At 44.0% G+C, this 105524-nt stretch overlaps 1 protein-coding gene and 1 long non-coding RNA gene across 2 annotated transcripts; one reads left to right on the top strand and one right to left on the bottom strand.

Annotated features, from left to right (window-relative positions):
- Positions 1-410: 410 nt before the first annotated feature.
- On the bottom strand, positions 411-103622 carry LOC139558800 (multiple epidermal growth factor-like domains protein 6). The gene is made up of 38 exons (XM_071374238.1): positions 103196-103622; positions 101743-101877; positions 100507-100616; positions 87269-87382; positions 27461-27583; positions 19175-19297; positions 17639-17764; positions 16309-16431; positions 16084-16206; positions 15832-15969; positions 15237-15359; positions 14682-14804; positions 14361-14537; positions 13824-13955; positions 13542-13670; positions 13304-13432; positions 12349-12483; positions 9555-9689; positions 9304-9429; positions 9053-9184; positions 8358-8486; positions 8105-8236; positions 7818-7946; positions 7482-7610; positions 7216-7344; positions 6953-7081; positions 6029-6157; positions 5734-5862; positions 5481-5609; positions 5237-5368; positions 2970-3098; positions 2738-2866; positions 2456-2584; positions 2210-2338; positions 1993-2121; positions 1741-1869; positions 1459-1587; positions 411-1191 (listed from the first exon to the last, which is right to left on the bottom strand). Exons 1-38 carry the CDS (start codon positions 103285-103287, stop codon positions 1130-1132), a joined length of 4809 nt encoding a protein of 1602 aa, XP_071230339.1. The 5' UTR covers positions 103288-103622; the 3' UTR covers positions 411-1129.
- On the top strand, positions 86334-97931 carry LOC139558864 (uncharacterized). The gene is made up of 2 exons (XR_011671660.1): positions 86334-86434; positions 97463-97931. It is a non-coding gene; the product is annotated as an uncharacterized lncRNA (long non-coding RNA).
- Positions 103623-105524: the final 1902 nt, after the last annotated feature.

Raw genomic sequence — 105524 nt, 5'->3', positions numbered from 1 at the left:
CATACTGCTAAAGCAACACTCGAGTGGTGTAAGAGGAAACATTTAAATGTCTTGGAATGGCCTAGTCAAAGCCCAGACCTCAATCCAATTGAGAATCTGTGGTATGACTTAAAGATTCCTCTATACCAGCGGAACCCATCCAACTTGAAGGAGCTGGAGCAGTTTTGCCTTGAAGAATGGGCAAAAATCCCAGTGTCTAGATGTGTCAAGCTTATAGAGACATACCCCAGGAGACTTGCAGCTGTAATTGCTGCAAAAGGTGGCTCTACGGAGTATTGACTTTGCAGGGGTGAATAGTTATGCACGCTCAAGTCTTCTGTTTTTTTGTGTTATTTCTTGTTTGTTTCACAAGAAAAAATATTTTGCATCTTCAAAGTGTAAGGCAGGTTGTATAAATCAAATGATACAAACCCCCCAAAAATCTATTTTATTTCCAGGTTGTAAGGCAACAAAATAGGAAAAATGCCAAGGAGGTGAATACTTTCACAAGCCACTGTATATGGTATATGCACAAATTCCATCATAATTCCAGGGGGAAATTACAAAAAAACTAAACATTAAATATTTTAACATTGCCAAGTATACAAAACAAATATCTCAAGAACAGCAGAGTGAGTCAGTGGATCTCTGAAATCAAGAATGTGTTAGTGTTGGACATTTAGCCCATCTCCACACACATCTCCTATATCCCGTAGGTTCTTTGTCCAGGATGGGAGTGTGCAGAGGAGGGTAGTCCTGGTAACACCTGACCTCCCTCTAACTACCAGAAGGAGGTCACAACATCCAGGACCTCATCACTGATGAGTCAGGCCATGCCTGAGTGGGCACCGTACATATATACTACACACACAATTAAAAACCCTTCACAGTTCAAAACACAGATACGCACACACACCAAAGCATTATCCACCCCAGAGCAAACAGAGTAAATTTCCCCTGAGAGTCTATTTCTCCATGTCTGTCATCCAGCTACTGTGGGCACAGCAATATCCTCTCCTGTTGGGGTGTGTATGTCTGAAATAATAATATCCACACTTTTAATCCACTTCAGTTCGGCTTCAGTGAAGCCTGCTGCTGCCTCAGTCTCTTACAGTCGGAGGCTCGTTGAGGGGATTGGAGCTATAATGCGTTATTGTCCGGATGTGAGATATCCTTCCTTCCGGCTTCTGTAGGGGAGACGTGGAGGCCCACCTGAGGACAGAACACACACAGTAAGAGGAGCTGTCAGTTTACTCTTTATCTCAGCACACATTCATTATAGACAAACAGCACCACGGAGGAGAAATGCAACCTCAACAATTATGTGCAATTTCACTACAGACAAAACAACTTGTCAGCACTATAATAAGTTGTTCATTATAAACATGTCAGTTCCAGTCAACTTTTCTCTCCAGTCCAGCTTCATTATACCCAGTCCTGTACTGTGAGGGAAGTGTGGTGTTGATGAGTCACTATTACCTTCCTGACAGGTGAGTCCGATCCAGCTGTTGAGACAGGTGCAGCGTCCGTTCCGATGGTCACAATAAGCCCCGTTGTCACACTCACACCTCTCTGTGCAGTCTGGCCCATAGCGGTTTGCTTTGCAGTCTGACAATAAACACACATGCAGGTAAGACAGACACAAGAATATAATTGGAAATAGGCTCAGATGGGGAATATTGGGTTGGCACTTGCTGTACTACCATCACATAGAAATTACTGAATGCTTCCAATTAAACATACAGTATTACTGGCTCTTACCAATGTCACATCTGGGTCCAGTCTTCCCTGAGGTGCACAGACACCTGCCACTCACAGGGTCACAGGGTGTGCCCTCCACACAGTCACATGATTTGGCACAGTTCACACCAAACCTGCCCTGGTGACACTCTGAAAGTTGACATGGTGGAGAAAGATGGAGAGCAACAAAATATTTAGTCTTTCTTCTATAGATCCTGCAATTGGTGGTTCATCATAGATAGTATGAGGTCAGTTATGTGGCAGATGTCTCACCTCTGTGACAGCGAGAGCTGTGGTACCCAGGAGGACACACACAGAGGCCTGTGGAGGGGTGGCAGGACGCCCCATTCAGACAGTCACACTGGAGCTGGCACAGAGGGCCATGGAGACCAGGGGGGCATGCTGAGGACAGGCACAGGACACTTTTGATAGAGGACGCAATGCCAGTGGCTTTCACTGTTCTGACTGAGTGCTGACGTGTGTCGCTCACCATTTTCACACTGACGTCCGTAGTATCCTGGGATACACAGGCAGGTTCCTGTCAATCTGTCACAGGTTCCGTTGTTCCGGCAGTCACACTTCAGCTGGCAGTTAGCTCCAAACGTCCCTGGAGGACATTCTATCACACAAGCAGACAGACACAGTGAGACAGCAGTTAAACCCATCTCATCTCCTGGATGAGTTAGCCATTTCTTATGATTTTGCATAGGTGTACTTACTGTACAGTATCGCTCACCTGTATCACAGTGAGGCCCGGTCCAGCCCAGACCACAGGTACAGCTTCCAGAGACAGAGTCACACAGTCCTCCGTGACTGCAGTTACAGCGCTGAGCACAGTCCCCTCCAAACCATCCAGGAGCACAGCCTGCCAATACGCAGAAACTACACATTACAAACACACACATATTACAAAACTCTCTTTACCTTATAGACAGACAGAGACGCAAACAATCATATTGGTGTTGTAAAAGTAATTCCACACTGTGATCTGTTCAACTGGATTCAGTAGGAACCGTACCTTGTCCACAGTCCTCTCCTCTTTGTCCAGGGCTGCAGTGACATATACCAGTGACAGGATCATTCTGTGCCCCCTCTCCACACAGCACCACGCGGGCACAATCATGCCCATAACGTCCCGCTAGGCATGCTGTAAAAAGAGTACAGGCCATTAGGGACCATAGTGTTAATGCAGATGCTATGCTATTACTGCATATACATTAAGTGATTTAAAAAGCTGAGTATGAACTCACTGATGTTGCAGTGTGCTCCGATGAACCCTGCTGTACATTCACAGGTGCCAGTGGTGGAGATGCACTTCCCCCTGTTTTGACACCGACACTCTCGCTCGCAGTTGGGACCATACCGACCTTCCACACATCCTAGGAGCCAAAACAAAGCATTTGACCAGAAATCTTTTAACACACTGAAAGAGAGAAAAAAATACAAAAATAATCCCTAGAGCAATGACATCCCCTATGGAAGGTTATGAAGGTGTCATTACCAACAGAGGGTAAAGTAAGTAAGTGCACGAGCCTTGGCGTGTGTGAGCCGGAACGACTCAAAGGAGCAGGAGCCTATCTCCTGTTTCTGTAGCGTGAGGTAGCTTGCTGTACAAGTACACCATTGTAGGCTCCTCAGAGGAGGAAGGGGAGAACCATCCTGCTCAGTGAATTTCATAAAAATGTAAATTGTAAAACATTTAAGTTATCCCTTTTAGATAAAATTATACTAAATATAATCACGTCACCAAATAACTGATTAAAACACAATACTTTGCAAAGGTCTACAGTAGCCTCAGCAGCACTCTGTAGGGTAGCACCATGGTGTAGCCAGAGGACAGCTAGCTTCTGTCCTCCTCTGGGTACATTGACTTCGATACAAAACCTAGGAGGCTCTTGGTTCTCACCCCCTTCCATAGACTTACACAGTAATTATGACAACTTCCGGGGGACGTCTTCCAGCCTATCAGAGCTCTTGCAGCATGAACTGTCCACCCAATCAAAATGAATCTAGTACAGAAAGCATAAACTACAGCTAGCAAGCACTGTAGTGTATAAAATGTGTTGAGTAGTTGAATCAAAGAGAGAGAAAGACAATAGTTGAAAAGTATTGAACAAATTAATTTCTTCCAAAATGAATGAGAAGCAAGAGAGAAATAGAGAGACAGAGCGAGAGTGTCATTTTTTTTTTCAATTTCAGTTTCACTTACTTAGCTAGCAAATGCATCTAGCTAGTTTAGCCTACTTAAAAGACCCCCCTCAAAGAGAGGGATGCTATGTTAGCCAGCCGGCTATGGCTTTCCAACACAACACTGGAACTCTTCCAAGTCAAGGTAAGCGTTTGGTATCACAAATGTATTGCCACCGGGGCCCGCCGGTGTAACTGCTTACTGACTGTAAACTGTAACTTTACCGCATGATTGTAGAGTGTTTACTAACGTGTTAGTTCTATTAATTATGCTGACTATGACGTTACTTTAGCTAATATGGTGACAACGATGTAGGCTGTTGAGGTTTGGCTTGGAAAGTTTTTTTCGCCTGATGTGTTGTGCGTTGAAGTCCACAAGCGAAGGGAAGAGCAGGAATACAACGTGGCTGTTTAGAGATTGAACTCTGTTTACGCGTGATCAGGGGTGTATTCATTACGACGATTCTGTTTCTTAAATGGAAGCAAACGGAGCAAAAACGGGCATAAACATACCTGAATTTGTCCAATAGAAACTATTGTTTGCAACTGTTGGACTAATGATTACACCCTATATCAGCTAGATGCAGGCAAGATTGTGCAGGGCGGTATTGAATGTCACTGTCTGGCACCTCAAATTTGTCTCTCGACCTGTGTGCACCTTAATTCTCTTTGGGTGGACAACATGACAGTTCATGCTGCAAGAGGGGGCTGTAGTTTCTGGGGGCTCCCGGGTGGCGCAGCAGTCTAAGGCACTGCATCTCAGTGCTAGAGGCGTCACTACAGACCCTGGTTCGATTCCAGTCTGTATCACAACCGGCCATGATTGGGAGTCCCATAGGGCGGTGCACAATTGGCCCAGAGTCGTCGGGGTAGGCCATCATTGTAAATAAGAATTTGTTCTTAACTGACTTGCCTAGTTGAAAAAAATGTGCCTTATCTCCTTAATGCCTAGTGCCAAGCAGAGACACATCAGGTCCCTTTTTTCAGACTTGGCCAGGGATCGAACTCCCAACCTTCCAATCTCAGGGTGGACACTCTAACAACAAGGCCTCTGAGTTGGTACCAGCAGAGGGTGGTAGTGTACAATATGTCTTGTTTTGCACACTTTGTACAAAATAATAAAATGCAGTACTACAGGATATTTCTTAACGTAGCTCTTTATTAGCTAGCTATAACTGGCATGTTCACGTGTCGCCAACCAGGATCAAACTGACCATCACCTAACCATTTGGGTGGTCTTAACCAATCATAGCACAGTATGATATGGCGGTAAAATGCATCCAACTATAATTCAGTATGTTTACACATATGAATATTACACAATACATACCCTGGTTACATTTAGGACCCTGGAAGCCTGGGGCGCAGTAACAAAACCCAGTCACTGGGTGGCAGAGCTGGTTGGTCTCAGAACACTGGCACACCTGGTTACAGTTGAGCCCATATGTCCCTGACAGACAGGCTGGTGGGGTAGACAGACAGACAGAGGTAAGAAACTTGAAAAAGGAGACATTACAGCTGAAAGTCCAGATTGACAGAGAGGAGAAGAGCTGAGAGGGTAGTACAGTCCTCACTTTGTTCACAGCCATTGCCAGTGAATCCAGGGGGACAGCCACACTTCCCAGAGACATGGTGACAGGAAGTACCCTGGGGACATGTGCAGCGTTGCACACAGCCCTTGCCATGGGTACCAGGAAGACAGGCTGGAGGTGAAAAGGAGCGGCAGTAAAAATCCTGAACATGTATGGCTGAAACTCCTTTCAGCGATAACCAGTGTGCAACAGGCTATGACAATATAAAAAGTTGTTATCATTAAAACTAGGCTACCTTTGTCACAAAGGGGTCCCCTCCAACCTGGTGGACACAGGCAGTGCCCGGTGACGTGGTGACAGGGGGCTTCATGCTCACACTGACAGCTCTCCTCACAGCCAGCTCCAAACAGGCCTGACCCACAGGCTGAGGGGGAGGTAAAGGAGAGAGGAGGAACTCAGAGACTGGATGTGATAAGAACATTCACTCACAAGAGGGTGCTGTGTTCACTGCTGTGTTCACTGCTGTGTTCACTGCACCCAACATTGATGATCACAAAGACAGTAAATGTCCGCTTCTCTGTCTCTCTCACCTTTTTTACAGCGCTTTCCGACCCAGCCAGGACTACAGGTGCACTTGCCCGTCTGTCTGTCACACTGTCCCCCGTTCTCACACTGACACTGCTGCTGGCAGTCGGCCCCAAACTGCTCCACTCCACACTCTGTAACGTCAACACACCAACATGACATCACATCAGAGCAGTGAAACCAACCACAGGCTAACAGGGAAACCTATAGTGTTCCTGCTGAGGACAGCAATACCTTCTCCAAACCCGGTGGTTTGACCTAGCAGAAAGTTGGCTCAAGGAGGTGATAACTAACCACAGAGTGGAGTTGCTAGGTAACACAGCAGCAGCAGAGATTTCCTGTGCCTGGAGTGGAATAAGGGGCCTGGGGCTGAGTTTGGCAGGGACGACCCATGGAAAGGTTTATATGGGTGCTATGGGAGGATAGTGTGTGATGTAGAGTAGAGTAGGGTGGTGAAATAGAGCCTCTGCGTTGGGTCTAGAGTGAGATGTTTACAGGGCAGACAGGAGACTGTGGGGTCTAGCAGACTGTCTGCAGTCTGAGGAGCATGCAGCTCTGTGTCACACACACTGCCAGGGAACAGCATCAGGCAAAAACAAATGAGCTAAGCCAGGGCAAATTAGGATGGAGACTAATTTGTTTCCTGAATACAGTAAAACAAACCACAGGGCCAATGTTCTAAATGGTTTCTACCATTTCAGGTAATGCTATTCTTAGGCATGTCTGTCCAGACTACTCCAGCCAGAGCCTTGATGCTTTTCCATAGCCTGCATTTCTAGTAACTGACTGGTACTGAATGGGGAGCAATTATCCTGATTGGATAAATGCTTTAGGTCAACAGTCACAGAACATGATATTATATGGTAGTAAGGCATGAGTATGGTCACTTAGGGTCATGGTGACTCTATGGCTGTTTCAGTACCACTCACCTAGCTCACAGGCTGCGCCCATCCACCCGCTGGCACACGTACACTGCCCACTGATTCGGTCACACGTGGCTCCATTCTGGCACAGGCAACGCTGGCAGCAGTCTGTTCCATAGAAGCCTACTGGGCATTCTAGGGGGAAATGGTAGACCCATGTTCATTACTTTATAGCCCTACAAATATTTTCTATACAGGACACATGCAATGTATTGTGGATAGTAAGATAGGAGTAGTGATCTGCTCCTATTCTCCCTGTCCACACTCACCCTGTATGCAGCTTGGCCCTGTCCAGCCTGGTGTACACACACACTGCCCGCTCGCCGGGTGGCAGCTACCATTGTTATGGCAACCGCAGGTTTGGCTGCAGCTCTCCCCGTAGAAACCAGCCTGGCATGCTGCAAGAAAAAGATAAGAAACTGTTTACTTCTAAAGAACAAATCATATCAATGTTAAACACACATTGGTAATAAATATCTGAAATGAAATGTTTTATATTGTAGGCTGTCTGAAGTGGGGGAAGTCCAATACTAACTCAGGTTGCAGGTAGGACCAATCCACCCTGCAGGACACACACACACCCCAGTGACATGGCTGCAGTGACCTCCGTTCACACACACACACTTCTCCTGGCAGTCCAACCCATAGAAGCCCTGGGGACAGGCTAAAACACACACACACACACACACACATACACACAGAGAGCCTTTACTTCTCAGCAAACAATAAAGCATATCAATCCACAATGTTAATAACTCAATGATTCCTATAGGCTAATTGAACTGAATTACAGATACAGTTCAGTCTATGGATACGATTTATAGTTTGGGTTCTGGATAAGGTTTAGAGAGATTTTGGGAGGTTCTCTTACGTTTCTCACAGAAGGTTCCAGTCCAGCCCACCAGACAGGTGCAGGCTCCGCTCACATGGTCACATGTGCCCTTGTTGTCACACTGACAGTGATGCAGACAGCCTAGCCCAAAATAGCCCACTGGACACTCTGAGACACAGATGAACAAAAGTACAGTTGGGAGTGATAGGTGTGTGCTCTGAGATAGTCTGCTATTGTTCTGTCTCAGTACTAAGACTAGACTGAAAGGAAACAACCCACAAACACCTGATATCAGATATTTTGGTTGAGGACTCTCACACACATACTGTCATAGCATTGTGTCCCGGTGTAGCCGGCCTCACAGTTACACTGGCCCGTCACCGCATCACAGCTCCCATCACCATCCTTACAGTCACATTTCTCAGCACAGTCCACCCCCCAGTGCCTGGCGTCACAGGCTGCCATGGAAACAAACAAACAGGAGACATTTTAATTGAACAGTTTACATTCAGTGAGCGTAAGCTATATTTATTTATTTGTATTTATTCGAGACTGTGTTCAGTGCCACACCCACTCTACCTTTCCTGCAGTTGTGTCCGGCCCAGCCAGGGGCACATGTGCAACGGCCCGTGACAGGGTGGCAGCGCCCGCTGTTTTCACACAGGCAGCGCAGCTGGCATCCAACACCAAACCGTCCTGTCGGACATGCTACAGCACACAAACATACTGTATGATAGCACTGTGAGCCAAAGAGTCACGCATACTCTACATACTGTATGATAGCACTGTGAGCCAAAGAGTCACGCATACTCTAGATACTGTATGATAGCACTGTGAGCCAAAGAGTCAAACATACTCTACATACTGTATGATAGCACTGTGAGCCAAAGAGTCACGCATACTCTACATACTGTATGATAGCACTGTGAGCCAAAGAGTCACGCATACTCTACATACTGTGAACACATATACTGGAACACCGTACGGTAAGTTCCCATGACACTGGTCGAAGTGACATGCAAGCATCTGATGGCATTTAACAAGAAAACCGCTGGTTACACAAGAATAACATTTTCCTTCTCTGTGAAAACACGCCTGATGAAAACAGTGTTTATGACCTGTCTGTGCCTCAGACGGAGGGGAATGTGGCGTGGTTGATGTTTTAATGACCCACAACAAGCTCATCAATCTTTTAACATCTCTTTCTAAAATTAAACCACAACTACCACGAGAATCTTTGATCACAGTTCTTCCATTGACTCACTCATACTCACAGTTCTGACAGAGCCTGCCCATGTACCCAGGAGGGCAGGAACACGTCCCGTTGTGTTTGTCACACACTCCTCCATTCTCACAGGCTGGACAGGCCTCACGGCATCCCGCACCCCAGAAGCCCTTCACACACACTATAGCACAAATAAAGAGTATGAGTTAGCGTCAACATCAATATATCACAATGTTTTGACATAGTTGTCGGGTGACATGATAAAATAAACTCAACTTAATGATCTGATTGTTCTCTTACCATTCTCACAGCGTTTTCCTGATGTTCCTGCAGGACACTGGCACTGGCCACTCACTCTGTCACATGGAGCCCCTGAGCAGTCACAGGCCTGAGTGCAACTTGGCCCAAACCTCCCCTCTGGACAGTCTAAAGGAGAGGACGGAGAGACAATGGTAGTCTTACTAAGATAGGCTGCATACGATAATCCTACATAGTGACCCCATGACATCAGAGAATTATGCCCCTCCCATATGACCAACAGGACAACCTACCTTGATCACAGTTGTCTCCACGGCGACCAGCCGGGCACAAGCGTTGGCACTGCCCGGTCACATGATCACAAGACACTCTGAGCGGGCACTCACATTTGTTCTCACAGCCTGGGCCAAACGTGCCTGGGTCACACTCTGAGGAGGGGGCGGAGAGGAAAGTTAGACACATAAATCCCTACAAAAGGGCTGCATCCACAGCTACAGAACAGTGTGATGTAAAGGGCTGCATCTACAGCTACAGAACAGTGTGTGATGTAAAGGGCTGCATCTACAGCTACAGAACAGTGTGTGGTGTAAAAGGCTGCATCTACAGCTACAGAACAGTGTGATGTAAAGGGCTGCATATACAGCTACAGAACAGTGTGATGTAAAGGGCTGCATCTACAGCTACAGAACAGTGTGATGTAAAGGGCTGCATCTACAGCTACAGAACAGTGTGATGTAAAGGGCTGCATATACAGCTACAGAACAGTGTGATGTAAAGGGCTGCATCTACAGCTACAGAACAGTGTGATGTAAAGGGCTGCATCTACAGCTACAGAACAGTGTGTGCTGTAAAAGGCTGCATCTACAGCTACAGAACAGTGTGTGATGTAAAGGGCTGCATATACAGCTACAGAACAGTGTGTGATGTAAAGGGCTGCATATACAGCTACAGAACAGTGTGATGTAAAGGGCTGCATCTACAGCTACAGAACAGTGTGTGATGTAAAGGGCTGCATATACAGCTACAGAACAGTGTGATGTAAAGGGCTGCATCTACAGCTACAGAACAGTGTGTGCTGTAAAAGGCTGCATCTACAGCTACAGAACAGTGTGTGATGTAAAGGGCTGCATATACAGCTACAGAACAGTGTGATGTAAAGGGCTGCATCTACAGCTACAGAACAGTGTGATGTAAAGGGCTGCATCTACAGCTACAGAACAGTGTGATGTAAAGGGCTGCATCTACAGCTACAGAACAGTGTGTGATGTAAAGGGCTGCATCCACAGCTACAGAACAGTGTGATGTAAAGGGCTGCATCTACAGCTACAGAACAGTGTGTGATGTAAAGGGCTGCATCTACAGCTACAGAACAGTGTGTGATGTAAAGGGCTGCATCCACAGCTACAGAACAGTGTGATGTAAAGGGCTGCATCTACAGCTACAGAACAGTGTGATGTAAAGGGCTGCATCTACAGCTACAGAACAGTGTGATGTAAAGGGCTGCATCTACAGCTACAGAACAGTGTGATGTAAAGGGCTGCATCTACAGCTACAGAACAGTGTGTGATGTAAAGGGCTGCATCCACAGCTACAGAACAGTGTGTGATGTAAAAGGCTGCATCTACAGCTACAGAACAGTGTGTGATGTAAAGGGCTGCATATACAGCTACAGAACAGTGTGTGATGTAAAGGGCTGCATCTACAGCTACAGAACAGTGTGATGTAAAGGGCTGCATCTACAGCTACAGAACAGTGTGATGTAAAGGGCTGCATCTACAGCTACAGAACAGTGTGATGTAAAGGGCTGCATCTACAGCTACAGAACCGTGTGTGATGTAAAGGGCTGCATCCACAGCTACAGAACAGTGTGTGATGTAAAGCGCTGCATCTACAGCTACAGAACAGTGTGTGATGTAAAGGGCTGCATCCACAGCTACAGAACAGTGTGATGTAAAGGGCTGCATCCACAGCTACAGAACAGTGTGATGTAAAGCGCTGCATCTACAGCTACAGAACAGTGTGTGATGTAAAGGGCTGCATCCACAGCTACAGAACAGTGTGATGTAAAGGGCTGCATCTACAGCTACAGAACAGTGTGTGATGTAAAGGGCTGCATCTACAGCTACAGAACAGTGTGTGATGTAAAGGGCTGCATCCACAGCTACAGAACAGTGTGATGTAAAGGGCTGCATCTACAGCTACAGAACAGTGTGTGATGTAAAGGGCTGCATCCACAGCTACAGAACAGTGTGATGTAAAGGACTGCATCTACAGCTACAGAACAGTGTGTGATGTAAAGGGCTGCATCTACAGCTACAGAACAGTGTGTGATGTAAAGGGCTGCATCTACAGCTACAGAACAGTGTGTGATGTAAAGGGCTGCATCTACAGCTACAGAACAGTGTGTGATGTAAAGGGCTGCATCCACAGCTACAGAACAGTGTGTGATGTAAAGGGCTGCATCCACAGCTACAGAACAGTGTGATGTAAAGGGCTGCATCCACAGCTACAGAACAGTGTGATGTAAAGGGCTGCATCTACAGCTACAGAACAGTGTGATGTAAAGGGCTGCATCCACAGCTACAGAACAGTGTGATGTAAAGGGCTGCATCTACAGCTACAGAACAGTGTGTGATGTAAAGGGCTGCATCTACAGCTACAGAACAGTGTGTGATGTAAAGGGCTGCATCTACAGCTACAGAACAGTTTGATGTAAAGGGCTGCATCTACAGCTACAGAACAGTGTGTGATGTAAAGGGCTGCATCTACAGCTACAGAACAGTGTGATGTAAAGGGCTGCATCTACAGCTACAGAACAGTGTGTGATGTAAAGGGCTACATCTACAGCTACAGAACAGTGTGATGTAAAGGGCTGCATCTACAGCTACAGAACAGTGTGATGTAAAGGGCTGCATCTACAGCTACAGAACAGTGTGATGTAAAGGGCTGCATCTACAGCTACAGAACAGTGTGATGTAAAGGGCTGCATCTACAGCTACAGAACAGTGTGATGTAAAGGGCTGCATCCACAGCTACAGAACAGTGTGTGATGTAGGAAGATGATCATAACTTTTTCCTGCCACTGACCTTCCCTGCACGCATTGCCTTGCCAACCGGGCTTGCAGACGCAGGTGCCGTGGTGACGGTGACACTCCAGAGTGTTCTGTTGGACACACTCACACTCCTCTGAACAGCCCGGTCCAAAGGCCCACTTGGGACACACTGGATAGGGAAGGAGATACCATGAAATATATTGAATAAGACCTGAATGTTATCGATATACACTGAGTATACAAAACATGCTCTTTCCATGACATAGACTGACCAGGTTAATCCAGGTGAAAGCTATGATCCCTTATTGATGTCACCTGTTAAATCCACTTCAATCAATCAAACGTATTTATCAGCTGATGTCACAAAGTGCTGTAGAGAAACCCAGCCTAAAACTCCAAACAGCAAGCAATGCAGGTGTAAAAGCACGGTGGCTAGGAAAAACACCTTAGAAAGGCCAGAACCTAGGAAGAAGCCTAGAGAGGAAACAGGCTCTGTAGGGTGGCCAGTCCTCTTCTAGCTGTGCCGGGTGGAGATTATAACAGAACATGGCCAAGATGTTCAAATGTTCATAGATGACCAGCAGGGTGTAGATGAAGGGGTGGAGACAGGGTAAAGAACGATTTTAAAGCCTTGAGACAATTGAGACATGGATTGTGTATGTGTGTTATTCAGAGGGTGAATGGGCAAGACAAAATATTTAAGTGCCTATGAACGAGGTATGGTAGTAGGTGCCAGGCGCATCGGTTTGTGTCAAGAACTTCAACACTGCCGGGTTTTTCACGCTCAACACTTGCATTGGAGTCAACATGGGCCAGCATCCCTGTGGAACGCTTTCGACACCTTGCAGAGTCCATGCTCCGGTGAATTGATGTTGTTCAGAGGGCAAAAGGAGGCGTGCAACTCAATATTAGGAAGGTGTTGTTAATGTTCTGTACACTCAGTGTAGGTAGAGATTAGAGGTGAGGGGTCAGCAGTGTGAGTGACTCACGTAGATGGCAGAACCTCCCGTAGAGTCCAGGGTCACACAGACAGGCTCCGTAGGTGCGGTGGCAGCACCCGTTATTGGCACAGTTACACTTCTTATTGCACTGTTTCCCATAGAAGCCCTTAGGACAGCCTACAGACAACAAGATATTGTTATCAGGCAACTGAACGTTTCAATAGTGTCTGAATAACTGAGAATGTTTTTTTGTATGTACAGTATCTGTTAACCAGTAGTTACTCACCATCCTGGCACATGTCTCCACTGACCCCAGGTGGGCAGCGACAGTTCCCATTGACAGGGTCACAGGTGGCTCCGTTCTTACACTTACAGGGGAATGAGCAGTTCCTGCCGAAGGATCCCTCGGAACAAGCTGTTAGAATAGAATAAAACGTTATATATTTATCCACTATACAGGAAGAGACGTGTCGTTCCACAGAGAAACACACAGACATAATATTGATCAGATGTATTATTTACTGTGTTGAGAGTGCAGTGTCTGTGTACACTGTGTGTATATACTGACTCTGGTTGCAGATGAGGCCTGTCCATCCATCGGGACAGTGACATCCATCTCTCCCTGGGCCACACAGCCCTCCGTTAGAGCAGTCCTCACAGGTCAGGCTGCAGTCATGGCCAAACGTGTTGTTCAGACACACTGCACACAGGACAGAAGAGATTACTGACTATAACGTTCTAAAATATCTGCTTGTGGTTAGGGATTTGCAAATCTTCAACTAAATTCTTCCTAGCAACCCCTGGTGAGATGACCTTAAATAATACAATACTGATTACTGTTTTCACATTAATAAATCAAGGAACAACACAAAACAGATCCTATGGCTCTCTGCCATAGCCCCCTGCCACAGTCTATAAGCTTCCCCATTACTACAGAGGTATACAAAAAACAGCCTCAGAATATGAGGCTAACCAATTTGCCACCTGCTGTGGGGTATTTAATTGCCAAGTAACTAGTAAGCAAATAAGGAGGTCTAGTAGTCTACCTCCTGTTGCTCAGACACGGAGATAATAAGATACAGGCCCAAAGGGTTCAGTGGCTCACCAAATTTCTCTGCTAGCGTGCTCTCAGCCAGCAGCTCTCTAGCATCATCATCCTCATAGTCATCATAGCGCTCCAGGGGCTGGTTGTAGTCCTGCAGCAGGGCGAGCTGGGGCTGAGCCAGGGTCCCCACAATATCCTGGCCCCCACTAGACAGGGCCTCAACTGTATTCCCCAGCGCTGCAGAGTGAGAGAGAGACAGAGAAAGAGACAGACAAACAGAGAGAGAGAGAGAGAGAGTAACAGGTTACCAGGATGTCCACATGGAGTGTGATGGTGTTGTGGCCCTAGGCAACAACATTTAATTTGATTGGTGTAACTCACGTTGACAGGAGCGTCGGTCCTCGTCCAGACGGAAGCCCTGGCGGCAGAAACACTGGAAGGAGCCGGCGGTGTTCTGGCATGTGTGATCACAGCCACCGTTGGCCGCCAGACACTCATCCACATCTACACAACACACACACACACACACAGTCCAGAGTCCAGTCACTTACAAAAACACTGCTCCTCAGTCATGTTAATTGATATAAATGGCAAATTTAGAGTTGAATAAATGTTGTTATGTAATAAACAATGTACAGAAAACCAAAGAATACACTGCCTTTTCATCAAACAAGCATTTCACTGTAAGGTCTAGCTAGACCTGTTGTATTCGGCGCACGTGGCAAATAAACTTTGATTTGAAACATGACTAAAATGTTACAGCATCATGCACATATTATTCAACTGGAAGCATTCCAGGTTCAACAGTTATATTGTATAATATTGTATTATTGTATATATTGTATTATATATTGTATAATACATGTATTATATATTGTATTGTATAATGAGTGCCCCACTAGATCACTATTCTAAGGTTATAGAGGGTGAACATACCATCACAGCTACATCCATCTGAGTTGAGGCGGTACCCCGCTGTGCAGTAACACTCATAGCCCCCAGGGTAGTTGGTACAGTCCTGCTCGCAGCATGAACTTCCCTCTCCACACTCGTCCAGGTCTGCCAAACAAAACACACACAATGAAAAGCATTACTTGGATGATCATGATATTGTGATATGTTACAAACCAGGCACATGTTAAACTGACCTGAGTTAAAGGGTAAAGATTCATCTCTAGACTGACCAACACCGATCTGAGCTGAATGGTCTCTAGAATGAATGGTAAAGATTAGTCTCTAGACCGAATGGCAAAGGTTAGTCTCTAGACCGAATGGTAAAGATTAGTCTCTAGACCGAATGGCAAAGGTTAGTCTCTAGATTGAATGGTAAAGGTTAGTCTCTAGACCGAATGGTAAAGGTTAGTCTCTAGACTAAATGGTAAAGGACTGATCTGAGCAGTAAAGGTTCAGCTCTGAATGGTAAAGGTTAGTCTATAGATTGAATGATAAAGGTTAGTCTCTAGACTGATCTTAGCTGAGCTGAATGTTAAAGGTTCATCTCTGAATGGTAAAGGTTAGTCTCTAGACTGACCGACACAGGTCTTGAGGTCATCCTCCAGTCGGTAACCCTGGTTACAGCTGCAGACAGGGCCGCCAGTGGAGTGCTGGCAGTGATGGGAGCAGCCTCCATTGTTGCTCTCACAGCTGTTGACAATCTCCATCTCAATCCCTGTCACAGAAACATGAGATGACTCTCCCATTACTTCTGATTGAAACATTTTGTACATTTCAGATCATTTCAAACAGGCAAAGATATGATGATGATTATAGGAGCCAAACTCACGGTAGCACTGGCGTCCGTCTGCTCCCAGCTCGTAGGCAGTGTCACACACACAGGTGAAGGAGCCCGGGATGTTGTGGCAGCCATGAGCACATCCCGTCTGTTCAGACTCACACTCATCAATATCTGGGACAGATAAACAAAGAGTATATACGGATCTATTAAATACAGAGACATGATTGACCCTGTATGAACAGTAGTGCAGTAGTCAACAGGTGGACATCTTACCCTCACAGGTCTTCCTGTCCTCTGCCAGCTTGTACCCATTTCTACAGTCACAGTGGGTCTTGCCACCATCAACAAGACAGTTTTGCTGGCAGCCGCCATTCTTATCATGACATGGATTCTCCACTTTAACATAGGAGACGCACAACGTTTAATGTTGACAGCACTTTATCTTGAAAAATATTTTACATTTCTAACAAATATAATCGTACGGCGGCGCATAATTGGCCCAGTGTCGTCCGGGCTGAGCCGGGGTAGGCTGTCATTGTAAATAAGAATTTGTTCTTAACTGACTTGCCTAGTTAAATAAAGGTTCAATTTTTTTAAAAATCAGTGTGAAGGGGGAGGACATTTATCGAAAATGCAGAAGTACTTTGAATACACACTGACACAACTACTCAAGACAAAGGTCCCAACTCTACACTGGGCTGAGTATTTTTCTGCATATTTAAGTGCGTTTAACTTGTATCTGCCCGTCTTGGGCTGTCAGAGCATAATGTTAACTAATGTTGAGAAAACAGGAAAGACGAGTGAACACTTCAAATCAGGGTTGTATTCACACTAATTTAACGTCTCATCTCCTGAATGGAAGTCCAACTTACCCTTCCTCCGACATTTTGTTGGACATGAACTATTGGCAGCTATGAATCTATAGTGTTATGACAAACCCTTCAAAAGGACACCTTGGATTCACAAATACCCTTCCCTCAACTCTCTAGATGCTGTCGTGCTTGTATCATGCCTACACTCTCCCCTCTCCGTCTATCCATTACTTAGACATGTTGCAATTGTATAGTTACAGCTTAAAGCTCCTGCAAGCATGGTTATCCACAGTTAGTTTCATGTCTGTATCAGGCTGCTTTCTCTCTTAGCTGCCTGTCACTCAACATGCACAGAAAGCTGCTCTCTCTCTCTGCACTCGTGGTTACTTCAGCCAAAGACAGTGTGCACTTCACTCAGTGTGCATTCACGATCAGTAATGTAGCCTATATTTGTGATGAAAAAGAGAAAACCATATGTTTACAATAAAATGTGACATCACACTCTGTCAACTTGCCCGCTATGCAGTCTTTCTACCAAACATACTTCATCTGCAGTTTCCCATGTCAGACCTGAGATCCAACGATACACTGGGAGAGTGAAAGGAAACGCCATTAAATGTGACGTGGGAGCTTATTTCTTATTTGTATTTAATTGGTTGAAATGTTATTTTCACATGGAGGGAATTTCAGTAATTGGCAAGTGCTCGGATAGATTATTCATCTGTGAGTGAGTATGTGAATGCTGCTGGGTGCATAGTAGTGTAGAAAGACCAGAGGATGGGTACACTCACATTTGCAGTGCTTTCCATCGTCAGCAAGCACGTAGTTGGCTCTACAGCGGCAGCGGAAGGCAGTAGGGGACTGCTGTACACAGAAATGCTCACATCCTCCATTACTGATGCCACATGATTGGACAGCTGGACACAGACAGACAGATACAATACATTTTTGTTATATTGTGGGAGGAGAACCATTGCATTTTCACAGTAACCCTTCTACCCTTTACTCTGCATCCTTTGCTCTTTCTGAAAGGCTGCAAGCTCAGAAGTGCTACCAACACAAACACTGTGCTAAACACCTCAGTGGTTTGTTCTACTTTGACCCAGTAAAGAGCCATCAACAGGCCTGAAGGGCCAATAATCACACAGACAGCGGAAGGAAGGTCCTCAGTGGTGAAGGAAACTCTGAGATGATGAGTTGAAGCCAGAGCCAGCTCACTGACTGATCTCTGCTTTCTACATCTCTTTGCCTCTCCCATGCAGCCATAGCATGTCTCTGCTTGACCTGGTTCTCTGGGAGAACATTAAGTAGAGGTTTTAACAGCAGGTGTTGTTTCAATGGTGTTTTGTTAAAGTGAGGGACAGACTAGAGCTTATCCACCATCTGAAACTCTTAGATCCCTCCATCAACTACACTGGCTGGACACAGTATGCATCCATCTGCTTGATTAGGTGGACCTCTCCTGGAAAGCCATGAACTGGATATGAAAAAATGACTGATATGTTGAATTGATATGGGAAGACATCTGGTGTTCCTTTCCTATTGGTATGCATCTCTCTCTCTCGCTCTCTCTCAAGAGAGGGATGTACAGTATTCATCCCATCCAGTGTTAGAGCACAGTTCCCAGACCTCTGTCAGGAGAAAGATATGCAGACTCACAGATAAGCATCACCCCTGAGACAGTTCACATGTGCATTGTGATTATTAGTGCAATCAGTCATCATCCACTGTGGATGATGACTGCAGCCATCACATAACTCAGTGACACTAGGGTCCCCCTATCTATCCTGTTTCATTCCTATACTCATATCCTATACATTGTGCCAAAGCCAAGAAAAGCAGCATACATTTCCATTCTCAATGTCAGAGAAGGCGCCCTGTGTACATTCCTTGCTGTGTGCATTGAGATTGAGTTTATACTCATGTGCTAACAGCTGTTTTTAAAAGCCTTGGGGCTGTACGCTGAGTCGTGCATCTCGGCGATGATAGAGACAAGTTACAGGTACAACGTAAACACACAGGCAAGAGAGCTGGAGAGTAAGTGGATCTCACACGGAGTTAGGCCAGCGGCCTCTATGAGATTGCCTAAGACTTTAAATACCACACTGACAGAAGGAAATGTAGAGAAGTATTGGCTTTTCAACTAAACTCAGACCTTTCTATAATGTAGTTCCTCAGGCCTATACTAACTCCTACCTGGCCCTGGGTTTTCCAAAAGCTTCTACTGACTAGAATGACACAATATGTTTGTGGTTTGTATATCATGATGATGTTGTATAACATAGGGTTATCAGGTTAATTGTCCACTGGGTGCTGTTGTTACTCACCGATGCAGGTGCGTGCATCAACATGGAGTCGAGAGCCTGGGTTACATTCACAGTGATAGGAGCCCCTGGTGTTCACGCATCTGTGCTGGCAGCCCCCGTTATAGACCTGGCACTCATCAATATCTGCAGGGCCACGCACCACACACACACACACAGAGTGAGGAAGGGAATTTATAGCAATTGTCCTAAAGGTTGTCTCATTATCAGAAAGGTAACACTGAAGAATCAGCTCCAGAAAGCTTCCATGTGCTGAGACAGGAATTTAGACTCAGCTTTAGGAGAAAGATACGCTCCTACATTTTTCATTTGACATTTTACAGACTCTCTTATCCAGAGCGACTTACAAGAGCATTTAGGGTTAAGTCTAGGGCCGGTACGATACCAGTATCTCGATACTCGTTAGTATCATGGCAAGGAAATATAACACAAAACTTAGTAACTTCTTCAGGGAAACAGCCCTTGTTCGTGTTTTATTTTTGACATGGAAACATTTTTGCAATACTGGTATCGTCCCAGCCCTAGTTAAGTGCCTTGCTCAAGGGCACATCGACAGATTTTTCCCCTAGTCAGCTCGGGGATTCAAACCAGCGACCTTTCGGTTACTGGCCCAATAAGCTTAACCGCAAGGTTACCTGTCACCCTCCAAGAGGAAGGAGTAAGATGGATGAGGGTACAAGTACTCCGCCAGTGCCCTAGTGCCCAAACAAACAAATCCTCCATGTGGTAACAACTACTGAACAGTTAAATCCAAATAAAAATTCCTGTACTCTCTCTATCAGTCTCAGGGACATGTCACAGGAGCATTTGGGAACCCAAATCGAAGTACACAAAACATAGACATTCCACCAAACACTGAGATTATAAACAAATTAAGACAGATGTTCTTTATCAGGGAGACTAAACAGGGGAATAAAATACTACTTGTCCTTTCTGCAATGTCATTTCAAAATGTTAACAACTAATTTCCAGTTTATAGCTCATGCAAGGGGTTAACAAATAATCGTACGCGAGCCATAACTGACCACCAGTGAGATCAGAGGTGAACCGTTCTCTTTTGACTGGTAACATTCAGTATGTCGGAAGTTTCGTACAGTCCTTACATTAGGCTTGTGAATCACTATGATGTGAACAGTTTCCGGCCAATCTGACTGTCTGTACAATAAGTAACACACCATAAAATGACTGATGGTTGTGGCCAGTTTAAATAACTAAGGCAGAGTGAGTTATGTGCCGCTCAGAGGAGTTCAGTAAGTCCACTCACAGAGAATTTATCTTCAAGAAGAAACTATTTCAAGAATTCAGCTTAACCTCTGTGAAAAAATGTGTTTTTTAAACAAGAGGAAAGATAGGGAAGACTTAGTAGACAAGTTTCTATAATATTATCCTCTTCCCATTGTTTAGTTCTTATTATACAATGGGTGGGTCTAATCCTGGATGCTGATTGGTTAAAACTACACTGGGGTTGCTGAATCGAATCCCCGAGCTGACAAGGTAAAAATCTGTCATTCTGCCCCTGAACAAGGCAGTTAACCCACTGTTTCCTAGGCTGTCATTGAAAATAAGAATTTGATCTTAACTGACTTGCCTAGTTAAATAAAGGTTAAAAATATATAAATATAATAATAGTAATAATAATAATAACTCCAGCCGGTGTCTATTCCACAAGTTACCACTGGCTAAAGTTATGACGTTGAAATGCCTATCTACTCGGTTCCATCTGACTGCACAATCCACTGTCTCATCAGCCCAGCCAGACAATTTCTAAACTTTATATCCACTATAAAAAGCATCTAGACATTATCTTCCATTTCTTTTAGACTTGCAATTGGTTTTAAATAGCGAAGATTTGTATAAATCTTGCAGTCTGTATCTCTGACATTTGAAACATTGTAGGCTCCTGAGTGCTGCTTCACTGCTTCTCAGTGCTTGAGGTGTCACTACAGACACCCTGGTTCGAATCCAGGCTGTATCACTTGTGATTGGGAGTCCCATGGGGAGGTGCACAATTGGCCCAGCATCGTTCAGGTTTGGCTGGTGTAGGCCGTCATTGTAAATAAGAATTTGTTCTTAACTGACTTGCCTAGTTAAATAAAGGTAAAAAAATAAAAATTGAAATTTGGTTTCCAGCTGTCCCAAAGAAATGAAGGTGCCGGGATGAAACAGACAGGTAGGCAGCTTTTCTCAGCCAGTCGAATTCATGAGTCAGCATAATTGTTATGGATATACACAAAGAAATGTCAAAAGAAAACAGGTCAAACGAAACGAAGTGCAGCTAGTTTGCAGTCTTCCCAGCTTCAGTCTGAGGTGATTGTGTTAGCTGTGTTGTTGGCTAGCTCCTCTGAACAACAGAGGACATTTTCTATGCCAGGTGTATTCTATTGATGTATCCAAATAAATGTCACCAGAAAACAGCTCAAACAAATGCAAAAGCAGCTACTTTGTTGTTATTCTGGCTGCACTGTTTGACGTGACTGTAAGTTAGCCGTAGTTGGCTAGCTAACAAGAAATGGACAAGAACGTTGCCAGCCAGTATGGCAATAGAACATTTAGAACGAACGACTGGGTACCATCCATAGACACAGAAAAAAAAGACTTAATGACTGAGTCGCAACTCTGGCAACCGAACCGATAGAACGAACAACCAGCCAGCGTGGGTAGCAACACTAGATTTGTGTCAGGACTATATCTTGTGGAAGGATGAATAAATTAATCAAATAAAAATAATATGAATACATTAATCAAAATATTTTTTTCAATTAAAATATATAAATCATTATTTTAATATGTTGGTAACCCATTGTATAAAAGTGATAATGCCCTCGAAGCCCGTGTTTGGAGGATATATCAGCACGGTTTGCTGGGCCTCGACTTTGTCTTGGGCCTAAAAACACCCGTGCCAATATATCCTCCAAACACGGTCTTCGAGGGCATTATCACTTAATTATGTCATTGTGTTGTGCTTTGCATTGGGAACAATATTCAATTGTGAAGTCATGTGTTATGCACTACTCGAGTTACTGAAGGCAAATCCCACATTTTTCATGATCTATTTCTCCTTTGTAATATTCAGCAATAATGAACATTCATCACACATAAAAACCCTCATAACAATAATAGACTCCTCAATTGGAACAATAATGTAGTCATTGTGTGCTAATGTCATTACACTGTCATGCTGGCACATCCCCTTTTTCAGTGGTGACTTAACTGTGCCTAACATGATCAATCTTTCTCTTGTCATGCACTTGGAGCCATGGAGGGGGAAATGAGATCCAGAGGCACAGTACCAGAAGGAGAGAGCCCAGAGAACCCCCTCCCCTCCCAGAGCCCTGGTAGCACGCTATGTGGGATCTGGACTGGCACTGGTGAGCTCCATTGCCGTCATTACACGGCACCCCAGCGATGTCTGTCTGACATGAAAGCAGCCTGATAGACACTAACAGCCTGTGACCACATCCAGAACAAAATGTATCACAGTGGACTCTGGGAGGGAACAGAAGCCCTCCCCTGGGGGTTACAATACCTACACAATGGAGGGGGAGATTTTATGAATATTTATTTTTGGCCTTGCTGCTTGTAACCCCAACAGAACAGATTGAAATACTGTATAATCAGAAACACTTAGCCAAGCCATAGTGTGCACTGTGCAGTGGGTTAGAGAAGCATGCAACCATTTCAGTCCTTACTGTACTGTACATCCTACACCACCAGTATTCCTCATCTTTAGTTCTGTCTATAGATGAACCCATCCACTCCCATTGGAGGCATCTTTTAAGATGGTGTTTAGGGACAGAGTACATCCTCTACACATTATACCAGTTTAACTCCAAACTGCTGCCAAACGTCAGCTCAGTTCCATCCAGGAAAGCTGGCAGGCAGATGGGTGCTCTCTTTTCTGTCCATGCAGCATGTTTCTGGTTGATTTTTAATGAAATCACTCCAAAGATGTGGCGCTGTTTCCCTGTGGACCATGGCATACTGTAAAAGCCCTCTAGGCTGGTTTCCATGTCTAGAACATGATTCCACAGAGCATGGTCCCAAAGCCCCAGCAGCCACAGGCTTACAGCAGCCATAAGGCCAGTAGCCATTAGGCCAGTTTTCACTATTCATGGAAAAATAGTTTAGCTTTGGTATTTCTCCAAGCATGAAATCGACATGGATTTCTAGCTGATTCTCAGTTGTGTAGTTTGAATACAAATTAGGATGCACCTGACTCATGCAGCCAGATATAGGACGATGTACTGCATGTAAGATATTCGACCCATTCACATAAACCAGAGTTTGACCATCTTCCAGAGCTGCACTGAAGTAACTCTCAAACTGAAAGTGTTTAGTAATTTTTTATAGTGACAAGACCTGTTAAGTTTACAACTGGAGTCATGTCATATTTATGTTAGCATTACTAAACGTGGGTTTCTACATGCATATTTCATGTCTCTCCACTGATAAGTGGAAGCCTCCACTTCTCCTGGAGTTATGTGGGCAGTGCCGGGCTACACACAAGGGCACCAGTCCATCTCCATAGTAGGAGTAGACTGATAACACTGAGACTTCCTCTGCATTGCTGACAGAACATAAAACATGATCCTAGTAGAGTGCACAATAGTACACCTGTCATCCAACTGAAAATGATGGGAAGAGTTGTTCAGGCTTGGTCTAATGATCTGGATGAAAATATTATATAGGGGAAAGCTTGACCCAGATGACCTCTTAATCATAAGGTATATTTTCATTCAGTTAAAATTACTCAAAACCAACAATAGTGTAACAGGCTTTGCCATATATGACATAAACCCACTGAGATATCATTTATAGGCAGTATTGCCAATGCAAGGGTAAACATAACAACAGAAGTGTGGAGTGTATTGTAGCACTCACCTGGCCCATGATATCCCATGTTGTACCCATTGTAGCCATTATATCCATGGAAGCAGTCAGGCATATAGCAAATCCTTCTATGATAGCGGTGGTACAGATTGTTAGCACCCAAGACTGGATATATATGAGCCCCAAAACACCCCACGAGGAGCATCAACCATCCTGACAATGCCATGTCCAAGAACTAGCCTACTATATATTCTCACAGATAGAAAAAATGTATTTATGGCAAAAAAAAATGCTAACATAAGCCCACATGCAATTTACAAAATGACAACTACAATACTGTTTGAGATATGTTAAAACAAGACATGAATATACAAAAGATCTAAACCCTGTTTTGATTTTTCATTTCAGTCACATCTTGTGTAAAGGCAGAAGAACTTCTTGCTCCCTCTGATTTCTCCCCCCTCTATATCGCTCTCTTTTTAGTCTCTCCCTCTCTCTCTCTATCTGCCTGCCTCCTCCACCATGTCTGTCTCCCATGTCCTGGCCATTTAAGGCACTCCCCCCCTCCTCCTCCTCCTCTCCTCCACACTCTCCTCAAAGTAGCCCATATGCTCAAGCCTATGATCACACATGCTACTATAATGTACCATTGGAATGATATCGTATTTGACAGAAATTACAGTGATTAGAGTGTTAAAAAGCCAATATTTAAAATGATAGTGATTTAGGACTATAGTTGGCAATGCTTTTCCTGACACTTCAAAGGCTGATGTATGTAAAAAATGTGATTGATTTATAGGATATGGCATGCAGGTACTAGAAGGAATGTGAAAATAAGATTTATTATAAAATAGTTCAACTTTTCTTTTGATATAGAAATCTAAGAAATAACTGCCAAAGTACAATATAGCCAGATCTGATAAGTGCCAAGGGTACAATTTTATATTTCGAAACCAAACATCAGAGAAAAGAATGAATCTTGCAGTGACCCCATCTACTCAGGAGCTCAGTGCAGTCTCTCATCCCTTGCCAACACATACATTTAAACAGTGGAGGCTGAACCATGACAGGTCTTCATTGGGTTGAAAAATAATGCATGAACGTGGTCAAAAACGATTGTCACGATTTGTACAAAAATGGCTCATATAAAGAACTCTGAAGCTGGTATGGGGTTATTTTCTACTTATAGATTCTCATTTAGACCCCAATCCCACCACTTGTGTGCGTTGCCAAAGAGCTCTATTTTCATGTCATCTGACCATAGCACCGGTTCCAATCCAAGTGCAAATGTCATTTAGCAAATCCTGGTGTTTACATTTGTTGGATAACATGAAAATAGAGCTCTTTGGCCACGCACACCAGTGGTGGGTTTGGGGTCTAAATGAGAATGTATAAGTAGAATAGAAAAAAAACTACTTACAGTAAAACATGGTGGTGTATCTTCGATGTTATTGGGCTACATTTTTGCTTCCACTGGTCCTGGGGCCCTTGTTAAAGTCAACAGCGTCATGAACTTTACCCAGTACCAGGACATTTTTGCCAAAAACCTGGTTGCCTCTGCCAAGAGCCTGAAACTTGGCCGCAAGTGGATCTTCCATCAAGACAATATCCCCAAGCGCACATCAAATACACAAATAAATGGTTAATTGGCCACAAAATCATAATTTGCCAATGGCCATCTCAGTCTCCAAACTTGAACCCCATTGAAAACCTGTGGTTTGTTTTGAAGAGGGCAGTCCATAAGTGAAACGAAGGATATCAAGGATCTGGAAAGACGCTGTATGGAGGACTGGTCTAAGATCCTTCCTAATGTGTTCTCCAATCTCATAAAACATTTTAGAAAAAGTCTTAGTGCTGTTATCCTCACAAGTTCAGGTATTACTTCTGGGTTTTTAGTTGAGATGGCAGGCCTATTCAGACAGCTCAGCACCATCTACAGAGACTGTCAGTCATACAGTAGGAATGCACTCACCATCCCTATGCTGTTAGACATACCATACACATACTGTATCTTCCTACATCCATTACAGTGCTGTCCACACAGGCACTGAAAGCAGACTTTTTAGGTTTTTAAGTTCAGTAAATATTCTGAACTTATTAATGAGCTGATATGTTTTTGTCCATTAGACATCAGAGCAGATGTCCATAGAGAGTGGTATTACCCCCAGCTGTGATAACATGCCTATTAGCAGTCTTAATAACCACAACATAAAGTCTTAAAAAAAGCAGTCCCCATAGATGAACTGTTTTTGGTTCCATGTAGAGCCCTCTGTGGAAAGGGTCCCACGTATAACCCCAAAAAATTCTTCAAAGGATTATCCTATGGGGACAGCCAAATAACCCTTTTAGGTTCTAGATAGCATAAGTTTTTTCAAAAAGTGTATCATTATTGGCTCCTTCAGTTAGCATTCACGCTGCACAGCATTCCAAACAGGCTTCTCCTCAGGGCTGGGGATAGCTACATATTGAACTTATCACTGCCATGTATTCAACGAATTACAGACATTCTCCAATGGAAAACATCAAGCTGAGCAAAAACAAAGATCCTTGAGTAAGTGGAATTTTAGATCTGTGTGGCTTATTTGTCTATTAGACTTGGGTTCAAGCAGTATTCGCTTTCTTTCCTTTGGAGGCAGTGGTGTTGATGGTGGTAGTGGTAGTGGTGGTAGTGGTAGTGATGGTGGTGGTAGTGATGGTGGTGGTAGTAGTGGTGGGGATGGTGGTAGTGGTGATGGTAGTGATGGTTGTGGTAGTGATGGTGGTAGTGGCGCTGGTGGTGGTAGTGGTAGTGATGGTGGTGGTAGTGATGGTGGTGGTAGTGATGGTGGTGGGAGTGATGGTAGTGATGGTGGTAGTAGTAGTGGTGATGGTGGTGGTGATGGTGATGCTGGTAGTGGTGTCGATGGTATTGATTATAGTAGTGGTGATGATGGTAGTAGTGGTGATGGTGGTACTGGAGGTGATGGTGGTCGTGGAAGTGATGGTGGTAGTGGTGGTGATGGTGGTAGTGGTGGTGATGGTGGTACTGGAGGTGATGGTGGTAGTGGTGGTGATGATGATAGTAGTGGTGATGGTGGTACTGGAGGTGATGGTGGTAGTGGTGGTGATGGTGGTAGTGGTGGTGATGGTGGTGATGGTGGTTCTGGAGGTGATGGTGGTAGTGGTGGGGATGGTGGTAGTGGTGGTGATGGTGGTAGTGGTGGTGATGATAGTAGTTGTGGTGATGGTGGTACTGGAGGTGATGGCGGTAGTGGTGGTAATAGTGGTAGTAGCGGTTATGGTGGTAGTGGTGGTGTTAGTATTGATGATAGTAGTATTGGTAGTGGTGATGATGGTAGTAGTGGTGATGGTGGTACTGGAGGTGATGGGGTGGTGGTGGTGGTAGTGGTAGTGATGGTGGTAATGGTGGTATTAGTAGTGCTGGTAGTGATGGTGGTAGAGGAGGTGAGGAGGACTTACCTTGGCAGGTCTTGCCGTCGTCCTTCAGCTGCTGACCAGAGGGACAACTGCAGTAGAAGCTGCCGATGGTGTTGCAGCACAGAGCCTCACAGCCTCCGTTAGTCTCCTCACACTCATTAACATCTGACAGGGACAGACAGACTGATCAGTCACACAGTAGCATACTTAATGGTACCAATGTTACAGAAACATCAATAGAGTACAATACTGTAGGAGACACAGTGCTTCTAAATGACAGAGCCACAGTCATGACAAATAACCATGAATTCATTAGCATCATGATTGCTGAGGAAATAAGATTGAAGAGTGAGAAATAACCTACAAGAAATGAAAGCAGTGTTTGTTGTTATCCTTGAAATTAGAAAATATCTGATGGGTTAAGTGTATCCTTTTGTTTAACTAAATTGGAAAATTACACACAGCATCCATCATTATGTTTTCCCCCTAACGGGACATGCAAGAACTGCCAGGACACCAGCTAGTCACTTGGTAGAGCCAGTGATTAACCAACTTCCCTCAACCACATAAGTAAAAAAAAAAAAAAAAAAAAAAAGCTTTCTCTTTCATTTAATGTCAGATAGAGTTTAACTCCAATGTCTTCCAGGGATGAGTTTGGGTCTGGTTTGTGAGGTTTGGAAGAGCTGCTTCAAAGCTTACGGAAAGTCATGACAACACTTATCAGGCCAGTTTCCATTTTTAGGCAACATGTTCAATCTCCAATGTAAGAAAACTGACTCTCTCTGTAATCCAATGTGGCACATCAGATTTGTTAAAACAATTATTTATGATATTAGCCTAATATGTCTAGTTTGACTTACCAACCTTATTGTGAGTTTTCATGCAACTCAACTCTCTGAGATGTGTTTCAAATATATGTCATAGTTTGAATGTAACCACAAGCTTTCAAGACACCATCTTGGTAACCATAAAACCCCTGCCAGCGCCTTCATCAGCACATGAATAAAGCACACTGGTCAGATCAGAGAAACTCAGAAATTCAGCCAATAGAAACCAGACAACCAGATAGTCTGCCAATCACATAATGGCAATGCAATGCATCCTTAAAAAGCAACCATGTTCCCATCTCATTTATATCCCTTACACATCCTGCCAGAGCTGTCATTCAACTGACCACATGTATTCTCTCTCCACTTCACTGTATACACACAGACTCAGATCCTGATCAAGTGCTGACAGAAACCCAATGTATCTTTAGCTGGAAAAGTGAACCTCCAAAGGTCATACAAATACAGTACAATCAGGGTATTGATGACTGTAAAGTAATATAACTGTCTTCAACATCACAGGACTGCTTTTCATTCTTCATACCATTGAAGGAATGCTACAGTGCTGTGAAAGAACGGATGAGTGGGTGATGAGAGAGAAAGGGGGAGGAGGAGGAGGGTATTTGCTTGGCACTACTAATAATTTCATAGCCCACTCTATGTCCATGAACAGAGGAGAGTCATGGAGCGATTCTGGGACTGCCAGAGGAAATGGTGGTTAGTTGTTTTCCTATTAGTTCCTTTTAGTGCATTCAGCCACCGCCAGCACTAACCAGCCAATTACAGACCTGGTATTTCTCTCCTAGTTTACAACGTCTGGACATGTAAATGCCAAAACACTGGGCTTTATATTCCACATTCACCAAATATCAAAACAAATGCCTCTTCTGTAGTTTAATGAAATGTTCTACAAAGCATATACGGTGAGGATGATTTTCCACTCAGAGTACAATTCCAGGGGAATAACACATTCCTGTCTCCTGCCTGTGAACAGAACGTGACCTGAACGTGACCTGCAGATCAAGGACCTGACTCCGGGGCCCTGGGGAAGTCCTGGCTGTTTTCATGTCAGTTTCTACGGGGTCAGGAAGAGTGGGGCTGGGGGGCTGCATCCTCCCCCTGAGGACACACACCTGAGTGGCTCCCAGGTTTCATGCTGGGTCAGAGTCCCGCTCATGTGTCATTCTGCTCAATGGGAAGGAATGCTGAATTGCCATGGATCAAGTCCCACAAGGTCACAAGCTTTCCTGTCCTCACAATGAAGACAGAATGGAGAGGGGAAATGCTACCAGTACTGGATAGAAATAAACAGCCAGGCCCATAATAGATACTAACTAGAGTATGCTAAACAAAAATAAAATATATATCCTAATTGGGAAAGAAAAATGAGAGAAGGGAGAAGCCAAGATGTGTCTGGGAGAGTTTGTAACCCTACGCCGAGACATGGATTATTACTATTCATCACCAAGAACAATGATAAAGACTCCCTCGGTGTCAAAACAGGTTCCCACGATGATTAACCCAGTGACCTCTCGCTTGGTGAATGGTGCACAACACACTCACCTGACTCCAGGCGACAGCAGTGGGATGCTTGTCTCCAGTACTGGTACAGGTAATCTCAATCCACATTGAACCCACATTACATCTACATTGTCCCCCAGCCCCTTCATCCGTATCTGGTATAAGAAAACTCAAACGCAATGGACTACTGTCCTGCACATTTTCTGACCTTTTAATTTCAAGAGTTAAGTTGAAGACTCTAGCTACTTTTTCTATACCCCTGATATCTGTCATGGGGGTAAAGTATTTATCATTTCTCCAGATTAGTTACTCTGATGTTGGTGTGAGTTGTAGTAAACTCTGTTCATCAAGTAAAATGTCAATATCCTTCCATCCAGTCCCTGACACTGTCCCTGTCCCTGACGTGTGGCTCAGTTGGTAGAGCATGGCGCTTGCAACGCCAGGGTTGTGGGTTCGTTCCCCACGGGGGGACCAGGATGAATATGTATGAACTTTCCAATTTGTAAGTCGCTCTGGATAAGAGCGTCAGCTAAATGACTTAAATGTAAATGTGTGGACCTCCATAGAGTCAGAGCCACCAGTCACACATAGCCTCACTCTATTATATTACTGTAGGACAAGCTGCCAATGTAAAGGAAAGGGCTGCATTTGCTTTATTACTCTTTTCTCTCAGGAGGTAATTGAAACGGTTCATTGTACATATCATGAACACTGAGCCAACATAATTTGACCCGAATCTGCTCCTATAACCACTACTCATAGTTGTATTACTGATGAACCACAGCTACTTCTACTACAATCACTGTATCTCTACGTTCTGTAAAACTAAGCAGGCTGTCTGAGGGCCCAAAGGCCTAGCCAAGCTTGCCCATGCTCCAGGTCAGAGTTAGAGGCTGGAGGCCTACAGGGCTGGAGCTCAGGGTCAAACTGACTCACCAAGCAGGCAGGCAGGCAGGGAAAAATACACAGCTATAATTACACGTGATGGATATCTGTGTATAGGTGTAGCGTGACATGAAATCTGGACACCAATACCCAATAGTTAACCCCAGTCTCAAAACATCCAGCCTGTTTAGTCAGAGGGTTCTGAATGCTCAGAAGAGCACTGTCCAGAAGGGTATCAATAAACCTCTGGTTCTGATGCACAGGAGCACATGAATGTGTGTATGTCCACACGTACACACACACATACACATACACAAAGGCCTGTGTTCTCTGCTCTAGCTGTCTATTTAGCTGGTTCTGATCAGAGCTATCCCTACACAGTGAGAAGGCCTCAGTGAACTGTCCATCCTATGGTCCATACCATATAACATTTTAACAGGCCACCAACTGGACCTTCAGTGAGTCTGTCCTCCATATACTCATGGCCCATTTATTCTTACTGCCAGCTAACGACTGCTGGCACTCACCCAGACACACACAGCAGCCCCCAGTAATATATCATATCACTGAACGTCTGCCCCTTCAATGTGTTCAACTCAGCAGGATATCTATACATTACACATATATACAGCCACAAGCCAGGACTCACATTATATGCTGCTTTGTCAATTACTACTAAAGTGAAAAAACAACAACACATCAGACAAATCTAAATTGTGTATTTCCCAGGAGTGGACATTCTGTTCCTAAACAAATAGTAAAAAAGAACAGAAAACAAACACTCTTTAACTAATAGCTACATTCAAAAGTGATTTGTTATGAACTCTGCCACATGTAAGAACTGGGTTACATTGGTGGGCTGTATTGTGTGACCTCCTGTGATAAGGACTACCGCCACTGTTCCCGTGGGGCCTGGGTTAATGTCTGAGTAGGACTGTAGGGGTCTAACACTAACACAGCACCGTACTGCAGCCTGATCATATCTTGGTCACTGCCCGGAACATTAGAACATTGATCAAGAGGAAGCCACAGATAGCCCTGGTCTGTTTCCTCTTATGGTCCAGATCTAAAAACATGCTGCTTTCATCTGCCTGACTGGGGTCCCCTCCTTGTCTGCCAGAGCTGCATTCACCAGGGGACAAGCTAAGGTGAAGCCTGGGACACCAGCTCATAGGCCTCAAAAAGGATAGGTCTGAGAGGCAGGATATTAAAACTCCAATGAGGAGATTGGAGAGTTATCCCTGGACTAGGTCAAGTATTTGAACAAGGTGGATTAGAAATACATGTTGTTAGATCATGTTAGGTATGACCATAACTATACCCTCAGACGAACCATTAAACAGGTAAAGCGTCAATACAGGACTAAGATTGACTCCTACTACACCGTCTCTGATGCTCGTCGGATGTGGCAAGGCTTGAAAACTATTACGGACTACAAAGGGAATCCCAGCCGTGAGCCGCCCAGTGACGCAAAACTACCAGTTGAGCTAAATGTATTTTATGCTCGCTTTGAGGCAAGCAATAATGAAGCATGCATGAGTGCACCAGCTGTTCTGGACGACTGTGTGATCATGCTCTCCGTAGCCGATGTGAGCAAGACCTTTAAACAGGTCAACATTCACAAAGCCACGGGGCCAGACGGATTACCAGGACGTGTACTCAAAGAATGCGGGGACCTACTGGCAAGTGTCTTCACTGACATTTTCAACCTCTCCCTGGCTGTAATACCTACATGTTTCAAACAGACCACCATAGTCCCTGTGCCCAAGATAGCGAAGGTAACCTGCCTAAATTATTACTGTCCCGTAGCACTCACGTCGGTAGCCATGAAGTGCTTTGAAAGGCTGGTCATGGCTCACATCAACACCATCATGCCAGAAACCCTAGACCCATTCCAATTCGCATACCTCTGATGCAATCTCAATCGCACTCCACACTGCCCTTTCACACCTGAACAAAAGGAACACCTATGTGAGAATGCTGTTCATTGACTACAGCTCAGCGTTCAACACCATTGTGCCCACAAAGCTCATCACTAAGATTGCACATTTTGGTGAATATTCAGAGGGGGAAACTTTCCGTGGGAATTAACGGGAAAATATGTGAATTAACGGGAATATATGGGATTTATCGGAAATATATGGGAATTAATATTACTACCATTTAAATGTAGATGTTTCTTGCATTGGATATATTTACCATATCATATGGAGACAGAAACATAAACCTTTTAGATTATCATAAGTAGACAATCTTTCCAACAGAAATAAAATAAACTATTTTAGTTACGAATTGAACTTTAATTAAATGAGTTTACATTGGATGTTTTCACTGAACATCAAAAGGAAATATTGAATGATCACCAATGATCCATAGCATCCTCCAAAAACATTTTCAACATACATCTGTAAAATGATAGTCTAGAAACTAAAGCTTAAGTCTAGAAACTAAAGAATTGGTTGTCTTCCACTCAGGCTTCCATGTCTTCTCCCTGGACCTCCTCAATGTCCACCTATTGAACATCAAACTGAGGCCTCATCTTCACTGTCACTTTCCAACCTTTATGAGGATGGCTCGTTGGCATACGTTGGCACGACTGCCATATTGCATCTCCATCCCAAAGCCCTTGCTTGGAAGTCTATTTTGCCAGACTGCCAAGAACCTTGCCCTCATCCAGGCCAAGGTGGCGAGACAAGGTAGTGATGACACCATAGGCCTTGTTGATCTTTGCACCAGACAGGATGCTCTTGCCAGCATACGTGGGGTCCAACATGTATGCTGCTGCGTGTTATGGGCTTCAGGCAGAACTCTTCACGCTTTTGATGTATTTCAGAACTGCAGTTTCCTCTGCTTGGAGCAACAGTGAACTGGGCCGGGCAGTACGGATTTCTTCTCTTACATCTGCAAGCAGAGTCTGAACATCAGACAGGATGGCATTGTCTCCTTCAATCCGTGCAATGGCTACTGCTATAGGTTTCAGGAGTTTCAGGCTTACCACTCTCTCCCAAAATACATCATCCAAGAGGATCCTCTTGATCGGCAGAATGTGATATGGCCATTTCTTGGAGAGACTCCTTCCCCTGCAGGAGACTGTCAAACATGATGACATCACCACCCCAACGGGTGTTGCTGGGCTGCTTCAATGTGGTGCTCTTATTCTTCTCACTTTGCTTGGTTAGGTAGATTGCTGCTCTAACTTGATTACCCTTCACATACCTAACCAATTCCTTGGCTCTCTTGTAGAGTATATCCATTGTTTTCAGTGCAATGATGTCCTTGACGAGCAGATTCTATGCATGAGCAGCACAGCCAATGGGTGTGATGTGAGGGTAGGACTCCTCCACTTTAGACCAAGCAGCCTTCATGTTCACAGCATTGTCTGTCACCAGTGCAAATACCTTCTCTGGTCCAAGGTCATTGATGACTGCCTTCAGCTCATCTGCAATGTAGATAATGGTGTGTCTGTTGTCCCTTGTGTCTGTGCTCTTGTAGAATCTTGGTTGAGGGATGGAGAGGATGTAGTTAATTATTCCTTGCCCATGAACATTCGACCACCCATCAGAGATGATTGCAATAGTCTGCTTTCTCTATGATTTGCTTGAGGCATGAGGTAGGCAATAAATTGAATAATTACAATATAGCAGATTAACACTGGAGTGATAAATCATCAGATGATCATGTGCAAGAAGAGATACTGGTGTGCAAAAGAGCAGAAAAGTAAATAAATAAAAGCAGTATGGGGGGTGAGGTAGGTAAATTGGGTGGGTAGTTTACAGATGGACTATGTACAGCTGCAGCGATCGGTTAGCTGCTCGGATAGCAGATTTTTAAAGTTGTTGAGGGAGATAAAAGTCTCCAACTTCAGAGATTTTTGCAATTCGTTCCAGTCGCAGGCAGCAGAGAACTGGAAGGAAAGGCGTCCAAATGAGGTTTTGGCTTTAGGGATGATCAGTGAGATACACCTGCTGGAGCGCGTGTTGCGGGTGGGTGTAGCCATCGTGACCAGTGAACTGAGATAAGGCGGCACTTTACCTAGCATAGCCTTGTAGATGACCTGGAGCCAGTGGGTCTGACGACGAACATGTAGCGAGGGCCAGCCGACTAGGGCATACAGGTCGCAGTGGTGGGTCGTATAAGGTGCTTTAGTAACAAAACGAATGGCACTGTGATAAACTGCATCCAGTTTGCTGAGTAGAGTATTGGAAGCTATTTTGTAGATGACATCGCCGAAGTCGAGGATCGGTAGGATAGTCAGTTTTACTAGGGTAAGTTTGGCGGCGTGAGTGAAGGAGGCTTTGTTGCGGAATAGAAAGCCGATTCTTGATTTGATTTTGGATTGGAGATGTTTGATATGAGTCTGGAAGGAGAGTTTGCAGTCTAGCCAGACACCTAGGTACTTATAGATGTCCACATATTCTAGGTCGGAACCGTCCAGGGTGGTGATGCTAGTCGGGCGTGCGGGTGCAGGCAGCGAACGGTTGAAAAGCATGCATTTGGTTTTACTAGCGTTTAAGAGCAGTTGGAGGCCACGGAAGGAGTGTTGTATGGCATTGAAGCTCGTTTGGAGGTTAGATAGCACAGTGTCCAAGGATGGGCCGGAAGTATATAGAATGGTGTCGTCTGCGTAGAGGTGGATCAGGGAATCGCCCGCAGCAAGAGCAACATCATTGATGTATACAGAGAAAAGAGTCGGCCCGAGAATTGAACCCTGTGGTACCCCCATAGAGACTGCCAGAGGACCGGACAACATGCCCTCCGATTTGACACACTGAACTCTGTCTGCAAAGTAGTTGGTGAACCAGGCAAGGCAGTCATTAGAAAAACCGAGGCTACTGAGTCTGCCGATAAGAATATGGTGATTGACAGAGTCGAAAGCCTTGGCCAGGTCGATGAAGACGGCTGCACAGTAATGTCTTTTATCGATGGCGGTTATGATATCGTTTAGTACCTTGAGCGTGGCTGAGGTGCACCCGTGACCGGCTCGGAAACCGGATTGCACAGCGGAGAAGGTACGGTGGGATTCGAGATGGTCAGTGATCTGTTTGTTGACTTGGCTTTCGAAGACCTTAGATAGGCAGGGCAGGATGGATATAGGTCTGTAACAGTTTGGGTCCAGGGTGTCTCCCCCTTTGAAGAGGGGGATGACCGCGGCAGCTTTCCAATCCTTGGGGATCTCAGATGATACGAAGGAGAGGTTGAACAGGCTGGTGATAGGGGGTGCGACAATGGCGGCGGACAGTTTCAGAAATAGGGGGTCCAGATTGTCAAGCCCAGCTGATTTGTATGGGTCCAGGTTTTCCAGCTCTTTCAGAACATCTGCTATCTGGATTTGGGTAAAGGAGAAGCTGGGGAGGCTTGGGCGAGTAGCAGCGGGGGGGGCGGGGCTGTTGGCCAAGGTTGGAGTCGCCAGGAGGAAGGCATGGCCAGCCATTGAGAAATGCTTGTTGAAGTCTTCGATTATCACGGATTTATCGGTGGTGACCGTGTTACCTAGCCTCAGTGCAGTGGGCAGCTGGGAGGAGGTGCTCTTGTTCTCCATGGACTTTACAGTATCCCAGAACTTTTTGGAGTTAGAGCTACAGGATGCAAATTTCTGCTTGAAAAAGCTGGCCTTTGCTTTCCTGACTGACTGCGTGTATTGGTTCCTGACTTCCCTGAACAGTTGCATATCGCGGGGGCTCTTCGATGCTATTGCAGTTCGCCACAGGATGTTTTTGTGCTGGTCGAGGGCAGTCAGGTCTGGAGTGAACCAAGGGCTATATCTGTTCTTGGTTCTGCATTTTTTGAACGGAGCATGCTTGTCTAATATGGTGAGGAAGTAACATTTAAAGAATGACCAGGCATCCTCAACTGACGGGATGAGGTCAATATCCTTCCAGGGTACCCGGGCCAGGTCGATTAGAAAGGCCTGCTCGCAGAAGTGTTTTAGGGAGCGTTTGACAGTGATGAGGGGTGGTCGTTTGACCGCGGACCCGTGGCGGATACAGGCAATGAGGCAGTGATCGCTGAGATCTTGATTGAAGACAGCAGAGGTGTATTTGGAGGGCAGGTTGGTCAGGATAATGTCTATTAGGGTGCCCATGTTTACGGATTTAGGGTTGTACCTGGTGGGTTCCTTGATGATTTGTGTGAGATTGAGGGCATCAAGCTTGGATTGTAGGACTGCCGGGGTGTTAAGCATATCCCAGTTTAGGTCACCTAACAGAACAAACTCTGAAGCTAGATGGGGAGCGATCAATTCACAGATGGTGTCCAGGGCACAGCTGGGAGCTGAGGGGGGTCGGTAGCAGGCGGCAACAGTGAGAGACTTATTTCTGGAGAGATTAATTTTTAAAATTAGAAGTTCGAACTGTTTGGGCATAGACCTGGAAAGTATGACAGAACTTTGCAGGCTATCTCTGCAGTAGATTGCAACTCCTCCCCCTTTGGCAGTTCTATCTTGACGGAAAGTGTTATAGTTGGGTATGGAAATCTCAGAATTTTTGGTGGCCTTCCTAAGCCAGGATTCGGACACGGCAAGGACATCAGGGTTGGCAGAGTGTGCTAAAGCGGTGAGTAAGGCAAACTTAGGGAGGAGGCTTCTGATGTTGACATGCATGAGGCCAAGGCTTTTTCGATCACAGAAGTCAACAAATGAGGGTGACTGGGGACATGCAGGGCCTGGGTTTACCTCCACATCACCCGAGGAACAGAGGAGTAGTAGGATGAGGGTGCGGCTAAAGGCTATCAAAACTGGTCGCCTAGAGCGTTGGGGACAAAGAATAAAAGGAGCAGATTTATGGGCGTGGTAGAATAGATTCTGGGCATAATGTGCAGACAGGGGTATGGTGGGGCGCGGGTACAGCGGAGGCAAGCCCAGGCACTGGGTGATGATAAGAGAGGTTGTATCTCTGGACATGCTGGTCTCAATGGGTGAGGTCACCGCATGTGTGGGGGGTGGGACAAAGGAGGTATCAGAGGTACGGAGAGTGGAACTACAGGGTCCATTGCAAACCAAAACAATGATAATGATAACTAGCCTGAACAACAGTATGCAAGGCATATTGATATTTGAGAGAGACATACAATAAGGCATAAAGTGATTGCAGGTCTTGATTGGGAGAGCTAGCTAAAACAACAGGTAAGATAACAGCAGCAATAACAGGGTGCTAGTCTAACACAGCAACAACAGGTAAAAATGGCGACGACTAGGCAGAGAGGGTCGGATTAACTACACACAGATCCTGAGTTAAAGCACAGAGCCGACAGATAAAACACAAATAAACAGAATGGAGTACCGTGAATTAATGGACAGTCAAGCATGCATCAGCTATGTAGCCAAGTTATCATAGTGTCCAGGGGGCAGCCGTAGATGGAGCAGGGAGGCCTCCACTAAGCTAGCACGCGGCGTTTAAAGTTAGTAGCCCGGGGGGTGGTCTGCTCAGACGGAGGGGGTCTGCTCAGACGTGGTCGTGTCGACAGAGAATCCAAGCCGGATGGCGAAAGAGAGGTTGTGAATTGTAGAATTGTGTTTGCTAACCTAACCCAGTATTGTCATCAAAACTTACCAGAAAACACGTAGTCCTTGGTTCAGACAGTGTAGTAGTGTGTGCTCAATAGCATCTCATTAGTGTGCAAGATCTTCAGAATCAGTACATGTGATGGAAGAGTGCACTGCACATGTGATGGAAGAATGCACTGCGCTTGCAGAGTGGTTGCAATTCCATTGAATTGGGGATAGTTTAACCAAAATATGCCACAAGACCTAGAATTGCCTTATGTGTATCCCACAAAAAAATGTGCACTGTTATAAACTAACTTTTTTGATGAATTGAAGCAAAATTCCCAGGCTTAACTTCCCATGGAAAATTCCCCCAAAAATTCCAGAAATTTACCGGAAAGTTTCCGACCCTTTGCAACCCTACTCATCACTAAGCTAAGGACCCTGGGACTAAACACCTCCCTCTGCAACTAAACACCTCCCTCTGCAACTGGATCATGGACTTCCTGACGGGCCACCTCCAGGTGGTAAGAGTAGGCAACAACACATCTGTCACGCTGATCCTCAACACTGGGGCCCCTCAGGGGTGCGTGCTTAGTCCCCTCCTGTACTCCCTGTTCACCCATGACTGCGTGGCCAGGCACGACTCCATCATTAAGTTTGCTGACGACACAACAGTGTGATGACCAACAACGATGAGACAGCCTAGGGAGGAGGTCAGAGACCTGGCAGTGTGGTGCCAGGACAACAACCTCTCTCTCAATGTGAGCAAGACAAAGGAGCTAATCGTGGACTATAGGAAAAAGAGGGCCGAACACGCTCCCAATAACATTGATGGAACTGAAGTGGAGCGGGTCGAGAGTTTCAAGTTCCTTGGTGTCCACATCACCAACAAACTATCATGGTCCAAAAACCCCAAGACAGTTGTGAAGAGGGCACAACAACACCTTTTCCCCCTCAGGAGACTGCTCCCCAGATCCTCAAAAGGTTCTACAGCTGCACCATCGAGAGCATCCTGACCGGTTGCATTACCGCCTGGTTTGGCAACTGCTCGGCATCTGACCAGAAGGCGCTACAGAGGGTAGTGCGTACGGCCTAGTACATCACTGGGGCCAAGCTTCCTGAAACCCAGGACCTATATACTAGGCAGTGTCAAAGGAAGGCCCAAAAAATGGTCAAAGACTCCAGTTACCCAAGTCATAGACTGTTCTCTCTGCTACCGCATGGCAAGCGGTCCTGGAGCGCCAAGTCTAGAGAGAAAAGGCTACTTAACAGCTTCTACCTCCAAGCCATAAGCCTGCTGAACAACTAAACTAATCAAATGGCCACCCGGACTATTTACATTGAACCTCCCCTTTGTTTTTACACTGCTGCTACTCACTGTTTATTTACTATGCATAGTCACTTTACAAATTACCTCGATTAACCTGTACCCCCGCACATTGACTCTGTACCAGTACCCGGACTGGAGTCTACGCAGACCGGTGCACCATAGCCAATCAGAGGTACAGCAGGCCTATATGCAAACAACATGTTCCTGCAATCGTTCACTTTGAACTGGACTGTGTGTTTACAGGCAGTTGCATCAGCGCGACTTTTGACCATTAGAACGCATTCGCCAAAAGCCACAAAATACTCTTGAATGGATTTTTCTGCAAATATGTAACTAAATACCACGGGAGTTCTCTTACATTTGGGAACTTTACACTCCTATTGATCAAACAACCATAAAAAGGTAGGCTATCTTTCCCTATATGCACATCAACAAGATCAACAACTAATGCTAGCCAGAGCAAGATGAGCTAAAATCTAAGGAAGGAACATTAGATAAACACTCTCAAACCTTTTCAGCTAGTTTTTAAGAATTTCACAGATAAACGATGGGGAATAGCCAGCTCGTCCTTCTGCAGCTTGCTTGCCAGTGCATGCATTGTACTAACCAACAACCAGCTTAACATGAACCTGTTAATCCACTTGTCCTTCAAACACAGAGGTGAATGAACATGTTGTTGTGTTCTTTGATCCAAGAAACCACTTTATAAAATAAAATGCAATATTATTCCCATACCATTATTACAGAGAATCAGTCAAATTTTGCTACCCTCTGCCGATTGCCTTCTTGGCTTATTCAAGCCCGTCTCAAAATACAGCACTGCCCCTTTAAGACAAAAAAAAGCTCTTCACCTGACTTGTTTTTGATAATATCTAGAAATGTACACGTTTAGTGCTCTTATAGGAAGCAATCACTCCCCTATTGTTGACTACAAATTATCTATAACTGGGCTAATAACTCACTAACTAGCAAAGAATATGAACAAAATGTTCACACGTTGCTACACGCAGCTCTTGCTTTGATCTCAAAACAAGTGCATCTACTCAAGACCACAGCTATAAACACAGTCCAGTTCAAAGTAAATGGCACAGATCCATATGTGGCCATGGTCTATTTGTGTATAGACCTACTACAACTCTGATTGGTGATGCCACACCGGTCTGTGTAGAGTTCTGGCTGAGTCTTGCTCAATAAAATCCTACTCAAATGGGTTGTGCTTACAAAAAAATATCTTGCATAGTTTGTTTTGTTTCGGTATGTGGCATTGAAAGTGGCCAATATTGTGTTGATTCGATCACAATTGCCCCATTAAAGGGAAACATTGATTGTGTTAATTAACTGGGAAGACTCAGTCCTGGGGGAGCTGCACGGCAGTCTTGGCTACTGCACTCCCGTGCAAGCCTGCAGCTTAGAGGGACTTTTTTTGCCTACGTTTACTGACAAGATCATATTCAGCGTGTCTTGCACGTTCATAAATGCATCAGTTACTGCGCTCTGGCACACTCGCTTGCGAAAAAAGATTGCAGTCAGAGTGCAGTATAACACTAGTTATACACTGAAGTGTAACTGTAGTTAAAGTAGAGTAAACAGTGGCTTGCGAAAGTATTCACCCCTCTTGGCAATTTTCCTATTTTGTTGCCTTACAATCTGGAATTAAAATGTATTTTGGGGGGGTTTGTATCATTTGATTTACACAACATGCTTACCACTTTGTAGTTGCAAAATATTTGCTATTGTTAAACAAACAACTTAAAACTTCAGCGTGCGTACAGTTGAAGTCGGACCTTTACATACACCTTAGCCAAAAACATTTAAACTCAGTTTTTCACAATTCCTGACTGTCACGGCCGTTAAAAGAAGAGGACCAAGGTGCAGCGTGGTAAGCGTACATTTTTCTTTTATTAATAAAAATGACGCCGAACAAAACAATAAACACTACAAAAACAAAACGTGAAGCTAAAGGCTATGTGCCCTAAACAAAGTCAACTTCCCACTAAGACAGGTGGAAAAAACGGCTACCTAAGTATGGTTCTCAATCAGAGACAACGATAGACAGCTGCCTCTGATTGAGAACCACACCCGGCCAAACACAAAGAAATAGAAAACATAGAAATAAAGAAACTAGAATGCCCACCCTAGTCACACCCTGGCCTAACCAAAATAGAGAATAAAAGCCTCTCTATGGCCAGGGCGTGACACTGACATTTAATCCTAGTAAAAATTCCCTGTCTTAGGTCAGTTAGGATCACCACTTTATTTTAAGAATGTGAAATGTAGAATAAAATAAGAGAGAATTATTTATTTCAGCTCTTATTTATTTCATCACATTCCCAGTGGGTCAGAAGTTTACATACACTCAATTAGTATTTGGTAGCATTGCCTTTAAATTATTTAACTTGGGTCAAACGTTTCGGGAAGCCTTCCACAAGCTTCCCACAATAAGTTGGGTGAATTTCGGCCCATTCCTCCTGACAGAGCTGGTGTAACTGAATCAGGTTTGTAGGCCTACTTGCTTGCACAGGCTTTTTCAGTTCTGCCCACAAATTTTCTATAGGATTGAGATCAGGGCTTTGTGATGCCCACTCCAATACCTTGACTTTGTTGTCCTTAAGCCATTTTGCCACAACTTTGGAAGTATACTTGGGGTCATTGTCCATTTGGAAGACCCATTTGCGATGAAGCTTTAACTTCCTGACTGATGTCTTGAGATGTTGCTTCAATATATCCACATAAATTTCCATCCTTATGATGCCATATATTTTGTGAAGTGCACCAGTCCCTCCTGCAGCAAAGCACCACCACAACATGATGCTGCCACCCCCAGGCTTCACGGTTGGGATGGTGTTCTTCGGCTTGCAAGCCGATTTTTTCCTCCAAACATAACGATGGTCATTATGGCCAAACAGTTCTATTTTTGTTTCATCAGACCAGAGAACATTTCTCCAAAAAGTACACTCTTTGTCCCCATGTGCAGTTGCAAACCGTAGTCTGGCTTTTTTATGGCGGTTTTGGAGCAGTGGCTTCTTCCTTGCTGAGTGACCTTTTAGCTTATGTCGATATAGGACTCGTTTTACTGTGGATATAGATACTTTTGTACCTGTTTGCTCCAGCATCTTCACAAGGTCCTTTGCTGTTGTTATGGGATTGATTTGCACTTTTCGACCCAAAGAACATTCATCTCTAGGAGACAGAACGCGTCTCCTTCCTGAGCGGTATGATGGCTGAGTGGACCCATGGTGTTTATACTTGCGTACTATTGTTTGTACAGATGAACGTGGTACCTTCAGGTGTTTGGAAATTGCTCCCAAGTATGAACCAGATTTGTGGAGGTCTACAATTTTATTTCTGAGGTCTGAAGGTAGGCCTGATGGTAGGCCTTGAAATACATCCATAGGTACACCTCCAATTGACTCAAATGAGTATTTCTGTTGAAACGATGTGGCTATGCAAAATCACTTGATGTTTTTGGAACTAGTGAATGTAACGCGCCAATGTAAACTCAGATTTTTTTATATAAATATGAACTTTATCAAACAAAACATGCATGTATTGTGTAACATGAAGTCCTATGAGTGTCATCTGATGAAGATAATCAAAGGTTAGTGATTAATTTTATCTCTATTTCTGCTTTTTGTGACTGCTATATTTCGCTGGGAAAATGGCTGTACTTATTGTGGTTTGGTGGTGACCTAACATAATCGTTTGTAGTGCTTTCGCTGAAAAGCATATTTGAAATCGGACACTTTGGTGGGATTAACAACAAGATTACCTTTAAAATTATATAAGATATAAGTATGTTTGAGGAATTTTGTACTCATGTGACAGATCATGTGACACTTAGATTGCACACAGGTGGACTTTATTTAACTAATTATGTGACTTCTGAAGGTAATTGATCTTTAGGGGCTTCATAGCAAAGGGGGTGAATACATATGCACGGACCACTTCTCGTTTCCTGTTTTTTTTTTTTTTTTGAAACAAGTCGTTTTTTCATTTCACTTCACCAATTTTGACTATTTTGTGTATGTCCATTACATGAAATCCAAATAAAAATCTATTTAAATTACAGGTTGTAATGCAACAAAATAGGAAAAATGCCAAGGGGGATGAATACTTTTGCAAGGCACTGTAACTGCAGTATGCTGCAAATAACCGTTTTCTTTACTGCAGTAAGTTTGCAGTACAGTGCAGTTATTCTGCAATTATTGCTTTCAAAATTCCACAGTCGACTGCCGTTACTGCACTTTTACTGCAGTTTCAAAACTGCAATCTTTTTTGTAAGGGTTCAGACAAGAGTGCTCTGAAATCTGAGTAGATAGCTAGCCCGAGTGAATTTGTGAAAGGAAGAGATATGCTAACAGGATAACAGTCTTTCAGCATAGTTAGTTAGCTAGCAAAGCGATTCACATTTCTTGCTACCTAACCAAATGACACGTGCATCTCTAGCTGTGTAGCCACCAAAAAACGATACTAGGGCAAAAAGTCACTCACCCACTCCTGCAATGACATGACATCCTCCTAGCAGCTAGCTAACTATCTAGCTAACATTATGCTTTGTGTTTTTAGCTAGCTACATAAATAGATACGCCAGCATATTAGCCACATTATGACTGACTTGTGATCACTGCCCTTGCTAGTTTGATTGTATTGACATTCCCAGCCTTAGTTACATTCGTCCGTTTTTGTACAAAATACTGAGTCATTGAATCTGAAACAGTGCATCCCGAATGGAGGCAGCAAACAATGTACCAGGCCAGCTGTGATTTACAACCTGATAGCAATATTTTTTGGACTACCAAGAAATGTATTCGTGAATGATATTAATCATGCACTGAACTGCATCCATATATTCTGCCAACAATGTACATCATAGAATATTGAGTCCAATATAACCTGCCTTACAAAAAAAGATTGCAGTTTTGAAACTGCAGTAAAAGTGCAGTAACTGCAGTCGACTGTAGTCTTTTGGATGAAGTAATGGCAGAATAACTGAACTAGAGGTCGACCGATTAATCGGCATGGATTAATTAAGGCCGATTTGAAGTTTTCATAACAATCGGTATTCGGCCTTTTTGGGTGCCGATTATGGCCGATTACATTGCAATCCACGAGGAGACTGCTTGGCAGGCTGACAACCTGTCACGCGAGCGCAGCATCAAAAGGACCTTGTGGCTGCAAGGTAAGTTGCTAGCTAGCATTAAACGTATCTTATAAAAAACAATCAATCTTCACATAAACCCTAGTTAACTACACATGGTTGATGATATTACTAGGTGGTTCTGCGTTGCATATAATCAAATTGGTGCTTGTTAATTTATCATCGAATCACAGCCTGATGATTTAACAAAAGCACATTTGCGAAAAAAGCACAATCGTTGCACAAATGTACCTAACCGTAAACATCAATGCCTTTCTTAAAACCAATACACAAGTATATATTTTTTTTAATCTACATATTTTGTTAAAATAAATTCATGATAGCAGGCAATATTAACTAGGGAAATTGGGACACTTTTTTACTTAACCTTTATTTCACCAGGTAGGCCAGTTGAGAACAAGTTGTCATTTACTACTGCGACCTGGCCAAGATAAAGCAAAGCAGTGCGACACAAACAGCACAGAGTTGCACGTGGAATAAACAAACGTACACTCAATAACACAATAGAAAAGTCTATATATAGTGTGTGCAAATTAAGTAAGATTAAGGAGATAAGGCAATAAATAGGCCATAGTGGCAATTAAACACTGGAGGGATAGATGTGCAGAAGATGAATGTGCAAGTAGAGATACTGGGGTGCAAAGGAGCAAAAAAATAAATAACAATATGGGGATGAGGTAGTTGGGTGGGCTATTTACAAATGCTATATGTACAGGTGCAATGATCTGTAAGCTGCTCTGACAGCTGATGCTTAAAGTTAGTGAGGTAGATATGAGGCTCCAGATTCAGTGATTTTTTAAAATTCATTCCAGTCATTGGCAGCAGAGAACTGGAAGGAAAGGTGGCCAAAGAGGAATTAGCTTTGGGGGTGACCAGTGAAATATACCTGCTGCAGCGCGTGCTACGGGTGGGTGCTGCTATGGTGGCCAGTGAGCTGAGATAAGGCGGGGCTTTACCTAGAAAAGACTTATAGATGACCTGGAGCCAGTGGATTTGGTGACAAATATGAAGCGAGGGCCAGCTAACAAGAGCATACAGGTCGCAATGGTGGGTAGTATATGGGGCTTTGGTGACAAAACGGATGGCACTGTGATAGACTGCATCCAATTTGCTGAGTAGAGTGTTGGGGGGTATTTTGTAAATGACATCGCCGAAGTCAAGGATCGATAGGATAGTCAGTTTTACGAGGGTATGTTTGGCAGCATGAGTAAAGAATGCTTTGTTGCGAAATAGGAAGCCGATTCCAGATTTAATTTTGGATTGGAGGTGCTTAATGTGAGTCTGGAAGGAGAGTTTACACTCTAACCAGACACCAAGGTATTTGTAGTTGTCTACATATTCTAAGTCAGAACCGTCCAGAGTAGTGATGCTGGACGGGTGGGCAGGTGAGGGCAGCGATCGGTTGAAGAGCATGCATTTAGTTTTACTTGCATTTAAGAGCAGTTGGAGGCCATGGAAGGAGAGTTGTATGGCATTGAAGCTCGTCTGGAGGTTTGTTAACAAAGTGTCCAAAGAAGGGCCAGAAGTATACAGAATGGTGTCGTCTGTGGATCTGAGAATCACCAGCAACAAGAGCGACATCATTGATGTATACAGAGAAAAGAGTCGGCCCGAGAATTGAACCCTGTGGCACCCCCATAGAGACTGCCAGAGGTCCGGACAACAGGCCCTCCGATTTGACACACTGAACTCTGTCTGAGAAGTAGAAGGTGAACCAGGCGAGGCAGTCATTTGAGAAACAAATTTTATTTTATCGATGGTGGTTATGATATCGTTTAGGACTTTGAGCGTTGCTGAGGTGCACCCATGGCCAGCTCAGAAACCAGATTGCATAGCGGAGAAGGTATGGTGGGATTCGAAATGGTCAGTGATCTGTTTGTTAACTTGGCTTTCGAAGACCTTAGAAAGGCAGGGTAGGATATATATAGGTCTGTAACAGTTTGGGTCTAGAGTGTCTCCTCCTTTGAAGAGGGGGATGACCGCGGCAGCTTTCCGATCTTTGGGGATCTCAGACGATACAAAAGAGAGGTTGAACAGGCTAGTAATAGGGGTTGCAACAATTTCAGCGGATCATTTTAGGAAGAGAGGGTCCAGATTGTCTAGCCCAGCTGATTTGTAGGGGTCCAGATTTTGCAGCTCTTTCAGAACATCAGCTGTCTGGATTTGGGTGAAGGAGAAATGGGGGAGGCTTGGGCAAGTTGCTGTGGGGGGTGCAGAGCTGTTGACCGGGGTAGGGGTAGCCAGATGGAAAGCATGGCCAGCCGTAGAAAAATGCTTATTGAAATTCTCGATTATCGTGGATTTATCGGTGGTGACAGTGTTTCCTGGCCTCAGTGCAGTGGGCAGCTGGGAAGAGGTGCTCTTATTCTCCATGGACTTTACAGTGTCCCAGAACTTTTTGCAGTTTGTGCTACAGGATGCAAATTTCTGTTTGAAAAAGCTAGCCTATGCTTTCCTAACTGCCTGTGTATTTTGGTTCCTAACTTCCCTGAAAAGTTGCATATCGCGGTGGCTATTCGATGCTAATGCAGTACGCCACAGGATGTTTTTGTGCTGGTCAAGGGCAGTCAGGTCTGGAGAGAACCAGGGTCTATATCTGTTCTTAGTTCTACATTTTTTGAATGGGGCATGCTTATTTAAGATGGTGAGGAAAGCACTTTTACGGATGCAGGCAATGAGGCAGTGATCGCTGGGATCCTGGTTGAAGACAGCAGAGGTGTATTTAGAGGGCAGGTTGGTCAGGATGATATCTATGAGTGTGCCCGTGTTTACGGATTTAGGGTTGTACCTGGTAGGTTCCATGATAATTTGTGTGAGATTGAGGGCATCTAGCTTAGATTGTAGGACGGCCGGGGTGTTAAGCATGTTCCAGGTTAGGTCACCTAACAGTACGAACTCTGAAGATAAATGGGGGGCAATTACTTAATATATGGTGTCCAGGGCACAGCTGGGGGCTGAGGGGGGTCTATAACAAGCGGCAACAGTGAGAGACTTATTTCTGGAAAGGTGGATTTTTAAAAGTAGAAGGTCAAACTGTTTGGGCACAGACCTGGATAGCATGACAGAACACTGCAGGTTGTCTTCAGTAGATTGCAACTCCACCCCCTTTGGCAGTTCTGTCTTGGTGGAAAATGTTGTAGGTGGGGATGGAAATTTCCTAAGCCAGGATTCAGACATGGCTAGGACATCAGTTTTGGCGGAGTGTACTAAAGCTTTGAAAAAAACTAACTTAGGGAGGAGGCTTCTGATGTTAACATGCATGAAACCAAGGCTTTTACGGTTACAGAAATCAACAAATGATAGGAATAGGAGTGGAACTGGGGGCTACAGGGCCCAGGTTAACCTCAACATCACCAGAGGAACAGAGGAGGAGAAGGATAAGGGTACGGCTAAAGGCTATAAGGACCGGTCGTCTAGTGCGTTGGGGACAGAGAATAAAAGGAGCAGATTTCTGGGTGTGGTAGAATAGATTCAAGGCAAAATGTACAGACAAGGGTATGGTAGGTTGTGAGTTCAGTGGAGTTAAACCTATGCGTTGAGTGACGATGAGAGCGGTTTCGTCTCTGGAGGCCTTAGTTAACCTAGGTGAGGTCTCTGCATGTGTGGGGTGGGACGAAATAGCTATTTAAGGCATTTTGAGCGGGACTGAGGGCTCTACAGTGAAATAAAACAATAAAAACTAGCCAAGACAGCAGTACACAAGGCATATTGACATTAGAGAGAGGCATAAAGCAATCACAGGTGTTGATCAGGAGAGCTAAGACAACAACGGGTAAATGGTGATGAATGGGCAGAGCGGGTCAGTTAGGTACATACAGGACCTGAGTTCAAGGCTAGAGCCGACAAGGAAACAAAATGAGGTACCGTGTTATTGAAACAGTCCAGGGGGCATCAGCTGTGTAGTCGAGTGATAGGGTCAAAAGAGCAGCAATAGGTGAGTCAGGGTGCTGTTCGGTAGTCACTACTATGCTAGGCGAGCAGGGGACACAGCGTTCAGAAAAACTAGCGGGCCGGGACTAGTAGATGGTTCTTTGGCGATATCGTAACAGAATAGCCAGTTGAGACCACATCGGGCGATCACGTCGGCAGTCCAGTCGTGATGGATCGACAGGGCTCCGTTTCGACAATAAAGGGTCCAGGCCAATTGGCAAAGGAGGTATTGTAGCCCTAGAATTAGCTGGTATATGGGCCTAGCTCGAGGCTAGCTCAGGCTAGCTGGTGCTTGCTTCGGGACAGAGGCGTAAGCTAACAGTAGCCACTCGTTTGCAGCTAGCTAGTTGCAATGATTCGGAGAAAAGATTTAGAGCGGCAGGAATCCGGTGATATGGTAGAGAGAAGCAGTCCGATATGCTCTGGCTTGATATCGCGCTGTGCAGACTGGCAGGTGTTGTCCGAGCTAAGGCTGGCTGATGCCGGGGGAAAAAAGGTGAAGACCGCTAGCCATGGCTAACAAAGACTAGGAGCTAGTTAGCTGGCTAACTTCTTGATGGAAGTTCCAGTTATTACTATTACCACAACAGGAATACATGAAAATTACAATGCACAATATACTAATAATTTCACAAATGTATCTGATAGAGAAATATCATGTCATGCAAGAGATCACAGATCATTCTACTCTCTGCACGCACGCTGTACAAAATACATAAAACACCCCAGACACAGTGAATAACCAGCTAGCATTTTCTGAAATTATATTTGGCAAAATGCACCACAAATATTCAAAGGAAACACCACATCTCATGTACAATATTACAGCAATGTTTAAAGACAAATTGATATAACTTGAACATTCTGCCCTTTGGAGTATAAAAATAACTTTTATGTATAGCTAGTTTGGCACTTGTTGACTGGGATGATTCTAACTCAAACAAACAAGCCACGCAAACCAGCCAGTAAGATTCCATGTTGAGTAGGTGAAGTCAAGACAAAACGAATTGGCTTACAATAGAGTGACAAAGAGAATCACCAATAATAACTGTTACACCTACAGTATGTGGACACCTGCTCGTCGAACATCTCATTCTAAAATCATGGGTATTAATATGGAGTTGGTCCCCTCTTTGCTGCTATAACTGCCTCCACTCGTCTAGGAAGGCTTTCCGCTAGATGTTGGAACACTGCTGAGTGGACTTGCTTCCATTCAGCCACAAGACCATTAGTGAGGTCGGGCACTGATGCTGGGCGATTGGGCCTGGCTCGCAGTCGGCATTCCAATTCATCCCAAAGGTGTTCGATGGGATTGAGGTCAGGGCTCTGTGCAGGCCTGTCAAGTTCTTCCACACCGATCTTGACAAACAAAGTTCTGTATGGACCTCGCTTTGTGCACGGGGGCATTGTCATGCTGAAACAGGAAAGGGCCTTCCCCAAACTGTTGCCACAAAGTTGAAAGCACAGAATCTTCTAGAATGTCACTGTACACTGTAGCGTTAAGATTTCCCTTCACTGGAACTAAGGGGCCTAGCTCTAACCATGAACAGCCCCAGACCATTATTCCTCCTCCACCAAACTTTACAGTTGGCACTATGCATTGGGGCAGGGTGCGTTATCCTGGCATCCGCAAACTCAGATTTGTCCATCGGACTGCCAGATAGTGAAGCGTGACTCATCAATCCATAGAATGGGTTTCCACTGCCCCAGAGTCCAATGGCAGGGAGCTTTACATGACTGCAACCAACGCTTGGCATTGCGCATGGTGATCTTAGGCTTGTGTGCGGCTGCTCAGCCATGTAAACACATTTCATGAAGCTACCTACCATCAGTTCTTGTGTTGACCTTGCTTCTAGAGGCAGTTTGGAACTCGGTAGTGAGTGTTTGCCTCCGAGGACAGGCGGTCCGGTTCTGCGAGCTTGTGCGGCCTACTACTTCACGGCTGAGCCTTTGTTGCTTCTAGACATTTCCATTTCACAATAACATCACTTACAGTTGACCGGGGCAGCTCTAGCAGGGCAGACATTTTACGAACTGACTTATTGGAAAAGTGCCATCCTATGACGGTGCCACTTTGAAAGTCACTGAGCTTTTCAGTAAGGCCATTCTACTGGCAATGGTTCCATTGATCTCTTTACCGCATGTATTTCACGAAGTCCACAGGAACATACCACCCTGCATACCACTGCTGGTTTGCTTCTGAAGCTAAGCAGGGTTGGTCCTGGTCAGTCCCTGGATGGGAGACCAGGTGCTGCTGGAAGTGGTGTTGGAGGGCCAGTAGGAGGCACTCTTTCCTCTGGTCTAAACAAAGATCCCAATGCCCCAGGGCAGTGATTGGGGACACTGCTCTGTGTAGGGTGCCGTCTTTCGGATGGGACGTTAAACGGGTGTCCTGACTCTCTGAGGTCATTAAAGATCCCATGGCACTTATCGTAAGAGTAGGGGTGTTAACCCCGGTGTCCTGGCTAAATTCCCAATCTGGCCCTCAACCATCACGGTCACCTAATAATCCCCAGTTTACAACTGGCTCATTCATCCCCCTCCTCTCCCCTGTAACTATTCCCCAGGTCGTTGCTGCAAATGAGAACGTGTTCTCAGTCAACTTACCTGGTAAAATAACGGTAAAATAAAATAAAAAAATATATAAAAAAACTGAGTGACAACTAACCTAAATGGTTTAGCAGGACACCCATTATGACCGTTGACCTCCGTTATAAGTGACCCCTGAACTGTTTATTGTAGAAGACACGTTTCCTTTTCCTATCCAAAAGGTAGCGTAACAGAAATTCAGAAAAATATTATGAATTTCTTAGAACTTCACACTCATCAAACAAGCTCAACCTTCACAAACTCAGCAGATGTCAATATATTGAAGTTGCCTACAATAGGACCTCATCATGAACCAATTCAAAACATATATCCTAGTCCCTTAGTGTCCCAGTACAGACGAGCCTATATCAGTACTATTCCATGTTCATTAGTGTCTTTGTTGGACGAGTTATGACAATACATTTTGTTTTAATGCTTCCTTGTAACACCGCCCTGCCAGACTGCTGTCTCGCTGCTATCTAAATATTTAGAGAGAAAGCTCAGCCAAAGCATACAGACAAAATGCCAGAAGACCTAAAGGACACAGGAAAACCCTCTCACCTTCTGTTTCCATGGACACTCATATACAGGTGAGTCCAGAGCTGATACTTTGGCCAAGGATGGATGACAGTGTTTTGATACTGACCATCACGTTCACACCAGCTAAACCAAACTGACACTCTAACCCACTGTTAGTAGCCTATGTAGACGAGATGATTCATGAATGTCTGTAATAAAGTAAGAATGGAAAGAGAAGTAATCCACTGGGCAAAGATGTCAATTCAACATCTATTCCACGTTGGTTCAATGTTATTTCATTGAAATGACGTGGAAACAACATTGAATCAACCAGTGTGTGCCCTGTGGGAAGAGATCGAGAAAAGAGTCTGCTCTGCATTTCTGATCAGCATAGATGTATGGATACCAATTCCATTTAAGATAGAATAAGCTATGATAGAATAAGCTATGCATAGCATAGTACAATTCAGAAGAGGTGAAACACTGCCCCCTGCTGCTGGCCATGGCCACATGTCTGTGGGTGAAAATGTCTTCCTAGCCTTGCAAGCCGCCTGATATCGCAAGCTTACATGGATGTTCACTACACGAATATCAGCGGTAATCAGTCTGGTAATTACGAGGCTAGTGTCTTCCTGCAGTGGTGTTCAACTGGAAAATCCACAGTCAGCATAGTCATTTGGAGGTGGCATATCCTGGTCCTAATCTTAATAGCCATCTTTGTTATTCTATTCGCATGCTTTGATAAGGAATACAGTCCAAAGAAACTACTGTTTGTTTGGGTGTGTGTACTCCAAAAGTATTAACCATAACTCATTCAGGATGGAAAAATTATAAATTAACTACATAAGTCTGGCAAGTTTAGAATAGATACTTAGTTTTGTTAACTCCTCATTCCTCTTTACAGAACAGTACAGCTATTGACTAGTTAGCTGCATATCATTCTCTTAAAACTAAACACATAGAATGATGTCATGGGCCCCATATCTGTCAAAGAACCAAACAATTGAATCTATCGCTAAATGTTTCTATAATTGATTATATACATTTATGTTTTCAGCGCTTTCAGAAGACAGAATCACATTTCATGCATTTCATGTAATTGAACATAATTGGAACAGCTGCCACAACACAATTTATCTTCAAAGTAGACCACACTCCCTATTCAAAGAGATAAGTGAAGTAAATGTCTTTCACTTAGGTTAACCATATTGGCTTCGACTGACATGTATAAAACATATGATCACACAGGACAGCTAGAAAGCTCCCATCTAATGATATGTGATGACTTCCTAGTGGCACTTCTGGTTGTGTGTTCCCACTGAGGGACTTCTAATTGTGTCTGGTTCCACAGCTGAGCTGTTGCTGGGTAGCACTGCCATTTGGATATGGTGTAGCAAGCCTCTGATCCAGTTTACAGCCCGTTTACAGTAGGGAACTCACCACACACAGCAAACAGTCCTATGTGATACACATCTGAATCTACACTCAAGGACCACTTAATCTTCCACGAAGCCATCAAAGCTCTTGATGACATTGGGGTTTGGTTTTAGGTGTAATTCAATGCTGGTTGACATATGCTTGGTGGTAGTTTGACAGACATCAATAAAATGGAGATACCCTTACGAAAAAAGATTGCAGTTAGTGTGCAGTATAACTGCAGTTCGAGTGCAGTACACTGCAGTATTCTGCAATTACTGCGTCCAAAATACCACAGTCGACTGCAGTTACTACACTTTTACTGCAGTTTTAAAACTGCAAAAAAAATTGTAAGGGTATAAGCAGAGAAATTAGAAACATTGAGTTTCCATTACTTTTAACTGTGGTGTTTAAAAATCTAAAATCCCTGATTGTTTGTGTTATAGCTCACATTGATTTCCTTGTCAAACATGTAACAAGCATATTGATCAACATCTGATGGATCAAATATTACTGTGATTATAGTCATATTAGCTCTGATGGATTGCATAAAGCTGAGCCCTTGTTGTTGGGTCATATATTTGTCATGTGAAAGTTCAGATGGACAGAATGCACTTAAATTCTTCACATACAGTTGAAGTCGGAAGTTTATATACACTTTAGCCAAATACATTTAAACTCAGTTTCTCACAATTCTTGACATTTAATCCAAGTAAAAATTCCCTGTCATAGGTCAGTTAGGATCACCACTTTATTTTAAGAATGTGAAATGTCAGAATAATAGTAGAGAGAATGATTTATTTCAGCTTTTATTTATATCATCACATTCCCAGTGGGTCAGAAGTTTACATACAGTCAATTAGTATTTGGTAGCATTGCCTTTAAATTGTTTAACTTGGGTCAAACGTTTTAGGTAGCCTTCCACAAGCTTCCCACAATAAGTTGGGTGAATTTTGGCCCATTCCTCCTGACAGAGCTGGTGTAACTGAGTCAGGTTTGTAGGCCTCCTTGCTCACACAAGCTTTTTCAGTTCCCCCATAAATGTTATATTGGATTGAGGTCAGGGCTTTGTGATGGCCACTCCAATACCTTGACTTTGTTGTCCTTAAGCCATTTTGCCACAACTATGGAAGTATGCTTGGGGTCATTGTCCACATGGAAGACCCATTTGCAACCAAGCTTTAACTTCCTGACTGATGTCTTGGGATGTTGTTTCAATATATCCACGAAATTTTCATTCCTCATGTTGCCATCTATTTTGTGAAGTGCACCAGTCCCTCCTGCAGCAAAGCACCCCCACAACATCATGCTGCCACCCCCGTGCTTCACGGTTGGGATGGTGTTCTTCGGCTTGCAAGACTCCACCTTTTTCCTCCAAACACAACAATTGTCATTATGGCCAAACAGTTCCATTTTTGTTTCATCAGACCAGAGGACATTTCTCCAAAAAGTACAATCTTTGTCCCCATGTGCAGTTCCAAACCGTAGTCTGGCTTTTATATGCCGGTTTTGGAGCAGTGGCTTCTTCCTTGCAACAAAACGAGTCCTATATCGACATAACCTGAAAGGCCGCTCAGGTCTCAGGTTATGTCGATATAGGACTCGTTTTACTGTGGATATAGATATTTTTGAACCTGTTTCCTCCAACATCATCACAAGGTCCTTTGCTGTTGTTCTGGGATTGATTTGCACTTTTCACACCAAAGTACGTTCATCTCTAGGAGACAGAACGCGTCTCCTTCCTGAGCGGTATGACGGCTGCGTGATCCCAGATATACTTGCGTACTATCGTTTGTACAGATGAACGTGGTACCTTCAGGCGTTTGGAAATTCAGGCGTTTGGAAATTGCTCCCAAGGATGAACCAGACTTTTCTGAGGTTTTAGCTGATTTCTTTTGTTTTTCCCATGATGTCAAGCAAAGAGGCACTCAGTTTGAAGGTAAAGCCTTGAAATACATCCACAGGTGCACTAAAATGATGTCAATTATCAGAAGCTTCTAAAGCCATGACATCGTCATTTTCTGGAATTTTCCAAGCTGTTTAAAGGCACAGTCAACTTAGTGTATGTAAACTTCTAACCCACTGGAATTGTGATACAATGAATATAAGTGAAATAAGTGAAATAATCTGTCTGTAAACAATTGTTGAAAAAATTACTTGTCATACTTCAGACTTCAACTGTATCTGCCTTTTCAAACAGCTGTCCTTTGTTTTGATACAATCTTCTTCCCAAGGCATGTGTTGACAAGACACTGCAGACAAATAAGTGAGCCTCATCCAGGGGCTGAGAAGGACTCCCAGCAATTGTGACTGCTGCTGCACAGAGGGAATCTGAGAAACTGACTGTTCTTCTTTCAGAGGATATCAATCAACAGTCTTGGCAGCCAGCAGTTGTCTCTATCCTATTACTGGAGCCATTAAGTTTGAAGTAGCCTACTCACATTTAACCAGTAACTACTTTGGGTTTATGGGTGACATGATGTAAGACATGACATGCAAATATTTATTTTGATTTCTGAACAATCTGAATCCTAGATGTTTTGATTATCCATTTCAACGCACCATAATCTCTGTGCATATGTGTTTCCTCGAGCCACAGTCTTACCCCCAGCAGCTCCACAAGCCAGTGCCTACGCCCCAGTCACAGAGGTGTGCTCCCCTCGCCCCTTCCTCCCCTGAGACAGAGCTGGACTAAGCAGCACTAGGTTGCCGGTCACAGGGCTATGCCCCTGGGAACCACAGCACCAAGCCCGGTGTTTTAGCTGAGACACATGAGATTCTTCCAGGGCATTGAAGCCTGGCGAAGGGCGGTCTGACTCCACAGTGGGAACATAATGGAGGATGTCCGACGGAGCTAGGCTAAGCCCTAGAGCAGGGGTGTCAAAGTCAAATGGACGGAGGGCCAAATAAAAAATTTAGCTACAAGCCGAGGGCCGGACTGTTCGAATGTTCATTGAAAATTTTTTAAATGACGCATATAGTCTAGTGAACCTAATTGAACCTACTGAAAACCTAACAAATATATTCCAATATGATCAGATAAATAAAGCAATATTTTCTTATGGCTCTGTCAGTAATCTTTAATTTTCAACAGACACAAAAGACAAATTTCCTTTATATAAAAATCCCCATAACATGAACATTAAATGAAAGAAACCGGTATTCAAGGCACCATCAGTAGCCTATATTTTCTATTTTAGCAAAAGTGGGCTAAATTTACTTCAAAGAAAAAAACAATAATAGCAATTTTCTATCATCCACTCAACTGAAATATTTTTAAAATATAATTGGATTGAAATACAATAAAATAAAGTGCAAAAATCTATTAATCAAAAACAACACTTTGTTTAAGGAGAAGTAACATGCAGTGAAAACAAATATTAAACTTTAACTTTTAAACTTGAACTGAGTAAAAACTCTAAATATGTGATTGCACAGTAATGTTCACTTGTTTGAGGTTGAGGGTGATACTTGGTGGTGTCCCATCTTTTCCACAAGTTCATCAATGTTCGGGGTAAGGCTCTGAGCTGAGGAAATCCTCAGAATTGAGTGGAGGTGTTCAGCAGTAAGTCGACTTCTGTGTGATGTTTTGTTCAGGTTCATCAAAGAAAACAGTTGTTCACACAGGTATGTGCTGCCAAACATAGACAACGTTTGAGCAGCCTGGATGCGCAGCTGGGGCATTGTGTCGGGGAGGAAACGGGCGAACTCCGCAGCACCCACTGCCGCATATTTTGCCCTCAGTGCATCATTGCATTGGAGGTCAATCAACTCCATTTGGAGGTTTGGTGGTGAGCTTTCCACGTCAACAGCAAATGGGTTACCGAGCAGTTCCAACCTGCTTTTTTGTGCTTCAAAGTCAGCAAATCGGCGTCGAAAGTCAGCGGCAAGCATACCTATTTTATCAGCCAACTGTGCGCTCGGGAACGCACTGGTAGAGAGCTTCTCTTTCATGGTCTGGCAGCTGGGAAAGTGGCTCAAATTTTCTTTCCGCATCTGCGTCTCCCACAGAGTCAGTTTGGTTTTAAATGCCTTCACTGTACTGTACATATCAGAGATGACATGATCCCGACCCTGCAGCTGCAAGTTCATTGCATTCAGATGACTCGTAATGTCACACAGAAAAGCCATTTCACACAGAAACATTTCGTCTCGGAGTTGTGTTGTGTCTTTCCCTTTGCTGTCCAAGAACAGACAAATCTCCTCACGAAGCTCGAAACATCTTTGAAGCACCTTTCCCTGGCTTAGCCATCGCACCTCTGTGTGATAAGGCAAATCACCATGCTCCGTTTCTAACTCCGTCAGAAATGCCTTGAACTGGCGGTGATTCAAACCTTTGGCTCTGATAAAGTTAACTGTGCGCGTGATGATGCTCATTACATGCTCCATTTTCAAGGCTTTACCGCACAACGCTTCCTGGTGTATGATACAATGATAAGCTGTCAGCTCACCTGTCGCGTTTTCCTCTTGCATCTTTTCCCGTATCTTCGCCACCAGTCCGCTCCTGTGTCCACACATCGCAGGTGCTCCGTCGGTTGTCAAACCCACGAGTTTTTCCCAAGGCAGCTCCATCTCATTTACACAGCAGCCTACTGCTCGGTGCGTCACCGTTGCATTGTGGGAAATGTAGTATTGGTGCGTGTAAAAGATCTGCGGGCTGCCGGCTTGCTGCGGTCTGCGGGCCGGTTCTAATAATAAATCAAGATCATCCCAGGGGCCGTAAAAAACCTTCTCGCGGGCCGGATGTGGCCCGCGGGCCTTGACTCTGACATATATGCCCTAGAGTCACCAGACATAACCCCCTGGCTGCCCAAGGCCTCTGTATGTATAACATTTACATTTTAGCCATCGCTCTTATCCAGAGTGACTTACAGTAGTGAGTGAATACATTTTCATACTGGTCCCCGTGGGAATCGAACCCACAACTCGGGCGTTGCAAGCGCATTGCCCTACTAACTGAGCCACACGGGACCATATCTCACTCAGTCTCCCATCCACGTCCTATTCTCTAGCCCCTCTTCTCAGTCACAGGGCCTAGGCTATAGACAAAAGTTTTATGGTCTACATGGAGTAAATGTAGAAGAAATATGCCCCTGGGGGAATGCCCTGTGCCCTTTAGCGTGTGCTGTGTCTGTATACTACCCGTTTGGGCCTGACGGTTTGACCCCTGACCTGGAAAGAGTTCGACCGGGAGCTCTGGGACAACACGGAGAGGCCACAAGGAAATGACTGTTATGGTTTTCAATGTGCCTCCCTCTTAGTACGTGTGCAATGTGCAGCGGCATGTGTCCAAGTCCACAGAAGTTGAAAAATGCCACAAACCATTGCCCTATAGAGGGAAAGACAAAGCTCCATGTAGGTATAGAATGGCATGTCAGTGAATATTCCAGAGTATATTCTGACAATAATTAGTATCGACTGTAACTTAAGGGTGGGGACACAATGTCTCCCAACAATCACTGGCAAGATGACCCTGTTAAATTATGTTTCAATCCAATTTACTTCACTCCTTCACACCTCAGCACACATCAGCAAAACATGGGCTCAGGGCTGTGTGCTGAGATTAAAGACACAGGGCAGATATACTACAGGTGAACAGACAGGCCTACAGGAATCAGTGAGGCAAGGATATATAAAACAGAAGATAAGGACGAACAGTGCCAGATAAGATGAATCTTGGGAAACAAAAGTCAATAAACTGTGGTTAAAGTGAGGTAAGGAGAGGAGAGGAGAGGAGAGGAGAGGAGAGGAGAGGAGAGGAGAGGAGAGGAGAGGAGAGGTAAGGAGAGGTAAGGAGAGGAGAGGTAGGGAGAGGAGAGGTGAGGTAAGGAGAGGTAAGGAGAGGAGAGGTAGGGAGAGGAGAGGTAAGGAGAGGAGAAGTAAGGAGAGGTAAGGAGAGGTAGGGAGTGGAGAGGTGAGGTAAGGAGAGGAGAGGTAAGGAGAGGTAGAGAGAGGAGAGGTGAGGTAAGGAGAGGAGAAGTAAGGAGAGGTAAGGAGAGGTAGGGAGAGGAGAGGTGAGGTAAGGGGAGGAAAGGTAAGGAGAGATAAGGAAAGGAGATGTAAGGGGAGGATAGGTGAGGAGCGATAAGGAGGGGCAGCCAAGGAGAGGAGAGGAAGATTTTTTTTAAATGTTTGTTGACTCAGAGTCCCATGCACTTGAAGTTTTTACCCACAGCACGACCAGGAGTGAACTTTCATCAGGGCAGCGGTAAAGAGTCAAATGAGCAAGGCTATGAGCCGAAACCCAGCCAAGACTTTTCATTAGTACCCCTCTCATTAGAGATGGTACTCCTGATTGGACAAACGTAAGGGATGCTCACCATAGCCTGGGCGACACTCTGGACTTGACACCTCCTCCAGGATGTGCAGACACATAGAGGAAGGAAGAGGAAAGCCAGTTCCTGAGGGAAACAGGGATTCCCAGTTTGTCCCGAAATTGGGGGTAAAACAACATGCCAGTCAGAGGCACAACACAAACATGAGAGTCGGCGTATCTTCCCTTCCCATCCTGACTGACTGCTGGTTTCTTCCTGGGCAGATTTAAGAGGGATTAGATCCCTTATCACAATGAAACAGACCCTGCTGGTTAGCTACAGTCAGGAATGTACAGAACAAGAGAGAGGGAGGGAGAGAGTGATGGAGTGAAGGAAGAGAGAGAGAGAGAAAATAGGGATTGGAGAAAGGCCACAGAGGCATTCAGGGAGACGTCTGAGCAGTGAATGCAGGGAGGTGGGTAAGGGAGAAGGAGGAGAGGGGAAAAGTGTGAGAAATCTCTAAATAGGAACTCCCGAGACTGTTTCATTCTCTCCATGTACTCCTCTGCAGCCAATGTGCTTAAGATCACGGTACACTGAATGCTGCTAACAAAAAGGGATTAAATCTCCACATCATACAATGGGAAACATGTTAGTACAAAGTAAATGGGCCATCTATTGAAATTCTGTGAAAGAAAATGTGGTATGCAACAAAAGCCAACAAGACAAGGGATAATATTAGAACATGATATTGGGGTGTGTTGCCTGGCCTTAAAGTACTGGAGAGCCCACGCTTATTTTCTCAGACAGAGACAGATGTGTGGACAAAAATGCTAAGGCCATGCACACATGTGATGCGTATTATACTTTTTACAGTAGAAGCGAATAGAAATGTATGGCTGTGTCATTCATCCATGTGGCCATTATGCCATGGTGTGAGATTCAGTTATTTCAGATTTGAAGCTTAATCAAAATTGTCCTAATGCAGTATGGAATTGTCAAAGCCAAAGTGCTATGTCTGTCACTGTGTGTAGAATGCTGTTTCTCATTCTCATGTGGTTCTGAAAAGCACAGCCGGGCGGCTAGGGACTGAGAGGCCTCACACCTGCAGCCCCTGCTGGCTCTCATTGCTCCACAGTACATCCATGGGAGAGAAGAGTAAAACTATCCACTATACTACCTGACTGGAGCAGCACTGTTGCTTCACTTAATACTGGAGTAATTAGCCTACTGTACTAATACTAAAGCAATACAGAGGCAATCTGGTATCAACAAACAGAATGACAAGTGATGAAATGTTTGACAGACATCCACATTGGGAAACAAATCATTAAACAGGTGCACAAATCTTTGTGGGGAGTTTTTAAGTGCTCCATTTTTGGAAAGGTCTTCCTCTCCAACTCTTCCTCTGTTCTTCTTCTCTCAAAGTTATAGCTCATCAACAGGACTCAGTACTCAAGCATTTATTTTTACAGTGCCAAGGGTCCTGAGGCCAGAACACCTCTTTCCTTGTTTTACATTTCTCAGTGCAGAGAGACACGGAGAGGGCAGCTATATATATAGCAGAGGGAACACAAAGCATCAAAGGCTTGTCATGTCAGTCAACTGTCAGTCAAAGTCTTACCTGTCAGGGCTAGAGCATGGAATGGTTTATCCTCACAGTCAAAGTCCTACCTGTCAGGGCTAGAGCATGGAATCGTTTATCCTCACAGTCAAAGTCCTACCTGTCAGGGCTAGAGCATGGAATGGTTTATCCTCACAGTCAAAGTCCTACCTGTCAGGGCTAGAGCATGGAATGGTTTATCCTCACAGTCAAAGTCCTACCTGTCAGGGCTAGAGCATGGAATGGTTTATCCTCACAGTCAAAGTCCTACCTGTCAGGGCTAGAGCATGGAATCGTTTATCCTCACAGTCAAAGTCCTACCTGTCAGGGCTAGAGCATGGAATGGTTTATCCTCACAGTCAAAGTCCTACCTGTCAGGGCTAGAGCATGGAATGGTTTATCCTCACAGTCAAAGTCCTACCTGTCAGGGCTAGAGCATGGAATGGTTTATCCTCACAGTCAAAGTCCTAACTGTCAGGGCTAGAGCATGGAATGGTTTATCCTCACAGTCAAAGTCCTAACTGTCAGGGCTAGAGCATGGAATGGTTTATCCTCACAGTCAGTCAGGTTCTTTTTTTATCTCTCCGTCTCCACAACAGGAGCCAAGACCTTGACAGAACAGCAACATGTGTGTCACTGTTGCTCTCTTGCATCACCTCTCAATGGCACGATGAATGTGGCAATAAGAGTTAACCCATGTCCACAAACAGGGTGACAGGGCATGTAACAAACATTCCTGCCTTTATTACATGTGAGGTGAGCCATGGTAAACTGCAGCTCGCCCTCAGACCTATTTTATTTATTTCACCTTTATTTAACCAGGTAGGCAAGTTGAGAACAAGTTCTCATTTACAATTGCGACCTGGCCAAGATAAAGCAAAGCAGTTCGACACATACAACAACACAGAGTTACACATGGAGTAAAACAAACATAGTCAATAATACAGTAGAAAAATAAGTCTATATACAATGTGAGCAAATGAGGTGAGATAAGGGAGGTAAAGGCAAAAAATGGCCATGGTGGCGAGGTAAATACAATATAGCAAGTAAAACACTGGAATGGTAGATTTGCAGTGGAAGAATGTGCAAAGTAGAAATAGAAATAATGGGGTGCAAAGGAGCAAAATAAATGAATAAATAAATACAGTAGGGGGAGAGGTAGTTGTTTGGGCTAAATTATAGATGGGCTATGTACAGGTGCAGTAATCTGTGAGCTGCTCTGACAGCTGGTGCTTAAAGCTAGTGAGGGAGATAAGTGTTTGTAGTTCGTTCCAGTCATTGGCAGCAGAGAACTGGAAGGAGAGGCGGCCAAAGGAGGAATTGTGTTACGAATGTAACACAATTCGGGAGAAGGAGAAGAGGACCAAGGTGCAGCGTGGTAAGTATTCATAATACTTTTAATAAATACGAACACTTGAACAAAAACAACAAAGCGACAAACGAACAGTTCTGCAAGGTGCAATACACAAAACAGAAAACAACTATCCACCAAGCACAGGTGGGAAATGAGGCTACCTAAGTATGGTTCTCAATCAGAGACAACGATAGACAGCTGCCTCTGATTGAGAACCACACAAGGCCAAACACCTAGAAATACAAAACATAGAACAAAACATAGAATGCCCACCCCAACTCACGCCCTGACCAAACCAAAATAGAGACATAAAAAGGAACTAAGGTCCAGGCGTGACAAATTGGCTTTCAGGGTGACCAGAGAGATATACCTGCTGGAGCGCGTGCTACAGGTGGGTGCTGCTATGGTGACCAGCAAGCTGAGATAAGGGGGGACTTTACCTAGCAGGGTCTTGTAGATGACCTGGAGCCAGTGGGTTTGGCGACGAGTATGAAGCGAGGGCCAGCCAACGAGAGCGTACAGGTCGCAGTGGTGGATAGTATATGGGGCTTTGGTGACAAAACGGATGGCACTGTGATAGACTGCATCCAATTTATTGAGTAGGGTATTGGAGGCTATTTTGTAAATGACATCGCCGAAGTCGAGGATCGGTAGGATGGTCAGTTTTACGAGGGTATGTTTGGCAGCATGAGAGAAGGATGCTTTGTCCCTTGACGGGATGAGGTCAATATCCTTCCAGGATACCCGGGCCAGGTCGATTAGAAAGGCCTGCTCGCTGAAGTGTTTCAGGGAGCGTTTGACAGTGATGAGTGGAGGTCGTTTGACCGCTGACCCATTACAGATGCAGGCAATGAGGCAGTGATCGCTGAGATCTTGGTTGAAAACAGCAGAGGTGTATTTAGAGGGCAAGTTGGTTAGGATGATATCTATGAGGGTGCCCGTGTTTACGGCTTTGGGGTGGTACCTGGTAGGTTCATTGATAATTTGTGTGAGATTGAGGGCATCAAGCTTAAATTGTAGGATGGCTGGGGTGTTAAGCATGTCCCAGTTTAGGTCACCTAGCAGCACGAGTTCTGAAGATAGATGGGGGGCAATCAGTTCACATATGGTGTCCAGAGCACAGCTGGGGGCAGAGGGTGGTCTATAGCAGGCGGCAATGGTGAGAGACTTGTTTTTAGAGAGGTGGATTTTTAAAAGTAGAAGTTCAAATTGTTTGGGTACAGACCTGGATAGTAGGACAGAACTCTGCAGGCTATCTCTGCAGTATATTGTAACACCGCCCCCTTTGGCCGTTCTATCTTGTCTGAAAATGTTGTAGTTAGGGATGGAGATTTCAGAGTTTTTGTGGTCTTCCTAAGCCAGGATTCAGACACGGCTAGGACATCCGGGTTGGCAGAGTGTGCTAAAGCAGTGAATAAAACAAACTTAGGGAGGAGACATCTAATGTTAACATGCATGAAACCAAGGCTATTGCGGTTATAGAAGTCATCAAAAGAGAGCGCCTGGGGAATAGGAGTGGAGCTAGGCACTGCAGGGCCTGGATTCACCTCTACATCACCAGAGGAATAGAGGAAGAGTAGGATAAGGGTACGGCTAAAAGCTATGAGAATTGGTCATCTAGGACGTCCGGAACAGAGAGTAAAAGGAGCAGGTTTGTGGGGGCGATAAAATAGCTTCAAGGTGTAATGTACAGACAAAGGTATGGTAGGATGTGAATACAGTGGAGGTAAACCTAGGCATTGAGTGATGATGAGAGATATTGGCTCTAGAAACATAATTGAAACCAGGTGATGTCATCGCATGTGTGGGTGGTGGAACTGAAAGGTTGGTTAAGGTATAACGAGCAGGGCTAGAGGCTCTACAGTGAAATAAGCCAATAGACACTAACCAGAACAGCAATGGACAAGGCATATTGACATTAAGGAGAGGCATGCTTAGCCGAATGATCATAAGGGTCCAGTGAGTAGTGAGGTTGGTTGGGGTCACGGCGATTCAGACAGCTAGCCGGGCCATGGGTAGCAAGCTGGCAGAAGATGGAGGTCTGATTTTAGCCACCTCGTGCGTTTCCGTCGGTAGATTAGTGGGGTTCCGTGTGGTAGAGGGGACCAATCCAATTGGCAAAATAGTTACAGTTATAGTGGCCCAAGAAAATTGTCCGATAGACCTATTCAGAGAGCAGCCGATAAGACAGCTAACGATTAGCGGTCCGCAGATGGGCGTTCAGGTTACGTCGCGACGGAGGGGCCAGTTGGATAACTTCCTTGGGCAGATAACGTCGGTAGTCCAGTCGTGAAGGCCCGGTGGGGCTCCGCATCGGCAGTAAAACGGGTCCAGATAGGTGATTGTAGCCCAGGAGTGGCTGATGGAACTCTTCAGGTGGCTAGCTCCGGAATAATTGATGTTTGCTCCGGGACCGACGTTAGCCAATAGTCACTCAGATAGCAGCTAGCTAGCAGCAAGATCCAGGTGTAAATGTCCAGAGCTTGCGGTAGAAATCCGGGGATATGGAGAGAAAATAGGTCCGGTATGCTCTGGTCTGAGTCGCGTTGTACAAAACTGGCGATAGCTTTTCGAGCTAAAGGATAGCTGATGACCGCCAACCGTGGTTAGCTGAATACTAACGTTAGCCAGTGAACTGGCTAACTTCTGGCTAGCTTCTGTTGTGGATTTCAGATTTGAGGTGAAAAATACTTTTTAAAAAAGAATTTGGTGAGGCGGGTTGCAGGAGAGTTTTAAATATATAAAATGATATGCGAAGAAAAGATGTAAATATATATATACACAGGACACGACAAGACGAGGACAAAGGACGTCTGACTGCTATGCCATCTTGGAATGTTGGGACCTATAGGTTGGGTCCGCATGCCAGGTTCACTTCTGATCTCTCTGCTCCCCAGCCATCCTCACAGACAGCAGGGGGCCACACAAATATATATTTGTATTTATTTTTTAACCTTTATTTAACTAGGAAAGTCAGTTAAGAACAAATTCTTATTTACAATGATAGCCTACTGGGTGGCTTCTTTGAAGAATCTCATATAAATTATATTTTGATTTGTTTAACACTTTTTTGGTTACTACATGATTCCATATGTGTTATTTCATCGTTTTGAGGTCTTCACTATGATTCTACGATGTAGAAAACAGTAATAAATAAATAAAAATCATGTAATGAGTAGGTGTGTCCAAACTTTTGACTTTTTACTGTATGCGTACTGCCAGCATCATCTAGACAAAGTCTTATCATTCCTTTGAGAGGTAGGACAGAGGTCAATCGTTCAGGACTGGTACATTTATAGGAGCAATTGCTCTTGATTGAGTCAAGGGGGGCTTTCCTGTGACACACGCATGTGATCTGGATGTGGTACACGGTCACCCTGACTAAGTGTTAAACACTGCTCACTTATGGCCTGTTCATGTTCACATTGACATTATTGTCAGAAGCTATGCTCCAGAGAGAGCAACCCCCTGTAATGAAGCTCATTAAAGACTCTTATCCCACTGCAGTGGAACTCCCAGACAGTATTGGGTTCTGTTTACCAGAGACTCCCTAAGCGCTATCCCAGAACCGCCTCAAAGACCCAGAACGATTTATACAGTATGTTGATCAAAACAGAACTTTGACTGCTTGTTTTCAATATGTGCAGATTGTATCAAAGATAAACAAATAAATGCATGAAAACATGCTTGCTTAGAAGTGTGATTTATTGAACTGAAAAACCATCATTTATAACATCATTTACATACCAGATAATGTAAATATGTGGTATTTTCACAGAGAATATTAAAATCATATGGCAGGGACAGCAAAGGTTAGTAAGTTGTAGTAATATAGACCAGCCTAAAGACAACATCAAGGTTCTCAAAGAAGTCATGTTCGGTCAGTCAGTGTGTCTGCAGTGACAGAAGGTGCTACGGCCACATGACAGTTGAGAGACAGGTTCTGAAAAGGTACTTTGAGGAGAGGCCTCTATCAACTGGAGGTAATTGTAGAGTTCACCCACAGCTAATGGTTGGCAAACAGAGGAGATGGTACACTAATTAACTTTGTAACATCTGGAATAACTCTACCTGACTGACTACAGTTCTGCTATCCAGGCAACCACTCCTGCAACACACTGCAACACCAGAATACCATCAATCCTATGTAATGCTTCTTCTTGAAGAGCGTCGCTCTGAACAGACAATATCAGTTAGACATGGAAAGGCCTTTATCACAGCTGCAGAAAGACAGATATCTGAGAGGTACCAGAATTCACAAAAAAATCTAAATAAAATCTGGATAATTGTAAAACAAATATGTTGTGCTGCGTTCAGCACTATGATAGTCAAAGATCAAGTGTTCTTCAGTAATAACTCAAGCTTTAGATTGGGCGATGACCCAGATAACCTGCAGTGAAACTGAACCGACAACAGGGCAGAGACCACTCCGTTGGTCACTGCTCCCCCACCACCCACCCCGCTCCCCCACCACTACCTCCACCACCTCCCTCTACTTCACACAACCACACTACCATGCTATAGGCTTATACACTTCCATTGAAACCCAGTGTCCTCTGAAAGTGTGGCCCTGCTAGATTCTGAGTCTGTCTCACCACTCTGTGCTGCTTGTGGAGCATCTGATGGAGCGTGGTGTCCTCTCTGTCTTGCACATCTCAGTGAGCTGCCACTGTGACTGTCTGTTCCATCCCACAGGAGCCTGGCCACTGGACTGTGGAGGCCAGCCTCAGCCTAACACTCCGTGCACTTATTCTCTGAGTCTGAACAGCGCAATAGGCATAATTGACCCAACTGTTCCAAAGCAATGATCAGTTGTTTATGAACCTACTGTAATGTTGAATACTTAAGCGTTATATTATATATATATTATTATATATATTATATATATATTATATTGCATTACAGAGAACAGCATGTACTCTTTATTCATTGATTCCTTATTTCTAAGTAATGATATACAGTGGGGAGAACAAGTATTTGATACACTGCCGATTTTGAAGGTTTTCCTACTTACAAAGCATGTAGAGGTCTGTAATTGTTATCATAGGTACACTTCAACTGTGAGAGACGGAATCTAAAACAAAAATCCAGAAAATCACATTGTATGATTTTTAAGTAATTAATTTGCATTTTATTGCGTGACATAAGTATTTGATCACCTACCAACCAGTAAGAATTCCGGCTCTCACAGACCTGTTAGTTTTTATTTTAGAAGCCCTCCTGTTCTCCACTCATTACCTGTATTAACTGCACCTGTTTGAACTTGTTACCTGTATAAAAGACACCTGTACACACACTCAATCAAACAGACTCCAATCTCTCCACAATGGCCAAGACCAGAGAGCTGTGTAAGGACATCAGGGATAAAATTGTAGACCTGCACAAGGCTGGGATGGGCTACAGGACAATAGGCAAGCAGCTTGGTGAGAAGGCAACAACTGTTGGCGCAATTATTAGAAAATGGAAGAAGTTCAAGATGACGGTCAATCACCCTCGGTCTGGGGCTCCATGCAAGATCTCACCTCGTGGGGCATCAATGATCATAAGGAAGGTGAGGGATCAGCCCAGAACTACACGGCAGGACCTGGTCAATGACCTGAAGAGAGCTGGGACCACAGTCTCAAAGAAAACCATTAGTAACACACTACGCTGTCATGGATTGAAATCCTGCAGCGCACGCAAGGTCCCCCTGCTCAAGCCAGCGCATGTCCAGGCCCGTCTGAAGTTTGCCAATGACCATCTGGATGATCCAGAGGAGGAATGGGAGAAGGTCATGTGGTCTGATGAGACAAAAATAGAGCTTTTTGGTCTAAACTCCACTCGCCGTGTTTGGAGGAAGAAGAAGGTTGAGTACAACCCCAAGAACACCATCCCAACCGTGAAGCATGGAGGTGGAAACATCATTCTTTGGGGATGCTTTTCTGCAAAGGGGACAGGACGACTGCACCGTATTGAGGGGAGGATGGATGGGGCCATGTATCGCGAGATCTTGGCCAAAAACCTCCTTCCCTCAGTAAGAGCATTGAAGATGGGTCGTGGCTGGATCTTCCAGCATGACAACGACCCGAAACACACAGCCAGGGCAACTAAGGAGTGGCTCCGTAAGAAGCATCTCAAGGTCCTGGAGTGGCCTAGCCAGTCTCCAGACCTGAACCCAATAGAAAATCTTTGGAGGGAGCTGAAAGTCCGTATTGCCCAGCGACAGCCCCGAAACCTGAAGGATCTGGAGAAGGTATGTATGGAGGAGTGGGCCAAAATCCCTGCTGCAGTGTGTGCAAACCTGGTCAATAACTACAGGAAACGTATGATCTTTGTAATTGCAAACAAAGGTTTCTGTACCAAATATTAAGTTCTGCTTTTCTGATGTATCAAATACTTATGTCATGCAATAAAATGCAAATTAATTACTTAAAAATCATACAATGTGATTTTCTGGATTTTTGTTTTAGATTCCGTCTCTCACAGTTGAAGTGTACCTATGATAAAAATTACAGACCTCTACATGCTTTGTAAGTAGGAAAACCTTCAAAATCGGCAGTGTATCAAATACTTGTTCTCCCCACTGTATATCCTATCTACTCTCTCAAACTGAACATCCTCTATCATTGTCATTACTGACCACTCTAATCAGTCCTTTTCATCCTGTTATAAGTGTAGTGGTCCGGCCTCCTGTTATAAGTGTAGTGGTCCGGCCTCCTGTTATAAGTGTAGTGGTCCGGCCTCCTGTTATAAGTGTAGTGGTCCGGCCTCCTGTTATAAGTGTAGTGGTCCGGCCTCCTGTTATAAGTGTAGTGGTCCGGCCTCCTGTTATAAGTGTACTGGTCCGGCCTCCTGTTATAAGTGTAGTGGTCCGGCCTCCTGTTATAAGTGTAGTGGTCCGGCCTCCTGTTATAAGTGTAGTGGTCCGGCCTCCTGTTATAAGTGGAGTGGTCTGGCCTCCTGTTATAAGTGTACTGGTCCGGCCTCCTGTTATAAGTGTACTGGTCCGGCCTCCTGTTATAAGTGTACTGGTCCGGCCTCCTGTTATAAGTGTACTGGTCCGGCCTCCTGTTATAAGTGTAGTGGTCCGGCCTCCTGTTATAAGTGTAGTGGTCTGGCCTCCTGTTATAAGTGTACTGGTCCGGCCTCCTGTTATAAGTGTAGTGGTCCGGCCTCCTGTTATAAGTGTACTGGTCCGGCCTCCTGTTATAAGTGTACTGGTCCGGCCTCCTGTTATAAGTGTAGTGGTCCGGCCTCCTGTTATAAGTGTAGTGGTCCGGCCTCCTGTTATAAGTGTAGTGGTCCGGCCTCCTGTTATAAGTGTAGTGGTCCGGCCTCCTGTTATAAGTGTAGTGGTCCGGCCTCCTGTTATAAGTGGAGTGGTCCGGCCTCCTGTTATAAGTGTAGTGGTCCGGCCTCCTGTTATAAGTGTAGTGGTCCGGCCTCCTGTTATAAGTGGAGTGGTCCGGCCTCCTGTTATAAGTGTAGTGGTCTGGCCTCCTGTTATAAGTGTAGTGGTCTGGCCTCCTGTTATAAGTGTACTGGTCCGGCCTCCTGTTATAAGTGTAGTGGTCTGGCCTCCTGTTATAAGTGTACTGGTCCGGCCTCCTGTTATAAGTGTAGTGGTCCGGCCTCCTGTTATAAGTGTACTGGTCCGGCCTCCTGTTATAAGTGTACTGGTCCGGCCTCCTGTTATAAGTGTACTGGTCCGGCCTCCTGTTTTAAGTGTAGTGGTCCGGCCTCCTGTTATAAGTGTAGTGGTCCGGCCTCCTGTTATAAGTGTAGTGGTCCGGCCTCCTGTTATAAGTGTAGTGGTCCGGCCTCCTGTTATAAGTGGAGTGGTCTGGCATCCTGTTATAAGTGGAGTGGTCTGGCCTCCTGTTATAAGTGTAGTGGTCCGGCCTCCTGTTATAAGTGTAGTGGTCCGGCCTCCTGTTATAAGTGGAGTGGTCTGGCCTCCTGTTATAAGTGTAGTGGTCCGGCCTCCTGTTATAAGTGTAGTGGTCCGGCCTCCTGTTATAAGTGTAGTGGTCCGGCCTCCTGTTATAAGTGGAGTGGTCTGGCATCCTGTTATAAGTGGAGTGGTCTGGCCTCCTGTTATAAGTGTAGTGGTCCGGCCTCCTGTTATAAGTGTAGTGGTCCGGCCTCCTGTTATAAGTGTAGTGGTCTGGCCTCCTGTTATAAGTGTAGTGGTCCGGCCTCCTGTTATAAGTGGAGTGGTCTGGCATCCTGTTATAAGTTTAGTTGTCTGGCATCCTGTTATGAGTGGAGTGGCCTGGCATCCTGTTATAAGTGGAGTGGCCTGGCATCCTGTTATAAGTGGAGTGGTCTGGCCTGGTCATTAGAAGTTCCACTTCACTGACATCATGCCAGTCCTGTGCCCTTAAATCTATGACCAGTCAATAACAGGGCTGCACTGCATGCCTGGCATGCTTTGAAGCATAGCTACGGTACAGAAAGATGATAATGATGATCGCCATCCTCAAAGAGACTGTCTTGAGTGATGTTTGGAACTGGCTGGCACTCTTGGCATTGCAATGACCCCAAGCTCAGCCAAGACATGAGATCATGGTCCAGAAATAATTTACACACAAAGGCAAAAAATATAATTATTGCTCAATGAAAGAAGGATTTCACTGGGGCATTTGACAGTTAGGGGCAATAACATGATCTACAGACAGAGAGATAACAAATATTTAGCTGGCTTTTAACAGCCGTGTGATATTGATCTCTAGATAGTATGTTGGCTCCTATTGGTTGTTTCTTTGGGCCAATCTCCCTTTCACCACTATGTGTCGATCCTCTTCGAAATCCTCCTACAGTGGCATCACAGTATACACTTTCCCTATTAACAACACTAATATATTTTGTGAGTTTTCTAGATGACTAATGTTACCTTTCACCCCAGAGAATATGCAGCTCAAGTAGCACTTAAAAGGCTGTTAAAGTATGATGGTGTTTATATAGGACATAGAGCATTACTGTGTGTTCAGAGGCCAGATGTTGGCCTTTGATGAAGATGTCTGCCAGGAGTCTAAAAGCCCTGGAAGCTCTCTATGTATCCCAAAGGGCACCACTTGCCTGGCGTTGACAGGCTTGGCAGAGTGTACACACAAATCAAAATCAAATCAAATTGTATTTCTCACATGCGCCGATGTAGACTTGGTTTAGACTTTGCTGTGAAATGCTTGCTTATGAGCCCTTTCCAATGATATTGAGGTAAACAAATAAGAAAAATAACAATAGTAACACAAGAGGAATAGAATACACAAGGTTGAAGCTATATACAGGGAGTACTAGTACTATATCGCTGTGCAGGGGTATGAGGTATTTGAGGTAGATACAGTATGTACATACAGGCAGGGTCAGGCATCAGAATAGATAATAAAAGTAAAATAAAGAACAGATGAGCAGCAGCATATGATGAGTGTGTGCGTGTGCGTGTGTGTGTGTGCACGCACACTCCTGAGTGGCGCAGGAGTCTAAGGCACTGCATTTCAGTGCTGGAGGTGACATTACAGACATTCCAGGCTGTATCACAACCGGATGTGATTGGGAGTCCCAGGGCGGTGCACAATTGGCCCAGCGTTGTCCGAGTTAGGGTTTGGTTGGGCTAGGCTGTCATTGTAAATAAGAATTTGTTCTTAACTGACTTGCCTAGTTAAATAAAGGTAAAATAAAAAGTGTGTGTGTGTGGCATCGGTATATGTGTGTGCTTATAGTATGTAGTGTTTGTGTGAGAGTGTCAGCATACTGTATGTGTGAGTTAGTGTATATATAGTCTTGTGGTGCAGTGCGCCACAAGACTGACACAATCCCACAGGGGATATAGGGGATATAGGGACTAGGGTGGGGCATAATCTGACTGACTGAAGAGTTAGATAGCACTTCTATCTCTAAATATTTTCAGCTGAGAACATTTAATGTCTGTTCATGGCCAATGGTCTAAGTATGACAAAACAAGGTAAATCTTGATTAAAGAGACAAATGGTGGTTTCACATGCAAGACGTAAGTCCATATAGCTGGCAGGTCAACAAGTGATGTAACTAACAGAAATGGTTATGACAGGTAATGTTTATGTTAGCATTATGTGGTATGTATAAATAAAGATATGTGCTTAATGTACATGTTTAGTGTGAAAATTACTATGATGAATGCCACTGCCAAATGCCATTTTAATATGTGCTTAAATGTCTTATATTAAAAAAGAATCCCTGAGGCAAAGTTAAACTGAAGGACAATAGAACTGAATAGAAAAACACACACATCTGTTACAGCAGACTTGTACTGAGAGTGGAACACTACTAATTACGAACACAACACTGATATTTTTCCACAAACACAGTGGAATCACATCCCACCGCACACCATCGCATGCCAAAGGAAGGAATGCACAGAGAGACAGCTGAGAGGAACAGACCAGAGTAATTAAACAATGAGTGGTATGCATCAGGAAGCACAGCACTCGTATCCAGCTACACAGTCTCCTCAGCTTATTTGTGAACATGTGACGACATGACAGAGAGTGCACCAGTCTGACAGTTCTGAGAAGGCATGATGACCACAACAGAAACTGGAATCATAATAACAGTCTACAAACACGACACAGGACAGGATCCACACAAGCGCCATGGCGCCTCTTTCTGTTTTGTAGTGGATGCCCGTCCTGGAATGTGCTCTAGAATGGATCACACTGTCTTTGTCCTCTAGGCCTGTAGCTGTCATTAGGACCAGTAAAATAACAGTGGTGAACTACAAAGGCCAGCTCAGAGGTTATCAGTGTCCATGTGTAACTCCCGGCACTGGAGGGGTTTCTTCAGGTCAGCCAGAACCAATACCTGCCCACGCCCTAGACCAGCGGCCAGTCAGTGCCAATCACACGACACTATAACTGCCACACCATTCATAGGATAATAGCCTGACAACGGGGAGAAGGTGCCGGGTCTTTATGTGTGAAGGGGAGGAGGGATAGCTAGCTGCTGGGGTCTCCTCTGACATTAAACAGACAGGCTAACAGAAACAAAGACATAGAGCAGCAGGGGAACCCCAGTGAGTCTCTGTGAATGGCAGAAGTTGATCATTTCCTGACGTTTAACCTCACTGTCCTTCAAAATATGTCTCAGCATGGGCAAGGTGAGCAACATGCTGCTTTCCATCAGGCTAGACATTTACTCATACATCCAACACACAAAGTACACACTCTGGTATTCTGAGGGCCCATGACAGTTTGCAAGCTTGTTCTCAGAGCTGAAGAGTAAAGAAAGGTCTGGCCACCACAGGAGAGACACTAAGCAATGGGTGTATTCCAGTGAGATCACAGAACATGGCTTAGCTCAGAGTAGCTTGATCAAACAAAGAGACTGAGCTGGTTGAAAGATGGGATTTGGATTGCCTTATCCAGGATCATTTTCTTCAGCAGCTCCCCTTTCTCTGTCAGGTGGCTGTGGAGTGAGAGCCCTGGGATGAAGGGAGCAGGGCCGGAGGAGGGCTAGGTCCTCGCCTCCACACTTCATCCCATAATGCATCATGTCTGTCAGAAAGGTATGTGTTCTCACCACAGCCCTCTGGGATGTCAGAGTCCGGGTCTGGCTAACTGATGAGGAGCTACAGTGAAGATCACACTGTACAACCACATCAAAGCAACTAGATAGCCATGTGATAGGACTTTTCACTGTTGTTTAGATACAATGTACATACAGTGGGGAGAACAAGTATTTGATACACTCCCGATTTTGCAGGTTTTCCTACTTACAAAGCATGTAGAGGTCTGTCATTTTTATCATAGGTACACTTCAACTGTGAGAGACGGAATCTAAAACAAAAATCCAGAAAATCACATTGTATGATTTTTAAATAATTAATTTGCATTTTATTGCATGACATAAGTATTTGATCACCTACCAACCAGTAAGAATTCCGGCTCTCACAGACTTGTTAGTTTTTCTTTAAGAAGCCCTCCTGTTCTCCACTCATTACCTGTATTAACTGCACCTGTTTGAACTCGTTACCTGTATAAAAGACACCTGTCCACACACTCAATCAAACAGATTCCAACCTCTCCACAATGGCCAAGACCAGAGAGCTGTGTAAGGACATCAGGGATAAAATTGTAGACCCAAGGCTGGGATGGGCTACAGGACAATAGGCAAGCAGCTTGGTGAGAAGGAAACAACTGTTGGCGCAATTATTAGAAAATGGAAGAAGTTCAAGATGACGGTCAATCACCCTCGGTCTGGGGCTCCATGCAAGATTTCACCTCGTGGGGCATCAATGATCATGAGGAAGGTGAGAGATCAGCCCAGAACTACACGGCAGGACCTGGTCAATGACCTGAAGAGAGCTGGGACCACAGTCTCAAAGAAAACCATTAGTAACACACTACGCCGTCATGGATTAAAATCCTGCAGCGCACGCAAGGTCCCCCTGCTCAAGCCAGCGCATGTCCAGGCCCGTCTGAAGTTTGCCAATGACCATCTGGATGATCCAGAGGAGGAATGGGAGAAGGTCATGTGGTCTGATGAGACAAAAATAGAGCTTTTTGCTCTAAACTCCACTCGCCGTGTTTGGAGGAATAGAAGGATGAGTACAACCCCAAGAACACCATCCCAACCGTGAAGCATGGAGGTGGAAACATCATTCTTTGGGGATGCTTTTCTGCAAAGGGGACAGGACGACTGCACCGTATTGAGGGGAGGATGGATGGGGCCATGTATCGCGAGATCTTGGCCAACAACCTCCTTCCCTCAGTAAGAGCATTGAAGATGGGTCGTGGCTGGGTCTTCCAGCATGACAACGACCCGAAACACACAGCCAGGGCAACTAAGGAGTGGCTCCGTAAGAAGCATCTCAAGGTCCTGGAGTGGCCTAGCCAGTCTCCAGACCTGAACCCAATAGAAAATCATTGGAGGGGGCCGAAAGTCCGTATTGCCCAGCGACAGCCCCGAAACCTGAAGGATCTGGAGAAGATCTGTAGGGAGGAGTGGGCCAAAATCCCTGCTGCAGTGTGTGCAAACCTAGTCAAGAACTACAGGAAACGTATGATCTCTGTAATTGCAAACAAAGGTTTCTGTACCAAATATTAAGTTCTGCTTTTCTGATGTATCAAATACTTATGTCATGCAATAAAATGCAAATTAATTACTTAAAAATCATACAATGTGATTTTCTGGATTTTTGTTTTAGATTCCGTCTCTCATAGTTGAAGTGTACCTATGATAAAAATTACAGACCTCTACATGCTTTGTAAGTAGGAAAACCTGCAAAATCGGCAGTGTATCAAATACTTGTTCTCCCCACTGTAGCTGTGACCAGTGACCACTATGTAGGATGTTAACCCTGGACCCTTCAAATATTTTGAGAGGTCATCTTACTCCTAGAACGCAGCAGATCTCAATTTGCTTTGAAAATAGTGTGGCGTGCATTGTATATTCCACAGACCGCCTCAGTCCCTCTCAGCCTTGATGAAGTCCATAAGGAAGAGAATGAGAGACTCAGCCGTACTCAGCCGTACTCAGCAACGAATTGAGAATGTGTGTTCCCAGAGACGCCTACTCAAGCAAACAGACAGATGAAAGCTATAAGGTCAGCCATCACAGACAGCTGGCAGTAAGTATGGTTGGTTGTTTAGCAACAAAACCGATTCTTATTGAAAACATGAATCCATTTACACAATGAGCACTTGTTTTCTCTCAAATATAACTTCCCAGTTATAGGTTATCTAGCCAGCAATTTAATTTGGCTTATTAGCATTGACATGAAATCAGTCAAAACACCTGGTATGGTAACATGGTAACAAGAACAAGATGAAACGAGCTGAAACAAGCCACTTAGGATTCGCCACATGGCAGTTTCTTCGAATATTTGCTAGCAATCTGGCCATCCAGAATCGAAATAACACACTGACTTCTGCCCCATGGAGGCGTGCACATCGTTTTTGTGACGTTGTTAGTTAACCCATCTCTATCAGTAATGGACCTGCCCCTACAAAGGAAAGCCCTGTGTTTAACATCTTGTGAAAAAGCTGGGAGATCGTAGACAGACTGGGCTGGGTCTTGTAACTTTATAAAGGGGACACATATTGTTCCTGTACCTTTTAACTTAATGGAGCGCCGATGTCGGTTACCAGTCTATGCTGTCTGAGAAGCCCTTGACTGTATGAGAGACAGGCGACTCTGGTGAAAGGCAAACACTTGGAGGAATATCCTGTCGTGTGTAGTTATCAAAAAAACAACGACATCCTCCACTCTAACGCACTGCTTCACCGGCTTGACTTCCACCGGCTGCTGATAACATTCTTGGGCTCATGGCAACTGTTGATGTGAGGAGATTCACATTCATTCGTAGGGAAATGTGATCACTAAAGTTGAGTTCAGTGAGAATGCGAAGAGATTGGGTTGATATAATAGAGTCATTATCTGAGGTAAAATAGCCAGAAATGTGTTTTTAATCAACTGACAAACTGCTATCAGTTTCAATTGATTCATCAACATTGAAGTGTTTTCGGTTTCCCTGTTCATAAGCCGTCTCCTCTACTGCCTATTCATTCACAGTGTGAGGTAGTGTTATTATAGCACAATGTGACACTGTACATGCTATCTGCAAGTGATAAGGTAGAAGAAGTTTAACAGGGCTTGTACAATGTAAGTACATGGAGGGAGCCAGAGATACATGGATTGTTCCACAAAATGAGTGCCTTTTGCATCCATTTGATATTTTGAGAAGAAATTGTGCACCAATATATAATGTTAAAAGCCTGTTATATTTAGGGTTGCAAAGGGAGGGGATATTACTGGAAACTTTCTAAGTTTACCAGTAAACTACCAGAATGTTTGTTTCTTTTAAGGATGTTATATAATCTACCACCAGACATCTAATGCCCCTTTTGGGTACTTCACATTTGTACAGGTGTCTGTAATTATCTCTGGCACTCTGTGTGGCCACGTGAAATATATGAAATTAAATAAGATGATAAAAAAAAGAATGACAAAGCTGTAAAACATTATCCTAAATACACTGAACAAAAATATAGGCCACACAGAGTGAAAGAGATAACGCAACATGTAAAGTGTTGGTCCCATGTTTCACGAGCTGAAATAACATTTTCCATATGCACAAAAAGCGTAGTTCTCTCCTATTTTGTGCACATATTTGTTTACATCCCTGCTAGTGAGCATTTCTCCTTTGAAAAGATAATTCATCCAACTGACAGGTGTGGCATATCAAAAAGCTGTTTAAACAGCATGATCATTAGAAGAGGACTGGCCACCCCTCAGAGCCTGGTTAATCTCCAGGTTTCTTCCTAGGTTCCTTCCTTTTTAGGGAGTTTTTCCTAGCCACCATGCTTCTACATGGGTTTTAGGTTGGGTTTCTGTATAAACACTTTGTGACATCTGCTGATGTAAAAAGGGCTTCATAAAAAAAATGATATTGATTACACAGATGCACCTTGTGCTGGGGCCAATAAAAGGCCACTCTAAAATGTGCAGTTTTGTCACACAACACAATGCCACAGATGTTTCAAGTTTGGAGGGAGCATGCAATCGCATGCTGACTACAGGAATGTCCACCAAAACTATTGTCAGAGAATTGCAGGCTTATTTCTCTACCATAAGCAGCCTCCAACAGCATTTTAGAGAATTTGGCAGTACATCCAACCGGCCAAATAACCGCAGACCACTTATAACCACGCCAGCCCAGGATCTCGTACTCCGGCTTCTTCACCTGCGGGATCGTCTGAAACCAGCCACCCAAACAGCTAATGAAACTGTGGGTTTGCACAACTGGAAGTTTTCTGCACAAACTGTCAGAAACCGTCTCAGGGAAGCTCATCTGCGAGCTCATCATCCTCACCAGGGTCTTGACCTAACTGCAGTTTGGTAACCAACTTCAGTGGGCAAATGCTCACCTTCGATGGCCACTGGCATGCTGGAGAAGTGGGGTCTTCACGGATTAATCCTGGTATCAACTGTACCGGGTAGATGGCAGACAGCGTGTATGGCATCGTGTGGGTGAGCAGTTTGCTGATGTCAACATTGTGAACAGAGTGCCCCGTGGTGGAGGTGTGGTTATGGTATGGGGAGGCATAAGCTACGGACAACGAACACAATTGCATTTTATCGATGGCAATTTGAATGCGCAGAGATAGCGTTACGAGATCCTGAGGCCATTGTCGTGCCATTCTTCCATTCATCCGCCGCCATTCATGTTTCAGCATGATAATGCACTGCCTCATGTTACAAGGATCTGTACACAATTCCTGGAAGCTGAAAATGTCTCAGTTCTTCCATGGCTTGCATACTCACAAGACATGTCACCCATTGAGCCTGTCTGGATCGACGTGTACGACAGCGTGTTCCAGTTTCCACCAATATCCAGCAACTTCGCACAGCCATTGAAGAGGATTGGGACAACATTACAGATTCAGATCAACTTTATTATCTCACCAGGAGGAAATTAATTTAGTCATGTGCTTAAAAAGACAGTACATAAAAAAATGAAAACACAGAAACTACACAAAATAATTCATTTAAAGTGAAAGTGCAATATGCTGTATACTGGAGGGACCAACAGGCTATCTATTATACAGCCTAATGGCTGTTGGAATAAAAGAGTCCCCATATCTATCTGTTTTAATTTTATTTTTATTTTTATCTTTCCCCTTGTCCGGCTGCTGCTGTGACTGAATTTTGAGTGAAGGGGATGAGTACTGTCCTGTAAAATGTTTTCACGATTTAGCAGGATGAGTTTTGTGTACATGTTGGTGGCTGATTCCTGATCTATACCAATTATCCTTCCCGACATCTTAATCAAGCGCTGAAGCTTGACTTGGTCTTGCGCTCGCATGTTTCCAAACACGCATTTCAGACCAAAGTACAGCGCACTCTGCAGGACAGATTTATAGAACATATCAGACCAAAGTACAGCGCACTCTGCAGGACAGATTTATAGAACATATCAGACCAAAGTACAGCGCACTCTGCAGGACAGATTTATAGAACATATCAGACCACAGGACAGCACACTCTGCAGGACAGATTTATAGAACATATCAGACCACAGGACAGCACACTCTGCAGGACAGATTTATAGAACATATCAGACCACAGGACAGCACACTCTGCAGGACAGATTTATAGAACATATCAGACCAAAGTACAGCGCACTCTGCAGGACAGATTTATAGAACATATCAGACCACAGGACAGCACACTCTGCAGGACAGATTTATAGAACATATCAGACCAAAGTACAGCGCACTCTGCAGGACAGATTTATAGAACATATCAGACCAAAGTACAGCGCACTCTGCAGGACAGATTTATAGAACATATCAGACCACAGGACAGCACACTCTGCAGGACAGATTTATAGAACATATCAGACCACAGGACAGCACACTCTGCAGGACAGATTTATAGAACATATCAGACCACAGGACAGCACACTCTGCAGGACAGATTTATAGAACATATCAGACCACAGGACAGCGCACTCTGCAGGACAGATTTATAGAACATATCAGACCACAGGACAGCACACTCTGCAGGACAGATTTATAGAACATATCAGACCACAGGACAGCACACTCTGCAGGACAGATTTATAGAACATATCAGACCACAGGACAGCACACTCTGCAGGACAGATTTATAGAACATATCAGACCACAGGACAGCACACTCTGCAGGACAGATTTATAGAACATATCAGACCACAGGACAGCACACTCTGCAGGACAGATTTATAGAACATTTGTAAGATATGGCTGTCGACATTAAAATGGTTCAGTTTGCGTAATAAAAACATTCTCTGTTGCAATTTCTTTATCTTTGCAAAGGCACAGTCATTGAATTTCAGTTGATTGTCTATTTTGATTCTCAGGTACTTATATGTGGTCACTATCGACTGGTTCACCATTCATCTTCTTAGGGCGTAGTGGACTTTTGTTCCTTCTGAAATCAATTTCCATCTCTTTTGTTTTCTTAATGTTTATTTCAGGAAAGTTATCTGCACACCACTGGACAAATTTTGCCGTTTCTCTGTCAACCTTGGAGAGGCTTGGTCTGGGTGGAGGAAACACACAACAGCGGTGTCAACTGCATATTGATAGAAAATGTGCGGGCTGCGTCAGAGGCTTGACAATCGTTTGTGTACAGTGTGTACAGTATCGGTGAAAGTACGCAATCTTAAAGGGCTTCCGTATTCACCGTTCTACTGAAGATGTATAGATGGCGGAGTTAAACTTCACTTTGAGTACGGTCGACTAAACCATTCCAACGTTTCTGCAACTACCTCTCCCTAACAAGCAACGTTTGAAATATGTTCTACCATCTTGTGGCTTTGAGTCAGTGACTCTTATCACATAATGACATTTTAAAGGATCTGTACACAATCAACAGCCTGATCAACTCTACGCAAAGGAGATGTGTGGTGCTGCATGAGGCAAATGGTGTTACCAGATACTGACTGGTTTTTGGATCTACGCTCCTACTTTTTTTTATGGTATCTGTAACCAACAGATGCATATCTGTATTCACAGTCATGTGAAAACCATAGATTAGGGCCTAATGAATTTATATTAATTGACTGTTTTCCTTATATGAACTCAATATGAACAGTAAAATCTTTCACATTTTTGCATTTTACATTTACATTTTTGTTCAGTGTATAAACCCTCAAATTAGTGAATATCACCATGAAATATCCTTTATATTTTTTTTACACACTTATCTATTTTACTATGTCAGTATGTATTTGTTGTCAATGTTTTGGCGTCAAACTGTTGGCAGCTGTGAAAAAAAGTCAATATTTGGAAGAATTTGCAGAGTTAATTGGAAATAATGCCATTGTTGATTAGATGTTTTTTTTCATTAAATTAGGCTATTTTCTCTTAAACCATATTGTTAATCTGCTAGATACTCATGGGAAATATGAAGACCGACATAAAAAATGTATGACTACGTTTTTTTAAACAATTATACAAGTAAATATTACCAAAGTTACAATAGATTGCCATTTTCTGTTAACTACCAAAATTACTGTAAATTCCGGTAACTTTGGTATACTAACAGTAGCTTTGCAAACCTAGTTATATTAATTGAAGTGCCCTTTAATATAGACCACATGGAAAATCCAATAAATCTAATTTTTTATTTGAATAAAGACTTGCTAAAGTGCCAAAATTCTGCATTTTGACATGTCTCTCTGTGCACTCTCTGTGACATCAAAGAAGATTTTAACCCACTTTACCCAAGCATTTATCCAAGTTTTCACCATCATTGTAAAGCGCGGAAGACACATTTCGGTTGAATGCATTCAGATGTGCAACTGACTAAGTATCCACTTTCCCTTCCTCTAGTTATTTATGTTGCCACGACAAAGTCATTTTATTTATTAAATTATTAAATGTGATTAGGGATTCATTTTAAGGTCAAAAAACAAACCTGTCCCTGATTTTAAGGTGAACCCTCTAACGTGAACTCAAATAAAATAAAATTGTATTAGTCACATGCGCCGAATACAACAGGTGTAGTAGACCTTACAGTAAGTAGACCTTACAGTGAAATGCTTACTTACGAACCCCTAACCAACAGTGCAGTTTAAAAAAAATATGGATAAGAATAAGAGATAAAAGTAAGAAGTAATTAAAGAGCAGGAGTAAAAAATAACAATATATACAGGGGGGTGCCGGTACAGAGTCAATGTGCGGGGGCACCGGATAGTTGAGGTAATATGTACATGTAGGTAGAGTTAATAAAGTGACTATGCATAGATGACAACAGAGAGTGGCAGTGGTATGGAGAGGGGAGGGGGGTCAATACAAATAGTCTGGATAGCCATTTGACTAGATGTTCAGGAGTCTTATGGTTTAGGGGTAGAAGCTGTGTAGAAGCCTCTTGGACATAGACTTGGCGCTACCGCTTGCCATGCGGTAGTAGAGAGAACAGTCTATGACTAGGGTGGCTGGAGTCTTTGACAATTCTTAGTGTCTTCATCTGACAACGCCTGGTATAGTGGTCCTGGATGGCAGGAAGCTTGGCCCCAGTGATGTACTGGGCAATTCGCACTACCCTCTGTAGTGCATTGCGGTCGGAGGCCGAGCAGTTGCCATACCAGACAGTGATGCAACCAGTCAGGATGCTCTCGATGGTGCAGCTGTAGAACCTTTTGAGGATCTGAGGACCCATGCCAAATCTTTTCAGTCTCCTGAGGGGGAATAGGTTTTGTCGTGCCCGCTTCACGACTGTCTTGGTGTGCTTGGACCATGTTAGTTTGTTGGTGATGTGGACACCAAGGAACTTGAAGCTCTCAACCTGCTCCACTGTAGCCCCGTCGATGAGAATGGGGGAGTGCTCGGTCCTCTTTTTCCTGTAGTCCACAATCATCTCCTTTGTTTTGATCACGTTGAGGGAGAGGTTGTTGTCCTGGCACACACACGGCCAGGTCTCTGACCTCCTCCGTATAGGATGTCTCGTTGTTGTCGGTGATCAGGCCTACCACTGTTGTGTCATCTGCAAATGAAATGATGGTGTTGGAGTCGTGCCTGGCCATGCAGTCATGGGACTACAGGAGGGGGCTGAGCACACACCCCTGAGGGGCCCCTGTGTTGAGGACCAGCGTGGCGGATGTGTTGTTACCTACCCTTACAACCTGGGGGTGGCCCGTCAGGAAGTCCAGGATCCAGTTGCAGAGGGAGGTGGTAGTCCCAGGGTCCTTAGCTTATTGATGAGCTTTGAGGGCACTATGGTGTTAAACGCTGAGCTGTAGTCAAAGAATAGCATTCTCACATACAGTTGAAGTTGGACGTTTACATACACCTTAGCCAAATACATTTAAACTCAGTTTTTCACAATTCCTGACATTAAATCCTAGTAAAAATTCCCTGCCTTAGGTCAGTTAGGATCACCACTTTATTTTAAGAATGTGAAATGTCAGAATAATAGTAGAGAGAATGATTAATTACAGCTTTTATTTCTTTCACCACATTCCCAGTGGGTCAGAAGTCTACATAAACTCAATGAGTATTTGGTATCATTGCCTTTAAATTGCTTAACTTGGGTCAAACGTTTCAGGTAGCCTTCCACAAGCTTCCCACAATAAGTTGTGTGAATTTTGTCCCATTCCTCCTGACAAAGCTGGTGTAACTGAGTCAGGTTTGTAGGCCTCCTTGCTCACACAGGCTTTTTCAGTTCTGCCCACCAATTTTCTATAGAATTGAGGTCAGGGCTTTGTGATGGCCACTCCAATACCTTGACTTTGTTGTCCTTAAGCCATTTTGTCACAACTTTGTAAGTATGCTTGGGGTCATTGTCCATTTGGAAGACCCAATTGCGACCAAGCTTGAACTTCCTGACTGATGTCTTGAGATGTTGCTTCAATATATCCACATCATTTTCATTCCTCATGTTGCCATCAATTTTGTGAAGTGCACCAGTCCCTCCTGCAGCAAAGCACCCCCACAACATGATGCTGCCACCCTCGTGCTTCACGGTTGGGGTGGTGTTCTTCGGCTTGCAAGCGTCCCCCTTTTTCCTCCAAACATAACAATGGTCATAATGGCCAAACAGTTCTATTTTTGTTTCATCAGACCAGAGGACATTTCTCCAAAAATAATGATTTCTCCAAGAAGTATGATCTTTGTCCCCATGTGCAGCAAACCAAACCAGAAGCAGTGGCTTCTTCCTTGCTGATATAGGACTCGTTTTAATGTGAATATAGATACTTGTGTACCTGTTTCCTCCAGCATCTTCACAGGGTCCTTTTCTGTTGTTCTGGGATTGATTTGCACTTTTCGCACCAAAGTACTTTCATCTCTAGGAGACAGAACGCCTCTCCTTCCTGAGCGGTATGAAGGCTGCATGGTCCCATGGTGTTTATACTTGCATATTATTGTTTGTACAGATGAACGTGGTACCTTCAGGTGTTTGGAAATTGCTCCCAAGGATGAACCAGGTCTTGGCTGATTTCTTTAGATTTTCCATGATCTCAAGCAAAGAGGCACTGAGTTTGAAGGTAGGCCTTGAAATACATCCACAGGTACACCTCCAATTAACTCAAATTATGTCAATTAGCCTATCAGACGCTTCTAAAGCCATGACATCATCATTTTCTGGAATTTTCAAAGCTGTTTAAATGCACAGTCAACTTAGTGTATGTAAACTTCTGACCCACTGGAATTGTGGTACAGTGAATTATAAGTGAAATAATCTGTCTGTAAACAATTGTTGGAAAAATGACTTGTGTCATGCACAAAGTATATGTCCTAACCGACTTGACAAAACTATAGTTTGTTAACAAGAAATTTGTGCAGTGATTGAAAAACAAGTTTTAATGACTCCAACCTAAGTGTATGTAAACTTCCGGCTTCAACTGTAGGTGTTCCTTTTGTCCAGGTGGGAAAGGGCAGTGTGGAGTGCAATAGAGATTGCATCATCTGTGTATCTGTTGGGGCGGTATGCAAACGGAGTGGGTCTCAGGTTTCTGGGATGATGGTGTTGATGTGAGCCATGACCAGCTTTTCAAAGCACTTCATGGCTACAGACGTGAGTGCTACGGGTCAGTAGTCATTTAGGCAGGTTACCTTAGTGTTCTTGGGCACAGGCACTATGGTGGTCTGCTTAAAACATGTTGGTATTACAGACTCGGACAGGGAGAGATTGAAAATGTCAGTGAAGACACTTGGTAGTTGGTCAGCATGCTCGCAGTACACGTCCTGGTAATCCATCTGGCCCTGCGGCCTTGTGAATGTTGACCTGTCTAAAGATCTTACTCACATCGGCTGCGGAGAGCGTGATCACACAGTCTTCCGGTACAGCTGGTGCTCTCATGCATGTTTCAGTGTTATTTGCCTCGAAGCGAGCATAGATGTAGTTTAGCTCTTCTGGGCAGCTCTCAGCTGTGCTTCCCTTTGTAGTCTGTAATGGTTTGCAAGCCCTGCCACATCCGACGAGCGGTGTAGTACGACTCGATCTTAGTCCTGTATTGATGCTTTGACTGTTTTATGGTTCGTCGGAGGGCATAGCGGGATTTCTTATAAGCTTCCGGGTTAGAGTCCCACTCCTTGAAAGCGGCAGTTCTATCCTTTAGCTCAGTGCGGATGCAGCCTGTAATCCATGGCTTCTGGTTGGGGTATGTACGTACGGTCACTGTGGGGACGACATCATCGACGCACTTATTGATGAAGCCAATGACAGAAGTGGTGTACTCCGCAATGCCATTGGAGGAATCCTGGAACATATTACAGTCTAGCAAAACAGTCCTGTAGCTTAGCATCTGCTTCATCTGACCACTTTTTTATTGATCTAGTCACTGGTGCTTCTTGCTTTAATTTTAGCTTGTAAGCAGGAATCAGAAGGATGGAATTATGGTCAGATTTGCCAAATGGAGGGCGAGGGAGAGCTTTGTATGCGTCTCTGTTTGTGGAGTATAGGTGGTCCAGAGTTCTTTTCCCTCTGGACCACATTTAACATGCTGATAGAAAATTGGTAAAATTGATTTAAGTTTCCCTGCATTACAGTCCCCGGCTACTAGGAGCGCTGCCTCTGGGTGAGCGTTTTCTTGTTTGCTTATGGTGGAATACAGCTCATTCAATGCAATCTTAGTGCCAACCTCTGACTGAGGTCGTATGTAAACAGCTACGAAGAATACAGATGAGAACTCTCTCGGTAGGTAGTATGGTCTACAGCTTATCATGATATACTCAACCTCAGGCGAGCAATAGCTCGAGACTTCCTTATATATAGTGCACCAGCTGTTATTTACAAAAATACATAGACCGCCGCCCCTTGCCTTACCAGACGCCGCTGTTCTATCCTGCGGTACATCGTATAACCAGCCAGCTGTATGTTGATATTGTCGTCGTTCAGCCACGACTCCGTGCAGCATAAGATGTTACAGTTTTGAATGTCCCATTGGTAGTTTAATCTTCCCTGTAACTCGTCGATTTTATTGTCCAAAGATTGCATGTTTGCGAGCAGAACTGAGGGAAGTGGGGGTTTATTCGATCGCCTCCGAATTCTCAGAAGGCAGCCCGCTCTCCAGCCTCTCTTTCTCTACCTCCTCTTCACGCAGGTCACGGGGGTCGGGGCCTGTTCCCGAGGGAGCCGTATATCCTCCGCCTCGGGCTCGTCAAAGTCGTGAAAGAAGAAAAAGGATTCTGCTAGTCCGTGGTGAGTAATCTCAGTCCTGATGTCTAGAAGTTATTTTCGGTCATAAGAGACAGTAGTGGCAACATTATGTACTAAATTAGTTAAAAAAACAAGTTAAAAAACAACGCAGATAAACAAACAAACAAAAAACTATCGGTTGGGGGCACGTAAAACGTCTGCCTTCTGCTCCGGCGCCATCTTATTATCTGAATTGTAATTTTAATATCGTAAAACAATTCCTTTTTTTATCCAATCTTTTTCAAGAAACATTAAGCATCTATAGACAAATTGTAGTGTAAAAGCAGGTGGGCTGTTTGTACTATTTTTGGTAATTTTCTGGTGTTTTGGAGTGGAAAACTGAGTGAGTGACGCATAACACGTCAACCCTGTTGTAAACCATAGATAGACAGGCTAGAAATGTTTTAACAATTTCATATTTTTTGTGAAGCTTGCATTCAATTGCCCCTCCCTGTTGCACACAATAAGATTCAAATTTCTCCTATCACATAGAGATGTATGGCTGATTTAAGATTAAACTGTCAACCCTGTTATCGTCAACCCTGTTATCGTCAACCCTGTTATCGTCAACCCTGTTGCTATATTTGGCACTTAATAGGAACTTCCTATTGTATTTTTTTGAGATGGGAAAATTAGTTTTTTATTAAGTTGAACATTTGTTCTTTATGGCAGAATGTGAAAATTAGGTAAAATCAAACAGTTTTTTTTCACCAAGTTACACAGCTCAAAAAGGCACCAAATTGGTGGAACGACCCACTGAAGGACACAGACACGGACAGGAACAGCAGGACATACTGTAGGAACTACAGTACATTAAACAGAGAGTGTTGTACTCACCATACTGGCAACTGGGCCCATTGAAGCCAGCAGGACAGTCACAAAGCTGGGAGCTGGAGCGGGAGCCCTCCCGACACTGGCCCCCGTTGAAGCACACGCCGTAGCTACACACAGCTGGAGGATGGCACCGGGATGGGATGGATGGGATAGGAGACGGAGAGAAAGAAAGAGGAGAAGAGATAAGAGGAGCAGAAGCACCTGGCTGCTGTCACAGAATGTCAACATCTGCAGTGGGACAGTTTGACCTATCAGTGCCTCTTCAGTTCCCTGTTAACACCTGATTGAGAAGGACCTTGATGTTCCTGCTGTTACATTTAACCACGCTAACAGGGCTCCCTCCTCCAGTTGGCTCTCTTCAAGAAGGAGAGTGGCTTTCAGGCACGTTACCAGGTGAAAAAAAAAGTAATAGTAATGTTTTTGTTAGAAAATGAATCAGCTGGGATAGTTTAACCCTGAGTGAAAGAAATAGGCTGCATCTCTGCTAAGTACATAGTCAACCCCCATGGTCACATAGGAATCTGCTCTGAAACTGAATATATGGCCCATATCTCCACACAGACATAGATCATGCATCCAGTACTATTAGCATGAGGTGAGGCAGAGAGCCACAGGGTGTGGGACATCAATCTAGGAGAGAGACGGCCCTATCTGGCTAAATCCCCAGAGTCGAACAACTTATCTCGTTTAGACGTGTGAAATCCGTGGAATTGGAATAAACAAACACCTCAAACCACTAGGTAGCCTATGCCACGTGAATCCAGCACAGAGGTGTAGGCATTGCATTCTACACACTCATATCCTCTCTCTCCTTCACCTCCAAGCTAGTGTGTGTGTGTGTGTGTGTGTGTGTGTGTGTGTGTGTGTGTGTGTGTGTGTGTGTGTGTGTGTGTGTGTGTGTGTGTGTGTGTGTGTGTGTGTGTGTGTGTGTGTGTGTGTGTGTGTGTGTGTGTGTGTGTGTGTGTGTGTGTGTGTGTGTGTGTGTGTGTAGGATCTCTGTACACTGCACAGCAAGGTACAGGAGAGCAAGCCAAGCCTCATGTTTCGCTCCATTAAGAAAGGTGCAGTCTACAGTGTGACGGCTACAGAGTATCAGAGGATTGACGCTTGTGTTTGTACACACCCATGTTGGCACTAGCAGTACTAAGGCTCAGGGAGAGGAGATGTACGGAACACCTAATCATGGCAGGAATGCCCGCTCTTCTCCAAGGTGATTAGACAGGAACCTCTCAAAAGATGTAGCTTCTGCCAGATCTGCATTTTTCTGCTAATCTAATCCGATCGGCAGCTGCATGACCAATTCCCCCTCCCAGTCCATTTTGGGGCCATATATGGGCCACATATGTGCCTGTTATTATTAATAACGACATGCCAACCAAAGATCTGAGGTGGTGTGCAGTTCAACATGGGCAATAAAAATGAGTGACAAGATATACTACCAACAAATCAGTGTACTTGTTTAAACTACAGCAAGAGGAGAACATAGTTTGGCAGTCTGTAAATGCCTTCCTCGAAAACGATTAAAAACAAATTATTTTTCCTTTCAACATTATGCCTAAGGAAATGTCCAATATGTCTGTGTTACTCATGATCTTGACAGGTGTTTTTTCTCTAGCTATAGGTGTCATCTGTCATGGTAACAGCAGCTCCTCTCAATGCTAGACAGCTTCATAATGAACAGCTATTCATCTCAAAGGTGGGTTACATCAGCATGAGGAGACAGAGATGTAAAGAAAACTAGAAAATGACCGATAATGTTCTGTTATAGTCTACCGGTCCTTCTTTATCGGCTTTGTCCATAGTCCCTCTACATAGCAAAACATCTGCTATGCCAGCCGCTACTCACCGGCTGAGCACTGCATAATGTCGAGGAATGTCTACCTGGGAAAATCATCAGCAAGCAGTAAGATACTGTAGCTCATTCTACAACAGAAAGGTGCTGTATTGAGAAACGAGTCAACTGACACAGAGACCAAAATCTAACCTATGTTGCAAATATTAGTTTAATTCACTAATAATAAGGCTTGTGTCGACGTCAGATTAGATGATTGTCGTAATAGGGAAAGAAGGAAGTGTTTAAAAATGCCTAAATAAAGGTTGACAATAGGTAAAGCTACCGAAGAATCTTCCTGCATGTTTATGGACCAAGAAAGCTGTAGATCAGCGTGCGTGTGTTCTCACTTCTCAAACTATGGGCAGATTTGAGTCAGACAGAATGTGCATCATCGTTTCAATGTTCTTTCCTACCCTCGCTCTCCTTGTTAGATATTATGTACATTTATGGATTGGTAGCAAATGTCATCGCCATTGATCTAGTTATCATAGTAGAAGTAAACAGCAACAAATGATATGAGCAATAGAGAGAGATGTGAAAAGGATCAGAGTTACAGCCTCGCTCTATCAAATCATAGCAGTAGGATCAAGTTACAACCCGCCCATTTCTTGCCAGATGGCTGAACTAGCCAATTGAGTTGTTTTGATTTTCGACCTGGCAGCTGAGTTGTTTAGAAATGCGTCCCGACAGCTGAAAAAAAAACTTTTCACAAATCATGACGTTACATTGGACCCATTTGCATTGAACATATGTTCTTTTATATTCTCAAACTAACAGAAGTGCCTATCAGGTGCATAGGCATGGCCCAGGCCCCCACACCTGGGGAGCCAGGCCCACCCAATCAGATTAAGCATTTCCAATTTTTATGCTAGTTACTTATCAGTGTTCCAAAAGGGACATTATTTGTCCTTTTTAACATGCAAACACCATCAAAGTCAAAAGTTTTTGAACACCTACTCATTCAAGGGTTTTTATTTATTTTTACTATTTTCTACATTGTAGAATAATAGTGAAGACATCAAACTATTAAATAACACATATGGAATCATGCAGTAATCAAAAACGTGTTAAACAAATCAAAATATATTTTATATTTGAGATTCTTCAAATAGCCACCCTTTGCCTTGATGACAGCTTTGCACACTCTTGTCATTAGAGGCAGGTAGCCTAGTGGTTAGAGCTTTGGACTAGTAACCGAAAGATTGCAAGATCTAATCCCCGAGCTGACAAGGTACAAATCTGTTGTTCTGCCCCTGAACAAGGCAGGTAAACCACTGTTCCTAGGCTGTCACTGAAAATAAGAATTTGATCTTAACTGAATTGCCTAGTTAAATAAAGGTAAAATAAAAAATGATCCTATGAGGTGTGTCAACTTTTGTCTGGTACTGGAGAATTCGTAGCAAGCAGTGCACTGGGTTAATCAGATTTGATGAAATATAACAGAACAGATTAATTGGAATGACATTCACTCTCACGAGATGGGTTGCCAAAAAGAACTAACTGAAAGCCAAACCCCATATAATTAACAAATATGACTGCATTGAGGCATATGTAACTGTGCTTCTATGGCTATATACTATACACCATGCCACGGACTATTTCATTTGTTAATTTAGCAAACAAGTTAACTCATAATCCAGTGCTTTTATCACAGTCAACAACACCTATATTTTAGCTTTAAAAATGCTGAACTCTATCTCAGCTTTAAAACAGCAACATGGCAAAATGTGTAGAATAGCATGAGATTAGCTATAAAACTGCACATTTAGCTATAAACCCGTCACTGAGAAGAAATTATATGTGTCTTTGCCAGAAGGGGGGGGGGGGGGGGGGGCAGAATCATTTCTGTCCTCTCTCTCAACAGCTCCAGAAGAATCCCTGGAGTGTGAGGCGAAGTCTAAACATCTTGACGTCCTCCTGGCCCTGTGCTCAGACACCTGGTCAGCTCTGTGTCTGGGAGCAGCAATCCACAAGTCCCCTCAGACCTCACTCAACAATACCCAACACAGTTCCAACACAACCCCCTCCGCCCTCAATCAACTAATACCCAACACAGCTCCAACAACCAACACAACACATTGGTGTAAAATACTTAAGTAAAAATATGTTTAAAGTACTACTTAAGTAGTTTTTGGGGGTATCTGTACTTGACTTTATTTTATTTATATTTTTAACAACTTTTACTTTTACTTCACTACTTTCCTAAAGAAAATTATGTTATTTTTACTCCATACCTTTTCCCTGACACCCAAAAGTACTCATTACATTTTGAATGCTTAGCAGAACATTAAAATGGTCCATTTCACACTCCACCCTCACTCAACAAATACCTAACATCAGTGCGTTCGGAAATGATTCAGACCCCTTGACTTTTTCCACATTTTGCTACATTATAGCCTTATTCTAAAATGGATTCAAATGTTTTTTCCCCACATCAATCTACACACAATACCCATAATAACAAAGCAAAATTTTTTGCAAATGTACACTACCGGTCAAAAGTTTTAGAACACCTCCTTATTCAAAGGTTTTTCTTTATTTTTTACTATTTTCTACATTGTAGAATAATAGTGAAGACATAACTATGAAATAACACATATGGAATCATGAGGTAACCAACAAAGTGTTAAAAAAATCAAAATATATTTTATATTTGAGATGGCCAGCCCTAAGAAGAGTCTTGGTCTTTAAGAATGATGGAGGCCACTGTGCTCTTGGGGACCTTCAATGCTGCAGAAATGTTTTGGTACCCTTCCCCAGATCTGTACCTTGACACAATCCTGTCTCGGAGCTCCACAGACAATTCCTTCACCTCATGGCTTGGTTTTTGCTTTGACATGCACTGTCAACTGTGGGACCTTATATAGACAGGTATGTGCCTTTCCAATCATTTACCACATGTGGACTCCAATCAAGTTGTAGAAACATCTCAAGGATGATCAATGGAAACGGGATGCATCTGAGCTCAATTTCGAGTCTCATAGTAAAGGGTTTGAATACTTATGTAAATAAGTTATTTCTGTCTTTTATTTTTAATTCATTTGCAAAAAAGGATTTTAGAATAAGGCTGTAACGTAACAAAAAAGTTAAGGGGTCTGAATACTTTGCGAATGCACTGTATACAGCTTTGTGTCCCCAAATACAGCTGATCAACTGATGCAAATTCATCAGAACAACAACATTATTAACAGCTGTGAAAGACCTTCAGAAGTAGCCATTTTCCAATGCAATTAAAAACCACTGCCAAGGAAGCGAGGAGTCAAACCACCCTGAAGTTTTCAATATGTCACAAGTGGCAAACAAGACGCTTGTCCCTTTCCCCCTCTAAGAAATGAACTTCTTGCCAGCTAACCATGGAGAGCATGTTCCCGCCGCCCGCTCTCCACCCTTACACTGCTTAATCTCCCTTGAAATAATTCCTTAACTTGCTGTGCAGCACGGCAAACGGCGTAACACTCACTCTCATCTTTCTCTGTGATTGCCTCCACTCTGTTACAAAGACACCTTGTCTGAGGGGATTAGCTGCTTCCACAGAGAAACAGAGATAGGTCAATGAGTCGCACTGCCACCAGACGGATGCTGGAGTCCAAGGTGCAGGTGTCACCAGCTCAGCCTCTGACATGGCCTCCACATCCTAACAGAGGCAGTGTATCTTTATAGTCAATGATGAGGGTCTGTTTGTTTAGGTTGTGTCCATATGTTTAACCCCAGATTGAGAGACAGAGGGAGCAGATTTACAGTAATTCGTAAGCATTTTAATTATATAAAAAAATAATATTTAACCTTTATTTAACTAGGCAAATCAGTTAAGAACAAATTCTTATTTACAATGATGGCATACCAGTGAACAGTGGGTTAACTGCCTTGTTCAGGGGCAGAACAACACATTTTTACCATGTCAGCTCGGGGATTCGATCCAGCAACCTTGCGGTTACTGGCCCAACGCTCTAACCACAAGGCTACCTGCCGCATAAAAGCTCCACCCTGCCATCTCCGTTTGTGTTAGTAATTGGTACACACAGAGAGCAGCACTATAGTTTGAGGCAGATGCTTTGCTTTGCAGAGGAATGTATAAAATCAAAGGGTTCTCACAGTAGCCAGGATAGGCCAAGGGCAGCACTGTCAGAAGGTCCTCGTCACCAGAACAACTTTAAATACCCCTGAAGAATGGTTTCAGGGACATTCCAAAAATGTATATTTCAAACCTGTCTCCTAAATCACTTGTCTTAGTATGTAATGTTGATGGATGTATCTGAATGGGGATATCCCTGAAGGTAGGATACACAGATTTCCATGTGCAGTGGGAGGATGTGGGTGGGAACCTGGTGGCTAAACTGAATTACTCAAAATGTCTCCCTGTCTGGCAGTGTTGGTCACAGATAAGATAACAAGTACTAGATACATGTGTGGAGGAGAATAGGAAGAGGATATTTGTGGTACATTTTACACTTTCCTGCTTTTCATACACAGTGTTTATCATGGACATGATAAACTTAAATGAAAACATCCCAAGACAATGAGCTTAGCCTCTATGACTCGGAAACACCATGCCATGCCAGTCTGTTTTTGTATGTATGTGTCTGTGAACAGAGACCTGGCCGGGTGTTGCCAGAATAACAACCTAACCCTCAACGTAACCAAGACTAAGGAGATGATTGTGGACTACAGGAAAAGGAGGACCGGGCACGCACCCATTCTCATCGACGGGGCTGTAGTGGAGCAGGTTGAGAGCTTCAAGTTCCTTGGTGTCCACATCAACAACAAACTAGAATGGTTCAAACACACCAAGACAGTCGTGAAGAGGGCACGATAAAGCCTATTCCCCATCAGGAAACTAAAAAGATTTGGCACGGGTCCTGAGATCCTCAAAAGGTTCTACAGCTACAACATCGAGAGCATCCTGACTGGTTGCATCACTGCCTGGTACAGCAATTGCTCGGCCTCTGACCGCAAGGCACTACAGAGGGTAGTGCGTATGGCCCAGTACATCACTGGGGCTAAGCTGCCTGCCATCCAGGACCTCTACACCAGGCGGTGTCAGAGGAAGGCCCTAAAAATTGTCAAAGACCCCAGCCACCCCAGTCATAGACTGTTCTCTCTACTACCGCATGGCAAGCGGTACTGGAGTGCCAAGTTTAGGACAAAAAGGCTTCTCAACAGTTTTTACCCCCAAGCCATAAGACTCCTGAACAGGTAATCAAATGGCTACCCGGACTATTTGCATTGTGCCCCCCCCCTGAAACCCCTCTTTTTACGCTGCTGCTACTCTCTGTTTATCATATATGCATAGTCACTTTAACTATACATTCATGTACATACTACCTCAATTGGGCCGACCAACCAGTGCTCCCGCACATTGGCTAACCGGGCAATCTGCATTGTGTCCCACTCACCACCCGCCAACCCCTCTTTTACGCTACTGCTACTCTCTGTTTATCATATATGCATAGTCACTTTAACCATATCTACATGTACATACTACCTCAATCAGCCTGGCTAACCGGTGTCTGTATGTAGCCTCGCTACTTTTATAGCCTCACTACTGTATATAGCCTGTCTTTTTACTGTTGTTTTATTTCTTTACCTACCTATTGTTCACCTAATACCTTTTTTGTACTATTGGTTAGAGCCTGTAAGTAAGCATTTCACTGTAAGGTCACCTGTTGTATTCGGCGCACGTGACAAATAAACTTTGATTTGATTTATCCCTGGGATGCAGTGTTTCTCCACACACACAAAGACCACCCACGGAGAGCCACAGTCTCCTCGTCCCTCTGGCCCGGTACACGTGTATATCCGCCAGCCTGGTCCCTCCCGCCACAAAAGGGGGCCAGTTCCCATTCAGCAGTTAACGAGGGCGACAAACTGGTGGAGCCATTGTCCCCGCTCCTCTGCTCCTCACTCCCTGTCACAAAGCTCATTGTTGCCATCAATCAACATAACTGCCCGCTTCCACTCTTGACTGTCCCGGTCCATTCACCAGGCAACTCACTGGGGATGAACTCTTAGCTTATTGAATGGACCTTAGAATGGAGGAGAAGTGGATGGAAGTCTCTAGAAGCACCATCAGCAAGTCAAGGACTCTTACCCTCAGGAAAGTCAGATAGTCATCAAGCCAATTGGTGCTTCTCAAAAAACACAAAAATACATTATTTCAATGGGTCACCTAAGCAACACTTTAGCTTTGAACCAAATTATGCATTTGCATGCACTTCCACATGCACATGAACAGTGGCAAATGGAATTCAGGCCAGTTAGAACACATGTCAGTGTGCACAGATTACCTCCTTGTGGAAAAGGTTCCTATTGCGTGCACTGCCCCAGGATTCTCAGTCAAATCAGGCCTTTGCAGCCAAAATGTTGGGTTTTATGGCATGTGCTGGACAAAGAGGATGTCTTCGAAAACCATTAGGTCTGCACTTTAACTTTGATTATATACAATGGCTACACTCTGCCATTGGGATAGCCTGATACTACAGTCTAAGAATCCCAGCTATGCCATGTCACTGGGATGCTTTACAAGTAAAGCTTGCCCCACACTATCTTAAATCAGGATTAGAAGGGAATAGAAAGACTAGGAATGGGGAGGATGGGGAGGGACAGCGCAGAAGGAGGGAGCCGTGACAATAACCAGACATATTTCAAATGTTTTACCATTCTCAAGCCTTACATATGACCAAATAAGAGTATATCTTAGTAGAGGATGAGGGAGAACTGGACAAGAGGAGCCAGTAAGTCGGAAAATGCCCACAGCGAAAGTGAACAGCTGGACTGTAGATATGGCCGAGAGATGGGGAGACAAGAAGGACGATAGAAGAGAACCAAACGGAGGAGAGCGAGGGAGATAGGGATAGAGGGAGAGGATTGGAAAGGGGGCTGTTAGCATGGCTGCTCATCAATGTACAGGGCTGTTTCTCTACAGCATGATGTGACACTTCATTCCGCTCAACTGCCTCACAATAACAACATTAGCCTAATTAGCTTACACTCACTTTTTATTAGCGCAGACACACCACACAGACACCCCCTCAACAGAGACCTCACATGTGCCAGACACTAAATCCCTATCTTAATGCACAACATTCCCATTTCAATCTCTGGGGTTTTCGAAGGATTTACTAAAGCTGTACATTTTGCGGTCTCTGCTATAGAGCTGATCTGTCTTCTTGGATGTCGTATGCACTGTTAAAAACAGTCCTATAGATTGAATTGCATTGAAGAACACTGGAGACAACATAGGTCTAAGTGTGCAAGAGTGAGAGAGGGTGGATTGTGGTGTGAGGATCCTTTTTTCCTGGTTCAATGGCTCAGAGAAAAGGGTGATTAGTTTGTCCCGTCTCAAAGTGCTGCCGCGTCTTAAGTTACGGACATAAAAGCCCAGCCGTGTGTCGAAGAGAGCCGACATTGTCATGCAGAAGAAAAACAAAACCCTGCAACTTAGTGAGGGAGACACTGGGCAGCACTGGGGAATGCCTGTTAGGACGTTTCCTTGTGTGGTGTTTTAAAACAAACCAGAGCTCAGGGGTTGAGCAGACAGCCTAATGCTTCCCTGGATAATTTAATACTGTAACCTTTTAACAAGAGACAAAGAGGGCTTTGAGGAAAGCATGAGACCATAAGGAGACCCTGCTGAAAGGCACATCCAGGGGATCATCTCTCACCCCTGTCCCATCCCACCACCCCCTGGCCCAGACACTAGCCTTCTCCACAGGCATGAGGGGAGGTGAGGCACAGCACACAGGATGGTGCTGGGGCCTGGACACAGGGGATGGGTAGGTGGAGGTGGGAGCGTTCCCGTGGGCGGTGGTGGGGAATGAAAGTGATGTCTAGGCTGTTTACTAGGGGCTTTGTCAGGGGTGATGTCTAAGGTATGCAGGCTATGCGATGCGGATCAACGGCCGTAAAATCCCATCAAAGGGCCCTGCCAGGTCTCACTTGCGTGGGGCTAAGCCTGTCCACACAGAGTTGAGCAGTCCAAGGCCCAGTAGCAGACTCACACTCAGCCTTATGGCCCAGTACTGACTCCAGCCTCAGCAGGAGACTCAGCCCCAGCCCTACCCCAGCCTCAGTCCCAGTCCTGACTCCAGCCTCAGCCCCATCCCCAGCTTCAGTCCCAGGCCCAACCTCAGTCCCATCCCCAGTGTCAGCCCCTGCCCCAGCCTCAGGCCCAGCCTCAGGCCCATCCCCATCTCCAGCTTCAGCCCCAGCCCCAGTCCAGAGAAACTGTGGAAACCGTGGCACCTCAGCCCAGCAGATCCCTATAACACGTCTCTCCATTACCAAAGCAGAGGATTAGAGTGGGGGAGATTCTGTTTTGACTCATGGTATTGTTTTCTTCTTGACTCTTTTCTGTTCATTTGCAGGTGGTCTCTCTCCTCTGGGATAGGGTTGGAAGTGACACTGGAGTCAGTCTTTGCCAAGGTCCATGGTGCAAGCCTCTGACCTGTACCACCAGTTACTACCACTCCTCTGAGTCCGCTGATTGGAAATATGGTAGCATGACTATGAGTGTGAGCCGAGATTTAACTGTGGAGCTCCAAGGAAACTGGGAACCAGTCAGCACATCGAAAATGTCCACCCAACTGAACAAAGAGGATTACCTGTCCAGCCAAACCCTCACTCTTTGGCAGGCAGACACACCCACCATCTCAGGACACAAGGAGCCCTGCAGTGCCAAGTGTAGCTGAGCCAGAAGCAAAGGGGATTAGGTCTGGTGGTCAGTCAACACTTTAACATGTCTGTAAGTCCACTATCATCTTTGGCAGAATTTAAAACAAGACATTGCAATGCAAAGCCAGTTTCAGCAAAAAAAATAAAAAATGACTTAACATATTGGCGCTTTCACCCAGTGTCTGGTTGGTTGTGAACGTCACAGTAACTGTTGCACTGATAGTGCTAAGTGATTAGTGCTTTTTAAGGTCGGATTCGGTTTCGGGTTCATTAAAAAAAAAAAAAAAAACGTTTTTTATTTAGATTATTATTTGTTAACATTAAATGCATTATGAAATATGACCTTGAAATGATTTTGGAGCTTTTTAATAGAAATTACAACGCCAAATATTGATACCATTCAATTGCCAAAACATTGAAAACATTCCATGGTCTCTAACACAGAACAAAGAAATGAATAAGAGCCCCATGATATTACTGACTGCTCATTACTGCTTAACACTTATTAACCATAATTTATTCACATTACTTTACTTAAATAAAATATTTGAATTGTGTATATCATTTTTTTGGGGGGGACAACTTTATTATTTCATTTTTTAAGTCATCATCTCATCTCTGCTCAGGCAGTAGCAGCCAGCCAACCATCTAACATTACCTATGTGCTCCCCAATGAGCCAAGTGCCCCATGTTAGCGAAAAGGGTACCCCGTGAGCATTAAGTTGCCACAGATGCCCATGCTGCAGAGCTGTCTGACGAAATCACTGTTTTAATAGTTCTTCAAAAGTAGATAAAGTATACTTTCAAGGCTGCTACAGCTGTTAATCGGGTAGAGATACCTCCAAGTACCTTTTGATCTTATGACCTCTTCCTGAATGCTCTCCCAACCACCCTCGGCTCCTGACCCAGGGCGATGGGTTTGACGCACCCTTCCTTCCTCTCACTAGCCTATGGAGTATCACCTCCACTCACGTGTAAGCGGGCGTCGATCCCGTAAAGATTGCATTTACACTAATAAACATACAGTCGTGGCCAAAAGTTTTGAGAATGACACAAATATTAATTTTCACAAAGTCTGCTGCCTCAGTTTGTATGATGGCAATTTGCATATACTCCAGAATGTTATGAAGAGTGATCAGATGAATGGCAATTAATTGTAAAGTCCCTCGTTGCCATGCAAATTAACTGAATCCCCCCCCCAAAAATTCCACTGCATTTCAGCCCTGCCACAAAAGGACCAGCTGACATCATGTCAGTGATTCTCTCGTTAACACAGGTGTGAGTGTTGACGAGGACAAGGCTGGAGATCACTCTGTCATGCTGATTGAGTTCGAATAACAGACTGGAAGCTTCAAAAGGAGGGTGGTGCTTGGAGTCATTGTTTCTTCCTCTGTCAACCATGGTTACCTGCAAGGAAACACGTGCCGTCATCATTGCTTTGCACAAAAAGGGCTTCACAGGCAAGGATATTGCTGCCAGTAAGATTGCACCTAAATCAACCATTTATCAGATCATCAAGAACTTCAAGGAGAGAAGTTCAATTGTTGTGAAGAAGGCTTCAGGGCGCCCAAGAAAGTCCAGCAAGCACCAGGACCATCTCCTAAAGTTGATTCAGCTGCGGGATCGGGGCACTACCAGTGCAGAGCTTGCTCAGGAATGGCAGCAGGCAAGTGTGAGTGCATCTGCACGCACAGTGAGGCGAAGACATTTGGAGGATGGCCTGGTGTCAAGAAGGGCAGCAAAGAAGCCACTTCTCCTCAGGAAAAACATCAGGGACAGACTGATATTCTGCAAAAGGTACAGGGATTGGACTGCTGAGGACTGGGGTAAAGTCATTTTCTCGGATGAATCCCCTTTCCGATTGTTTCGGGCATCCGGGAAAAAGCTTGTCTGGAGAAGACAAGGTGAGCGCTACCATCAGTCCTGTGTCATGCCAACAGTAAAGCATCCTGAGACCATTCATGTGTGGGGTTGCTTCTCAGCCAAGGGAGTGGGCTCACTCACAATTTTGCCTAAGAACACAGCCATGAATAAAGAATGGTACCAACACATCCTCCGAGAGCAACTTCTCCCAACCATCCAGGAACAGTTTGGTGATGAACAATGCCTTTTCCAGCATGATGGAGCACCTTGCCATAAGGCAAAAGGGATAACTAAGTGGCCTGGGGAACAAAACATCGATATTTTGGGTCCATGGCCAGAAAACTCCCCAGACCTTAATCCCATTGAGAAATTGTGGTCAATCCTCAAGAGGCGGGTGGACAAACAAAACCCCACAAATTCTGACATACTCCAAGCATTGATTATGCAAGAATGGGCTGCCATCAGTCAGAATGTGACACAGAAGTTAATTGACAGCATGCCAGGGCGGATTGCAGAGGTCTTGAAAAAGAAGGGTCAACACAGAAAATATTGACTCTTTGCATCAACTTCATGTACTTGTCAATAAAAGCCTTTGACACTTATGAAATGCTTGTAATTATACTTCAGTATTCCATAGTAACATCTGACAAAAATATCTAAAGACACTGAAGCAGCAAACTTTGTGGAAATTAATATTTGTGTCATTCTCAAAACTTTTGGTCACGACTGTACACTGTCTGTATCCTGATAACGGTAACAATCACTCCCTCCCACATTAACAGAAGATCCCTGTCTGAAACACTAGGTGGTTGTGATACTTTAACAACAGAAACCTCAGTAATATGAAGCAATAGAAGAAAAGGGAAAGACTTACGATACAAGCAGCCAGCCTCTCCGTTGAGTTGAGACCATCCAGGACAGCACTTATACACGGTCTGGAAGTCTTGTCTGTAGATTTGTTTATATGCTGTGTAGTATGCCGTCCTGTTATCAAGGAGACATAACATTATCAAAGGATACAAATTAGATAATATAATGCTACACTATATAAAACCTGTCTATACAATAATTAGAGGTTCAGATGTATGGCACAATGTCATGGTTGATCTGTCTGTTCTTAGGGAGGGTGGAGAGGGTGGTCTGTTCTTAGGGGTTGGGTTTACCATCCTGAGAGTGGGAGGGCTAGGTTGCTGATGAGGTTCAATGAGTAAGAAGAAGAAAAAAACGTCAGATCCACTACGATAATCACAGAACATTTCCCACTCTTTTAAGTCACATACAGTATAATAATCAGGAAACATTTCCCCAGTCTTTTAAGTCGTCCATTTCAATGTGCAAGACTGGTAGACTATACTTCAGAGTACGGTGTCTTTCCCTGTAGTTTAGAAGCCCTCTCACGGCTACTAGTCATTATGCGTAATTTTGTTTACACCGTGTAATTAAGGGTTTGGCTACCTTCAAAGCTGCCTGCGTCTTTGTATTGCGGTAAATATATGGAGAAAGCGAGCCTCAATAGCACATTGAGAAACCCCCCAGAGAGAGAGTCAGGGGTAAGCCGCAGGACTCTTCCTCACAGGTATGTACCTGACCTCTGGAGACGCCTCGGCTAAATAGATAGCTTAGCTAACCCTCCAGGAGAGCTGTGGCTATACCTTGCACTTAGTGCTATATGAGAGGCCTACGAGACCCTGATTAAAGAACAAAAGAGAGGGAAAAGGATAGGAGACAGAAAAGAGGAGACAGATGTTGACTGAGATTTAGGGGGATGAGGATGAGGCACTCTTAAACAGCTTTGACATGATTTGATTACTGTTAAGACTGAGTCAGCAACAACTGCACAACACAGAATTATCCATAGGCAATACATGCAATATAGAACATAATGACTATCTACAGAATAGCATTCCTGAAGAATTCCTCAGAACAAACATAGGAGACATGAGTATGTGAAAGGCTGACATAGAGATGATGGGTACAGAAGAGAAGGATAGAAAACTAGACAGGTGAATAACTAGTGTTGCTTTCGGAATGGATGGAGGAATACATGGATAGAAGAATGGATTGATTGATGGATGGATGAAGAGATGGCTGAATGAAAAGTAGGACTCACCTTCTCTCGTATCCCATGCACCAGTTCTGTCCTAGGCAGCCTTGCTTCCAGACCTTGACCATGCGTGTGAAGGCCTGCACACACAGCTGCCTTTGGGCAACCAGCGTCACATCCCGCTCCACACACACGTTGGGCCTGAAAGAGGCCAGTGGCAAAAAACATTGAACAAATCAATATTCTGTAATTTTTGGGTTTACAGTAAGAGGGTGTTATGAAGGATGAACCAGTGAAGATAGATGGACAAGGATTCCATACGGGTTTATACTGTGTTGTGTAGCCTATGCTGTCTGCTAAGACTTAAGGGGAAAATATCCATGCATTACTGTTTGACCCCTAAGCAGGGCAGCACAAGACACTGCCTACAGCAAGACATCAAACAAACATTCACTACGACTTTACCTGATACTACAGTATATCAAAACATTGACCAAAGGAGAGCAGAATAACAAGATCATACAAACTGATTTGGACCTCTTGTTATTGAGTTTTATAAGCCAGGTGCCATCTGAGTGTCATAGATCCCATCGTACCATATTCCCTGCATTGTAGTCTCTAAGACCATCTCAAGCTGCCATACTGTCCCTCTAACATTAAGCAGTGTTTCGGTACCTCTCCAGTAGCAGAAACTGCAGTATGTCTGAGAGAAGTCTCATCATTTACGAGTAGCTCAGTCATTCCATGTCCAAGCTTGTCTCATCTCTGGGATAGTGTGTATGTCTGATAGGTCTGTGATAACCTTCAGTTTGTGATGCTGATACTGTATCTATTTTTCCAAGACTGGCAATGGTCCCTCTGAGAGAATTCCCATTATTTTTCACTATCTGACATTGACACGGCCATTACAACTGAACAGAGACTTATAATGAAGTCAGACTTATCAGAAGCACCTCATCTCGGACTTATCTCACCTGTTACTCTGGAATGCTCTCCATCATATGGAAAACTTAGGAGCATCTCAGGAATGCTTCCTGCATCATTAATCCACCCCGAGATCATGTGTAATTATGTAATAACATTACAGTGCATTTTGAGAAAGACAGTAGTATTCTTATGAATAGCTCCAGGTGCATCATAGCTCCATAAAATACAGCCTTAGAGTTAACAGTGATTGTTGTCTGTGTCGTTTTAACTACAGGTTTATACAAGCCCAGGTATAGAACACATTGTTCTTCTTTCAATGCAAACACCTCTAGAGTAAAACATTGAAACATTAAATGAAATAATTGATAAACAAATATCATATTTCAACTTGTGAAAGTTTTAAAATAATCCTATTAACCGGTAGTTTGATATGTCAACAGATATTGGATTCTGGTTATATGTTTTTAAACTCAAATTAATAGCAGTAGCAAGTGACATGACTCTTACCAGAAATGTTTTATCATGTAGGTAGGTTACTGTGACTAAAATATGTATTATCAAGTAAAAATGACAGCTTATAAAAAATACTTACATGTATGGTTGGAGATTTCCATAGCTGGACACTTCGTAGATCCCATCGATAAGTAAGTATTGAAAAACTATTACAACGAAGATACAATCCATTTTCAAGTTGTGTTGAATGTATCAATATATATGCATTAAAGCGCAGAAATGTAGTGGTATTGACACGTTTTAGTGAAAAAAGACAGAATCCAGAAAAAATCCGTAGCAAAATTACTGAAAAAATATTGAAAGTAGGCTTCACTGTTACACTAAAAAAAATCTACCAGAGAGTGAGAAGTGTCAGTACAACAACTAATTCCAAAAGTGATGCAGTCATACATCCCGTACAGAGTGGTGCTTGGAGGTCGTTACTAACTGGTTTACAACATGCAGATGTTGAACGCACATGCGCGCGCAATGGCTTATAAGAGTAAATCGAAGCAGCCTGGTCTCATAGACTAGACGTAACATAGTAAAAGTAAATCTACAACAATCAAATTAGTATGGTTATGTTTGGTATGGTTACATAGTACAGAAGGTTACTGAAAGCTAAAATGAAAGTATGGTATTTGGTCGGGGTGGGTAGGTGGGAGGATATCATCATGGACAATTTCAGCATTTTAGCTAATTAGCAACTACTTACTACTTTTTAGCTACTTTGCAACAACTACGAATTTTAGCTAACCCTTCCCCTAGCCTACCTCCTAACACTAACCTAGCTAAACTAGCCTAGCTAGCATTAGCGTTACCCACCTAGCTAACAACAAATTGGAATTCGTAACTTATCATACTTATTGTATTTCGTAACATATCATACTAATTGGAGTGTCCCGGATTTACATTTACTGTGTTATGTCTACCCCTGAGTCCAGATTGTTTGAAGAGATAATGGATCATTTCAATGGAATGGATTGGGACAATAACAGCGATGTTCGTTTTTCCCCCCCAAATGTCCTGGTGTTGTAACATGTTGCAAGTTAAAACTGTATTATTTTCTTCAGAAAATGTTGTTTTTAGTTTTTTTCACCTTTATTTAACCAGGTAGGTCAGTTGAGAACAAGTTCTCATTTACATCTGCGACCTGGCCAAGATAAAGCAAAGAAGTGTGACAAAAACAACAACACAGAGTTACACATTGGATAAACAAACGTACAGTCAATAACACAATAGAAAAATCTGTATACAGTGTGTGCAAATGAAAGGTAAGGCAATAAATAGGCCAATAGTGGCAAAGTAATTACAATTTAGCAATTTACACTGGAGTGATATACAGTGGGGCAAAAAAGTATTTAGTCAGCCACCAATTGTGCAAGTTCTCCCACTTAAAAAGATGAGAGAGGCCTGTAATTTTCATCATAGGTACACTTCAACTATGACAGACAAAATGAGGAAAGATAATCCAGAAAATCACATTGTAGGATTTTTAATGAATTTATTTGCAAATTATGGTGGAAAATAAGTATTTGGTCAATAACAAAAGTTTATCTCAATACTTTGTTATATACCCTTTGTTGGCAATGACAGAGGTCAAACGTTTTCTGTAAGTCTTCACAAGGTTTTCACACACTGTTGCTGGTATTTTGGCCCATTCCTCCATGCAGATCTCCTCTAGAGCAGTGATGTTTTGGGGCTGTTGCTGGGCAACACGGACTTTCAACTCCCTCCAAAGATTTTCTATGGGGTTGAGATATGGAGACTGGCTAGGCCACTCCAGGACCTTGAAATGCTTCTTACGAAGCCACTCCTTCGTTGCCCGGGCGGTGTGTTTGGGATCATTGTCATGCTGAAAGACCCAGCCACGTTTCATCTTCAATGCCCTTGCTGATGGAGGGAGGTTTTCACTCAAAATCTCACGATACATGGCCCCATTCATTCTTTCCTTTACACGGATCAGTCGTCCTGGTCCCTTTGCAGAAAAACAGCCCCAAAGCATGATGTTTCCACCCCCATGCTTCACAGTAGGTATGGTGTTCTTTGGATGCAACTCAGCATTCTTTGTCCTCCAAACACGACGAGTTGAGTTTTTACCAAAAAGTTCTATTTTGGTTTCATCTGACCATATGACATTCTCCCAATCTTCTTCTGGATCATCCAAATGCTCTCTAGCAAACTTCAGACGGGCCTGGACATGTAAGCAGGGGGCTTACATGGCTTAAGCAGGGGGACACGTCTGGCACTGCAGGATTTGAGTCCCTGGCGGCGTAGTGTGTTACTGATGGTAGGCTTTGTTACTTTGGTCCCAGCTCTCTGCAGGTCATTCACTAGGTCCCCCCGTGTGGTTCTGGGATTTTTGCTCACCGTTCTTGTGATCATTTTGACCCCACGGGGTGAGATCTTGCGTGGAGCCCCAGATCGAG

Source organism: Salvelinus alpinus, chromosome 2 (assembly GCF_045679555.1).
Source record: "Salvelinus alpinus chromosome 2, SLU_Salpinus.1, whole genome shotgun sequence".
Taxonomy (NCBI): Eukaryota; Metazoa; Chordata; class Actinopteri; order Salmoniformes; family Salmonidae; genus Salvelinus; species Salvelinus alpinus.
Note: the sequence above shows the minus strand (reverse complement) of the source record. Positions and strands in the feature narration are given on the sequence as shown.

What these genes read in the sequence shown, in the direction of transcription:
- LOC139558800 (XM_071374238.1), bottom strand. Translation starts at nt 103,287, where the DNA reads ATGGATTGTATCTTCGTTGTAATAGTTTTTCAATACTTACTTATCGAT. An exon ending in CGGGAGGTTCTGCCATCTAC is followed by an intron (nt 12,484 to 13,303) that starts GTGAGTCACTCA and finishes TTCCCTATCCAG; the next exon opens with TGTGTCCCAAGTGGGCCTTT. An exon ending in CGGACTCACCTGTCAGGAAG is followed by an intron (nt 1,192 to 1,458) that starts GTAATAGTGACT and finishes TTCTGTCCTCAG; the next exon opens with GTGGGCCTCCACGTCTCCCC.